Source organism: Spodoptera frugiperda, chromosome 28 (genome assembly GCF_023101765.2).
Source record: "Spodoptera frugiperda isolate SF20-4 chromosome 28, AGI-APGP_CSIRO_Sfru_2.0, whole genome shotgun sequence".
NCBI lineage: Eukaryota > Metazoa > Arthropoda > Insecta > Lepidoptera > Noctuidae > Spodoptera > Spodoptera frugiperda.
The window spans coordinates 3,044,033-3,188,211 of NC_064239.1; the positions used below are offsets into that span (position 1 = coordinate 3,044,033).

Here is a 144,179-nt window from a genome sequence, read left to right on the forward strand (position 1 = left end):
ATAAGTTATTAGTCAAATAGTAAAAACGTGCAAAAGGCTCAGAAGTCTGGTAAGAAATTTGTTTAGTTAGGAGTAAAGTATTTATTAGAAGATAAAATAATTTTTAGAATTGAATTTTTATTGTTTATTTTTGGATATTTCGATTATTGATAACCAACTATTTTCGTTGGTCTATAACTCTATTATCTCTATTTTTTAATCTATGCAACCATGCTGCCTGTCATTGTCAAACTGTCAACTTGGAGCTGTCAGTTTCGGGGAAATAAAGTCAGCGCTTCGCATTTCGTGTTACTGTTCTTTATCAATTTGTTTGAGTAATTGTTTACGTGACTGCAAAATATAACAGAGACACGCTTTAGGACAAAATCATAAGTAAATCAATAATTAAGAATATCATGTTGTGAGTATATCTTAGTGTTCGTTACAAATGAAAATGTCTAACTCACTTTCGAGTAATAAAAGTCACTCGAAAAAGGCGAATAGTAGCAGAGAACGTGATAGAAACAAATCGGTGGCATCAGAATCTGGGGGCTCCAGTCAGTGCGACACTCCTCCGCTCAACGAAAAGGTAAAACATTGGTGTTGTTGAGGTTATTACTATAATAACATGTAAGCTCTTTAATTGGCGCCTGTTTTGCGAGTTTTAACTCTATAGCACAAAGGCCTTGTTCTGCGCAGAGGTGTGTATGCCTGTGCGCATATTTGAGGTTTAAAAAAGGAATTTTCTAATTTTGAAATATATATCAAATATTTTTCACAAAATTAATATTATCTATATTATTTTTAGGATGGAAACACGTCACAAGGAAGGTTTGCGGGTATCAGCCCCGAGTCAGTTGTTTGTATGGCGGAGCAGGCTGGCCATGAAGTCAGTACTGAGGCCATCACCAACTTGGCTGAGGATGTTAGCTACAAACTCAGACAAACTATTAGTGTAAGGACCCAATTTTTAGTACTTATTAAACTACCTACTCATTTAGACTTTAAGTCATCATGTTATAATAGCTAGTAACTTCTCTAAAAAAGAAATAAAGAAAAGAGATGAATTCCAATTTCAACATTCCATACAATCTTAAAACCTTCAACTACTCACTTACACAACCCGGAGCTGCGGACTTACCAGGCTCCGGCTTTAAAAGCAATAATAGGAATAGGTGGTTTTTAGTCAGTAAATCTATTAGTTCAGTCAAACACTCCCTTTGCCTCTCCCAAGGCTGAAAAAGCAATTGGATGACTTTCCCTCTCTTAAAAATAAAATGCTACTCTCTTACAGCATATTTCTTTTTAGCAAAACATCTCCAACTGATTATTTAGACATTAATGTATTGCATAAACATGGGTACCAACTTTCATTAAAAGCAGTTCAGTAATTTCCATAAACAAGGACTTCTAAATACTAAAAAATGAATTTATTTGCAATTTTTGTGTGTTAGCAATGAAGTAATAAAATTGTACTGTTATAATAACAACAGAACTAAAGTAAAAATGTTAATTCTGCCAGTTTTATCTTTAAAAAGTTTCTGTTATAAAAATACACAAAAAGCCACTAAAATAAAATGATAATTTGAGCATATACATATAGTTTCAACATTTTAAATGAATCAAATACATATTAATTTTATTTTGCTTGTCATTCAAGAACTTTCCCTTAACCCATAACAATATGTAATCTCAGTTAATTAAATATAACATGTATCCTTTACTAGACATTTAATTTAATCGTCTCATACAATTCACCCATTATTAATTACAGGTCTTTCATTGTATGTTTTTCCAGTAAAAAAGTAGTTTTTTGTAAAATTATTATTAAACTTAATCAACCAATGTGGCAGTCTAGAAATATTCCCTAATAACTGCATTGCCTTCATTCCATGGTTACTAACTTACTACATAACAGCTAACTCATAACAAATTATTTTAATTTCTAGTCCTTAGCACTACAAAGTTCAATGATGAAGAAAACAACGGTGGACAGCTGGGATGCTAACACTGTGTTCATGTTGTCCGACACCAGCCCTGTAGTGGGCTCGTGCATCACTCAGTACGTACCTTTAGGCGAAGAGAAACTTTGCGTACCACTTGTAAGTATTTTTGTTTATTTTACACTTTATAAAACAACGTCACGCCTTTTACCCCCGAAAGGGTAGGCAGAGGTGCACATTACGGCATGTAATGCTGCTATACAATGTACATTCACTTTTCACCAATTGTGTTATAAGTCCCATATAATAGAGGGTGAGCCTATTGCCATATACTGGGCACAATTTCAGACTCTGTGTTACTACTGAGTACATTTTCGACCAATGATGCAGTTTACAGTTTATGTATAGACTATACATGTACATGGTGGACTTAATGCCAGACAGCTATCTGCCAGTCAACCGTAGTATTGTGCGCTATACTTGTACTTATTTATTTCCCATGATGTAATTTTAATATCAAAATGTATGTGTATGTATTGTGATTTATCTAATTATTGTATTAACTTTGTAATGGTAAAATTACAATAATTTTCTTTAATTTTTATCCATTATATCCTTAATATTACTTTCTTAAAAAATACATATCAACTAACTACAACAAAACTTTCTTTAAAATTCCAGGACACCTTATTAAATGTGACAGAGTTTGCGTTGACACCGCAGAGTTACGTATACAGTTCGGAAGCCACGGTGTCAGTGGAATGGATCACGGATGACAAGAGTCTCAATAACTCAAGTAATATCAGTGTTAGCCTGCAGAATTATTATACCAAAGTTGCTAGAGGTGTGTATCACTTTAAATTTATCAAATTATTACTTACTATGACTATTTCTTATAGGTATCTTTTTTACAATAGGTCAATCTACTCCTTTCTATGAACTTTTTGTTAGATTTTCAACTTTACTGTTTTGATATAAAGTCGGAAATCCAATGGATTTTAAGATGCATTGGTTCATTTAGTACATTCAATATGCCATGCTCTTATAGATTGTCTTATCACTTGTTGTAAAACTTTTCCATGATTGCTTTCCACTACATAACAATTAATTGAAACATCGCGCCTTTGAACACCCGATGGAGATTGGTCGACGTTTGCAATTTTACACACACACTTTTACCAGTAATGAGTAATGTGTCCCAAGTACAGTAAAGTGATCCGGAGCTGCGGACTACCTAGCGGGTTTACCGGGGCTCCGGCTCAGCAGGAGTAGGAACGGGGTGGTATTTAGTCAGTAAGAGTCTGACATTTCCTCTCGCCTCGCCCAAGGCGAGAGAAGTCATTGGATGATTACCCCCTCAAAAAAAAAAAGTACAGTAAAGTAGAGTAATGCGTTATTCGCATTACGCTAGTATTTTATAGTCAAGTAGCGAGTATTTAGTAGCTCTCTCTCGCTTCGATTTTGGGACAGAAGCGAGAAAGGGCTAATATGTACTTCGCTACTGGATTAAAATACTAGCGTAGTGTGAACAAGGCATAATAGAGAGTAGAATAAAGTAGAGTACAACCAATAGTTTTGCATGCCGAAAAGAGTTGGCGATGTTTGAGATTACATTATTTTTTATACTGTTACCTATAATTATGTACTATACTTCGTGCAAAGAGACGTTGTTATTCTTATTCTAATCACTACATAGTATAAAACAAAGTCGCTATTTTTGTCTGTTTGTTTGTATGCTTAAATCTTTAAAATTACGCAACGGATTTTGATGCGGTTTTTTGTAATAGGTAGAGTGATTCAAGAGGAAGGTTTATATGTATAATACAGGCATAATATATCACCAATGCACCCATGCGAAGCTGGGGCGGGTCGCTAGTAAATAATATTATACAAATTGTTTTAAAGTATCTCACTAACAACACATTTCATTACCTTTACAGCAATATTAAATCTCCGTAAGAAGCCTAAGGAATTAGCAGTGGAAGACCTAACAACGAATACTAGGATCGGTCCCATATTCCCAAACCTCTTCAACTTGGCCGTACTAGTACTGAATGATGACAATCTGAATGCACTTAACGTCCCGGCTAAGAAACCGCTACAGTCTAATGTATTGGACATGGTCGATGCGCTGTGTTCCAATCCTTGTAGTTTGGACACGAATATTCAGCAACAGGTGAGCTTTTTTCATAATAGAAAGAAAAAAACTATTTGCTATTGCAAATAAACTATTTGCACCGATTACAAAAATAATAAACATACATAATTGATAAAATAAAAATAAAAGTATTCACGGCGCAAAAAGGCCAGTACTCAGCTAAAATGCCGTGACCCGAGCGCGATAGCTCGAGCCGCGGCGCTGATTTTCAGTACTGGCCCGACGTTATAATATAAAATAAAATAAATAAATACTTCGACAAATAAATGTAATGACACTAGTATTTATAAATGTGAAAGCTTGTTTGTTTGAAATTGTTTGTTTGTACGTTTGTCTGTCAATCACGCTGAATATCAACTCAATTAGTCAGTCTAATATTATATTCGTTAGTAAATATTCAACAATTTGGTCAACAGACGTTAAGCTACACTAGCGCCTCTAGTGGCGCGAACCCTTATTAAATCGATTCAAAACAAATTGCTTGCAAAGACGCAAAAATGTGTTACTATTGTCGCTTTGAAAAAAATAATAATTATTATTAATTTTTAATATTATTTTTTTCGTGTATTGTTTCAGTTTCAACGGTTATTTCCAGTAATGGTATCAAATATATTAGGTAATGGTTCCTTAGCAGAGAAGATGGTCGCAATACTCACGAAAATCACAAGAACTTGGCCGTCGTTTATTACAATAGGTAAGATTTATGTTAACATTGATAAATGATATTTATTTTGCAAGTTGGTTATAAGATAACACTTTTACACATCAATCTTTGAAATAATTAGATGAGAGACAGTACCTTACCTCTAGGATTTTCTTCTGTGTCATGGGTGCGTTTATAAAGTTAAATATTACATCTAAAGTTAAAACAATAATTCGTGAATGACACAAAGAATAGCTGAAATACCTTAGGTGGATTAAATACTTGATTTTTTGTTTCTTTTGGCTATTAACTCCCAAGCATGGAGAAGTGGAGTGGCAAACTCCTTTCCTGTAGTAAAGGCTTATAGGCCTTTGGTGAGCTGAAACAATCCATTGCTGAACACTCACGGGCTATTGATAACCTGTGTACACTTTATTTCCAGGTAAAGGTATTCTATTCGACTACCTAGCACAGGGCACGAAGGAGCGCCTCACAGCACCGATGATAAAGTGCGTGATGGCGTTGGGCAGGCGAGCGCTCGTGGAGTGTCTGGCGGACCACCTCGACCATCTCGACGACTGCATACACGCGCCGCGCAGGAACCATCTACAGACGGACCTTAGGGAAACTATACTTGTGAGTCAACTTTATGTATTTTTATTTACTGAATATTTAATTTCAAATCACCAGACAGTTTTCGTGTGATTCTGCACGAATGGTCTGGTTTGATCGAGTGCTTGCGTTATGTCGAAATACGTAACCAAAGACCTAATTCCTCTGCCCACTTATAACCCCTCTGGTGTTGCGGGTATCGATTGACGGCGGCATGGTTTACCATTTGGCTATTCGTCGACTCGTTTGCCACTCTATTCCTAAAAAAAAACAACGGATTGCTAGAATTCTACGTTTAAATCTCTCTTTGTGTCTGCTCATAAAACTTTTCAGTAAAAAGTTAAGTAATAATAACGTTTGTGTTCGCAGGACGTATCAACGTGCCTACTCAGATCTGAACCCACCACCTATCTGGAAGACTACGTGACTACTGACTACACCCTGTATGAGATGCTGGGTGACTCGATATTACCAAGACGAATGATATTTCCTATCACAGGTATCACTTATTTCCATAGTTATTATTGTTTTTCTTGTTTGGGGTTTGATAGACACGTTTACAAGAAGCCCAATCCTTAGTCCTCGTCTCCTACCTTTCAGTTCCCCATTCCCGCAATCCCTCAATCCCGCAATCCCCCAATCTCCCAATCCCTTGGTCTCCCAATATTGCAATCCCTCAATTCACCAATCTCCCAGTACCCAAATCCCCCAATACTTCAATCCCTCAATCCCCTAAACCCCCAATCCGCCAATCCCCCGATCCCCTAATCCCCCAAGTCCCTAAGCCCCACTTCATATCCCCCATTCTCCTTTCCCTAATCATCAAATCTCCATTCCCAAAGGGCCAGTAGTGCACTCATGAATCTTCTGGTGTTGCGTATTTCCATGGATGATGGTGATTGAGGGATTGCGGGAGTGGTCCCACAATTCCTCAATCTCGCAATCCCTTTGTCTCCCAATATTGCAATCCCTCAATCCACCAAACCCCCAATCCCCAAATCCCCCAATACTTCAATCCCCCAATCCCCCAAGTCCCTAAGCCCCACTCCATATACATACATTTCCCTAATTCCCAATTCCCACTCTCAAAGGGCCAGTAGTGCACTCATAAATCTTCTGGTGTTGTGTTTGTCGATTGGCGTCGCTTTACATCTAATTAAACATTTTACACTACAACCCTTCATCCAAATTAAACCTTCTTTAACTTCACAGATAAAATCACAAACGAAGACACATCACAAGAGAAGCAATCAGACGAGGAGTTCACGTACACGCCGGTGCGGCCGGTGATGAAGCGACCCAAACTCCGGCTCATACCCACCCCGCACACACTCAGGAACGGAGTCCACAGAGAAAGTGTGTTCGAACCAACCAAGTTTAAAAGTGATAAGTGTATTAGAATCAAAATCAAAAACTGTCGGACACAAGTGCTCAGACCAAGAACTTCAGTGTCAATGTCAAACTATGTGTGTCCCCAGACAGGTGGCGTTGTAATCGCCAGCGGAGTCCTCAATAGGTTTAGGTATAAACTAAATAAGTCTAGTGATCCATTTCCAATATTTGGAGCAGTTGTGTTGTAAGCTTTACTTTATTTTAATGATTATACATAAATTATTACTTTTTGATTTTTGTCGTTTTATTTGGACATGTTTATCTAACGTCAAAACTAGTTAAATGGCGTGAAACAATCCTCTATCCCCTTTTTTTCGGCTCCGGAGCTGCGGACTACGTAGCGGGTTTACCGGGGCTCCGGCTCGAAAAACTGAAGTAGGAACGGGGAGGTTTTTAGTCAGTAATAGTGTGAAATTCCTCTTGCCTCCCCAAGGCGGGAGAAGTCATTGGATGATTTCCCCCTAATAAAAAAAAAATTTTCTTCGGTATTTCACTCTTGAAGGTCGGCAAAGCACTCCTAACTCTGGCTTTGCAGGTGTCCATGCCATACCATACAATGAAGTTGTTGCGACCACTCAATTCTAATTTTGTATCTACATTTCCCATTTTGCATTAACGAGTCATGTTGATGTCATTTCCTAAGTACCGCCAGATGTGAATGATGGATTGCTAAGTACTTCCTTAGAGTAATAAGAGAGTATTAATAAATATTCCTACATTAGATGATACTTAGGTACTTTGGAAATTTTGTGACACTCGATGTAATCCCAAATTATACTGTTCTGAGAGTCATGAATAAGGGTTGCAGATTTAGGTAGGTACAGTTGTGATCGTGGCCCATTAGTACATATAGGTGAGATAACTTTTTTATTATTCAAAACCAATATATTCCATCCTCACCTTATATCCTTACAAAATATTTTTGTGTGAATAGCTGTTTAGCTTTCATAATTTAGGGACTAGAATAGGGTTGATTACGAGTATGAACACTAAAAATCTAATTAGTCCGTCAGTTGGGTAATAAAAAATATCAGACACTTTTTTGTCATATAAGATAAAAATACTTATATAAAACGAATCAAAGTTAAGGAGTGGGAGTAAAAACGCCATTTCTACGTATAAAACTTACATAGAAGTGACGTCAAGCGATACTTCAAATCGAGGTATCTTCGAAAGTGTGAAAGATAAAATGTCTTTGTTTCTGTAACAAACTAAAAAAAAAGTGTCTAATGTTTTAAAATAATCTAAAAGACGGGTATTACATTGAAAATTAGTCATCTACCCTATTGATTATGGATGGAATATACCTACCAGTATGCAAATTCTATTATAACGAAGTCAATCTCCAATACAGGCAGCAGTCCCTGAAGACAAGATCGGATCATGCTGAAATAGTTCCTTCCTCGTCATTTGGCAGTGGGAGTACCTAGATAAAACAAGAAGAAAATATCAAATCACATATCATATATTATCTACCGTTTACCATACCACTTACTGGTAGTCACATTATTGAGTCGCATCTTCTCCTTGTCTGTTTTGATGGAAAATAAACCAAAGCTATCCTTCGCTTCGCATACAACATTTCAATTTATTAATTGAGAACTAAATTCGTTTTTAGGTCACCTGAATCGGCTGTCTAGTCCTTGACAGATCTCGAATCGGTCAGGAAGCTATTTTGAGGCTGCATGTGCAACAGACTCGATTCACATTAGGCCCATTGACTGAATAATCGTTTCAAATAAACATTAGAAAATTAAATACGTTTAGAAATGATTGCACGGTTAGCGCTGTGCCTGAGCGTGCGGCTCCTGTGTGGTTTGTTGCGGGTTGTATTCCCGCAGGTAACGACTATGTGTGATCCATAGAATGAGATAGTTTATGAGCAGTAAGCGTGCTAAATAAACTACACAAAAGATACTTAACATATCGCTTTTTATTTACAGGCCTATCTATTACATAGCCTACCTAGTACCTACCCGTCTACCATTCTACCTAGGCACCTACTTTTTATGTGAGAATGTACTTACCTACTTACGATTCTTTCATACGTCTACGAACGCACTAAAGGTAATTTTTAAAGTTGCATTCAGAAAATGACATAAAATTCGTCCTCAATCCTTTAAAAGCATTCTCGTAATATATTTTACGTCTCCAGTGTAACAGCGATCATACTTTTATTGCTGTTACTTTGTTTTATAGTTAGGTATCTACTTAGGTATTCTAAATCTATCTAAGGGTCCTTTGATATTTAAAACTAAAAACTTAGTTTATTAGTAGCATTATGCTATTAACTAGGTACTTAGGTGCATTATCTATTCTGGGTATTTTCAGCTATTGCCCTATTTCATAAGAACGGGCAGCAAGGTAAAGGTAAATTTCACCGGATGATCCTCGTTTTCATTAACTTGTAGGCGATCAAATAAATCCTAAGCCTAAAAAATGAGTCATGGCTGAAAAAAATATGCTAACTCTCAAGAAAAAAAAGGAAGAATATCTCAAATGGAAATGGCGCCCGTCGGCCTGTTCTTTTTTCAAACCTAAGTTCAAAACACTGCTGTTCTTTTTTATTTTTTATCTATATTCTATTGTCATGTAAATACTAATCGTAAAATATTCTGCTTGTGATCTTTGATGATGTAATTAAATCTGCAAATTGGCGCCGAAACCGCTTGGGTATTGGAGCTACGTTTGGCAGAAGACACAAAGCTATTCTGTTGCAATTGTTGCCCGCGACGGGTTTATATTTGATAGGTTTTCATTGTTGTCTTAGACAAAACTGATATGACTGTCTGCCTGCCTCGAAAACTTTATCTAGGTATGTATAATATTTTTTGTCTAGTCGTTCCGAATTTTTTTTTCACGCCCATCTTTCATCCTTTTCATTTCACACAAAAAATATAGGCTTATTTAACACCACAGTGTTTAATCCTTTGAATCTTTATTAGGTATTCAATAATATGTCAATTTAATATCTACTGTAATCAAGTACGTCCACGTATAGGAATACTTGCTTTGCTTGTTTTGATCGAGTCTCTGATTTTGGAATGGAAGCTTTATACTTTATAGGCTCGATCCTGAAGGCATCGTCTAAATACCTAGGCGGAGATTCATGAAAGGAATAAAGGCTGCAACAATGTTGGAAACGAAGAACAATATCAGTTGTATCTATTCCAATTTAGATAGTGTGCGTACGAGCCGTGGCCCGCGGGCGACTCGAGCGCGGATGTTTACAAGAGGCTGGCGTCGCGCGTCGTCGGCGGCGCCCGTCGTATTTCACCTGCGCGGCGACGGCGGGACGCGACGCGCCGCACATCACACCGACGCGTAACGCATCAATAATTTCACAAACCTTCAATGATTTTGGTAAGTTATGCGTACTGTTTTTGACTTATTTGAGAACTGAACTGTGTGATGGAATGACGGGGCGAATACGTGTGTTGAATTAGAGATTGATTAAAAAATTGGTTGATGTTATAAAAGTCAACGACAACGGATATTGAGTATTGACTTGTTTGCGCGTTGAGTGACGTGTTATATTTGCTACGTGATGATGACCGGGATTCGTTCGATAAAGATTGGCGTAAAAGTACCAAAGACGTCACTTGGTACTTTATTTGGTGAAGTTTTAATCAGCGGAAACTTTTTATGTTGGTGTTTATTTATCACCTGTACCTAACTGGCGCCTGGTATATAACGGTGCGGTGTACAAGCACGTAAAATTGTGGAAATCATTTAATACATTATGCATGAGTAAACTCGTACCTAATAAAATTGTAAGCATTGGCATAATGTCATATCTATTGCCGCAAGTACCTAGTTACCACTGTGAATGTATTGTACGTGACCGTAGGTCAGTTGATGCTGATGTGAGTAGGTACTGGTTAATTTTCTTTGTGAACTGGTCTCTGAACAAGCGATTTTGTTTCATCCTCATTTACCAAAGGTACCTTATCTTATACTCCCTTTATCATATTATTATTACTCCTTTCACAATAAACTCAATTTATGCTTTCTAGTTTTCAATTGCTATTAACAAAATCTGTTCTACTTTTACCTGTACTTGTTGTTGCTATTTCGTTGGATGGACGACATTTAACAGTTGAGTTCAACGTTTCCTATAGCAACACGTGTATCTCGTCTAATTTATCGTTTACTACTGTACTTTGCAATTTTGGAATCTGTGATGCATGTTAACTATCGATTAATGCAAACATGCGGTCGAGGCCTACTTAATTTCCATACACGTGCCGCAAAATTACAGCGATCGTCGGTATTTAGGGAAAATTGTAAGCACTAACTAGTTAATACGTATTTAATGGAAATACATTGCGGGAGGTAAGTCAATTGTTAGAGTAAGATAGATACGTACGCTAAGATTAAAAGAAATAATTATTCAAAAACTTTACTTGTTGTTGTTTACTTTTTCAGTCTTTGGTTAGAAAAAGGGTCAAAAATTTTAGTGTTTTTTTGTAAAGGGAGAAAATCGTTCAATGACTTCTCCTGCCGAGGCGAGAGCGAGTGTGAGACTCTTACTGACTAAAAATCACTCCGTTCCTATTTCTGCCCTTCAATCCGGAGCCTCGGTAAAACCCGCTAGGTAGTCCGCAGCTCCGGAATAATTTTAATGCTACGGTGTAAAGAGCGGCCGTTACTTTTGTTACTATGTCCGTACTTACCAAGTTTGGTGTCTATAAAATTTTTGGAACATTGCCTACGTTTGCTTGATGTAAGAAGAGGAATACTTTCATTTGCCCATTTAGTTCGGGGACTATAAAATATATTTTAAAAACCATTACGTCGAGTACCTAAGTGTTCGGGCATGAAAGTATCGGTGAGGTTACAACTTTATTTCTGAAGTGCAATCATAAACGTATAAATAAATCATGATCGACGCGTTTGTGGATGAGTACAAGGTAGACATTTCTTGTGTGGGTTAGTATATAGTAGTATATTGTGCATTTCTTTATTGTACTTAAAAGCAGTAAGTTTAAAATAAGTCCATGGACCCGATGGTACGCACGACTTAACATTGAAGATGACAGAATTCACACATAGACGATCGACAACGGATGTCGTCATAAATCCTACATCGCCCATAGAAGTTTACATATGAATAAACATGGATAGAAAAATCCAACGACCAACAGTTGGGCAGAAAGCTCGCCAGCCATGATCACCTCGCCTGTTCGGAGGATTCTCCTTTTCTTAGGGAACTTTACTCTCCGGTCCCTAAAAGATTATTCTCATACATAAGACTATTGGCAATTTAATATTATCAAGATTTACACGCATTTTAGCACTCCCATGTAATAATTAATATCAACACACAATCCAATTGCTCTGCCCACCCACATTAAACGTCACAATGATACAAATACATACATCAGACGAGTCTGACATAATGTGACATCACTGCATTATGTATGATGAGGTGACGAAAAGGTTTTTGTTTTTAAACCTTTTGTGGACCATCCGTGTTGATTATTGTGTAGTAGCGTCATGTGCAGCAGGTCAGCTTCGAATACTAGTGTAATTTTTATTTTACTGTTTAAAAACAAGTGCAACAGTTACGTTATTTATAGAGTAGACTAGCTTCTGCCAGCGGCATCGCCCGAGTTCCTCATCATCCAAGTCCGCACCTACCCTATCTGTAGGTATACCAAATTTCATCAAAATCCGCTCAGTACTGACTGACAAACATTCAAACAAACAAACTTTCACATTTAAAATTATGTAATAATATATTAGATAATTAAATCATGTTTTTAATATAGAAGTAGGTTCCAACAGACACCTTATAAGTTTCCTAAAAATAAAATGGATTTTTGTAACTTTCCGGTATTTCATTTGCCGTTTAATTTGAAATTAATCGTTCTCGATTAATAAGAAGAAAAATAAATAAAAGATAATTTATTGAAATAACAATGCACCAATAAAACAGAAGACTTTAGCAAACGAATGTCTAAACGTCATGTTTAAGGAAGGATTAAACTTTTAGGTACCTTTTGCCACTATTACATATTTTCCGAGAAAACTTCTTCACGAAAGCATTACAAGCCTAATTTACAGGCACTTTCATTAAAATGCAGGAAAACATGTTTTTCTACCGTTGTCCCTCCTTTTCCTAAAACTTCGTCATAAAATATTATTAAGATATCCTCGTTTGAATATAAGGCATCGTTTAGAATTTTCCTCGAGCTAAGAATTTTGCCAAATATTTTAGGGAAGAGTCAGAAATCAGAATACATGAATTTCTAATGTAATAAGATTTTGAGAGATAAAATTCGTCCTTTGGAAGATTTTACTATTTTCGGTATTAAAATTTAGGTAGGTAGTGTAGCTAACTAACTAGCAGTTTGGGGTAACATAAAGTAAGATCTACTTAATTTATTTTGGATATGTTACTATTAGAGTTGTGCATTTCACAACTTTAGTCTTTAGACCAGATATTTTCTTACATTGGTATCTACTAAAATGAAAAAAGTTATCAAAATCTTCAATAATACATTCTGCACCCATCTATTAAGCATTCGATTGTTTTAATATCTCCACTCATACAAGTGTCAATCTTCATTTATCTTCAGAGGTTGTTTATTCGTCTCCATGGCAACAAAAACGAAGATCTTTTTCCACAGAATGACTCAATGGTTTAATTAATTAGTACAATTGTTTTACTGAATGTGCAGTGTCACTGCAGTTTGATGGTAGTGGGTGTTGCTTTTTTGACACTGCCGGGCCGTCGACACGTCGACTCGTCGACAGTAACATATGACCTCATTGTTGCTATTTAGGCTTGTATTTGGGAGGCTGGAGTTCCCCGATTTATTATACACTTATGAAAATAGAAGTATGTCTGTCTACTTGTATAAGCAAATATTTTTGCTGCTTTAGTTGCGGTTTCATGTAGTAGAGGGCGGATTTGTAGCCTAATTAAAACCAAATGGGTAGTAGGAATACTTTTCAAACCCCAAAAGGCATCTGTGTACATATTAAAGGTTGATAAACATCAGTTTTTTAACAGTTTGTAGTTGAAAAATGATATTTATTTCCGAAAATAGGCTTTAAAATAGCACTTTTACTTGTGAAGTAGAGGCGGAACGGAACCCATTATCTTACAGTGAACACAATCGAGACACATTTCTGGAAGTTTCGAAAATTCATTACTTTATCCGATCAGGGTATTCAATCTAACTCAGCATTTGGACTTGCTTTTATTTATCTATCGTGAATAAATATACAAGTTTACATTAGGTTACGTACATACATATATTTCGTAGGTACTTTGCCAACTGTCTCATTTGGTTTGTCTAAATTTCAGCTGACGCAGCGTCGCCAAGTTAAGCAATTGGATTTACTAGAATCTAGAAGATTGGACATGTTACCTAGCCTGACGGTTCGCAATTGCATTTCATTTCAGACGCGAAATTTATTTATGTATTGTAGGAGTTTTAGTAAATTGTCTCGTCTGGTTAAATGGGAGACAGTTTGTGTAGTACGTATAGTGTTTATATTGGGTTTTCTTTTTATTAAGCTATTTAATCCGGTTTCTAGATTATTAAAAATGCTGGAGGATATCGTAATTTTTAGGATATTTAGATTAGACTGACCTTTAACATATTTTTTAACTGGTCTGGTGTCATGTGTATGTGAACTTGTATGTTTGTAAACGCACCCACGACACAGGCGAAAATCCTAGTGTGGGGCAACGTTTAAAAAAAAACTTACCTCACCTAACTTTAAATTGATAAAAATTGTCCTACACGGTATAATATAATTTGAACATTGCACAAAAGCTAACTCGCAATAAATTCCGACGTCAGTCTCGTGATCGACGGCTTCTCAATTCTTGAACAATCAAAAACAATTCAGGGTCACGATCTGCTATTATTTGTATTTTTCTTTCTATTTCCATTTCAGACGGATTTCGTAGAAGAATTCATATTAAAACGTATTTATTATTCTTTCCGTATCATAGTGATACGGTCTTGAGTGGCGGATAATACGTCTTTTATAAAGATTCAAAGCATTGGCGCTAAGATTGTAATGACAGCTTAATTTTTGAAACAGGTGAAATAATACGAGTCGGATGTCTTAATCCATTTCAAAGGTTATTTCGCGCATCCATCATTGTTTGTGTAAACAAAGATCTTATGAAGATTCCCGTCCCCGGCTTCGCCTGTTCGATTAAAGTAGTCTATACCTATTAGTCTCCAACTTCTTGAGTGTGAGAACGAGATGCAAAAATCATTCCATAAAAATGGTCTGTTGTGACGTGAAAGAAAGACAAACAAACATTATTTTCCATTATGACATTAGTTTAAGGATTCGGGAACTTTCCGACTACGTTTATTCTCTGCAAATTGAATTGTTGTTGGATAAAAATTCTTACTGCTCAATCAACTAGAATTTGTGACGATGGATAGGACATAAGTTCAACTTATGTAGAGGAACATAAGTTCCAATAAAGGACTGTTAGGGGCAGTTGAAGTTGTTCGCACAAAATGTGCCCTAAAAAGTTTTAAATATCATAATGTATAAATGTAGACAGTTAAACTGTTTACCCGCATAATATTGGCTGGTCGAGTGATGTATAAAGCATTATGTGTTTGTACCTATAGGGAGTTTATAGGTACTGAAATTTTCGCATCGGTTCGCATTGACGGCGTGCGTCATACCGCAAACGATTTAATACGGTTCTCTCAGACAGGCGCGGTAACGTGACGTTGTTATGCAGTATTACAACATTCAATGCAGTTTTGGTTCTTTTATTGCAGTTCTTTTTTTTAGTTAATACTTACCAACAGATGTTTTTAAAGATAATCGACGACTTGAAAATTCTCTGCTTAACCTCTCGTATTTATAAGACAACAACAGAAAACACATTGTGTCTCGCGTAGATCTGCGCTCCGGTATACGAAGGGTTAAACCATAGTTTGACCAAGGTTTGGTCAACTTAATTCGTGTTAAAGAATATGAAGACTTATTAAGATCAATATATGGCAAACAATTATTTGGCTCAGTTTATTAGTTTTAGTGTGAGAGTTACACACTCATCCGTCATTGAATATTTCACATGGGTGACATATTATTAGTACCTAGTATTGGTATGATTGTACTCAAGTAATTATCCGATACAAATTTTTTGCTGGTAATTTATTGGGTTCAATTTAAGGGCCCTGCCCTGTCTTAATTATCATGGCGCCATCACCATCTAAGGAATTGAGCTTGCGATTGCTTGATCACTTTAAAATAAGTATATCGAATAAATAGTATGTAGATGTTATTTAATTAATCGATTGTGAACGCCTTCATAAATTTATTTCATGAAATTCATAAAAAGAGATCGATAACTGGAGAAAACTGCAAACTGGATTAAGTATGGTATTGTCTACTTTTGCGTTGATAACAAGGAATAGTTCATTGAGGATAAACAGCATGATAAACTAAAGAATACCAAGAATATTAAGTGTATTTACCCATATCTAAACCTTTATTATGTCTAAGTTAACTGCTATTTGAATAAACAGAGCCATCTGTACACCATAGAAATAAAAAGTTCAGAAAATTAGATCCATTTCTGGATTATTTCTAAATTGACATGACATTGCTCTTTGAAGAAACAGATCCATTATACAAGACAAACCATCTTATTTATAGAAGTCCCATAGTCCAATAATTAAAAAACAACTAAGCTACCTTACGAAAAGGTAATTCTGTTTTGCTACATTTTTCTTTAAGGTGGCGCCAATGAAATTCCGAACATGAATTCTGTAGTAACTTAGAACCTTTTAAAGTCATACAATTACATTAAAACCATATTGAGTTTAATAAATGTAAAGACTGCAAGGTTGGTGTCTACTTGATAGCACCAGCATCTAAGTTTCTGAAGTTTTTGTTGCTATGATGTAATTGCCATAATCTCCATGTATTCTGTGAAATGGCTTTGCCCTAATTGCCGAAATCTTGATCCAAAATCTTTGGATTAAGATTGACTTTTGAAATTAGAAATATGAAATTTCTGTCAAAGAAGGATTGATCAACAATTTTAGATGGTATAAAGTGTCTATTATTATTGTTAAAAGGTACTTGCAAATCGAATCGTTTAAATGCTTTTCAACACAATCTTTACTTCCATAGATGTTGATGGCAATGTTAATTAACTGTTACACGAACATGAATCAAATATTATGGTCCTTTGGTCCTTTGTGGTTTAAACATGGTCTTTACAGTCGAGTCGCTAGGCGGTTGGAGATGATATTTTGCGGTCGGAGTAAAAATAGAGAAAGTATCGTGCGAACGTTCAACTCGACTTACTATTGATATAGAATCGAAGTGTTGATTGCTGATGTATACGTGAATGTATTCTTGCAGGTGAGAATGATGAATGACGTATACGATTTTGTTACTTCCTTTGACTAAAAAAACTACGTTGGAATGTATTTTTGACTTAACACACTACGTAGGGATGTATTTTCGGTGGAAGATATATGTGTATAGGTTTGTTGTTTTGAATATAATCTAGTATTGGTTGCGAAGGTTAGGTTAGTTGAATAGTCGTACTGATTGAGGGTTCTATTTTGCTTGATTGTCGAGTTTTAGAGAAAAGTTCAGAGTGATGAGAAATGTTATGCCTAGTTCCTATATTTGATTCGATCATACTAACATGCAGACGTGCAATAATTTACCGACTTCACATTGCTGTGACGAGGAAAAAATACCACACAGGCTACATTTGAGTCTATAGGTACTTCAAAATGTTGATATTAGTAGTCTTGTCAGCCGACAAATCATAATGTACACGACTTACTTAACTGACCAATATGGCTCTACCTGCCAAAAACGTAACAAGTAAAAAACTCGATCATGTACAAATATAAGTGAACAATCTGTAAGCTAATTATAATGCTGATAAGGCGTAGTAAAGGCGCCAACGCCGACGGAATTAATTCTACGCGTACTATTACATAATTTGGCGTTAGGCGCCGGCGCACGGGGACGGCGCCCGCGCAGACGGCGCCACGACACAGCGTCGGGTTGCCAGATATGCGGACTATTTATGATTTACTTTATCGCTATATCTCAGCCCGTAAACGTCTATGTGTGATCAGATGACTCTTTTATCTGTGAGAGCAAAACAAATTACTGCAGTGCGCTACGGTGATTACGTATGGACTCATTGATATGCATTTTGCAGGGTAACAGACTTAATAATTCGCCTTTGAGTAATTTAATCGTAATATTTTCAGATTTATGTGAAAGTTTTATCAACCTATACCCAGTCCGGATTTTTCTAAGTATATTTTAAGTCATTGTCAAAGACACTAGACTTTGATTCTATCATTTATTTCTTATCATCCTTTTGTAATGGTCCTTCTACAAAAATATTTACATTACAGTAACTGAAAGCTTTACCAATAGCGAAAAAAACATACGTAAACTTATAAAAAAGCTGGCAACCCAACAGATGGTAATAGGCGGTGAAATATCGTAGTTAGCGCGATAAACATTAGCTAACTACCATCAGACGCGGATCGCTCCGTACTTAGGCGTTAAAATAGATAAGTGATTGTTCAAACACTACACACGTAGTGTATGACAGATCAAACGTCTCGGAGCATTCAGCTGTGTTTTATGATAATTTGACAAATGCTTTTACACATATTTCGCCCTGATTTACTGGTTGATGATATTTGAGGGACAGGAGGATGTAGATAGTGTTTAAGTAGATGTATGTAGGTGTGTTCAAGTAGATCGTAGATGGGTGCTTTGATATGTGTGGAATGAGAAATGTGTTCGGAGAAGAACCTTTTAACTTATTTTGGTAACAATGTCTTTAGATTTAGATTGCAAGAGATCATTTTCTGCCGCATAAGATAGTTAAAGCAAATCGACTCCTTTTCGTCGTAACATCGACCGCGTTTGTCGCTAATGTGTGAATGATGTGATTTTTTATTATTGACATCTTTTGTGTCCACTGCATTGCCCACATAATCAAATCAAAAAAAAAAATGCCTGTCAGTCTCCAGTCGTGTCCAAAGGTCCTATTTTCAGACACTAAAGTCTATGTCTAAAGGTCCTATTTTCAGACACTAAAGTCTATGCCTAGTGATAGTGTTTTTGTTTGTACTTCACATCCAACATTTTAATATTAGTGTCAGGTTAACCAGATTACTCGCGAATAACTATGAGAAAAATCAAAATAAACTGAAGGTCAGTGACCTCAGAAGCGTAGAAGAAAGATCTAAAACAGTGATCTCACTATTAAAGGAATCATCATTAAATGATGAACACAATGATTCTAGATTTATAATCTAAGTGATCATGAATATGGATAATAAAACTCATCACTTTACTCATTGAATTGAATAGTGATGTTAACTATAAGGTTAATATTAGATATAATGACGAAATGATCCAATACTTGGTCCTTACCTACTGCAATTTTAATATAGATGTCTCATAAACGATCCTTAGTACGACTATTTTACGTTTAAAGTAATCAAAACATAAAGCAAACTCATACTAAGAATATCATGTGTGGGTGAACTGAGGGACCACACTGGGAATTCGCGAAATGAAAGTTCTAGGATTTAGTAGTAGACCTAAAACAATTGTAGAACGAATCTGGGAATTTGTAAACAAATATATTAAAAACTACGACCCATAAAGTGTGGTCCCTCAGTTCTCAAAGACGGTCAGTCAGATCTCGGAAAGTATCTTATAAAAGAAGGTTTTGTGAATACATACATTTAGTAAATAATTTGTAAAGATATCTATTAAATAACAGACCACAAAGCATTAAAGATAAAAAAAGTATAGCAACTGAACTGTGGTCCCTCAGTCCACATAACAAAGATAAATATTTTAGTGAATATTACTGAATAAAACCGTTATTATTTTACATAAAGTTTTAGTAAAAGTCTTAAAACATATTGTAAAAAGAAATGGATCTTAAATATCGAAGCATTTCGAAGATAGCGATGATTAAAAGTGGTCCCTCAATCCTCTCCTCCACTGACATATAGACACTGCTAGCTGCTAGACGAGAGGAATATCAGAAAGTCTAGTGTACTTAACTTTTAGTAATAGTTTTCTACTAAATAATAGGTATATAAAATTTTGTATTTCTTACCTCTAAGCTGAGAAAATATTAATTTTTTAATCCTATGAAAATAGGTAGACCAGTGTGACCACAAAATCAAACAAAGTGTAGACATACGCATAGGTATTTTAGAAGAGGCAATTACCATCGATGAAGGAAACAGGAACTGTACCACTTGTGATCACCAATTTAGTTACAATTACGAGCTTTCAAAAATAATTTCATTCGATTTCATTTTCATTCATTCGATTCGATTTTCATTCATTCATTCGATTCGAACGAACGAACGAACGAACCTACCGTACGTTCAGACTTGCAAAGCCTACGTTCAGACTCGCCAAGTTACGTTGACCGAATAATAGTACTGTCTACACTTTGTTTGATTTTGTGGTCACACTGGTCTACCTATTTTCATAGGATTAAAAAATTAATATTTTCTCAGCTTAGAGGTAAGAAACACAAAATTTTATATACCTATTATTTAGTAGAAAACTATTACTAAAAGTTAAGTACACTAGACTTTCTGATATTCCTCTCGTCTAGCAGCTAGCAGTGTCTATATGTCAGTGGAGGAGAGGATTGAGGGACCACTTTTAATCATCGCTATCTTCGAAATGCTTCGATATTTAAGATCCATTTCTTTTTACAATATGTTTTAAGACTTTTACTAAAACTTTATGTAAAATAATAACGGTTTTATTCAGTAATATTCACTAAAATATTTATCTTTGTTATGTGGACTGAGGGACCACAGTTCAGTTGCTATACTTTTTTTATCTTTAATGCTTTGTGGTCTGTTATTTAATAGATATCTTTACAAATTATTTACTAAATGTATGTATTCACAAAACCTTCTTTTATAAGATACTTTCCGAGATCTGACTGACCGTCTTTGAGAACTGAGGGACCACACTTTATGGGTCGTAGTTTTTAATATATTTGTTTACAAATTCCCAGATTCGTTCTACAATTGTTTTAGGTCTACTACTAAATCCTAGAACTTTCATTTCGCGAATTCCCAGTGTGGTCCCTCAGTTCACCCACACATAGAGTATCTACTGATCATACCTATGCAATATTTGTTAGTTTTAAACATAAAATACATATTATAAATACTTATGGCACAAAGAAACTTGTTAACATATTTACTTAAACATTTTCTAAATAAACCATATACCATCTCAACTAATATCCATTACATAACCCTAAACGTAAACGTAAACACGATGTAATTTACTTACAGACTTGCATTGTTTACTCGCATCCAACAATCTTTACTTATCTTTTAGCCAACTTCGCTTATCTATAGATGCGTGCTTACTGAAACTTTCACGTTCAGGATATGTATGGAGCTCGTCAAAAGAGTCGCTCTCCTCCACGGAGCGAACGCGTCCACCGTGCGGAACTTAGGACCAAATCTTTCGAAAAAGAGGTTTTATTTTGGTAAAGGGAAGATTATTTGGTAGTGAAAAATGTGTCGTGTTTATTGTGAGGAGTTTTAAAGGGATTTTAAGGTAAGGGATTTTGATTGATTGTATTTTTTTTTATAATTTTATGGTTGGGTATTAATTTTCTTTTGAAAATGATATCGGATCTGGAATGATTCCTAAAAATAGAGTAGGTAGTAGTTCAATTGTGAAGTGTGGGATTCAGTGCCTTCAAAATATTTGCAAAGATTGCAATGCAATATCTAAATATAAATGCTAAAGCTAAAGTAATAAAGTTCAAATCTAAACATTGACAATTATTTGAAGAGTCGTTACCTACTCAAAATATTGTTTAAGCTTTTGATTAGTACTTTTTTGATAGTCCATAAACGGTATCAGTAATATAGACGCAATAGTTATCATATTTAAGTTAATTTGGTATATCAATATTTTTTTGTCGTATCCTTGAATATCACCAGAAGGAAAACTAAATTACCTCATGACATTTACCAAGTCTTGATCTAACAAGCTTCTTTTTTTAATTAATTAGGTTGTTTTTTTTAATGTATAATTTTTTTAAGGATTATTGAATTGGTCAGTAACGCCCACCGCTACTGGATAAAAAATTCTTTAGTCTTTAACTTAAAAAAAAAAACTGCCATATCATGAATGAAATCTTTTTATTTATTCATACTTTATTGCACACATACATAAAAAATACACTGTAATAGTAATCTGAGTACAATGGGCAGTCTTATCGCACACGGCGATTTCTCGAAATTACCGATTTCTTACCAAGTTTTGATTGCTTTGCGTATATTCTATTTCTGTTTGAAATCTGTTCATAAATAAAAACAAATCAACAATAACTCTAAATTACTAACAAGTCTATTGCACATTAGCAAGGACATCACTAGGGCAGCCCTAATCTATCTGTCAAAATCATGGCCAGTATTATCAATAAAATTCTATTTTCAAATGAGCGCCGTCAATGAATTTGACACGTACTATTTACGAGGTATTTCCCGCCAACCGATAGGTAAATGGCTGCCATTTGCGAAATCTGTCAAATCAAACGATTCTGTATTCTGTATTGCACTTTTGCGTATGTAACCTTGGTTTAAATACATAAGGGATTTAATATATTATGTACTTAATGGATACAGAATTGAATTCGCGCTCGTTATTCTCTATAGAATAATGTATGCATAGGTACTTATCGACTTTAGGACGGGCAAATGTCTGCAATAAGGGATTGCCCGAAAACAGAATTTGTCTTTTGTTGTTTTACTTTAAAAAAAGAAACGAAAAGCGCCTTATTAAACTGTTATATATTTTAAATATAAACTATTGCAATAAATTAACATGTAAATAAAACAAAAGAAGATCATAAAATAGTTTCTACTCTTATAAGTGGCCAGCTTGCCATAGATAATATAAAATATGTAACATTTTCAAACGATGTGACTGACTCTGAAAATGCATTAGATTTTATTATTGCCAGACTGCTGAGATCTTTTGCCTTTTAATTAGGCACTGAATACACTATCTTGTGACAAAACTTTCGCTTTAAACGTAACTAGCTACAAGAAAGGTTTATTGACCCACTCGTTGAGAAGTATGTCAAAAACTTGGAAACAACACCAATCTTTATTGTGTTATGATTAATGTCTAGGATTGCGTACAGGAATTTGACGATCGTTCTATTTCTGCGAACTGTCTATAACGCACGTAGTTCACGGAACATGGACGGCGCCGGTCCAATCAACTTTCAACTATTATTGTCTCATTTCAATAAACATAATAATTAGTGGAACAAGTTATATCTTGCGTTCTAGTCGTAAAATCACGGTGCCGTACTAAACGATTTCGCCTTGATAATTACAACAAGCATGTTATTTATGTTTTCTTTATTGTTACTTCACATTTCTGTCAGTGTCTGCAAGCAGATGAACGCATTAAAATGGATTTTATGGATTGTTTTTGTAGATTAACAATGTTCGAACTATTCGTTACATCGGAATAATCATCGGTTGAAATAAGAGCTCATTTTTATTTAGCTTTTGCCAGCGGCTTCGCTCGCGTTTCCGTGGAATAAAAATCCTAACACCCAAGTCAGCTCATACCCTGTCTGTATACAAAATTTCATCGAAATCCGTCACGTTTTAGCGTGATTTGACGGACAAATAACCAAACAAACACACTTTCACATTATTTATAATATTAGTGGGAAGTGTAACACATCAACAGATCAATCTATTGATGGTGTATATGGGTATCTTCTATAATAAGAGTTTAATAATGTCATAATCTCCGTGCTTGACAGGTGAGTTGGAGATTTTTTCCCCCTGATCTCTAGAACTCAGTAAAAATCAGAAAAAAAATCAGAGGTTTATCAGAAAGCGCTGCTGTCAAATGTTCTGAATCAATATTTATTTTCTTACCTGCGTACTAAATTAACTTTACTGACTGTACATCATTTTTAATTTCAACGCCTACTATGTCAGTTGAAAAGTTAATCCACAATGAGTTGCGAAAAATGAATTCATACGTCCAATTTTTTTGATTTGTTAATCTTTTCAGCCTAATTGTCAGGTGCTTACTGCTTACGTAAATATCAATACGAGATATCGCCTACACTTCGCACGTCACATTTCAATCAGGGATTATACATATATTGAAGATACTTACAAACTTTGCGCCGACGGGTTCGCCTGCGTGAATTTTTGAGGAATTCTCTCAAATAGTTTCTGATCATATAAAACTAATCGAACGTGAAATAAAAAATAATTGTCAAACCGGTTTGGACTTAGTACTGTTAATCAATGCTAAAAACAAACAATCAAATCTTTCTTTTTTATAATATTACTAGAAATGAGATATACAGAGTGCATAGTGTAAGTGAAATTTTGAAGTAGATTTTAAAGCTTGTCGTTTTGCTATTACTCGTCATTTGATTGATTGTAGTTTGATCGACTGGAATATCTTGTAGTGCTAGGCAGACCCGACCTTGATATAGATTAACATCATGAATTTATTTAACAGCTTTATTATTTTGAAACGAATTTGAAAATTGTGACATATCAACCGCTTTTTTCCATAATCATTGTGGAATCATCCATACATGTAAGATTTTTTACAATAACACCAACATTACTGCGGCAAGATGAACTAAATGGTAATCCCAGTGAATCATATGAAGTAATATAATGAATGGGTACATAGCAGTTCTATTGAATTCTACATGTAAAAAGTGCTTCGACTTTAATTGTTATGTGATGTCATTGCTGTGGGAAGTTACTGCTTCAACCGATATAGCCATTGATCAAAGTTTAAAGCTTAATGTCTTTTGTTCCTAAAATTCTTGGAAAACATTAGTGTACTTTGTTCGAAAGGGTGTTTTTCCATCAGAGATTTGCTATGTAACTATGCTACGAAGATGCAATAGCTAAGCTGTGAAACTATGTGACTGTTTCAACTGATATTAAGGTATGTAGCTGTGCGAGTAAGTGTGCTATGAAGATGCGACGCCGTACAGTAGCGGTCCGATGAAGATGCGCAACTCGAGTATGCGATCCATCCATAGCACGCATCTTTCCATATCAAAAACATAGCTTAGCTGAGTCCCAATAATACCTATATTTGCCTATATTTGCTTTGACATTCAAAAGTGCCTTTCCGGGTCTATTTGAAATAAATAATTTTTGACTTTGACTTTGACCTAAGTACCAATGAATATAATTAGTGGAAGTCAAACGCATCCGCAGTAACGTAGCATAGCACATCTCTGGTGGAAATTCACCCTAAGCCAAATATGTACCTATAGCATTTAGTCGATACTCCAAAAAGGAAAGGTAGGTAGTTTCACATAAGCTTTGATATAATTTGTCGAATGTCATAAATGTTAAACTTAGACTGGCTAGCACTTACTAGTTTACTTAATTAATCTTCATTAGCCAAGCACTTTACACAGCCCGATAACGACACATTACATTATTATGTTACACTATATTCATTGTAGGTATTGTATTATTATTAATGCTTAATAAGCATGATAAACCTAAATTCATTCGTCCTTCTCATCAATGTGGGTGGCCTTTAAACAAAAGATCAAAATTAACTGATAATATTAAATAACTCCGTAGCCACTAACCTACTCATCGCGATTAGGTCGCTACCCTCATTTGCATATAAAGATGAACATGATATGCAATAATCAACCTAATTAGTATGAGATAAAGGTGTTAGGATTTTGATATTGATTGGTAAAGGTGACTTCATAGTTTTTGTAAGTTAGTGCTAAAGTAGTGTGTTCTGGTGTGAACCTTTAGTAGGGTTTCGTATGTGTGGGGTCCTTGTCGGCTCATATTTAAATAGACCCATACATACATAAGAATATGAACATTATTAGATAAAAGCCAAAAGTATCCTTTCTCTCCTTTAGGGTCCCACTTCCTTCTTTTCTTCTTAGGAATATAGACATTGGACATACACTGGGTTCCCAAAAGTTTTTGAAGCATTAGTGAAAAAACGCTGTTTTGGTTTTAACAAGTAAAATGGCGTAGTCTTCAGTTTAATTGAGTATATTGAAATATTTGACCAAACATACAAACTTTTGATACTTCCACTTTTCTATTTACTCCATTCGATAAACCTTTATGACATAATTTGGTCTAGATTAGATAGAAGATTGTTTTACTCTTTCTTTTGGTCAGACATTTTTTTTGTATTTGGCAATTTTTAATCGTGCTTATAGTTAACACAAACGTATTTATTGTTAAGAAAACTCTTGGAAAAAGCATGAAAATAACATTTAAACAAACATAAATACCAACTTAAATATAATATCATTAATATATCTATCTATGCTCTACGGGACCCAGTATTCGTAGCTCGATTCACAATGTACAGACTTTTTTTTTTCAAATGTAACTTATATTATGTGAGACGGCCATTAATTCTAAGTTGGATTCAAGCCAGTAGTGGGTTAGGTAATGGTCCGTACTCAATAATTAAGTTGCTATAAAATTAATTGTTTTTACTTAAACTCTGAACATTTTCAACGTAAATAACCCGGAAAATAGAGATAGAGTAAAATAACGATAGAGTGAAATAACGATAGATTAAAATCGTTTCCGTGAAAAATGTTTGTTTACAAACCGTTATTTTTGAAGATAGTTTTCCGTTTTCTTTGTACGTACGAGTATTACAGATTAAGTTTGTTGATTTAGTGCGATCTTTGATATTCAGACGTGATTACGTTTAACCCGTAGTATGGTGGAGTGCAGATCTGCGCCAGACACAATGTGTTTTCTGTTGTGTCTGGTATACTTGCAGACTAAAGATTAAGAGTATATATTTTTTTTTAAGTCCTCCTTTTTTAAGTTTGGGCGAGACAAGGAGTGTCAGACTCTTACTGACTAAAAACCACTCTGTTCCTACTCCTGCTTTTCGAGTCGGAACCCCGGTACCACGCTAGGTAGTCCGCAGCTCCGGACAAGATTAAACTAGCCCCTAGCTTTCAACAATTGTACTATATACCTAGACATTTATATGTTGTATATTATTATTATGTATGTATAATGTGACTAGGTAGTCACCACATTATTCCAAGTAACTGTATAGGTATACATAAGCAAATTGCGGAGCCATTTATAGATACTAGTGGTCGCCTAGTGGTCGAAATTCGACCATATACGATTTAATTTACAATACCACTTAACATACGTTCAAGGATAATTTTTATTTAAATCAAACTCAAACAAACTCTTTTATAAAACTCTTTTCATATGAGACGTGAGAATATCATCGAGAATATCATGTCTATCGATTTTGACGTTTTGTCAAATACGATCAGATACTATGCATGTGTGTGTAATGTTTTATTTATTGATTTAATGTACTTTATAAGCATTATTTTTGAAAAATATTAGCGTTCTGTACTTCTCCTACACATAAACTATAAGTGTACCAAATTTTATGCTCCTAAGTCCGCGCAACTTTCGTAAAAAGCGGTCCAAAGTTTTTGCATCACGTATTAATATATAGATTTTTTTAATTTACCTTTTTATTTGGTATCGATTAATAAATATGCTTGTCAATGTCGAATCCTATTGTCTGCTGTATTGAGGATAAAATACCAATAAATCATATTACGTCATGTTAAGGACAAAAATATTATCAAATAAAACAAGGAAACTGTAATCGCTGTGGGGAAATCGGTAAAGCAATAATATTATGTGTTTACATGTCTGTAAACCTATGTACAATCGATAAATTTGAATCGTGAGTTGTTTTGACGACAAATTGAAATTGTCAACATAAAATAAACAAAAATAAATAAGAGTTGGTAGTAATTATGAGTCCTCATCAACATATGCGTGTTTCACAGGACAGAGACTTTTTCAATACCACGCCGTAGAGCTCGATCTTCAGCCTTTCGTTTCAAACTACTGTACTGTCTTTTTTTATGGAATAAGCCGGTAAACGAGCAGACGGATCACCTGATGGTTAGCAATTGCCGTCGCCAATGGACACCCGAAACACCAGAGGCGTTACAGAGGCGTTGCTGGCCTTTTTAGGATTGAGATATTTAAGGGTTGTTGGGGAATCGGGGATTGGGAAGATTGGGAATGCGAATATCTACTTTGTGGATATCATACATCCACTTTGATGGAGGCCACCGTACACTACACTTGTCTATCTGGTACCTACTGGTACACGTGTACTGGAGTAAGGATTATATCGACAGATATGTATGTACTTCATAAGTATCTATAAGAAAATAAGCCTTAGGTGGATCATAATTTAAACTTATCGATAGTACATTGGTATACATATTACACATATACATATACAATTTCCATCAATCAATCAATCATTTCGACAGTTGCCATATAACGGATGACGCGGCAGTTAAATACGGAGTTATTTCCTCTGAATTAGCACGGAAAGGAAATAACACAGCATGACTGTGCTAACTGTTATACAGACGTGTAAGTGCCACGTGGATCGTGGTGTTATTGGCTACCGAATATTAGAGACTGTTTTTAAAATATACATACTTACCGCCAGCTAATTTGTGTAAAAGTCATATCTTTATTTGATTTGTCTGGACTTTAAAAGAGACTATGAACTCTGAATTTGTTTCGGCATTTCTTCTCAGAGTAGTCCGATAGGAAATGCCTCATCTAGTTATTTAAGAGATTGACGTGTAAAAGAGTTACATTGTAACCTATTTGCAAAATAAATATCATTTATCATAATAAAATCACATTCCTAAACTTTCTTCAAGTATCACTAATTATCTGTTGATGAAAACCGGTACGAAAATTTTTTCAGTAGTTTTTGAGTATGACGTAACAGAGTTTTTGTTTATAATAATATCAATATAAAAAAGATATTAATTGAAGACTGTTGAAAAATATAGAGTAACACATAACGTAACAGGTATTATTATTATATTATAAATATAATAAAAGACATTGATTTAAAAATGCTTCATTGCTGGATTAGTTTTATCTCAAGAATAATTCTCGGATAAAATATGAAAAGGATTCCGATTTTTAGTTATAGCACAATTTTTATTATTGCACCAGATGTATTGGATGATGTCAAATTCACCGCTTACTAAGTAATTAAGTTATTAATAATTTAATGTCAAGGATGAAACTAAATTACCATTGGGGAAAAGTCATGTTATCCTTAAGATTAAATTCGATATTTTATATAAGACTATGCTGACTTAAATGTCGCTGATAGTTAGTACCTATCTTATTAAGAACCGTGACCGAGCCATTCCATTTTACAATGAAGACAGATGAACTTATATTAAACTAGCTGTTGCCACGACTGAGTCCGCATAGAATAATAACTTCTGACAGATATTAGGATATTTTTTATTGTTTTCTAAAAAAATGTTTTCTAATGTACAAAAAAGCCTAAGTTACTCCTTAGTACATCAGCTAACTTCCAATAAAAGCTACGTCAAAATCGATCAAACTTTACTCTCTGTTCCCTAAACCACTCTTATGATCCATACTTATGAGTTCCATATAAAATAGCTTACTTAATAACATTTTATTTTTAAATACTCTAATAATAATAATGTAACTCGTTCAATGCAAATCAGGTGCTCAACAACTCAATTATCCGACCTTTCAAATATTTATTTCAAGTGGTGACGTCACTGATCTTAACCTTTTTCTACAAAGGAATTATTAATTAGCTATGTAGGTTTTATTAGTTAAGGTTTGAACTGCAACCATGGGTGACAGGGTGACGCCATCGACTAGAATACCTCTATAACCCACTGGCAATAACCATTGTTATCGATTTTATATTCTATGCGAATTTAATTTATTTGGGTAAACAAAAGTAAATCGGTCAGTATTTATAGTCGTCAATTTATGTCAAAAGTATACGGTACAAATAAAAAACAAAAGACATACTATAAAGGTATTGCGTTCTTTTTCTAAATTCAAAAGTTCTATGCTTACCGAACTTTTCAACATGCTGACTAAAGAGGACTAAAAAACAGAAAACAATTTCGTTTTAGCGACGTTTTAGACCAAAGCTGTAAGTCTAGACGGTAACAATGAGTGATTAAGTAATATATTACTTCTAAGATCTAAGATCTCTATAGATCTAGATCTAGCTTATTTTCTTAAGGGGTAAAATCATTTAACGAATCCTTCCACCTTAGCTGAGGCGAGAGGAAGTATCAAACTCCTTAGTGACTAAAAAACATCCCGTTCCTACTTCTGCTTCGAGCCAGAACCCCGGCAACCTGCTAAGTCTTTCGCGGCTTCGAAATATAGATCTACTTAACCGTTTCTTTTTTATAACTAGAATTAGTTTTAATTTAACAGAAGCACTAATCTAATTCGCTTAAAAAACGCGCACGCGTTGAAAGCTTGCGCGCTTTTTTTTACTGAACACGCAAAAAATGGCTTAACATAATTACACATTAACTAAAGAGATCACAAACTCATTAGTTAAAACACACGAATAAGTATAACGTCATCGACTGTTCAGTCGGTTTAATGATTGAAAGAGATAATTTTAACAAGAGGTTACGAATGTTCATTTTTGGATCAAGAAAAGTTAACTAATTAATAGATATTTAGGTTGGTTTTATTCTTCAATCTGCAGGCAATTTTAGGCACTATTTCGTAATGTCAATGGTATTAATCAAGTAGGTATGTTCTTATCTATTTATGACAGGACCCTAGTTAGAGAGAAAAACAAAGACTAGCCGTTGGTCTTCTTAATAGACTAGGATCTGAACCTTTATCATAATCATCAAATTCAAATTTAAATCAGCCGAGAGACGTGCACTGTTGAACAAAGGCCTTTAGTCATCTGAACCCCTCTTTTTATTGACGGAGGAAACCATCGAAAGGTACCTTTTGGAGAGAAAGAGTAGGGACTGTGGGGATTCACCTCACTAAAACCAATTGGTGGGCACCATCAGCAAGGGGACATCGAGTCCTCTAAATAGACCAGTGTCTAACCAAGTATTCCTCTGCTTACTTCTCTCGAAAAACCAGGTGTGATGTCGAGTTATACTTGTACACAAACGTATTATGTCATCGACGTACAAATAAATTATGATGTCACCCAACTTTTTATGGACACAATACTTTTTCTTATTACTTTTATACGCTTCATTATAAGTAGATCAGCTATCAGTTAAGTTGATCTAGTTTGGAATTGTTATATTTTTTTGTTACGGTGACGTTTGGACAGCACTTCATACTATACGTCCAGCTTAACAAGATCTCTTATTTTATTTATACCTTAGTTTATGAGAGGTCAAGTTATATTGGCCAGTGTTGGTGTATTTTGATCTGCTTAACAAAAAATAGTATGGTAACGAGAGTGAGGTGACGTAATGATGATCGCGAGACATCAAACGGAGCCGTGCGCCTGCGCGTGACATAATTATTATGTCTAATATAGTGTGCGTGTGTTTGTATGTATGTAATAGGCAGTGTTATGTATGTATGTAGTCATTAATTACATATCTCTATGCGATTATTGGTTTTACTCGATTCTATTAGGAGTTCCTATTGTATGTGACATCATTGTTCTAAATTAGTGTTTGATAAATTACTGTGATCATCATCATCAGCTGATTTAGGGTCATTCCTGGATAAATATGCTTTTTCGTCTTCTTCCTTTCCCTTAAAGGAGGTATAGGACATATCCTGGTTTCTGGTGATAAATGTATCCATCACACTGTCTCACATTTTACTTCTTGGTGAGGTGACTTACTTGACTTAAGGTCCTATGACTCTTAGTTGGGACAGAGGGCGTCCACAGAGGTTCTTCATCTTGATCGGTCCCGAGCTTCCCGCTTCACCTCGTTTTACGTCGCCAGGTTTGCTGAGGACGGTTACGCTTCCTTTTTACCGGGGGATTCCACTCTAAGGCTTGTTTAGGATTGTGGTCGAGGCTTCTTCAGAGAGTGGCCAATACATCGCCACTTGCAACGTTTGATTTGGCGGATATTCGATATGGTTTTCGAGAAGGAGTTAGACCTTTGAAAAACCACATTTCGTTATACCTAGTACCTCATATACATAAGTGTGCCATACATCCCATGCTCATATACATAAGCGACCTATCGAGCATATTGCCCTACATTCAATACATTAAATATATTTTATTTCACAGTAATATAACACAAAAACTGAAATACTTCTTCTTACTTTGCTAAACTAATTTGAATTTAAACTTATGACTCATAGAGAGGAAAATCCAAAAAAGTAACAATCTACTCAAAATAGAATTACTTTAATTGGTTCACTATTGAGTTCTTATTGTTTTATCTCTAGACAATTATAACGAATGTGGAGATGATCTAATTGGCTAGACTACACAGTAAATAACTATGGTATTTTCCAGCTTTATCGCTAAATACCTTTGGCTAATTGCTATAATATTTTATTGTGTTTTGCCGTCGCCTTCAGCTATCACGAATACTATAATGAGACTGCAAGTTGTATGTTTAATATAAAACGTGATGTTTACAAGTGTGACAAATTATTAATTTCAACATAATTATTTTAATAATGATTGTAATCTATTAACTACGTTTATTTATTATTTATTGGGTTTGCGTCAGTGGGCATTATCGATATTAGCACGGAGTTGGAAATTTACATGGGACTTGGGACTCATAACAATACTGAAGAAAAGTGGATGGTAAATTAAGATTATGCACTTCTGCTTATTTTTTGAGGATCAAAAGATGTGAAGTTATATCAAATAAGTAGCAGAAAAAGGGGTGATACATGTGCTTATGTCCTGGTCAAAACATTGTGTTTTCTTTTCAAATTCCTCTTTCAAAATCAATGTTCAAAAATTACTCTAAATCAAAACACTCCAAACGTCAAAACGTCTACAAATTCAAACTCTTAAACGTAATAAAAAAAAACAGTAAACTTAATACATTAAACTCAGTAAATGATTGTCAGTTAAGTTATATGCAAAATACTAGCGACAAGCCTCCACAGTTAACCACTCAACAATTTGTTGGTTAGAATTAACCAAATGCGGCCAGTTTTATTAGTCTACTAGTTAATGTTGCAAATTAATTCAAATTGGTTATTTATTTATATTTATGCTGAGATCCTAGTAGGTCGCGTCGTTTATTTGTCTTTGATAAGAAGTCTGGCTTTGAACTGTCAACAGTGGGTTCGTTTTCTTTGCTGTTTATTGATGTACTGTTGTGGTAGGAGTAGTGGTGTAGTGGGGAAATCATTCATCTTCATAGATAGGAATTAAATAATGAAGTGAAAAGTAATAAAACCAAGAAAGTCAGATCTAGTATAGAAGATTGATTAAAGAAGTAAAGAGTTTATTTTATCTAATAAAAAGAAACTGACTCAACTCTGTTTACATACAAATATTATCGTTGAAATGGGAGAAACTTACTCAGGAGACGTGATGTGATACTCGAAATATGATAAGATTAGTTAGAGAGACTGCACAGTATCGCTTCCTGACCTAACATCTCATGTGTGGAATAATGGGTCTTACCTATGTAGAATAGGCTTAGGAGATGTGCAGGGCATCGAAACATGATTAGATTCATCGGAGAGACTGGACAGTAGCGCCATTGGCTCCAGCAACTTGCTCTTCCATGCGAGGGAATAATATCAAACCCGCTTAACTATGTATGTAGAGAGGAAGCTCATAGTTCAACACAAAAACTGATGACGATATTTCGAAAACCTAGAAGTTTCTCCACCCTTCCCCTTAACTAATTCACTTCAATATTCATTTAATAATTCTATTAAATATGAATTAGTAAATGTGATGTATGCAAATGTACTAGTCTAGCAATAAATAATATCTAGGCAGGCGCAAAGCTAGGTAATTGCGTAAATTATGTGTCACCTGATGTTTCTATTTACTTGAGTTGTGGCGGTTCATGACTGTTGTGACAAATTGAACTTGTTACTGGTTTCCTGTGGATTTTTATTTATCTACTGCTTGATTTGATGGAGGCAATGAACGGAGTATGGTAGGTTCAAAGTTGTTGCATGCGGTTAATGATTTAACTGGTAAAAGATAATGTTAATGTTTGTATTGGATTAAATGTTTTAAATCTGGTGATTGTCTTAATAGCTAAGAGACTGGCGCAGCATGAGGATTGATTTTCAAAAAAAAAAAAATATAAGTACGTTTTTCTAATTACTTTATTTTTTTATTAGCGGCTTATACGGCAGAACCTTGCAAGTTTATTCTGTAGTGGTCTTTTGAGGAAAGAACCACAGCAGTTTGAGCGGACCTGTTCAGATGGCAGCACGCATGTGTCAGTTTACAATGAGCTCAGCTGACGGCTGTTGCTGAATGATCCGACGAACAATATCAACCAAAAGAACATTTGGGTAGGCCACACACTGTCAGAATATAATTAACTAAAAGTGAAATGACTAGGCAAACTCTCGCACGGTCCTCAAACTAACAATTTTAAAAATAATATGTGAAAACAAAAAAATATCGAATGATATTAATGTAATCATGTCAAATTGTATAAAAATGTAACTTGTGTTACAAACATGTCAACATGACCTGTGTGGATTAACTGGCGGCTCAACTCCCAAGCCTGTCTATCGTCGTGAAGTAGTCTTTAACGGGCTTTTATAACAACTTTACATACAGTTTTTCTTTAATAACATTTTTAAATTTATTCAGGCTCAAACTTTGAATATCGCTGGGAATTTTATTGTAAAAGCGTATGCATTGACATCTGAACGAACCACTTATTTTCTTAAGTCTAGTAGTGGGAACAATATATTTGTTTTTACTTCTAGTGTTTATATTATGTATATCACAATCTTTTTGAATAAATAAACTGGTAAAAGGTGTAGGTATGTTATGTTTATATTGAATTCAATGTTTATATTGGATAAAAGTTTATTGGAAAGTCGTAGTTTCGGAAGATAGGTAGATGCGGGGGGGGTAATAAAGTCTCTGGTACCATCACTCACACAATTAAATACAATGTAAGCGTTGATTCACGTTGGTTTTATGTAAGGCCGTGGTGTCATCGTCGATAGCACGGCCCATGCGTGCCGAAGCATCTGTCCTACACTTAAAATTGAATGAATGAATTAATATTCATGTCATAAAAATACATTGTTGACACAGAAGAATCCACCTTGCCTTAATTAATTTTTGCTCACTAATAAGTGTCATTTTACTAGCAACAACAGAGTGATGCCTCAATAACCGTGTCCAATTTCCATATCACCACAGTGACATCATTCATTGATCACCATGACTTATGGTGACTGACTCCTAATGATTAACTGGCGGTTCAAGTCAGCCAGTCATCGTCGTGAATAGATAACGGGCGCAGATAACAACTATGACATCATATTATTGTTATATCTCGCGATCTCTTTTCGATTGTGTAAAATTGTGAATTCATTAATGGGTGCGTACTATCACGTTCTAGTAGGTACATAAAATCACGCCTTTTCAAATACTGGAAAGATATTTTCGTCAGTTAAGTTATAAGGCACTTCAGTTATACTATACTAGTAAGTGTTCCTTGTAATAATAAGTGTGAGGTCTCGGATTAGATTTACGGATCGGGAGAAATGATTTTGGGTTCTTTCGGTTTCGGAAATTCTTAGTTAGTAATAGCCAAGATACGTTTAGCTTCCACCAATCATATTCATTGGTACACATAGCTTAGAACTGGTGCAAACGGACTCAGACTTCGCATACTCGAGCTGCGTATCTTCCTAGCACATCAACATTGCGTGTGGCACATCTTCGTAGCACGGAAAACTACATAGCTTAGTATATGACTAGGAAACTGTCACATAGTTTCAGACTTTAGCTATTACATCCTCGTAGCACATCTCTGGTGGAAATGCCCCTATCGTTGCTTTTACCTCAAATTCATAAAACCTGCAAGCAGTAGTAAAGAATTCCTCGACCAACGTTAGTACATATTCATTAATCATTCTTGTACAGTCTATGTAGTGTTAAGTAAATAACTAATTACTTGCTCAGACTAAAGTGGGTGTGTTAGTGCGTATCGTGGCGTGTATCTCCCGTACTAGAAACACATAAATCTGGCGTATTTATGTACGTCGCACTTCAATTAATAACGAATAAAATTAACCCGTTGTTTCACGGAGCTTGTAGTCTGTGTGAAGTTTTAGATATGGCATGCTTATGGTGGTGGTAGACTGTGTGTCTTTTTGTAGAAAAATGCCATTTTGATTCGGTTATTGGAACGGTTCCATTTACAGATTTTCATCAAAAAGGTACTAGAAGGTTTTATTTTTTTTAATTCTTAGTCTTATTGATTGTTCCCTGTATGGAGATTCAACAGTAGGTTTATTCTGGGTGTAACGGTAAAGAAGAGGTTACTTTTTGCATGTTGACTCGGTAAGTACCTATTTATACAGTTTGTCAACGGAACACTCCCGAAAAAACGCTACAAAATTTTTGTTTTCGTGTTTTTCATGCAACATCAGCCTTAGGCAATTGATTGCCACTAGGGACTATTACATAAAATAAACATTACCTAATATCCTTAATTATTTGAAAATAAAACTCGGTTTTTCCGTCACTTGTTTGCGGCGTTTGGGAGCGTTCCGTTTACACCCTGCATATTAACTGTAATTGATCTACACAATATGCTCCATTAATACTAACTTTAAAGCTAAGCTTGCCTAAGTCACGTCTATTACCTTCTAAAGCCCTTTGCGTCCACTACATTGGCGGCTATTAAAACAATTTACACTTCAGGTGCCTATTACGTGTCGCTCTGGTATTTATTAGGCTTGTGCTCTAGTCAGTGCTATCGTAATGTCTATTTTAACACCATTTATAGCCTTCTATCCTTAATGGGTTTGTCTCATTAAGTGTTTGCCTGGGAAAAAGGTTTTTTATGCATAAAGTTACTAAGAGAAATTTTGCAGTATTTTACCAGCCATAAAACTAATGACACTAAACATTTTGGGTGTTTCAAAATACAAATAAGTCTTTCTTAAGCTATTTATTTATACAAACACACCCAAACCCCCTTTGTCTCCCTTACACATTACATGCCCACCTACCGTTTTAGGAACACAGAACTCATGTAAATTACGAATAAACACTAAAATTATAGTATCGAGTCCTGTCTGTCTATTGTACGAAGTCATTCTCCCATAAACTACAGTGGCGCCATTGTGAGGTAAAGTTATAGTGATAATTTTGCATGTTAAGTTTGTTTTGGACTATAACAAGACTGCCCAGCTTCTAATACTTTAGGAACATGTTGTAGCACTCAAGAAATTGGGTCAAATGATCAATTATAAACGTTTAACGTCAAATTATTGAGATTTATTGGTTTGTTGACTTTCGTGTCGACGGTGAGACGGTGATTGTGTTTTGGTGGAAGTGGTCCGGTCAGTTTTGGCCAGTTGTGTAGTGTTAATTTTTTAAAGGTAGTTTATAGAATTGTGTTTTGGATTCAACTATTTAGCATTGGTTTGGCCAGGTGATTTTGAGACAATGTTATCGATATTTACTTAAATGAATGCTATTGGATATTGGTTTTAATTTCTATTAATTTAGGAATTTTAGTTTGAAATTAATTTCACCGTTTTGTAGGTGCAGGTATTATTTTGAATTCAATTCTCTCGATTACCTACACAGGTCCATTAGATTTAAAGGCTACTTGAGTCCAGCTAGCATTAAAGTCCATTAATTATGCGACCGACAAACTTGTCCCGATCAGTAATATTCAATAATGGTAAACATAAATCAATAATTAAGATATCTAACTAATTTCTTGAGTTATGATATCGTTGGTGTGCAAGATACTGTTTAAGTTATAGTACCATGGTATTCTTAGTAGATTATAATGTACTACCTTCGTTACGTATTAATAATGTATAATCAATATCTGTTACTTTATTATAATGTATTAGCTTCATTACGTACCAAATATGATGAATGGATTAATGTATTATTATAATTGTTAATTATGAAAATGTAATAATATTGTTGAATATATTAAAAGATCCTTTAAATGTACAACAAACAGACGGGCCTCTTGAGGAGAATGAAATGGGATCTCAAAGATATACGAAAAACTGCTGCAGTGGGTGAAAAGCTTTGCCTTTTTTGAGAGGGGGAAATCATCCTATGTCTTCTCCCGCCTTGGGTGAAGTAAAGGGGAGTCAGACTCTTACTGAATAAAACCAATCCGTTCTTTCTTCTGCACTTCGAGCTGGAGTCCCGGCTTTTTAGTCCTCCGGGGCTCCATATCGGTTCCACTGGGCTCCATCTGTTAGTTGTGTCTCCCTTCACTAACATGTTAGTATAACCTAACTGATTAATAATATCTATAGGAAATAAACGTAGGTAGTCCGTAGGTTTATAGGCATAAAATCAAAGCCAAATGAACAAAAAAGAAAAAAGTTAATTAACTTTTTACGCGGTGTTTTAAGCATTAAGGATTTTATGTCAATGTCGTAAAACTATTCAAATCGGATCGTTAAATACTTGACAATCATAAGTCACCGTTATGTGAACATGATTAGGTAATAAAAATCCGTTAAAATAATATATTTCGTCTGCGTTCTAGTCGCGCCCAATGCCAATAGTTTTTCCAACGTTGACTCATAACCGATAGAACCACATTCGATTATTTTTTGCGTTTCTCAAATTATTCCATCATAAAAACTACGACAAAAAAGTTAAAGTGCTCTCTTTTAGATTGTGTACACGTGTTAATTTAATATGCCGTCATTTATGGTGAAAAACAATATAATGATGTCACTACCAAAAATGGTCGAACGTCGTCGCCAGAGATTGTAAAAGATTGGATAAGAATCACGCTTTATTAACACTGTGTCAATATTATTTAGTTTTAAGTTTCTTATCTCGTATATTTTCCTGTCCGTTTTCAATTTTGAGATATCAACATTCAGTAATGTAGGTGTAGTTGTGGGTTCGATTCCAGCGGAGGTAGTAGGCGGATTTGTAACAGCACGGTTGATGTGTAGTGGGTTGATAATTTTAATTTATCGTGTATACATCGTGTTAACAGAATACGTATATCTAAGTTATGTGAGGGCGTTGTTTTGGCACGCAGCTGCACTTTTTACGTAACAAATCTTATTTTACGTCTGAGGGTTGGTATTATTGCTGCAATTCGATCAATCCGTGATTTATAAAGGACATTTGCAGTAAACGTGCAACTGTTGCCAACTTGTGCGCAATTATGTCGACGATTTCTGTGAAATTGAATGTGATCGTGTTTTGTCTCTTAATTTAATTTACATACTTAGATGGTTTTATTTGCTTTACCATTTTTACGCTCATGATCATCTAACTGCTTAATGATACGTGTATATGACGTATTTTAAGTTAACATACATACGTAAGAGAAAGATTCAATATTTGTTTAAAACATTTAACATTCGCTTACGTGAAGATGGATATAAATAAGACAGTAGTTTTAAAGGAAAACTCGACTGCCTCGTTGGTCGAGTGATCGCAAGTGTGACTGTCGGGTCTGTCGGTCGGGCAAAGTATTACTGGGATTTTTTCGTAAATTTCTCAGTAGTAGCGCGGAGTCTGGAATTGTGTCCAGTATATGGCAATAGGCTCACCCCTTATTACATAGAACTTATGGTGAAAAGTGGGTGTACATTGTATAGCGGCATTACGTGTCGTAATGAGCACCTCTGCCTACCCCTTCAGGGATAAAAGGCGTGACGTTGCGTTTAACGGAAAATTTGTACACATATATCTTGTTTCATAGAAAATTTCATAACCTAGGGCAATGGGAAATTTGCTGAACTACCGTGACTTGACAATTATAACAATTATGTTGGCTTAGTCATATGTGATGTGATGTGTGCTACCGCTGTGATCTTCCGACATAAATTTTCCGAGAAATTAAAACTCTACGTTTGTACACGTACGTCATAAAACTGTTTTGGAATACGTGTGATATATTTAGCCATTAAAATTTTTGTTCAGTAACTGGTTATCAGATTGTTTAAAAACACATTTTTTGAAACCATTCTTTGTTTTGACCATTTTTAAATTTTAATATGCTTTCAACATTTTGAAGATTTTTATTTAAGACTTTGATTTGATTGGATTAACTTATCTTTTAATAAAAATGTTACATTTAATAACCATAGAGAAACTAAGAAAAACTTGGGAAAATTCAAATCAATTATTTGGTATGTTATCGGCTTACTCACGTAACTGTTTGACGAGGAACTCGACTAGTTTCTAGCCATGCTAGAGGCTCTTATTCATGGGCAGCATTCCGCTACACCCGATGGGGTAGTCACCGTCGCCAAATCAGTCGAGTTCCTCGACAAACAGTTACGTGAGTAAGCCGATAACATAATAATTAATTTAGTATGTCTCACTAAAGTTACAATAAAATTATAATTCAAATCCATTCTCAAACAATCTAAGACTGTTATGTACAAAAAAACGTAGTATAAATAACACAAGCATGTTACGTCAAAATAATATATAACATAATTTGTCTTGAAAGGTGTGTGTTAATCTTATAGCCTGTAAACTTATGCGAATGTCAAGATACGTATCACGCGTTTTCGTACTTAAAAAAGTATATACTTGTACTGTAAGTATAAAAAATATAGTATTACAGTGTCATTTACTTTTTATTCAAGTGTACCAAATGTAATGTATTTTTTAGGTAATGTTTATTGAGATGGAAAAATAATCTTATCACTTCTCCTGCCTTGGGTGAGGCAAAAGAGAGTATTAGACTCGTACTGACTAAAAACCGCCCCGTTTCTACTATTGCTCTTCGAACCGGAGCCCTGGCAACACGACAGGACTTTCACGGCTGCGGTAAATGTTAATGTTACTATTATTTTACTAGAGTGTACATATACATGTATGTATTTAGGCAGATTTCTGTAACCTGCTACAGTATTGCTATGCACAAGTTCATTACTGCATTAATAAAAGCCACTATAATAAAAGATAAAAAATGTGCACTGCGTCATCACCGCATAGTCTGTACCAGAAAAGAAAATCGGAAACGTCCAATAACTCTATGTATAATTAAAAACTAAGCCACCAAAAAGGGTGACAAACAAATACCTCTCATAAAAAGACAACATAAAATATTTCTTTCAATAATATTGCTAGAGGACAACTCCCAAAGTTGTCACACAACTAGTGCGCTCTAAGCCTGACCACCGAGATCGCGACTCACGCGCACCTTATCTTGTATCAAATACTAATTATTATTATTTACTGCTCCCCGTTAACTGTAGTGTTAGGATAAACTAGTTTTTATTTAAGGCCAAGTGTGTTTTACAAATTATTTGAAAAGAAATCTGTGTTGTGATATTTCACACCATGTATGGGGCCATCCATTAATTACGTTACACCTTAAGCGGGGTGACGGAGTGTGACCTTATTTGACAAGGGGGCTTGAGGGTCTTAAATTTCGTGACGTCATATTTCAATTATTATAATCTAACTGTTAAAACACGAACTTGGAACTAAAATCTAAAAACTCAAAAAAATCTAGATGTAAAATTATAAAATGTGACGTCACACTAGGGAGGGGGAGGTCTCACAAATGTGACTAATTGTGACGAGGACGGGGGAGGGGGTCAAAAAGCATGAAATTTGTGTGACGTAATTTATGGATTTATTCAGAAAATATGAAATTGGAGAGGAGAGGTGAGGAGATTTATTTAATGTTTTTTACGTGACACTTTGAAATAATGACATCGTGCTGTTATTACATACTTAGGTATACATCAATTTAACACTTTGGTGAATATTTTGCATATGTATTGTGCTATGTTATTATGACGTAATTTCATTATTTGGAAATAAATCGCTAAATACAATTGTGTGGGAACTAATGCACAATGGTACACTCATATATTTACATAACCGAGAGTTTTTATGTTCGATATAAGGCTCATGCATATTGTAAGTTTACAATATTTATTTGGTTATTGGAATTATTTTTCCCTTTTCTTTAAGGGGGAAAAATCATCCAATGACTTCTCTAGCCTTGTCAGTCTCTTACTGACTAAAAACAACCCCGTTCCTACTCCTGCTTTTCGAGGCAGATCCCAGGTAAACTCGCTAGGTAGTCCGCAGCTTCGTGAAGCTTTCTTATCTTCTAAAAATATCGACCAATTTAATTATATCGTTGTCTCTTCCTTGTTTTGATTTGTACCTTATTCAATATACGCCTAATTTCAGAGAGGTCAAGATACACTGGTTTAGTTGCATTAAATAGGTACACACAAGTAATAACAAACACAACCAGTAAAAATATTGGACAAATTGCCACCATTTATAATTTCCTCAAGGTGCCTTTACTATCCAAATAAAACAATCAAGTATTAGTTATTGCTACATCAAACATCACATCAAGCTCACCTAAACTGTCAATTTTTTTATCAGATTTTCAACTTTATACTTCTGAAATAAAGACGTAAATGCATTGCAGGATTTTGGAGATTTGGAGTATTTTCACGTGCTTATGAAATTCGGTATTTGAGTAATAGGTGTCCTCGCCTTAACAAGGACGATATTATGGGATATGACTTCATTGCACAAAAACTTTACTAGCCACAAACGTGCCGAACCGTTCAACAATCCAGCTTGACTGACAGATATGTCGCAATCGATTTATTTGATCCGATTGAATAATCGACTAATCATACTAATTATACCTTTGTTGAACCGAGTCGCGGTAGGTATCGAGTTTTAAGGGATTGTCTTGTTGAGAGTACATTGATACCTATGATTTTATGTTTTGTTAATAAGTGTCTTTAGATGAATCAGACATAATTATGTAATTTATTGTAAAGAACTTCTTTGTAGCTTTTTTAATGCCTTGTTTTGGGTGTGTTTACAAACATTCAATTTCACAGCACGGCAGCCAGTTGCCCAGCCATCGCGATAACCTTGCAGTCTTTTCTTTTTTTCTTTGTCGGACTTCCCAAAGTTAGTATGAGAAAGATTCCTATCACAGGAATATACTTACTTAAAAAATAAAAACATTGACTTCTATAGTTATTTTATTAAGTATGTGCTGTTTGTCCTGCAAAATGCAAATCTTTAATATAGAAATTATATAAGTAATTTTTATTTTGCAAATAATGCAAGTTAAGATGACTTCGTAATAACAATTTATTGTTCAATACTAAGCAGATTTCAAAGTCAATACTCATATAGGTAATTGAATTTTCCTGCAACCAATAATTTGCAATTAATAGGCAATAAAAACCTAATAACATTACATCAATTAGACTTGTTAATGGAACAAATAAATACATAGGCACCTACTAACTTACATACGTGTGACTTGTCGAACAAGTTTACATTAAATCAAAGGCGGCGTATTAATTTTGTATAATGTATAAGTATAATTTATACAATTATAAAGTTTTATTTCTAACTTATAATTTATAAATAGTGTATGAAGTTCATGGAACTACTTTCAATTGAATGTAGGTTCCTACTCGCATATAATTGATGGAATTATTATTTGTAATGACTTAGTGAGGGGATTTCCTGCATGGAATTTGTTTCAAGTACAAAGTGCAATGATATCAGTCATTATGTCAGCAATATTGTTGTTTTAATGGTCGTGTAGTGACGGCAGCGGAGAAATAAAAGACTACACATTTGATTGAGACTGAGTAACAACGCTCTCTGGTTAAACAGAACCTTATTGTTATTCAAACCTTCTAATCAAGTGTCAAGATTATTTGAAAAAGGAATTTAGGCATTTTATAATTAACACTACACAAGTAAGTAAGTAATAAGTAGGTAAGTATTTTTGTGGTAATAATAATAATTCTATTTGAGGTTAATTGTAGTGTGTAACTTAGGTATTATAAATAATGTATTGTAAAATAAATATGACAAGGGCTGGGACCAAGTGTCCGTAGAGAACTATAAATAGAATTAAATAAAAACTTTGACGTTTTATCCCGATATTCTCTAAGAGATAGATCCTACTTAAATATTACCTTTTGAATATCGGCTGCGAAGCCGCATACACAGGGGAAAGATCAGACGTGAACTAAAAACTTCCTTGCCCTCACACACCTGAGTTTACAAATCTTGGTCATACTTTATCTATTGTTTGTTATGAGTGCGTTTAGAAATACAAATACACATGCGAAACAGTAGCAATAAGTAAACACATATTGATGATTCAAGTCTGATAATAGTATCCATATCTGATAATTCAAATTCACTGCACATTTATATAAATCTGGTAGTTCAAGGCCATTATCAAATGCCAAAACTGGTGAATCAGTCTGGTCTTAATATCTTTATGACCAAATAGATTTTACTCGCGATTTCCGTCGATTATTTACTATTTTAGAGTGGTGTGAGGTAACTTATAAATCTTGATGATTCAATGGGAATGTGAATTATTTTGACCGACAGTTCCTGACATTAAACTGATAAACAAAAGTGTGAGAGAGCTTTGTTTGGGCACGACCGGAGTGATACCACGACCTCACAGAAAACTGACGTGAAACAACGCTTGCGTTGTGTGAGTAGTGTGAATGAGGTTACCGGATTTAGTTACCGGACGGCCCAATCCCCGATACCCCAACGTCCCTTAAATTCCTAGCCCCTCAAAGGCCGGCAACACACTTGTAACGCCTACTTTTCACCAATTAGTTCTAAGACGACTTTAAAATCATTTTTCAATAAAGGAAGTAGGAACTATGTTTTACAATTTAATAAAGATATAAGTACAACAAATGTAAGCGTTTCTCGCTAACAGGGTGTATGGGGGAACAGATTAGTGGCATAAATCGCATTGGCTGTCTGATAACAGTGGCACTCCTGCCAAATTTCATTGCGCGCATTATGACGCGCGTCTGAGGTCTGTGTCCATTGTCCAATACGTCACGGTTAAAAAAACATATACAACAAGAGTTCCCTCTAATACTTTATATGTTGAGTATGTCAATAATGCATTATTTTCATCTACAATCTAAAACCTACAGATGATACCAGACACATCTCCTAACTTTCAGCTACTGTTGAGCGTAGAAACTAATCCGATATGATTATCAAGTTTACCTTAACCACTATAGGCAAAAAAAATTATAAGTAGGTACTAAGACGAAATTCAACTCAGTATCAAGGAGCTGCGGACTACCTAGCGGGTTTACTGGGGCTTCGGATCAAAGAGCAATAGTAGGAACGGGGTTCTTTTTAGTCAGAAACGTTTCGCTCAAGGCTGGAGAAGTCATTGATTGATTATCCCCCTTTTAAAAAAAAGTATCATTCGATCCATTAGGTCACGCCTATATTTTTTCTTTTCAACACAAATTCAAAATAGTGCATCTACATTCTACGATTCTACATAAGACATTCTAATTCGCAATCTCAAGTGCAATGGACGCGGTATATTTCACTACACCGACATCCGATGGATGGATGAGTCACTGTGTTTATTTGGTTATCAGACATCGTTTTAGTGCGATCTCCAATGGTCAGATGGATAGTAAATTGTTCGGCCGATCGTCCGCGGCTTGGATGTTGGAACAGAATGTACGCGCTATGCGTTGCGGATTTTGTTTGAGCGCAGTTATAGGTTGCATTGTTTGGGGTTATTTCTAGAATGTGTGGTTCCTTGTATACCTAGTTTGTAGTATTTTGTGTATACTATCTAATGGGCTATTTTACGGTTTTGTTATTATCAACTTAATCTTGTTATAGTAGAGTAGGAAATTCATTGAAGATGTTACAGAATGTTTGACAAAGTTGTAAGTTAACTAAAAACCACGATTAAGAATAGCTCTACTAGTTTCGAGTTACAAAGGGTCTCTTCATCAAGAGCAGCGTGCGCAGACGCCTAGTATGTCTCACGATAAGCATTATAAAAAAATACTAAATTATTTTATCAGACGAAATTTGTCTCTGGTTGAAGTGAGAGTTGATGAGAGTGATATTAAATGGAGTACCTTTGTCTATATTTTAATGATATGTTGATACGCCATTTATGCATACACTTGTAGATCAGTCTCGCCACCTCATTAATAAAACTAAACAGTTAATTTATTGCAAATAAACAATTCCATCTTCATAGCAAAACAGACATGTGTCAGGTGTTTGCATTGTTATGTCAATTCATATGTAAATAGTGTAATAATAATAATTACATAAATAAATGATTATTTAAAGAAAACGCAATATTATAAGGTTGTTATTAGTTTTTACCACTAGCTTAACTTGTGTTACTGTTTCAAAAAGAAATCTTTCTGTCATTCCATACTACGATCTATCTCTGACCCAATTTTCATCCAGAACCGTCCAGCCGTTCTAGCGTAATGGACTGACAAACATCCACACATTCTCACAAATGTTTACTTTTATAACACCAAGATTAAGGATGTCCACCACCTCAGTTCCATGCGGAAACATTCCTTAGCATACCATGCATGCGAAACAAAATGTAACAGCTCTATTATTTGTTATGCTAAAACGTGAGCTGGCGCATTAAATGTCATGATATAATGACACTATGTCGAGTTAACGCACGACTGAACAGTACAAATTACAGGTGCAATTTAACTGAGAATTGTTTATAATGAATTAATGTGTATGGGGCGACGGCAGGTGCTAATTATGCAGATATTACGACGCCCGTGTAAATAGTAGTGTCGCATCTCGCATAAGCTTTGAGATCATGGCGTGGCGCTTCGCTAAGAATAGCCTCTACACATACTTAGGTCTATATTGTTTGTAAACTAGTAAATGTTTGTATGGTAGTAAAATACGTCTCGGTTTACAAAGATTGGATCACAATTTTGTATTAGTTGGGTAAAGTTAGTTTTGTATAAAGATCGCATTATATCTGTTTAGAATTTAAGCCTACATGTACTTCTTTTATTTTAAAATAAAGACGGTTAGGTACGGAATATACGAAAATCACAAAAAATATAGTGGTCGCGACTGCCGAGCAAATATTACTGGTCTTTTTTCAAAATTTCAAAGAATTGTGCCCAGTTTATAGCAAAATGCTCACCCCCTGTTACATGGGACTTATAACACAAATAGTGAAAAGCGGGTATTCATTGTAAAGAGGCATTACGTGCCGTAATGTGCCTGCCCTTGCCCTTCTGGGACAAAGATGTGACGTTACTTACTCCATAAAAATATCCAAAACTTAATTTAATACCTACTCATCATCATTCTAGTATAAGAAATACACAGACCTACTCAACAGTTAGGTATTCAGTGCGCCATTTAATACAATTCCCAGCAACTCTCACCCGTTCAACCGGAGACGAATTACATTTGATAAAATAACTTAGAACTTTGTCATAGCTTTTGTTACGTCATAACATATATTTTAATAAAACCGGCATTTTGTTATATGACACCGGCCATTTGTATGACAACATAATAGTGGTTTAAAACATTAAATAACGTGTTTATGACTAACACAACTTGCGAACAACAGAATAACTTGCACACACTCAAACTTCAGTAACGTAATTTGTTGTAATTTTAATTATAACTTTCGTGAGACATACTAAATTAATTATTATATCATTGGTTTACTCACGTAAGTAGCTGTTTGATGAACGAGTGTAGTTGTGTGACAATCGCCGCGTCGTATATCGCGGAATACTGCTCATGAATATGAGCTTCTAACATGGCTTGAAACTAGTCGAGTTCTTAGTTAAACAGTTACTTTTTTGTTTTTATTTTAGTAAATGGAAGTCAATTATCATAAAAAGGTATCTTCAAAAACTGCCTTACTTCCAAAAGCGTTGGAGACGCTTTTACATTATACCTATTTCTCACTGGATGATTTTCTCCCCTCAAAAAAACCTCATATTTTTGGTGTTCATGAATTACCTTTGATTGTTCAATGATAGAATCAGAGGTGATTCAGACCCACGAAAAATATCTTAAAAATAAATCAATAATTACTAAGTAGTGTTTAGTGTTGTTTGAGGCTATGGAAGTTATACACATTATATACTTTATTTCGTCTTCAAGTTTATAATAAATCATTCGAGTTAACCACAAAGTTGGTGTGAAATTCCCGCCATTTTAACTGTAATAACTTAAATGGGCTGCCATTTAATTAATTGACACTAACGCACGAAATGAATCCAGAAATAGTTGTGTCATGCTTTTATTTATGGGTATTTAATTTAGTGTTTATTACGTATGTCGTTTGATCATTATTAATAGGTATGCATAATTAATAACGTGACACATATTTTATAGGTCGAAAGGGTAAGTTGTGATATTATATGTATATATTTAAAGTTTTTTATTTAATATATCTCTAATTACTTATACATAATATATATTTATTAGTACTTATATTAGTCCATGCTATTATTTAGGTACAATACGTAGCAGTGGGCATATAATGTATGACTAAAGTTTCAGACTCAGTGCTGCGTCATGAGAATTTAAAAATTATTATTTTTTATTTTTGTAAATTAACATACGTTACTACATAATCAAAACAATATGTATAACGTATTATGTAATATAATGAACTTAAAACTAAAGAAAAATAATTTAAATAAAAATTATCTCTCTTTAGGCGTCGAAGTACTCGGGATACACTGGGGAACGTTCCCAGAAGACTGGTCTGAAATTAAAAAGGATCTATTCTTCTTTTACACAAAATGTGTTGTTATCTTCCCTTCACAAACCACAAAATTAGATAATGATACGATTATCTGTTGGTTTACTTTAAATAAATAAGAAAATTATGGAAATATCCTTTAAATGTTTTTCTAGGGTTTTTTTCATTCATTATGGTGTGTGTAGTGAGTAGTGAGGTTAAAGTAAGATAAATTGGGTTTTTCGATTAGAAAATTCTTAGTAAACTATTAATGTGCCTATTGTATTGTATATTTGTATGTAGATATTAGTCACAAAAGGTAAGTATACACGTATGCCTACTATTAGTCATTGGCCCTAATATTTGATAACTAAAGAGTTTTTCTACGAATTACGCTATTCCTAGTGAGGTGTGAAGTTCACATAAGATTTTTGTAAGATAGAGTTGTTCTTATTTCTGGTCTAATTTTAATGTGACAGAGATAGTAAAATTTTCAAGATGGTATTAGCTTTGCTAGATTCCTGTTTAATCGAAATATCTGGGTTGGTTACTCTCTAAATGCTGAAATATATTTCGTAGATCAGTTCGATAGAAAAGGTTACTTGTATACAAAAAACTATACAAAGTAAAAAAAGTGAATTCCGTCTTCAATTTTCTTTACCGTCTTCTTTAATTTTTTCAGTCACGTAATATCCCTTAAACCTCTTAAAGTCTGAAAACAACTATGCTGTAAACAGCATCAAACTCGGTTCCGCTTTTATCCGCTAAATAATTGCGCGCATACATACAGACATTCCTTCTTTATTTTTTGGAATTGTTAAAAAGCCAAACTTATATAAAATAAAGCAGTAGACATTTTTTCGAGTCTGTCTATCTTTTTATACTTTCCCATTTAAATAAAAATTCCTTTTAAAGACATTCCTAATTGACTCGCAGACAATGCTTCATAATTGAAGTTTCATTTCATACAAAAGTTTCGTGGAATTCGTCATTTGGATGATATGTATGTATGTGCCTAAGTTTGTATGTCTGTGTGTATGTCAGTTAGAGCTCATTAGCTATCACATTCATCATTTCAGACCCACTTCAATAATATCACTTTGATTATTCGCTGTGGCATTTCCGAAGTATTCAGTTTCGCATAAAAATATATTTGTGTTTCGTAAAGGTTTGTTCATGATGCGTGTTTTTTTGTATGAATTTTTTTTTATAGATTCTTTCTGGTATTTTAAAGCATGGTTGGGTTTATGCTAAAGAAAATATATTACAATGAATTCGATGCTTATGTTAAGGATTAGCCACAGAAAGCTTTACGAAGAGACGAGTGGATCGAAGGTAGGGCTTTGTCCTGCAATGGGCCAGGAATAAAAAAACAAACACAACATGTCTCTGAATATTTAAAACTGACTGCACACATGGCTATCTGCCGCCAGATGTTATTTACGGAGCAATGTTGATTAAATTATTTTCGCAGTTATGTTTGTCGGCCACCAAAATTACCGACCACCAAAATGGTTTTACTGCACAACTTCTTATATCTATTATTTCTATTTTTCTGCAAGTGTACATATAAAAAACACATTTAAAAATACAAGGAAGAAAAGTAGGTAAAGTATGACAAATGAATTTATGATTTATATTCTGTCATGCAGGATTTACCTTGTCTCATGTATTGTGCGTCAATATATTGGTAAATACATATGTTAGTCATTTACGAATTATATGCGGTTTTGTTTACAAGGTTTTTCTAAAAATATTACCGGTATTTTCGATTCATTATGAGGTAATAATAAATAGTTGTATTTACCTATATAAATTGGTGTAGTAAGGTTATGAGGCATTATGCAGTCCTCCCTGTTATGTTTGAGCCCCGTGTACCATTCATTGCATGCATTGATTCTCCAGTATTATCCAAAAAAAACTTTCTATAGGTACCAATTACATTAACATTCTTAAAAAAAATGTTGGCAACAAAAATAAAATGAGACATGGAGTAGAGTCGGGATATTAGGATACATGATAAATTATTTAGAATAATTTTCAATTATTAATTTAAACTAACTAAAATAATTTCAAATGACGCCAATAGTAATTAATTTAGAACAAACACATCACATCTATTTTAAATCCTGCCTCGTCAATCAAATCGTAATTTTTCCTTAAACATAATAATATCGAATACATCAATGACTTAATTGCTGGGGAATGACATATAACAATAATCAATAACGGGTGACGTGCTAGGCCTATGTTCGGTATTACTGATCTAAGCTGTTGCGTCAATCCTAATCGAGAGACCTGGTGGTCTACCATAGTCGTCACGTAACTGTCAAACAGGACGTTGCTGGTTATCGGGGGATTTTAAGACTAAAAATATACTGTATGATAAATAATATATGTGTTTTGTGTGAAATTTCGTGGGATGGATCACGTAGTCAAATTTGATTATTATTCATTTGTATAACAAATCAACACGTTTATTGTCACGTGATTGCAATTTCATTGACATTTTTATTTCACATAAATTATAACTAAACTATAAAAATATAATTACGCTGTGCACTGGGTAATGCAATTGCAGCATCAACGAAGTAATGGTTCAAATCTGACGTAAAATAAGCCGAGCGTATCATCGGTCAAATTGGCTGAGTGTGAACGGTCAAGTGTTTTTCCATACTTTTTCTGTTCTGACGATACGCGATAGATAATACGCGACGCATGTCGCAGATATGAATCGAGCATATAACTCCTTGCAATCATAATTTACACTTAAAAAAAATGGCTGCAGTGTACACGATAATTTAATTAATTCGTACATTTAACTTTGTACGGTCAAAGTGATCATGTACGTTGGTCATAATATCTACTATATTATGTGTACAACCAACTATTTACCTTAGACAGTATATAAATTTTATTTATATAAACAGGAAAACATTGTTATTATTACAATTGCATATATTTTCTTTCCTGTGTCATTCCCGAAGTGTGTTATTATGTAATAATGCTTATCATATTTACTTATTTACAACGTGTGACAGACATTATGCCGTCATATTAACAGGATGATATTTTTGTATATAAGCGTAATGTCCATTAGGTTTAATCATTGGGATTTTCAATCATGGAATATTGTTTTGATGTATATATGTAGTTATATGTTGTATCTCGTATGGTAATAGGATTGTCCCATGTTATTATAACTATGTATAATCTTCCTCCTTTTTACTAACCTATTAATGGTCAAAAAATAAAAAAGTGTTTGTGTTTATTTATTTATACTATAGAATACAACGTTTCTACCGTAAATTATTAGGTGTTCCCAAATTGGCGTGAGCCTATTGCCATATACTGGGCACAACCACTGTACACCGTGCTACTACTGAGAAATTTTTGAAAAACCGAAAAATGTCGCACTTGCGACCACTCGACCAATGAGGCAGTGATTTTTTCAAGCAATAGATGCGTCTACTGCAAACATTCACCATTACGTACCATTAGACTTTTAAGAAGATAATTTCTAAGTATGGTAAACAAGAATCAATATTTTTATTACACGAAACCATAATAATAGGATGGTTACAACCGATAATGATTTTATTTTTCCTCGTCTTAATGAGTTTACAAGAAGGAAGCTGTGATAGGCTATAAAGTAATTCAAAGGTCGTAATACTAAGTGCTGTGATGCTATTATTAAAGTGGAAGCTCCTCAAGAACCTGTTTGCTCGAGTACCTTCCAACATGCGCGGGATGTGAAGCCGTTCAATAGTCTAATGTTACTTTCTATCTCTTCAAAATAAGCAAAAACCTTTGAGAGACCGTGTTCTTAGTCTTTTAGTGTTCGCAAACATGGATCAAATCATATCAAATTCAGTTCAGTTTGGTTTTGGTTAAATTCAAATCAATAGGGTAGATGACATTTTTTTATTATTTTAATGTCCGTCTTGTAGATTATTTTAAAATATTAGACACGTATTTTTTATTTATTTACGGAAGCAAATACTTTCGAAGATAATATGTCGATTTGAAACATCGCGTGACGTCACTTCTAGGTACATTTTATGCGAAGAAATGACGTATTTACTCGCACTCTTAAACTTTGATTTGTTTTATCTGAGTATTGCTATATTATATTTTAAAATAAAAAAATACGTGAATAATATTTTTATTACCTAACTGATGGACTTTTTATTTTTATACCCTGTCATCATCCTTATTACATGAAGTTTATCATAAAATATATTAATCTCTCAGCTATACTTATCTATAGAAGTGACGTTTGATTCCGCACATTTCATTCAATTCACAACTTTTGATTTGTACGACTTCGTTGTATACGAATGTTATATACGTACCTACATCTTGATGTGAAACAGAGTCGTTTCCATAGTTAGTCCCCACCTATTTTTAGGTTAGGTTTAGTACTAATTGCTACGTTCACATGTACCTAAAAATAAACGTTGTTTATGTTATACATAATATACCAGTACCTAGATATCGCTTTTATTGTCTAGATGACGACCAGTCTAGACTCTCGACTGCGTGTACCCGTATCAAATTTCCCAGGAAACATACGTGTGAATAATCGCCTTTATAGATTCTTTAATACAGCGTTACTTAGCATTGGTAATTTGCATCCATACATACATAACTGATTCTTGATAGAATAAAAATCTTTTGAACAAAATTGTATGTAAAATATGACGTTCGCTTTTGCCCTACTTACTCAGTCGTGGGATTTAGGATCGTATGTTTAGCATTCAAATCGTTCGATGAGGATTAATAATATTTATTTATTGTAGGTACGTACACATGCAGGTAACATAACTTTCAATTAATTATAATAATGAAATCGATTCACCTTAATCTGTACAAAACGAAGAAGAGGAACGTTTTCGCGCATCACCTAATCCAATTTCCCAGAATCATATTTTAGGCAGGCCACGGCAGGCATATAAAGCTGATCCCTTGGGGAGCAAAAAGTTTAAGACATTTTTTGTCACACCTATGACGTCCGTCTCTAATTGTTCCATTCAAAAAAGAAACTAAAAGTGTTCTTAATCCTATAATGTTATTCGATGCGTGGCGCGTCGGCCGGCGCTGCGCCCGCGCTCGGCTATTCACCGTCGATGCTTTTTTATTCGAATCCGTGTGAATAATAAAGGATTTTATGTCATAAGTTGTTAGAGCCCTCGGTTTGATTTATACGTCTGCTCGCATTAAACGCCTGTACCTGGCGTTTGAGGAACTTTACCTTTTTCTGTTCCCGTTTTTTGTGTGCGCGCGGCATAATGCGGGCGGTGCGCCGGCGCCGCGATACAAGCGCTGATCAAAGCGATTGGAGACGATTAAACTTAGTTGATATATAGATGGTCAACAATACACAGCGGCGCCTCCCAGTCGCGGTACACATTTCAAATGACGAATAATGCTCCTACGTTGATTAAATTGGTTTTCTTGTAATGCATTCTTGTTGTGCATCCAACCAAATGCAACAATGATGGTATTATTTGTGTGTGACGGGAAGTTGATGTTTTTTTGCCGAAATGTTAGCTGAACTACAAGAGATGATGTAACCGATGTCTGAATGAAATTAATTAATGAGTGCAGTTAACAACTCCAGACAATTACACTTCAATTTAACTTGTAATTTGTCTGTGACAAAGAGTGCCGAATTTTTTGTTATTATGTACAGGTTGTTCAATGTTTTGTGTAGTCTTTATTAGGTACCATAAAATAATAAACGTTTGGTGCCATGTTTAATGTTGGACGCATAGCGTTGTTAAACTTTCACAAAACAGGAATTATAGGCTAACAAGCTGTGTACAATCCAATGAGTAATTGTGAAAATATGACCCCGTAGGTACCTATTACATATGATCATAGTTATTAATAAAATAATTAACTAATACAATTTACCTTACAATAACATCCGGGACGTATAAAATGTTACGATTGAACAATATTGATCAATGACATCATTTGGAACACTAAAAGCTTATAATTCCAGAGATTCTTCTTAGAAATCGGTCACACAAACACCTTAAAGGTGCGTTCATAGATCACAGGACCCGATATATACAGGCTGTTCTATAATCGACACTAAAATGTTTACCAATCAATCGATTTATTTTATTAAAAACACTTAAGAGGATTTTACTGTGTTCCATTTATCGATTCATAATATAGCGTTCACGATTCGTTAATCGATGTTTCGATGGAAGTAACACATTTGTTTCGCGTCCCACTATACAAGTTTATGGCTAGACAAATAATTGTTATGAATACTCAATCAGTTGCGAATCGTAATTGTGTTTATCATTTGTCAATAATAGTGTAGACATTATTTATTACTATAGTTATTTATTATAATAGTGTTCATCTGCATAACAGCCAGTAATCATCCGTCGTAAAACTACGCATTGATGAATAATAAAAATATTTACAACATGTCATAGGTATTCGTATTATGAATTATAAGTTAGGTTAATTTATATTTCTGTACTTAACTGCACTTGCAGAAATGTGGTGTGACGTCTATCGATGCAAGCTAGAAAAAACAAAACACAATATATAAACAACACAAAATAAAAAAAAAAATCACTAGATTAAAAAGATTAGCTACAGTTTTATGCCCCAATTAAAATAAACCCGCTGTATAAGCGTGGGCGTGTAGACGGCATGTCGCTAAGGGTCGTCTAAACGCCTATTATGAACTCATTTTTTTTTGAGAGCCCTGCGAACAAAACGTTCAGGGAATGAATGAAATTCCTTCCCCGAGGTATGCTAAGCGCCCCTGTAGTAACAGAAAAAATAAACGAATGATTTAAAAAGGACTTCCTTTTGTCGTAAAATTTTTCTTTTGCGTCCAAGAATGTGAGATTCTTTGGTATTAATAGCTCTACTGTTATTTTTTAATAAAATGTGTTATTATTGTGTTTGTGTTTGGCCCAGTAGCCGCCTGTTTGGCTGCGGTGCTCGGTGTCCGACCTTCAATTAAGTTTTAAAACAAGAAATTATTTTGCAACTTTTTATTAGTTTATCACCCAATGGTTTGATTGGTAGAGACCTAGTAATGCAACATTTTTGTGCATGAACAGGAGTGAATAAACTACTCGTCCTATTTGTATGTACAAACTTAGTCAGTGGTATTATTCTCGATAATCGAAATACTCGTCGTCTATTTTTAGGTCCATCTATACTAGACTACTTGTGCTCTAGTACAAGCATCTAGATGTAGGTATAAATAACATCATACTAATGAAAAAAATCGAAATTCAGTATCACAAAACGATAACAATTAACTGATTACCGCTTTAAAAAAACGTAACTTTATATACATTTTCCACTATGACAATGTAAAAACATTCCTAATGCATGTCTAACATATATGCCAACATCTTGCATGTATATTCATGTTAAAATAGCGTACAATTTGCACAAGTTATATGTTAATATAATGGATTGATTGCCTTGATTATAAATCAAACCTCTAATTAAGCCTTCACAGAAACCAATAAAGTGTAGGAAGCTTATATTTAGCTATATTTTCTTTCAATTAACACACTGAACCTGCACGAATAATCAAATTTTTTGTTTTTATTTAAAATATGCATTTTACTTGTAATACATGTTGTAAAGTCTCTTTAGTTTACAACCTACGACAAACTTTAAAATGAAATAAAAAAAATAAAAGCATCCGCAAATATCCATTACAAATTTCGAATTCAACGGACTTCCTGTCCATTTTTAAATAGAGAATGGTGTCGGTATAGCAAAGAGGTTTTTCAAAAATAGGTACATTTATTGTTAAAAATAGTAATTGAACATTGGCACCCACACGTAGCGCCTACGTTTCGCAGAAGGTTGTGGATGGTATACGTTCAAGTTTGTATGGGCATTGTGGGCCGCACAAATGGGCGGAAGCGCGTTGATTCGAGATGGGCACCATGTGCGCCGGCGCCTCGAACACAACCTGGCGCCGCGTACACCGCGATACGTGAGGAAATCTCTCCGATCGTACCTGGCTGGTTTATGCGCTGACAAGTATTCTGCCTAATTTTCGTTTGCCGCACAGAGGCTTTTTGGTTTAACTTTCTTTTGTCTTTACTGTTACATTCAAATTAGACAGCAACAGTATTTGTTATAAAGTATAAGTGTTGTTTTCTAGATAAAAACTTATAATATAACATTACCTATTTTAAAATTACAAAGTGACAAAAACTTCTTTGACCTTTTTTTTATTGTCACATAAATATACAAAAACAAGTTTATCTCTAATTTCATTATCTAGGAACCGAGAAGGCAGGTTTTACAATTGTTTGCAAACAGATGGCCGTGAGACGCCGCCATTAAGAAAGCGCATTGTAAAAAGGATTATAAAGATTTGTATTGCGACCGTAGTAATCCGAAACACATGTGGTGCGAGGTGTCGCGTCTGTGAGCGGTGGCTGGTAGTAACGGTTCTGTGGTGGAGGCGCGGTGCGTGACTCATCTCTCGTTCATTGAGCGGTGGTCCATTGAGCCGCGCTTGCGCTCATTACCGCTCCGCCGGCCGGCCCTGCGCACACGCAAACAGCGCGCCGCTCGCGGACCGACTACACCGACGCACTGCCTACGACATGTTGGCTCCCATCTCTAGATACGACGTGAGTTTAGCCTACGACATCCGCTCCGGCGAAGCCTACGGACTAAAATTAACGCGACGCCTTATTTGAACGACAGCAATTTAATTGCTGCGAATTTAATATATTTTATTAATAACCAAATTTATTGTTGCAGATGGAGAACTTATCGAAATCGCATATCTGGCTCGCGGCCGCAGCCATCCTGGCGACGTGCGGGGTGTGCGCCGGCGCTGGCGTCGGCAACAGGAAGCCGTTCACGCCGACCGACTCGATCCTGGACATCATTGATACTGAACAAGTGCAGAGGTTCCTCGCGGAGAGACAGCGAGCGGAGCAGGCCACTGCATCCTCTTCTACGTCTTTTGTGCAAAGAAACGAACTCGGAGATGGCAGTTCTGAGACGGGTATGGTGGTATCCTTGCCTGAGCAAGAAGATACTACGGAATTGCCCCCGGGAGTCGAATTCAGGAAAATATTGAAATCATCAAAGAACGCTTTGGTCGTTACTAAGAAAGATTATCTCAAGGAAGATTGGTGTAAAACCGAGCCTTTGGTTCAGAAAATCCGAGAACCGGGTTGTCTGCCCACAACAGTGATAAACAAATTCTGCTACGGACAGTGCAACTCGTTTTACATACCGAAGGGCCCGCGGCGACGCGACAACAACGCTGACCGGCCGCAGCCAGCCTTCAAATCTTGTTCGTTTTGTAGGCCTAAGAAGTTTACTTGGGTGACAGTGACTCTGCGTTGTCCCGGTCAGAACCCGCCATTTAGACGCAAGCGGTTACAGAAGGTCAAACAGTGCAAGTGTTTACCTGTCGGAGTGAATTGACGTTAGTAGTGAGACGGACCCTGCAGTAACAGAGGCGGTTCGACCGCCAGCTTGCGACGCACTAGTGCGCACGGGACGCCTGGCTGTCCAGGGTGACGGCGGACGGAGCACCGGCAGGCTCGGATGCTCCACATCGTACATCGTTACCGTTGATTGTTTCGATCACGTTCCAGTGTATAGACTGTGTATGAACTGGTCAAATAAATTGAGATGCCGTGCTCTCATACGTCAATGCGGATGACGTAATGTGATGCATAGATTAGATGCCTATTTAGAGTTACATTGTAATAGAGCGGCTTCGACTGCAAGTCGTCGAGCAAAAGCTTTAATTGTTCGTAGCGAAACTAATTAGCTAGTGTGTTAGAATAGCGGTGGCCTTCCAATCGATTAAGGATTTGTTTTGGTACAAACTTGTGAATTATTTCCGTTTATTGAAAAGTGATTATTCTGTGTCTAAGTTGTGTTATTTATGTCGGCAGAATAATGTGTGATACTAGTTTATAGTTTGACAGTTAATTGTGTTTCTTTGCGCGTTTCGGTGAGTCACGGAATTGTAACGAGATTTAGGAGTAGCGACTTAATCCGCGTTACATTGACGTGTGTTATTTATTTATTGTGTAACGTTATAAGTAATGTATTGTAGCTAAAACAGAATACGCTTATAAGTTGATAATTTACTGTTAATCGTAGTTTCATCTTGTTATCTCGCAATAAATATGAGTAGGTAGTGGTATACGATATGTATTTAAATATATTTCAATGCAGTATGAAGTAACGTTAGGTTTTATGATAATTCGAAACAAAATTATGATCTCTGTTTGCTCTCAAGAAGTTATGCATTTGTTTCTATGTATATCTGTTAACATAATATATACATTTACATGATCTGGGACTATGTATTCGTGTACCCACGTAATGCAGGATATTATCATTATGTACTTACTATCTTAGATGTTGTAATATTACGTAGAGGTTAATAAGCCGAGTATTTATAACTAAACATGTCACGTACTATAGTTATCTAGTATTGTTGAAGTTGCAGAAATAAACTTTAATGTTGCGAGCAGTATTCTGGTAAATATTTTGATATTTAGTAACGTGTTTGTATTTGTTAGCGCTATTGTATTTTTTTAACAAAAATATTCCTTTAGTGATGTTGTATACAATTTACTTATACATTTATTATACGAAAGCCGTCAATATATACAAATTTAGTTACAAATACGTTACTAAACATTAAAATATTTGTCCTAAATTAGTTTTTCAGTAACAATTTGTATACATAAATTCAAGTAGAATTTTAGAAGTTGGTTGTAGAAAATCTTGCCATTACATTTCATTGTTCTACACGTTTTATTAAAAAGAAAACGTATTTGAGCATTTATTTAATACCTAAGTGAATCTTGTGACGAATTGATTATGTCTAATTGGCTGTATATTCTATAAATAATAAGCAACAGAATGTTTTAATTGGTATTTTATAAAAATTGTGACACTACGGTACACCAATTAGTCACAATGCCGTGTAATTATAAAACTATAATCTCTATGAAAAATATCTTCTATCTTTAACACTTTATAATAGAAGTAACTTCCTTACTATCGATACATTGCATACTCGTGCTGCGCATCTTCCTCGCATAGCTACATAGCTTAGTATCAGTGGAAACGGTCACGTTATTTCGTAGCTTAGCTATTACATTTTCCTAACATAGCTATATAGCACATTTCTGGTAAAAAAGCACTCTTAATCACCATGGCGGCAAAAGTGACCGGCGCTAGAGTAGGATTTGCTTTCAACATAATTTTTTTTTTTGGTAGTCAAAGTCTTAATTTATTTTTTTGACGATAAACTACATTGAAAACGAAATGACAATAATTTTCTTCATATTGTGAACACGTCATTTAATTTTGAAACTGTTGCGAGTATGTTAAATTAAATTATTACAATAAAGTCGCATAATACCTATGTAAAATTGAATATAATGGATTGTAAAATCATTTGACTGTTCAATATATATGTAATTATTTATTTCTGTATATAATTTTGATTTATATTCTCTCATTTAATTATCCTGTCTCTATAATATATGTACTTAGTTACCTCCATCTTTGTTTAATAAATAAACAAAATCATTAATCTTGTTTAAAGAAAAAAATATATCTTGCTAAATACATAACAATTCTGTTTATTTCTTAATAATAGTTCAAGCAATTGTCGACCATATTTCATAATGTTTAGAGATTATAATTGCAGATTATTTAGTTGTCATCTGATTGCATTACACGGCTGTAGATTCATTATTATTTGCTAACAAAACGATGTTGACTTATTTTTATTATTTAGAACATAATATAAAGGTTTAGTCGACGTTATCTACATATTGTCAAATAATTCCTTTTTACAGAAATAAACAATAGTACGTTTGAAATTTTGTTTTTATTTCCCTTCAATTATGTATATAAAACTACGAAATACATGCAGCTTTACCTACGTTTCCCGGTGTAAAAAGTAGCCTATGTATAATAAGTGTGGGAGAATCATGCTTCGGCACGAATGGGCCGGCTCGACCGGAGTGATACCACGACCTCACAGAAAACCGACGTTAAACAAGCCTTGTTGTGTTTCGTTGTATGAGTGAGGTTACCGGAGACTTCTTGCCGCTCTTCCCAATCTTCCCAATCCCCGATTCCCCAACAACCCTTAAATTTCTAGCCCCCAAAACGCCAGCAACGCACTTGTAACGTCTCTAGTGTTTCGAGTGTCCATGGGCGGCGGCGATTGCTTACCATCAGGTGATCCGTTTGCTTGTTTACCGGCTTATACCATAAAAAATCCAGGCTATACCTAATCTATATTTGTGCCTTGTTCAGATTCATTTATTAGTTTTTGCGTGAAAGAGTATTTAACATAAATACAGTTTGACAAATAGCTAAGACCATAATCTAAACTAATGATAAAACTGAAGAGTTTGTTTCTTTAAACGGGCCAACGGAACTACTGGTCCAAGTGAAAAAAGTTTTGTGTTTGATATTCCATTTATTAAGGAAGGTTACAGCTATAAAACATCGCGTTACGATCAATAGACGTCGAGTAGAGCGAGTGAATCCACGCCAGTATTGCTAGTCTATCTATACATATAATAAAATCGTAGAAAAGTGCTGTCTGTACATTGAAAATAAAAATAAAAAAAATAGCAGGGGTTATTGTTATGTCGATGTCGAACCCAAAAATGTAATTAACTTTTTTTTGTCTGTTTGTCTGTTTGTCTGTTTGTCTGTTTGTCTGTTTGTCTGTTTGTCTGTTTGTCTGTTCGTCTGTGCGCGCTAATCTCAGAAACGGCTGATCCGAGTTGGATGCGGTTTTCACGAATATATTGTGGGATGCTTAAATTTACATTTAGTGTTTGTTTCATGTCAATCGGTTCATAAATAAAAAAGTTATGTCAAATTAAAGAATCACGTCGAACATTCTATGCTTATACCATTAATCTCCGCAACTATTTGACGGATTTGGTTGAAATTTGGTACAGATATAGTTTAGAACCTTAGAAAGGACATAGATATATTTTTATTTCAAAAATCAAAAAATAAAAATAAGAAATTAATTATCTATCTACGATCAATAGAAGCCGAGTAGAGCGAGTGAATCCACGCCAGAATTGCTAGTTACAAATATAATCAATTAATTTAATACGGTACTGTAGTTTTTCTATTTTAATATTATTTTATAGAATAAATTACAGTTTTTTTATGTTTTTCCTTTAAGGAAACTGTGTACAAGGTTTGTGTCTGGGAAATATTAATTAATAGTTTTGCCCGCGACTGTTCCCACGTTGAAACTAGTGTAAATTGGACATGAGATTGATCAATAGAAGATAGCACATATTGTGATACATTGAAATAGTTTCCTTAACCCATTCTATTGTGCCAATTTGGGAACACTTGATAATTAATGGATAGCAGCGCTGCATTCTATAGTATAAAATAAAAAATAAACACATTTAAAGCACGGTTGGCGCGGTGGCTGGGCAACTGGCTGCCGATGCCGTGCAATGTGTAGCGGGTTCGATTCCCGCACGGAGCAACCCTTTGTGTGATCCACAAATTGTTGTTTCGGGTCTGGGTGTCATGTGCATGTGAAATTGTATGTTTGTAAACGCACCCACGACACAGGAGAAAATCCTAATGTGGGGCAACGTTTTTTTAAAGATAATTAATTAATTAAAGACAAATTATTTTTTTCTTTTTCACCATTAATGGGTTACGAGTATTGTGTGTACCTATATAATTTCTCAAGACAAACATTACGTAGGTTTGCTAATCTAGATAAAATCTGTCTCTGAGATTAATAATTAATACATTTTATATGATTTAGATTCCCATGTTGACTAATATATGAAAAACGTTCATACATTTTTGATCGTTTCGAACAATTATTACCCGACTATAGGAAGATTTTTGTCATTGTAAGCTACAACAATTTATGGATCACACAATGGGTTGCTCTGTGCGGGGATCGAACCCGCTGCACGATGTGGTGCAGTCTGTCGCCCAGCCACCGCGCAAAACCATGCAGACTGCAGTGTCGTCATCTTCATCATGATCAGCCTGTTGTCGTCCACTGCTGGACATAGGCTAGCTGGAGGGCGTCCCACACTACGCTTACCTAGATGCGGTCTCCACTCTAGAACATGTTTACCCCAACGGTCATCGCTTCTTCGACAATTGTGACCGGCCCACTGCTACTTCGGCTTGCTAATCCTTTGAGCTACGTCGGTAACTTTAGTTCTATGTCGGATCATCGGAGTTTAATGTGTAATTAATTCATAATTTTTCGAAATTCTCAATATATATAGGAAAGTCAAGGATAGATAATAATGGTACATTTTTAAATAAAACCACATAATACACAGATAATATTGTTTATTAAACAGAAGCTTACATTACTTCAGCGATGCACGATTACCAATGACAACCCTTCTCACTTGGATGGAATGCTTACCAAATACTTCTCTTCTCCAAAGTATGGGTTATAAATAGTTTTTAAACATTATTCTCTTATATTTTTTGAGTAATTCTCGGAAGTGATCATCTTTTTCTCATATTTTTTGAGTAATTCTGGGTGGTAATCATTATTTCCTTATATTTTTGACAAAAACCAAGTTCGTATATTGATACTTCTTTTACCATGATACACAAAATTTTGTTCAGGTTATGAGTAATTTATATTTGAGTCATTTAATGAATGGATATTTTCTCAAAATCTACTTATTAGTTGTTGTTATTCATACATATTTTATGTGAGTTACGTAATTTACGTTTCTTTCTTTTATTTAATAAATATTTTGTCTTATCCGTTCGCACTTTAAAAATTATTAGTGACGCAATAGTTGTTTGGTTGTGTTTTGTTTATCCCAATGCTTTAACTTCAATTGTTTTTTTTTTCAATCCAATATTATGTATCGTAGAGGAAAAACTAACCTGATATATGCTATTGATCAGTACCAGTAGTAAAATAAAAATTGAGCCTGCTTTAAACTGTATCCGAAATGGTAAGGACATAACTTCTAATGTCGTAGGTGCATAAAATCCAAACGTCTGTTCCCAAATGTATAAAAACCTTCAATTTCCATTTTTGCCTCACTGCACTAGATGGTATAGTTTCTATTGCATCACTAATATGTTACCTGCCGCACTCAGAGACATTTATTTGATTACTTAAAATATTCCTTAGTATCGATTTTGTATCGTTCCTATTAAATGACTCTGAGTACGGTGGTAAGTCTTCAAATATAAATATACTTTTAACCTGATTTTTCTTCAATATAGTTTGATTCACATCAATTACAAGTTGTTAATACGATACATCATACATATTTTTATATTTTTAAGGCCGAATCAATGGATTTTCATTGGTAATTTAATTTTTAGATTTGCAATATCTGTGTTTCCAAAGTTACTGACTGGATATGGGAGGTTTCTTGGCTTCAAAAAGTCCTAGCGAACGGGCCGAAAACCGCTAGGAATTAAATTTATATGACCTATTTTGCTTTGGTTGGGAATTCCTTAAATAGTTTTTATTGCTTTTTAGTCTTGACCGAGATTTTTGGTATATTACCATGGTGTTTTGACAAGCTATTATTTAACTTGCAATGTATATGTGTGAACTGGAATCTTGCAATTGAATTGGAGCAGATATCTTCAACAGTTTGAGTTATTATTTGGATGTACGTTTAGTTAACTTGACCATAATATATAGCTGTTCAATTCAATCGATGTAAAAGCTTGTTTTGTATAACGAAGTATTTCATATTAATTTGATCCTCAATTCAACTGATATAATTGGTTTACGTGACACAGGTGATGTCTTAACTATGCAAATTTGCACTGCGTATGAGTCTATGACGTGGGGTGTTAGCGTCAGAGCAATACGGATCTAGTATATCAGAGGTTAATTAATATTACGCGCTTGTTTTGGTAGTAGGTAATCATTTTTGGGACATGACGTTTAACAATATTTTGTTTTGTTATGGTGTCAAGTTATTTTGTTGTAATGATCGTCAGCTTTGTTGATCTTGGATGTTTGTCCGTCAATCACACTGAAACTATTGGACGGATTTTAATGATATTTGGTATACAGACAGAATATGAGCTGACTTGGATGATAGGATTTTTTATCTCATAGGAACGCGGGCCGAAGCCGCTAGCAGAAGCTAGTTGATAATATTTTTAAGTTTTGTCTCGGTTTATTTTTGGTAAGGTGGTAAAGTATTTCCTCAGGATTTTGGTTTGTTTATCGACAAGAAGATTCTCAGTTGTGTTGGTTAAATAGTATTTTGTCAGGATTACGGTTGTTTATTGGCCAAACGATTCGCAGTTGTGTTGTTTAAAGACTGAATTTAGTTGTAGCTAATGTTGGTAGACTACACATTTGATATCATGTTGCTTATTTTTGATTTTGTTTCACGAACTTTTGCTTGATTGTTTTCTAAGTTCTGTCAAACTTATGTGGAGGTGGTAAAGTCATTGTTTTGTTAGATTTGAATTATTTGTTTATTTAATCGGCAGTGGTTATTAAAGATAGATTTTTGTAGTTACTATTAGTAGTGTTGATTAACATTTTTCCCAATACTGCCTATTATTTTTATTTGTTTTAGTTCTATTTATAATTCTAGTATAGCCAGTTGTTCTTTATAGGTTGTAGAGTCATTATTGAAGACGGTTTAAATTTGATTTCGTCTATTATTTGGTTGATTTCTTTTAATTCTTAACTCTTCTTTTGTGGAGCTTGTCAATAGAATTGTCATTGTTTGTTGTTCTTTTTTGTTGTATTATAATTATTATCGATGGTTTGATTGCCATTTTTGTCAATATTGTTCTTTCTATACCTATTAGTCTTTGGTGTATTCATCTGTCTTAGTCATCTTTTGCCTTAGAAATCACTACCTGTAGCTTTTCTTTCGTTTTGAAGTTTTTTTTTCGATTCATTGTAAATGTTTTTTGTGACTTTATTTACTTTCAGATGGTATTTCCTTGCGTTATGTATTTTTTGTTGGTTCGCTTTTTTAAGTATGTTGTTGTTCTTAATAATTTCTCGCATCTATTTTTTCATTTAGTTTCTTGTATTGCGATTTGCCCCGTGTTTTAAATACTGGCTGGCGTTGTTGATAATTTTAATAGTTTTTCATATTTCAATTCCATCTATACCAGAATTTTACTCGATTTTTTTTATTTAATTTGGTTAGTATACACACAGAATATATTTTTTGTGCAACCAAAAATTTGTTGTTCTTGGCCTAGTGCGTGTGGTGTATGTTTAAAATGTATGTTTGTAAAGACCCCCTACACACGCACGTATCGATTTATGTATTTCAAAAACAAAGCTCCGTCTTTTCCACGCTTTTCTTTTCTTTCCAATTCAAAGCAATAGGCAAACTTAAGAGCAAGCCAGCCTTTTGCAAATTAATATCTAAGACTAAGAATCATGACGGATAATGAATTTCTCCAAATGATTTAAATGGGAGTAAAAGACCGATTTCAATGATTTTTATCCCCGATATAAATATGTAAAAGCCTGAGTGTATTGGTAAGATGATATCCTATCACTTTGAATGTCCTTTCTTTATATAACCCGCGTCGTATAGCGTGTACAATTATTTTTATTTTGATCCAAAAGATTTTGTTAATGACGAGTTTAGATTTTCCTTTTTATTCCTTTCTTGTTTTTCATTTAAATTAAAACCCGCAGTGATTGTTGTTGTTGAACAAACCAGTCACACAACATTATGATGTTGACTGATTCTGTCTATCAATAGTATTGCAGATGGAATGCATAAAATATATGCACTTAAGTCAATTTATAAATATTCCCAATGGTTTCTGTTAGTCAATTAGGTGTGGTAGCAGTTCTATTCGATCCAAATCTTTTCCAAATATTACTAAGAATAGTTGTTAGAATTCTGACTAAACCTCCTGAACAGTAGAAATCTGCAAGCGCTTTATGTATCACCACACATCCAGAAGTACGTTATGAAACGGTAGGAATGTCTTAATGAGTGATGGAAAATAACCTTAGTCTATAAGACCTTAAGGTTTAATTATGAACGCGTCTACATAACGTATTAGTCAATGTGCAAGCCAGCTCTTGATGGTTTTGCAGACATTTTTACTGTTCATTTCTTTAGTTCTTCTTCTTTTTAATACTTCGTCTACCATATGAAAAATGTTGCAGGAAACTTTCTCGCTATCGCTTTTTGAACAGATGGTGAATTGCGTCCATTGGTGGATTTGTTTGAACAGAAACCATGGAATTATTGAGACATAGCTGTTCAGTCTCCTGTGCTAGTCAATGAAACGGCACCCACTCCCTTCAAACCGAAGCGCATCGAAGATGCTGGACGGGAGAATTAGGAGTGGTGGTAGTACTTCCCCGGACGAACTCGGGCACAACGAGTTCTACTACTACTTGTAACCAGGTCTTTATGTCTTTACCAAGACTGTGACTATTAGTTTATTTAGTTCTAAGTGGAAAATGTTGGCTAAATGAGAATCAATCGACACCATATTGTATGACTGAGGTTTATTATGATAGTTTGTTCTTTTAGCAAAAGTTTGAAATCATATTTTTTATCTTTGTCCCATGAAAGGTTAGAAATAATCATTTTTCCTTCTGTCCCGTGGGGTATAGAAACTAGTTATATTTGATTGTGCGTTTAACCCTATCCATCCTTTGACCTCATCCTAGAAAGTTGTTGCAGATAATAAGTTAATATTATCATCTGATACATCTTCCTTCCTTTCCATAATTATCTTATCATCATTCCATGCCGCTTGTATCATGTTCATCAATTTTGTTTCCACTTTTAGGTATTCTCTCATTGTTCCTGGTAATTTTTTTATAGTATTTATTATTCAAGATCTCTCCTTGTTTGCTGTCGTCTTGTCCGATTTTCTTTCGTTCTTTCTCTTCCTATCAAATGAACTGTGATCACCATCTAAAATATTTTATAAATTATTTAACTCGTGACAATGTTTGTTAGTTGTTTTGTCATTATTTTCTTCCCAAACTTTTCTTTTCATTGATGGTCAGTTTTGTGTTTGAATGGTTGATTTTCTTTAATTTTAAATTGATGTTCTTTTTTTTCATCAAAACTACAATCAAGTCTTCAAATGAACAAGTCAAACTTACACAAACAACTGTCTGGGTTTATCAATCAAATTGTCTGCCACGAAAATGCTCTTTAAGGTCTAAATGAGAGCTAAAATCCAATAAAATTATTAATAGCCCAGACAATGCAAATGTAAGTCTGAGTATGAAAGATGTAATCCTACAGCTATGAGTATCATCCAATAGTTGATTGTCATCTTTACTCTTATATGTTTTCTTTCTTATGATTTTTACATTCAAATTAAAGATGGTGACCACAGTACAGCCTTTCTTTATTCCATCCAAGATGTTATTTCTCTTTCTCTGTTTCTTTAGTCCCTTAGTCGCCTTTTACGACACCCTCGGGATGAAATGGGGTGGTCTATTCTATGCCGGATACCACACGGCCTTTTTGAATAAACCGATTTTGATTTTAGAATACGTTTGTTAGTTTTAAATTAAACTTTTTTTTTGTTAGAATTAGAATGCTGTTAATTATTATATTAGTACCTTTTCACCAGCCAGTTAAGACAAGGGCTAAATAAGCCGTTCATTCCCAAGACCAGTTATTGTTAGCACTTAAAATCGACAATCAAAGATGTTAATAAGATTCTTAAACACATCAGAAACTTCCATAGATCAGGCCTTACAAGTAGAAGATGTTACAATTCAGTATATAAGTACAATATATTACAATACACTCATAAATTAGCCATCAGATGGTTTAACACATACTAATAAATATGCAATTTTTCAAATACAATATAGCGCAAACATGTATGGATATTATACAAATCGAGACTGGCACAGATGTAATTTTTGTTGCAGCCAATAGTGATAATGATACAGGTGGAGTTATCATAACTACATTTGCTGTTGTTACTAAAGCTATTAATGTTAGAACTTGACAACATTTAGGACACAAAACAGACACAGGCTTAGCTCAAAGAGGCGACACTTGATTACACACAGCAAGATGTTAACGGTTACAAGCATTATGCCTCTATTTCTTACCAGATTTTGGGGTTGTCGATGCATGTTTAATTTGTGATATGGCCAAATTGATTCTACTATCGTCCAAACCATTTTTGTAGAAAGGTCTTTGACACTTTCATATTGTGTTTCCAACATCGTTTTCAATTCTTAATTTGTATAATAATCTAATATCATTAATTTCCGTACATCGCTTGTTCAAATGACACCAATAAAATGTTCTGTTACAACTTCATTTATACCGATTTCTTTTACTTTTCCTCTTTCCTAATCATTCTCGTGTTTCCCATCTTGTTAGTTAATTAGGTTTAAAAAGATTGCAAGCCAAGAGATAGAGTTACCTTCAAATGTAATTACTAACTAATATTCTATTAAACGTCGCAATTATACTATTATTATTAACACACGTTACGCTTTTGCAATTGGGTCTTCTTATAAGATAAAACTTACTTCTGAGATCACATTTTATGCTTCTCCCTTTTACGAGGTCGTGACTAGATCCTTATCATCGTCCGAAATTGATCTGCATTTTCGCGACTTTACTTAGTTATCCTATTTTACAATTAAATATTTACATCTACTTTCTTTTCTGTGAGATCTTCGCGTCATTGAATACCGAAATTTACATGTTTTCATAATTTTAAATAGTTCATATACATACTAATATTAATTACACTTCTATAGCCATAAATGCATTCCGGTTAAACGGGGGACTTTTTAAGTCATTGTTTTGACGGGTATATTATACAAGTAAGGTTTTCTGACAAACTCCCAAAATAATGTACAGCTTATTATATACTAAGTACTATAAAACATATCATATTTAACTTTATCTACCAAGATTAGTTTCACAAACAGATTTGAATGAAGACAACCACATTGCCAATAATTTGAATTGTGTTTAAAATTTTATGTTGCCTCGTTTATGGACTCACGCCTATTAGAATGTAATGTTTGCCAACGTTTTATTCATTTCCAGATCTTGGCAAGCAATATTTTTTTCAGTTCGTAGATTTTTTCTTCTATCTTAGTTGGTTTCACTTCCTTCTCTTATATCTTCTTTCTTTTAGCATACTTGTAATACTTTCTTTCCTTCTCATGCCCCGCGTCGTAAATCGTCAGTTTCATTGTTATGACTCAAATGATCTTCGTAAATTACACTTCTATCAAGTTCAATATTTATTCTAATGTTGTTAGTTATTTTTTCCCTTTCTGCTGTTATATCTTTTCCATTATCTTCTTCTACTTCCATTCCACTCTCATTCCCATTCCTTTTTTTTTCTGCCTTCTCTCTTTCCTTATCGCCGATAGTGATGAGGCGTGGCCAATAATGTTTTTTATTATTTTTATATTGTTAATAAATTGTTTTTTTTGATCTGTAGTTAGTAATTATAATTCTTTTTTTCGTATTAGTTGTTTTTATTTTGAATAATTTTGGGTTAGTTTGTTCGAAATTGTTTAGATTTGAAATTTCATATTTTTAATGTAGTTAAGACACACTTATACTGTAGAAATTCCAGTTTCTCGTTTGACTTTGGTTTAACTTACATGTTTATTGCTTTGCACTTGTAGCTTTTGATTTTGTGTGGTTTGTGCTTGTTTATGTGCTTGTAGAGTAGTCTTAATTTTAGATTTTTACTGATTGTAGGAAGGGTATTGTTTTTATATTGTTATCCTTTTTGACTGATCTTGATTATTGACAGTTGTTGATGTTTTCTAGTGATTAATTTGGTAAATTCAATATTTTTTCCATTGGATATTTTTTGCCACTGTACTAGATTGAATAATCTTACTTATTGGGTGTTATGTGTCTGTAACAAGTATTTTTGGTATTAAAATAGCGTGTATGGTATACTTTTTATGGATTTAGTTTCTAGATTTTGGGTTTTTTGGTCGGTATTATATTGTCTTAATATCTTTCACAATTTTGTTAATTTTCTGATTGAATTGTTCTGTTTTGTGTTCTGTTTGTTATTTAATTTTTATGTGTGATATTGTACATTCAAAATATTTCTCTTTATTGCTTCAATGATTAATTTTTGATATGAAGACATAATGACATTGGAGGTTAGTTTTTAGTTATTTTAATTGCGATGGTCATTTTACTTTGAATTGCTGAACAAGTTTAAATATAGTCTTGCTGTTATTAGTGTCGCATTGAGCGATTTGAAATTGTTGTTTAAAGTTGGTGGATAGTTAAATATGATACGTTTTGAGCTTATAAACTACATTATAATTACACTACATTATAATTACACAACTACATTATAATAAGTTTATTCCACCAACATTGATTTTCAGAGTACAAACGATTTTCCATTGTGACTCCCACGCTATATATTACAAGTTGCTTAACTCTTAACCAAAATTTATAGCTAAGTAACTAATAACAAACACTTGCTCTAGTACTGTTAATTTGATGTCTAAATTAAATAATAATATGTATTTATTACACTGTATTTACAGAATAGTGGTTTGTGGCTAGTAATGTCGAATGTTTGTATACTGATTGATTTTTACAAAAAATTGCTCACAGCTGTTGCTTATTGTTTTTAAACCTAAACACTGATAGCGTAGATACAGTACTAAGCCTAAATAATACACACCTATTTCTTCCCTCTCTACACACGACACAAAATCAAACATTTAACAACGAGGGATGAAAGATATCCGTTACAAAAAGTACAGCCCTTATTTAAATTTTTAATACAAATTATTAATTAAAAAACTCACGACGGACACACGATAAACACTGTTTTAAAACACATATATAAAGAACACAAGGAACGAATAACATAATTACTTATGCCTTTGGCACTCTTTCATAACACCGTTCGTTTTTGCGAAACCTCTAAAATTATGATTAGGGATTATTAAATAGGTACATAACGAATTAGGTTACACAAATAAAATAATTACAGGACGTAATTATAAAGCGTAAAAGCCCTTTTTTATAACTACAAATGTAACAAGTTTCAGCTACGCATTTTCTTTTAAATGTATACACAAACGCCAAACACCTTCGAAGTAGTCGTTTATGATTTTTGACGAAAATTAGAAGAATTTTAGTGAAAATTTTTGTATAGAGTCATAGTAAACTGACTATTGCACAATTTAATTTATATATAGTATATATTTTTGGGTATATATTTGTTTTAAGTTAAGAAAACTCGAAATAGTTATTAAAATGGGAGATCCAAAACTTATCTATCACACATGTCCATTTCAAATAAATGTATCAAAGTAAATATGATTGGTACTGAGATTTTGGGTGGAAATAGTCAATTGTAGTTCTAATGTAGACTTTATAAAGAGGATGTTTATAATTTTATTTTCCGCAATTACGGTTTTTTGTGACTGTGTTTTAATTGGTTATTGTATGAGACGTCTAGTTGAACAGTAAAGATGGTATTATTATTGTTTTTTGATGTTGATGTAACATTTAAAAATCTAAGTCAATAATCCCAGTACCAGAAATTAAAAATAGTTCCATCTTCAAGCGTCATTCCAAAATAAGAAGACACAAAGAAAATTAAACAAATTCAAATAACATTTAGGAAAGAAATCAAGGCGAGCTAGGATCCCTCGTTTTTAGGGAGTGCCCTGTATAGAAAGAAGATGAATAAAATTTTACTTTTGAAGTTACTTAGAAAGAATCAGGGCTACACACTCCCAGTTTTATCTGAGAATGCTTGCACCTGATTAGAAGATAGAATTAAAAGAAAAATAGATGAAGAGTATAAGATTCTCAGGTTTATTCTTAAAGAAGAAGGTGAAATAATAATATTAATTCTCTCTTAATCCTCAACTTACACACACCATTAACTAATGTTATTGCAACATTTGTGTCCCACGATCCTCAAAATTATATACACCCTAAATACTACCGAACTATAATTAAGTGGATATCGACCAAGTGTTTGTAATCAATTAACTGATGGGCCATTGTGGTATGTCCAGTAATTTTGCAATCAACTGTAAAACAAGTGTGGAGGAAAAATCTTGGCAATTAACGCCAACACAACTGGCCGTCTAGATGACAAATCAAATCTTACTTTTTTGTATTTTTTGTGTTCTATGGAGGTCTTTATATTTTATAGTGTCCTTTTCGAAAAACATCCCGCCTTTATTCTATTTTTAAATATAATTTAAATAAAGTGGCTTGTTTGGTAAAACAACGGTTACGTTTGAATTTATATTCGGATTATATTATAAGAGACATACTTTCGTTCGTTCAACCCTCGCAAATAATAATGTATCTTTGGCTGTCGGCTATTTCTCCCATTTAGGTTTTTAGTTTACAATCTTACTTAAAACTAGTCTTTAAGACTTTAATTATAAACTACATATTTAGAAGCATTTATTTTCATTCTACTGTTTATGGCGGAGCGTTAGCCAAACCTTCTTATTGCATTAATTTAACCTAGTTCTTAAACTAAATGTAAAACGTGTCTGTTTCAAATTGAGAGAACATTTGTATCAAGATAGCATTTGTTTTAATTCAATTTCATTGCTGTATTCCATTCTGATAAGTATGTATTCAAAACTATTTATTATTTTGTAAGATTTTGGTGGTTCGTCCCCAATAGTGGTGGTTGTCTGAATCTTTAAATATTTCACAGTTTTTTTCTAGTGTCTTTTCTGGTTGGAATTAAATGGTATTTAGTTATTATTTTTGACCATTATTTGTCCCATTAGTTGTTCTTTCTATTAAATGTATTTAGCACAACGTAAGTAAAAGTAAACGTTCGCCCTTGTGATCCAAGTTCTGCCTATCTCTGCAATAAATAATTACTCGAAATAATTACAAGAGTGACACTGAAATAAAATAATAATTATATTAAACTATTGTGCTAATTGATTTTTTGGACATATTGATGTTTCGTCTGTTGTTGTTATGTTTTAGGATTTTGTGATATTATTTTGAGTTAAACTTTTGTTGCTTGTTCTACTGATCTTGTTTTTGTCAATGTTGTGATTCAGGCTTCGTATTGCACTTCCACTGGATTTAAATGTTGTTATAAGGGACAGATTTGGTAGTCTTTTTTATGCCTAATATTTTAATATGCAATATTACGTGTTAGTAACTTTTATTTAGATGTTTTCAAATAGAATTTCATTCTCAGCTATTTCATGGATGTCACATGCAGACACGTCTTACAAAGACCAGCTAATAGCTACACGCCTATAGTTGGAAGGTGGGTACCGTAGCTATACTTGCGAAGCCAGCCTTTTGAGACAAGATGTTATATCTCTAGTGCCAGTAACTTCACCCGGTATCCAAACCCTTCAAACCGGTGATAATTTGCTCTTAGACGTTTGAAAAAGGTCTGGTGGTAGTTCTTCCCCGGACGAGCTGTTCACAAAGAGCTCTACTACCTGTTATAACTATATTTCTTAAGTATGAGAGGTTATAAACGACTAGATAATATACAATACATTTCTTCGGGCGATATATTTACATTTTACTTATTCGCCTCAGGTTCCTTATCTAATATAGGATTTGGGTTTGAATTTTTGTAGATTTATTCCCTTACATGTGTTACATTGATACAAAACTCCAATTGTTTCGATATTAAGTAGTGTTTCCGTAATTGTTTCAAAGTGTTAATGGATGAGTAAATTACATGTCATCTGAACATCTTGATTTGTCTTTTATATTGTTTAATTTCTTGGCTAATGGTCAGCAATTGTTACTGTCCTTCATTTAATGATTATTGGTAACAGATGTTTATTTGTTGTCAATGTTTATTTCCTATTCTTTGAGTACTGCAGGTCTATTATCAAGGTATGTTAATTTTGCACCCTTAGAATGAAAATCGAATCCAAAAACTGCAAGTTGTGGGAAATGTCCCAGAAAGTCTTAAAAAAAATTATAGTATTGAATACCTATACATAATATTCTCTCTTCCGTATTCCATGACATACATGATTTTTACTAGATTTATGGATTAGTTCTTTAGTTGTAGAGTACATTTTATAACGCCAGTTTATGATAAAATTGAATGTTACAGAAATATTGAGTTAAGTCACTTTCATTCTAAGGGTGCGTATGTCAATCTCCTATTCCTAGTCTATTTATTTGAAACTTTGATGGTTCTGTCCTAATTGTTATTTCCTTCACAGTAAGTTTAAGTATCTTCGTGTATCTTTTCTATTGTAATAAGTAATTTTGTTTTGTTCACACAGATGCATTTTACATTTCCTTTTCTCCATAGTTTCTGTATTTAAGCAATCGGGGTGGTATTCCATTCTTAATAAGTATAATGACATTTTTAATATCGGTGGTAATACTTTACTCTAGTTCCATTACTTTTTTTTAAGTGACGAAGGTTAGGTGTTCTTGTTACATTAGCGTATTCAATGACTATTTTACACCGTTCACCCCTTCCAGATATTGTCTTTATACAATATTTAACATATTGCTTTATACAATATCTTTCGGGGTGTGATGGTGGTGGTGGGGTAGAATTTGGATATCCTTGTGAGTACCAGTCAGTAATTTTGTATTTCAAAATGTGTTCTCAAAGGGGGATGTTTAAGACTTTTGCTATTTTCCCTATATATGATCTTTATGTTTTATAATATATACCAATTCTTATAGTTGTTAATACTCGGCCAATCGTAGTAGTGTATTGATTGGAGTTGGTAGTATTCAAGCCTGATTTGACTGTTACATTCGATTTTGAAAAGCATTCAAAATGAAGTACTATCTATAGGCTGTTGTTTCTTTGACAGATATATACCCGTATTTATTTAATGTATTTGAGTATATGTTTTAATCATGATATTGGGCAGTTAGTCTTTCAACTTATTAAACGCCATGAGGGTCACTAAAGCGCGATGTTAGCGGAGGATTTGCCTTTAAGTTTTTTATTGGTAGGCTTTTCAATTAGTTCATTTGATGGAAGCATTAATGCTCCTTATATTATTGATAATATATTGTGTATGTATATTTGTCTTACTTTATCTCGCGATTTGCTGAACCGATTTTAATACGGTTTGTTGTTTGTGGTTGTTATTTTATGTTCTGATATTGTTTGTTAGGTCTACATCTTAATATAAGTAAGTGTTGCACAACGTAAGATGTTCGCTCTAGGTATCCAAGGGCCTTCTTATCTCTGCTACACAAATTATAACTTGGATGTATTTTGTACGTAACGTATGCACATTTGTGATATTAAGATGTTTATTTGTTGTAGATTGTTGTGGATGTTTTGTGATCGAGAAGTTTATCATTATTATTGCATTACTTTGTTGTTAAAATTGTGACTAAATTCAAACTAGTCTTTGATTTTTACTATAGATTGTTCTTAAAGTTGCTATTTAGAGTGCATATTAATATTTGAATTCGTTATTGGAGTATTTTGCTCGTTGTTATGCCTAGGAATCTAGAATTGTATTTTGATGTTTCAATTGTCTGTTTATGGATTAATTGAAATAACTGCTTTGACTTTGAATTTGTCGGTGACTTTGACTTAGACAGGATTTTGACTTTGAATTTTTCTTTGAAGGAATAGAATAATAAACTGATGGAGATGTTTTCTCTATTGTATTTTCTTTCAAAGCATTGTTGTCAGAGAGTTTGATTAGTATTGTCATTTGATCTTTTGAAGACCGGTGCGCCCGCGCATCGTCGTTACACCTTTTCCATCTTCTCCATAAACCCACCAATAAGAGCGATTTCCCAGATTTTTACACTCAACCACTGCGCCCGCACATATTCCATTTTTATTTGATGTTACCGTTCTAGCGTTATTTACTTTTATGTGGTTTGTTCCAGTTAACAGTTAATGAGATTTTCAAATAAGATGTAATATTTTCATAACGCGGTCAAGGTTCGATTAAAATTGTTCATTTATTTGAGTAGTATGTCTGGGTATTAGATTTAACCTCTTTTTGATTGACTTTTCTTGATGTTAAAACAATATATTTTATAGAGACACTAGTTAATCCATTTTAATACTCAAACAGGTGGTCTAATTGCTAAATAGATGCAATCCCTATATATATAATCGTAATATAATAGTCTATACTATACCTATATAATATATTATTATTATACTGTATAATATATAACATTATATAATATTTACGTTTGAGACTTAGATGTTATATTATATAGTAATATATTTTTAGATATATTATACATACATAGCATAGCATCTCATGGAATTGGTATAGATATTCAATTTATATAAAATATATATACCAAAAAGACCGAAAACCGGCTTTTTTACATTTGATGGGTCGACGTTTGGCCGCTATCTCGCCTGATGGTAAGTGATGATGCTTTTGCAAATGTCTCAGTAATAGTATGGTTTTTCGCATTGTATAGCATTATGCTCAGCTCCTATTATATGGGATTTATAATCGGTGATAAAGGAGTTACATTGTTTATTTATTAGTGTCAAGGATATTTTTATAATCTAAATAGCAAAAGTCTTAATGTCGGTCTATTGTACGTTTATGGTGTTGAGTGGCATATAAGTAGACAGTACACTTTATGGTAAGCGATACTGTCTGACTTTATCAGCATCTGTCATGCCAAAGGTATGACAGATGCGAGCCACTTTGTGAGACAAGGATGGAATGTCTCAGGGGCCTGTAAGGGCACCGGCACCCATACCCTTCAAACCGAAACACAGTGAAAGAAACTGTTTGGCGGTTGAAATAGGTATGGAGGTAGTACTTCCCCGGGCGAGTTCTTCCCCATGAACTCTACTACTACTTTCGATTCATAATAGAATAGCTATATTTATGTGGAGCCACGAAAGCATCTGTTTTTATGGAATAGGCGGTAATTGAGCAGTCTGATCACCTGATAGTAAGTGATCAGCAATGCCCATGGATACCTGCAGCACTCGATAAGTGATAAGTGTGTTGCAGGCTGTTAAATTTGAATTAAAAAATAATGTTAGTTTTGTTGCTAGGATTTTCTCTTGCCAATATACAATGATATTCACTCAAAGGAGTTGTTCTATATGGGGATCAAAACCGCGACACGTTGCACAGCAGCCAATTGCCCAGTCACTGCGCTAACTGTGCCAAAATTTTAATGTATGTTTCTGTAGTTATAATGCCTTCAGTGTCACTATATTAACGTAACTCCAATACTCTAGCTGAGCCATCCAAGTCCTGCCTATCGCTGCTATATATTTGTAGACTCGGAAGCATGAAGTTTTTAACGTAAGACACGAGTGAAACTGATGACATTAATAGTAAGTGATGTTCTTGATCACATTAATGTCAGACTTCGGGGCAACTACCGTATATGCTTGTTTTACAGTATATTAAAGTCTTTACTCGCTGGTGTTAAATGCATACTATGCTCGACAATATCTTTCATTACGATGTTATGTGTTGGTCTGAACGTGATCATTTCAAAAGGATTCATTAGAGTTAAGATCTGACTTGACTTTGACTTTGACTTCGACTTTCACTTTGACTTTGTCTTCAACTTTGACTTCGACTTTAACTTTGACTTTAACTCGAATCGAAATCGAATCAATGATAGTAATTTTGAAAATAGTACCTTGTCATAATAAGATGAACGGTAATAGCCATGAAGTCTGATCATTGTTGTCTGTTTGTCTATCCAAAACTTTTATATACTGCTACTGCAAGTAACTCCACATTAAATATAGACATTCAATTTACTTTTGTAATTTGCGATACTCTTGTTTTTATACGTAGAATTTTTGCCAATATGGAGTTTATAACAATGTAACACATTGAATATCATCTTAAAATACTATATGTACTATTAATAAGAACTTATAATAAATTAATCTTACTTATAAGATAGCATATAACCGCATTTTATGTATGAGTACATTTCAATATATATATTTACAGTAAAATTATTATATTAAGTATTATTGAATATTAGATCTGCGTCCAGCATGTCTTAAATTACTTATACTTTCTATTGAAGATCGAATTATCCACGTTTCGGTTTTATTCATATTTACACATATTTTTTCTTATATATACTTAAATCTAATATTTATATACTACGTTATATTTGGTATGGGCTCGTTTAAGATTAATCAGAGGTATATTAGGGAACATTTTTATACATTTACACGTTTGCTTAAAATTATATTAAATATGCCTATTTTTATACACGTCTTATTGGTTGACATAAAAAAATCAAATGAAATTTTTCATTTAAAATGAAATAATAATAGTAAAAATCATAGGAAATTAATGCATGAACTAATGTAAAGTAAGTTTATATTTAATAAAATAAAATGTACTTTAAGAGATCTATTTGTACTGATGTTCAATATTTTTATAACTTAGAAATCAGTAAAATAAATAAATTGCATGTAAATTACTTTTAAACTTAGAGAAATGAATAAAGTTAAAATGTTTTAAATTATAATTTATAAGTCATTATTATTAAATAGTACACAGAATAAACAGGTTTCGAGGTACCGTGGTTCTATTATGTATTATTTATCAAATATGTAGACCCCGTAATTTATTTATATTACTATAGTATTACACCCGTGTTTGGCTACTATTGTCTTATTTTTTAACTTACATGACATCTTGTTTGAATATTCGGTATCGTTAAATTAAAAAAGACCTTATCATTTGATAGCCTTAATTATTTTATGTAGTAAAAGTTTCCATTTTTGAGGTAGTATTTATGTAAAACAATAATTATTAAAAAAACCACGACATAGTATGCAAATGCGCATCGCGACATCTGTCTATAAATTAAGTATTATTTGTAATTTAACAATTGAATTGAAAATTGTAATGTTGTGTGTTAAAAAAAATATTTAAATTTTACATTGTAATGTCATTTTGGAATTCGTTTTGGAAGTTATTAAATCAGTATCTTTCGGAATTTCTTGAACAGTTTTTTATAGTTGGTAGTTACTGGTTCTAATTTGTTCATTTTTGTGATCCATGAGAGTCTTTTTACAAAGTTCAACTGAGAATCTGACTGTTTTTGACATGTGACAAGAGCACGATGCGCAAACATAAACCTAATATTTAAATTTAACATTAATTAAATATAAATTATTGCGGGCACGATAAAAATCAAACTTATAACAATTTCTTAACAACACCAGAAAACACGGAACCTTATTATTTTAAATTATTGCCAATATTTATGTTTAATAAATTTGAAATTACTAAAATTTATGAAAAAACTTAATTGTACTATACATATTATTTTGAAAATTATTACTTGTGAAAATACGTATTGTTTATAATTAACTTATCCTATTTATCTAAATCTTATTAGGTACTTATTAAACCACTTTTATACCGGTAACATCGGGTTTCTTTGACCCTAGGAGGTAGTTTTGACCCAAATTCTACAACCAATAGGAATCCAGAACAAAGTGTATATTAGTTTTTCATTGGTCTAAAGTTTTGGGTCAAAGTTACCCTCTAGGGTCAAAGAAACCCGATGTTACGGTACGTAGTTATGCTGTTTTTCATTATTTCTAGGAACTAGGTGACTCTGAGAAGTGCGTTACGGGTTGTTGTATGTTTTCTATATGTACAAAGCTTATATGTTATACAAGATCCCAATCGCTAGGGTACGTCCGCGTCTGATGTTAAAGACGGGACTTATGGAAAAATATATTGTCTATCCATAAAAAAATATAGTATTTCTTGTGTTTATTGTATTTTTCCGGTACTTTTTTTTATAAAAATATATTTTTTTCTTAAATTTTTTAAACGTCAATGAGAATAACATACTAAGTATTGAAAGGTTTTATTTTATTTTCTTTTTAGTATGTTAAGATAGCCAGTATAGTGTTTTGTGTAGATAGTAGAAGATTAGGAAGTCAAAAATAATACAATTATTTCTTATTGTCAATCAAGATTCCATTGCTGGTTTACTTGAGAAAGTTATTCATGTTCACTCATTATTAAGATGTAGGTACGCAATGGATAACGCCGAATTGTCAAAACGAAAATATTAAGTGTTTGAAAAAGAGGTTGAATTACTTCTCATTATTATTCTCATTGGTATGCTTATTATCTATTTTATATTTTAAACCTTAATTATTTAAGCTATATTTCTCGTATTTATTTATATGTACATTATATTAAACTTAATTTATATGTTACAAACTACTGTCATGACTAGAGATTACTCGACGACCCATTTCAAATGTACACGATTATTAAATCGGTATATAATATATACAACTATTGTTAATATAGTATAGTGTGCGTCGAATGAGGAGTGACGTTTGTATAAACGCCTTATATTAATTTATTTCCTCCAGATTATGACGTCAGAAGTTTTGGTATTATAAGTCACTGTTTCTTACTAATATTATAAATGCGAAAGTTTGTGTTTAAGTGTATGTTTGTTACTCAATCACGTCAAAACAGCTAAAGTGGTTGGTATTAAATTTTGAACAGGGATAGATTATGATCTGAAATAACATATAGGATACTTTTTATTCAGAAACGGGGGCGAAGTCGCTGGTAGATGCTAGTACATAATATAATTATGTTTTTACATAGTTTATTTTAGAACTTGTTAGTGAATTTTTATTTTCGATATTTGTGACAAAGAGAGTTCTTCATTTCCAATAATAAAATATAATTATATATTGATGTTAAACCTTTTATATGTGTACAATGTACATATTACTAAATCAAACAACATGTTCGTCACATTGTGGTTATTTGTTATTTAACCATGTTATGTATGCACTGTTTTTTTTAATGATGCTGACTCAAATTTCTGTGGCAATGAAATAATATAAGGCGTTTATTAATAAGTTATTACTTAGTTCTAATTAAAATATTATTATATACATACTATTCGATTTTACAGGCGATTTCATACTTGGAGAGTTAGCACTCTTATTTACATGTCTGTATACATATACAGGTATTAAAATAAATATAACTAATTATATTTTCATTAGCCACTATTGATGGAGTCCAAACGATGGGAAAAATCTCGCCAAGCCCAGAAGGTGTTGGCGAGATGAACTCTGAAAAGTATTGGCTGCAGAAAAATCTACAAAGTGAGAGGAGTAGCGACCGAGTGCCGAGGCATTTGCCCAGCAGTGGATTATGCCTAATATAAACAGATTTATTATTTAGTGAAGACTCGACTATGCCTAGATGTAGTATGCCTATTTTGAGTTTTATTCGATGGTATATTTCAGAGGTTTTATATTAAAATATTGGCGAATTTGTTAATGTTTGTATAATAGGTATTGCTTATAGCAGATCATTATATACGTACTTCATATAATAATTATGTAATTAATGTTCTTTTTTATGAATGCCAAGTCAGTAAGTATAAATTCAGGTTACGGTCAATTGTATTGTACTTTTTTCCTTTGGTTATTTAGTTTGGTATGTATATAATTTTCAGTGTAAGATCAAATACTTATGAGGTCTTAATATTTTCCACAAAATGCTATCTGTCACTAAATAATAAATCTTAGTTTTAATATTAAATATATAACTAAATCTAGTTATTTCACTGGGAAATTATTACTTTAACTATACAAGTATAATTTGGGGTTAATAAATTATTATGTATAAATCAATTTCTTTACAATGTATAAATACTAAGGAAGACATTTATTTGGAATCGTACCTACAGTTATTTTTTATTTATATTTTTTAACCTATTATTTATTAATGACTATTTTAATATGGATTGCAATAAATATACCAGTAGTACCGAAACACGGATAAAAACTTATTTTCAAATGAGAAAATAAAATACAGGATTTATTCAAGATTTTTGGTTTTCATAGCTGTCGAAAATTGAAATTCCGAACGGTTTGCTTTGAAACTCAAAAGACCGAACTCAATTTTGATTATAAAATGTAGAAAACAAAGATGATTACTTTTAATCTGAATCTTTTTTATTAGTGTTATCAAAAAGAATATTAACATTATATGTTATAACTTCGAGAAGAAATTATTTGCATGAAAGGATCTGCCGGATAACTTCATCGCTAGATTTAAAGAGAATTTAGTACTTAATAAATATTAAAGGAATCATCGTAATCTACTTTAATTTTATTCTATTTTAATAATTTTACCCCGTATTTTGATTAGTCTCACAGAAAGAAAAGAATCGTGTTAATCTATTGTGACATGTTGTTCATGGAAGAAAGAAAAAAAAAATATATAAAAAAATCACACGACAGCTTAATCAGAGACATAATAATAATTAAACTGTAAATAGATTTAAAATAACAGATCCACAAGAATAATTTAAAAAAAGAATAAATTTTGAATTTCGAAAATTAACAGACCCAAATGAATTAAGAAAAAGAATAAATTTTGAATTTAGACTATGTATATTTTTTTTTGGATTTTTGTATTTTTTTATTTTAAACTAATACTTATCACAGCTAGCAATATACTTTATGACATTATTTGAATACTAACTAGTAATTCTTAATGTAGATTTTCATTTAGCGGCAATAATATGGTACAAGATACTTAATTGCGCATTCCCTTAACTATGTCTGGTGATTTTTATGAAATCCATGTCCAAAGTTTTTTTTAATGTATATTGCAATTAAATTGCCGTACGTACTACAGTTGTATGTAATGCAAACCTATTTTACCTAATTATATTTATAGTCTATTTCAATAATAAGAGTCGTCCACGTATGATCATTTAAATATTTTATGTACATACTTATAATCTACAATTATAATTTAATGCCCATACCTATAGGTTGGATTACTTATTACTACTTATTTTTTTAATTCCTCATTTAAACCTTACTTAGTTTATGAAGACTATTTCAAAAAAAATAATAAAACGTATTATAATACTTAAAACTAATTCTGTTTTTTTGGGGGATTTTAAATTTTATCTATCGAATGTACTTTATATGTGTATGTAAAACTTATTGATATAATTAAATAAAACGTAAAATATATATCACATTTATAACAGCTTAGTAAAAGAGCGTTTATTTACAACTAACGAAATTCACAGCTTTTTTCATTTTTTTCACCATTTTTCTTTATTATTATGACGCTTCTCATCAATTATTACAAATATTTGAAATTAATAAATAATTTCTTTAATGAAGTTTCTAGGTATTGTTGTACCGTTTTACTTTTTAAAAATAATGTTTTACAAGAGAAATTTCGAAATATTATGTGACAGTGTTTTAAATTGGGATTACAAAAATATATTTTACTTCCTTCTACCTATAATGTTTCCTCAACCGTATCGTTTTAACATTCCCTACCCAGCTTTGCAAGTCACAATCTTCCCAAGTATGTATTTTGTGCTGTTTGGTTAAATAGATCGTCGCCAACACTTGTGACCCACAATTCACCATAAACGAAGTTGTAACAGAACATTTATACAAAGATAATAACGCCAAAAAGAGTAGGCTAGAAGATGACTATGCCTCACGTTTAAGATAGACACTAACTAATATAGTATACATCTATTTAAGACTAGGCTTAGTACACATTAACATCGAAACCTTTTTTAGCTGCGATCGGTAAGCGTTCGCCCGTCAAATAAGGATTTTCTACCTGGAAACGGAAATTTTGTGTTTTAGTATCAATATAATAAGACAAGGGTTTTTATTCCTTGCTCAAAGCTCAAAAATTTGTAAAGAACTAGAACAAGTTCTTGGTATAATCGCTTCCAAAGGATAGAAGATAGTGAAAAGATCTTCTAAATTACCATAAAAATTCTAAAAATATTTTGTGTACGCTACGAAGAGTAGAGTTAAGGTTCTCTTCGAGATATAAGTTACAGAATTAAACCATGCATACTAACTGCAGGTTTATACTTCTTGGCGACGAGATTCTTGTGGTGCTCCGGGAAGCGAAGGTCGAGGTCGGAGGAGGAGTCGGGAGGGCAGCTGAACATGTGTTCTCCATCACACATGCAGCGCTGCGCGAGCTGGTACTCCCGACTGAAGGCTGCCGTGTTCTCGAACTCACTGATGCAGCCTTGATCCTCTGGTGAACGTTTCAAATTGAAGGCCCAAAAGATTTTTTAAGGTATGATAATGAATTATATATAGAGTGTGATAGGAATGATGAAAAAACAAAAAGTTGAGAAAAATTTTGAAACATAAACTCCAACGCATTGGACAAAATATAATATACCCACCAGTATTAATAATCTTATTTTTGTTTCCAATCGGTTTAGAAAAGACAGCAACAATAGATAATGGTAAAAAAATCTACCAAAACATCAAAACAAAACACGAAATCTTGAAAGATGACTTGGATGTAGACTCTACAAGCTGTAAATAGTACCTGTGTATCCAACGGGGCAAGGGTTAGGCGGGTTGCAGTAGGCCGGCAGCACAGCGTCTGTCTTCACCATCTGTCGGTTGGGCACCACTCCGGACGGCTGGAGACGCTGTTCACCCTCGCCAGCACCGCCGGTTACGTACTGATGCCCCCACAATGAGCTACCGATTGTAAGAAGACCATAAGAAATTCAGTGGTTGGTAGCAAAAGGTGTTCTACAGAAAATTCTTGAATCGAAAAACTAAATTCTCATTGAGGTACCAAATTGTAAGAAGACCATAAGAAATTTAGTGGTTAGGTAGCAAAAGTTGTTCATGGAAAATTATGGAATCGAAAAACTAAATACTTAATGAGGTACCGAATTGTAAGAAGACCATAAGAAATTCATTGGTTGGTAGCAAAAGGTGTTCTACAGAAAATCCTGGAATCGAAAGACGAAATTCTCAATAAGGTAGCGAATTGTAAAAAGACCATAAAGAAATGCAGTGGTTGGTAGAAAATTTTTTCCATAGAAAATTCTGGAATCGTAAGAAAATTCTGGTCGTGGAATTTTATTTCAATTAATTGCTTTTAAAGACAAATTATGGAGGTAGCAATGAACTTTTAAACTGATTTTGAAATATTAACTGATCGGTCTGGATTGATTCTTATAAATGGTTTAATTTAGTAGGGTCGTGACACGATTAGCGTAATCGTAGCGAAGACCTTAGGTCAGAAGTCCAGTAACGATGAAGATATTGTGGCATATAAAGAGAGTTACTTTTAACAGGCTGATTTAATAGTCGAAATAGGTTAGTTCCTGACGAGAAACTAAGATTATATTTTTGAAGAGTGCTCTTTCTAAGCCCTAGAGCCGCTTTAGTCCCGTCGTAGAATATTAAGCGTACTATTAGTTCAGTCCACAGAACTGACTTCTTTCAGCTGTATCTCTCTTTGCTTTAAAAGCGATAAAGTCTAATGTGTGTGATGAATCCGCGGCCAAAGGAGACTATGCAAGTGTTCAATGGAGGCCTATAGCTATAAATATCTTAGCTTGTGGCAGAGCCACACCTCAAGCGTATTGTCTAATCGTGTTATCCGTCAATCTTAATGCTGTTAATTTGTTCTAATTCCTCGTCTAGACTTGATTTGTCTTTTTAAATTAGGACAACTGTACACAATGGAGTTCTTCTATTGTTATTGAGTGTTTGCACATTAATTGTTTGTTAGTTTACAATTGTTCTCAGGCGGAGTTAATAGGGGACCGGAAAAGATTAATGTGATCGTGAATTGTCACATTGAACTCGAATGTTGTAGCTTATTTAAAAAATAATAAGATTTTTTTTATGTCCTGCAAAATTTAACCACTTTGGATCACTGAACTTGTCATTCATCCAAATTGGCTATACAGATTATGATTATATTATCAATCCAAATATTTGAATCCACACATGATGTTCCTGTGAAATCTGAGATGAGACAACAGAACAGAAAGATGACCTTGACAAAACACAAACAAACCTGTGCTGCAGATATTCCTGGTCACGAAGGCTGGGGTTAGGGTTGCCGTCAATCAGAGAATCGTAGTCCAACTGCTCGTTCTCCAGCTCCTTGTTAGCCCTGGCCATGAGCGCGAGGTGGCGCTCGCTGGCAGGGTACTCCAGGTAGCTGGAGGCCGCGTCGTTGAACTCCTTGCCCATACGCTCCACCACTTCACGTAGCAAAGCCTCCGTCAGCATATGGTCCTGTGGAGAGGAGCCTGTGTTTGAATCTCGGTTGGAGACGCTAATTGGGGGCTCCTATTCTGCATGTGTTTAAAAAGAATTTTCTGATAATAATAAAATTTATTAAAAGTATTTGATTAAGTTCTTCTGTATGTGCAGCCAAGTCTTGAGTAAAGAAAAAAACTGTATAATATGTTTAAGTAGTTTAGAAGTTATTGGATATCTCATTTCAAACTAATATTATAAATGTAAAAGTTTGTTTGTTTCGATGTTATCCGTCAATAATCTCGAAACTACTGAACGGATTTTGATGCAATTTGGTATATAGACTGGATATGAGCAGACTTGGGTGATGGATTGTTTTTATCTCACGGAAATGCAGGCAAAGCTGCTGGTAGAATCTAGTAAATAATAATTGTAAAACAAACCTTTTCCCCAATAGACCCATGGGGGATAAAGCCCATGGCCCCGACGATGCTTATCGCCATAATTAAGACTTCTTGTTGGCCCATTGCGAATCTGTGGACAAAGTTATCATCAAAATGGGTACCGTATGTGATAGAAATTGGGAGTATTTTTGTAAGAATTTGGAAACTCTCTAGATGCATAGTGATTGGTTAGGTTATACGATCTTCCAGATTAGTTTTTGAGTAAAGAAGTTGCGTAATGTTACCTATGTATTTCGGTAAATTTCCGTGACCTACAACTCCTAAACTCAGAACACTCTTTATCAAACAGCGACAGACCTCAAAACGGATCGCACAAAAACATTCATAAATCCATCAATGTTAGCAATTAGTCATCAGCATCAAGAAAAATGCAAATCAAGAGAGTTTTTATCAATCCACGTATTCTGTGAAGTACAATTCCTATCAATCAAATGTTACATGACATAACATCATTGTCCGATGATTTTGTTCGTAAAAAATGAGCTTGGTCCATTGTGTGTGACGGTGTAGGCGGGAAGATTAAGATAGTATCAAAATGTTTGTACCGGCGTCCTTTGATCCGCTTAACGTCAAGTAGGTACATAATTGATTTAATTATGTTTAAATTAATTTTTGTACCTACCTGTTTGCTAGAATTTTAAATATGAGAAGGGATTGTGTTTATGATGGCTAATTGTAAAGATTAAAAAATAATGTAATTTACTAAATTAATAAGAAAAAAACAATGTTTTTGTAGTAACTATCGTGAGAAATACTAAATTAAACAAAAAATCACGGTTTACTCATGTAAATTATCCTACTCTGAGTAGGCTGCGCGACGTCGCCGTGTCTGCGCACGCTCCTCACGATTAAGAGTCCTTCTATGACTCGAAATTAGTAGAGATTTTCTCCATAAATTTACGTGAGTTAACCCTGACTTTTAGTTAATTTAAGATTAATGTTCTCAGGATAACAATTAATTATTGACTATTCCGAGTTTTCTTCTAAACACCACCTAACTTTTAACCGCAATGACCTGTCTCGCTCGCTTCCTTGCTTACACGCACATAGTAAAGACCTGCTGACTCGATTCCAATTCAGGTTTCTGTCTTCCGACCAATCCGTCCAATTACCTTAATGAAATCAATTTACTATTGCTAATAATTATTTATGTCTTGTATTAAGATGTCCTAGGAAGTAGTAATTCTATTTTAATTATGTTTAATCAAAAGTTATGAAAGACATCCGTGTGAACGATTCGATCTCATGTTCAGATTAATGGCTGTTGCAAGAATCTTTTATGTGTCGGAAAGGAGATAAAAGTCATAGGTCGTGCGGCAGGTACATAATAATTATGGGTGTGTAATGTTGCCATCGATGTGGATAGTCGAGAATTGCTTGGCAAATGGTCTAATAAAATATTCTTTTCAAAAAAACGAATGGTAGTTGATCCGTGCAAAATCTGCCAAAATTTCTAACCCTATCAAATAAAAAAGTTATTAAATGCAAAAAAAACTGGATTATTAAATGCGGAAAGATACAATACTGAACTACTATTTTGAAAGAATGATAAGTAAAACAATTAAATGACGTCTCCTGGCCTGTAAAACGCTCCATGGAATTGAATAAAACTCTGGTGTCCTTTGGGAGAACAAATTATTATATTATATATTATACGATGTTATATCATAGTACAAAGTAAACCCAGCAACAAAAAACACAAACCATAGAAAACGTAAACAGTACGAGTACGAATAAAACTAGAAACATACAAAATAGTTTATGTGATTGAATCAATACGTATGCAAGAAAGCCTGGTAATATAATTTCAATGCATATGGCTAAGTGTTGATAAAGTACCGGTCTGCAGAGCCGGCTGAACATGGTCCAGACATGGCCTAAGTTCGAATCAGAGCTGTACACGATGTCCATTCACTAGTGTTCATTCAAGCTTTCTACTGCCAAAGAGTAGGTGGGAGGAGGCGCGGAGATGCGACACTGGTAAATTTTACAGAAAAAATGTGTTTATAAATATAGTGTATCGGTAGGTTGGTATATTAGTGCCTTGAACTTGGTTTATCTTTATAAGAACCATAATATTTTATGAGAATAGCAAAAAAATATAGCTAATATTGCTTTTAAAATCACACAAACATTAAAAATGAGTTTCGTCATCCTTTTTGTTTTAAAATAAACATATCTGGTTTTATATGTACAGAAGATGTTAAAAAAATATTCACCTAATAAAAAAGTCAATAATGCTTCTATGTTTAATCTATGTACAGTGCGGGTGTAGGGGGGCGGGGCGCACCTGCGCGGGCGCCGCTCGTGGGCGGACGATCTGTCGGCGCGTCCACGCGTCCCCCGCTTGCGAACCACAGTGCAAGTAAATAAAATTTATGCAAAAGTAAAGCTAATTTATGTCAAAATTTCTATAATTTGTTAAAAACAAAAACTTGTTTCTTTTTAATCAGTACCTATATTAATTTTATTTGTTAATTTGATTTATTTGCTAATGTCTCAAGTTCAGGTCCCGATATGGGAATGAGAAATAAGTGTTTATTGATTTTTAATATCATTACATCAGAAAAAGCCTGCATTTATTAAACAATCTCATTATTGACAAAGATGTATGGTATGCCGTAATAAACATAGAAAAATACCCTTCTTCCAGTCGGGTAGAAATAGGGTGAAAACCTGAAGCCCCTTCCTCGGCAGTAGCAGTAACGGCCACTCTCCATAACTAAATACATAGTGTGAAATAAAAAGCTCTAATATAACAACAAGTTTGTACCAAATTGTGGGTTGTTTTAAGCAGACCTTCTGAATTTACTTACAATGATAAAGGTACTACACCTTTATCATTGTCAAAGTATACTTGCATTTTGTTTTACATGGACCAACACGGCCCGACGATTGCGTCCATCTAACGTAATTTGTGGTCAATAGAAGTAAAATTATTCTTCCAGGTTTAAACGTATGCAGATCAACTGATAGACTACTAGCTTTTATGCTGTCTAATTACTTATGTTAAGTAGTTCGGCTTTTAGCGGCTAAATAAACTGTTGTGGGTTCTATTTGGTTTATTATTTGTGTTATCCATTCACAATCACAGCTTATTAATGGCCACTGCTGACCAAAGTCTCAGATGGAGAAGGTTTGATAATTAATCACCACGCTTGCTCAATGCGGGTTGGCGATTTCAAACTTAGAAATTATAAGTCCAGGTTTCTTCACGATGTTTTCCTTTACCGTTTGTTAGGTTGGTGGGTTTTGAACTCGCACCCCTATGTATGAGAAGTGGGCGTCTTAAACCTCTGGGCCTCTGTTGTTTTTTTTTTTTTTTTTTTTTTTTTTTTTTTTTTTTTTATATATTATATAAATTAATCTCCACGGACTCGAGTCCGTGCCCTTGTTATACAAATATACAATTAGTTATAATTTACAAAAACTAGAACTTATTACGAAAAGGATTACATGCTACTACAACCACAAATATTACAATACAACTATTCTTATATAATACATAGGATCCTATTACATAACTTGCATTACACTGGACCTGCAGGACCAACCCACCAGCACGGTGAGTGAGCCGACCTGCTCCAGCAGAAGGCACCCGTTCACGAGCATGACTTGTGGGCCAGCAATCGGTCCGATCGACCATTATGTAGGGAACGGAGCGACCCAGCCCACAGCGCCACCGACTGTAGAGCATTTAGGAATGCATGACGTCTCCGCTCACGCGGCAGTGAGTCGATTCCAGCAGTGCCAGCGCAATTTGTCATCAATCTTATAAATACATTTACATCTACAATAATTATTATTACGGATTTTACTTATACATACATTTGCAACAAACACACACAAAGTAGTTATGTTAATGTAATCGTTTTTACCCTAATTTTATGTTATTACACTCATAGTGAGTGCAATAACACGACATTAATACAGTTTTTAATAAAAAAGGCAACGTCATCGTCCCAGCAACAGAACTCAAGCCCTAAACGAGCCCTCCCCGCCCAAAAGAGCGCCGATAACCGTCGCGTCCCTATTCCTGATGGCCATTTTCAGATTGTAGTCCCGAATCCCCTGCTCACTCTCACCCACCGCTCGTCTGATGATTTTGCTGATCGCGTCGTCACTGACATCCGTGTAGTAAACACAGCTGTCAGTGTGACGAGATATAGCTACGACGGCATGCGGTACGCTGTCGTGTATCCGCTGTCTCCTCTGCGCTGTGTTCACAACTACCACTGCCGCGAACGATAGCCCCTGGGCCTCGTGCACCGTGAGTACGCGTGATCCCGCACCTGAACCGTATCCCTGGTTTTTTAGGGACTCTTTTTCTGCCTGGGTATGTACTAGGTATAACGTGTTCGGTGAAGTTTTTGGGATCTGCGCTCCCGAGAAGCTTTTTAACTCAAGGGATCTCACATTCGACCTTGCCGAGTAAATACCTCGGTACACGGCACCAAGAGCATATGCTACGTCCATTGGGTTTCTGTGAGTGCAGAGAAGTTCTTGGCTTATAGCCACGATGTGCGTAGGGCGGGTGTAAATAAGGGGGAAGAGGTTGTCGCGGTCAATGAAGGGAAGTTGATTCACGTCACCAATCAGCAGGACTTCTTTAGCCTGAGTTATTCTAGCTGCCATCACAATGGCCCCAAAGTGATTCATGAGAGCCTCATCTACCATCATTCGATGGCAGCTCTCTTGCCCTTTGAATCCATTCACCAAAATGGACGCCATTGTTCGGACCTTTGATTTGACCATCCCCCCGATTCGGCAGGATAGTTTGTCTCTCAGGTCATTTGCCGCTTCAGTTGTTGTGGTGACGATTAAATCTCTTTCCGCTTCGAATTGGTCAATTATCCAGGTAGTTTTGCCGCATCCTGGTACGCCGTTTGTCCAGTGAAACGTCGGGGTGTCCCAACTCCCAAAGAGAACGCCGTCTGGCCCAGACTCAGAAATGGATTTTGCCATTTCCAAAATCCCACCGTCCAGCATAATCCTGGTGCACCTGGCAACCACCACTAAGGAGTCTTCGGGAGGAGTTCTAAATTTCACAACTCCGCGTTGATCCGACTCCTTCTCGTCCAGAGACACAAATCCTGCGGTAGCGTTGTAAGCTGCCATACTACGACTTATCGAAGCTCCTCTCAATACTTTCGACGTACTGTTGTCGTATATGACTGCTTCCGCTGCCTCGAGTCTATCATTCAGTATGAGCTCGTTACCCTGCAGGTAAGCCTGCAGGATCGTTTTGCAAGTTCGTTGATTGACTTGCTTTGTTGCTTCTATTACTGCGACAAACTCGAGGAAAGCGTTTATGATATGGTCCCTAGGTGTGGTGGCATGGCGAAGCTTCGGCGGACGGACATGACCCATTGCAGCTCTTGTTGGTGGTGACCTGGATTGAGCAGGATGTGCTTGAGCGACGCTACTTCCCCGCGAGCGGATCCGGACGCTCCCCTTTTGAAGGGTGATGAAATAATACCCGCAGCCGTGCAAATGGCTGATGTTATTGCCCACAGGTTACTTCGCGAGGTTCGTTCCTTGTGTTGCCCTTCAGCGTTTCGTTGCTGTTGTTGCAGAGCGCTCTGTTCCAAATACTTTTGCTGCAAACGCTCCGAACCACTTAAGGAATCAACGCTTGGCGGATCCTGGACCGTTTTTCTGAGGAAGCTAAGGTCTTCACCCCTGTCCTCATAAACGATGACCTCATGATGTTCGGAAGCCTGAACACAGCCCATGAGATCCGCTATCTTTCCCTTCTCGGAAGCCACCACTGCAGCATCCACGCTGATAACCCTTGACTGTACGCCCTCTACTTGACCCCACTTGCCTATACCGGACAACACCTTACATGCCTGTTCGAAGCAGGTCATCGCGTCAACGCCGGAAAACATTGCGATTGTTTTGTTGCGCGTTCGCAACAGTCGACAGCTTTGACCCACCAGTTTTATTTCTGGCAGTGCTTCGAAGACTCTGCGCCTCATGCTTGTTTTAAAAGTGCTGCCATTCAGAAGGGAGGCAAGGCCTGGCGAGATTGTTAGCCATTTCTGATGTGCGGTATTGCAGAAGGCGATCCCCAGTCTTTCGCTGCCGGTACTCATAAACAAGGCAACTCCCCGAATCCGTATACCCTTGGCACCGTGTTCCCCATGAAGGAGAATTTGCCGTTCACCAATTGTAGGTAGATTGGTTATCATTGCACGGGAAATCTCGGATACTGCCGTAGTCGAACTTGTTTGACTGTCCTCTGTTGTTTGGCATTTGAGAGTATTGTTTATGTAAAAGTAATGTTTGTACGATACAGGAAAACTACTCTAAGTGAAAGGCGAAGTTTTAATATCAATATAAAGTTAGAAATTGATGTGTGTTTTACAGTGTGTGTAGGTGTTACATAAGGATCTGGTTTGTGTATTTTGAGTTTGTATATGCACCTACAAATGACATGGTAGTAGTCCTAGTATGAAGATACTATTAGTTAAAAGAAAGTTTAAAGATAGAGGTAGATTAAAATTAAGTTTTTGTTTTGATAATATAATAGTATATTGGAGAATGTTGTAGCATTATAAATGTTATAACTTTTAATGACTTCCATATACGTGACTAACGCTTATACAACATATGAATGAAACATTTTTTAAGAAATTTCTCACACAATTCTATTTGTCCCGGAATTAAATACCATTAAGGTAATTAAAAGATCCTTTCATGTTATAATACACCAAACCAAAATCCCTGTACTGACTGTACGTTTACAATCAACTCAAAAACTACTAAACTATTTTTTATGAGATTTTCGCTATTGTGGAAGTTCCAAGTCTAAGTATTGGTGATGGTCCCATACAGTATCATCATCTGAGGACAAAGCTAGAAGCGGAGAGTTAGTTGGTAATAAAACTAATAAAATCATATAAAATTGTTTGTTCATCCCATTATTGTCTAATTTTAATTACTTAAGACTAATTTTATGTATTACCTAACATGGTATCTTGTGGTGTTTTTACAACTAAGTTTTACGACTTATTTTGATTGTAAGTATATAATATGTAAATGTGAAAACTGTAAAAGTGTTTATATTTTATGTTAAACATGCTTCTTCTGTTTTGCATGTTTTTTTTTAATTATATTAACTAAAATAAGACTGAAACGTAATATTCGTGTCGACATCCTTAAGTTAAGAAAAACATACAAAATGCCTTTTAAAAATGTCTGCACGGTTAGCGCGCTGACTGGGTGACCAGCTGCCGCGCAACGTATAGTGGGTTCGATTCCCGCAAGGAACAACTCTTTGTGTGATTACAAATTGTTGTTTCGGGTCTGGGCGTGATGTGCATGTGAATTTGTATATTTGTAAACGCACCCATGACACAGGAGAAAATATTAATATGGGGGGCAACGTTTAAAAAAATATCACCTATCTTACTAAAATCTTGCTGATGACTGTCACTTTATAAATAATGACTGTAACTTGCTCTATGTTATTGACTTTCATAAGCTCAGTTTGCCTAAAATGTCACTATTGACGTAAACAGTGGTAAAAACCATGTCAACAAACTCGACAATGATGTCAAATCGATTTATCGATTGGAGCTCACATTTCGCGATCGATTCAGAGATAAGTCACTATACGGTTGTATCTACGTATAGAGAATATATTTGCTTAGTGTGTATGTTTGCATATGTAATGCTACTTTGTGGAAAGTACTGAGTTATGACGTAACGTGTAGGTAAACCTGAAAATCATTGAATGCGATATGATAAAGTTATTGCTAACAATTATATTTTTATTTATTTAAAGGTCCTTCGTTAGGGTGTCCCAAAAAATAAAAGTCGGTATTTTTGAACGCATACCCTCTAATTATTTTCGAATAGTGTCAACATACACGTAAATAAAGTTTCATTTACCTAGAAGCACAGCAACCCGTGCCGACTTGCCTTGATACATGTCAGTACTTGCAAATTTTGACGCGTCGGAGTTATCGTATCGCAGTGCTAGTTATTACTTGTTTGATTTATTTGTGAACATATTGTTTTCGTTTAGTCAAGATGTCAGGGGTATTACGCAGTTCTAAAAAGTGCATATTCTTCATAGGTGATGTATAACATCAAATTAGCGGTTCGAAATTGCCCTCCAATTGCCAAGTATTGGCAGTTTTGATTTACAACATTCGCAAAGACAATATAATCAATGAAAGTGCAAACCTAACTATTCCTGAGTGCATTATTTATTGGGAAAAAGCCCGTATATCAACTAAAGCATTACCCAACTATGTTAAGAAGCTAGTAACCTTATACCAAGTTTGGAGAGATCTACAAAAAAAAATGCGAACAAAACCCAAGACTTATTTAAACGGCCTCCTCAAGTTTATTTCTAATTTGGACAATTTATTCGACAATGCATATCAGATTCGGCGCTCAATAAAGATAGATGAAGATAGGATCTTCTTGTAGCGACAGAAAGAGGCTGGCAGGCCTGGTCACTTAGCTGGAGTGGACAAAAACCGGAGCCTTGGTAAACTCGCTAGGTAAGTCGTAGCTACGGATCAGGTATCAGCCCTACTGGGCCCATCTATGTTGGTCTGATGGCTCTTTGTACCGCACGGGTCTGGTTCTAATCGGGCGACGAGCAACCTTTTGCTCGCCGTCCGCAGACCCGCACTTATGGTGGCCAGATATCGTTGCCTGACGCCCGGAGTGCCTCTCGTGACGGTTAGATCTTGAGAAGGTTCGTTTCCTTACGCGTCCCGCTTCTTCCTTAGCTAGCATGACTGCTTCGCAGAAAGAGGAGATCGCATCCCAGTCTCCCTCGCTCCGCACCATGGATTGAACCAATGTCGGACGCGAGAGGTCGCCGTCGCTGAGCACATCCCTGAGGACACGGCGGTGCTCAGCCCATACAGGGCATACCGCCACCTATACACCAATATGTTCCAACGTGTCCTTCAGGCGGTCACTATTGAGGCACTTGGACTCAACATTGATGATTATTCCATATGTAACTCCTCCCAAAGTAAGGCCTTGTTCGATCGTTTTAACATTGATGACAGTTTCCTACACTAGGTCCTATTCATGGTCAAAGAATGCTATTTTTCTACAAGTAAAGGCACAAATGTTAATACTGAAGCCGTAAATGATACAGCCAATGAGGGAGCAGTGAAATTAATGCAAGATTTCCACGAAAAAAATCACACTTGAAGAGGAACAAAAACAGTTATTACTACATTGCGCACAGGAACACAGACTGAAATATCCTGACTGTAGAAGAATGCCATTACAGAGGAAATTTTATATATAATATTATTTTAATAATAAATAAATATTTACAATAATAAAAAATATTAATTTATAACATTAAAGCTAACTTAAAGTGATTTTCCTTATAATCTCCATACAACATTTTTCTTGAAACTTTGACATCAAGTCGGCACGGGTTCCCGTTATCCGATACCAATGATATTTTTTATTTTAGTTATTATGGTCAAATAAAAAAAATATAGAGGGTATGCGTACTTAAAATCGAAAATTTTTTTTTCGCCCTACTTGGCTGGGACACCCTATCCTTCGTGTTGTAATTATTACATATGGTGTTAAAAATGACAACTTTGCATATTTAATAATTATCTCATTAATTGTTAGTAGTGTGACTCCCGATTACTTCGTCTCGGGTTATTTGATAGTAGATTGTGTAAGTTATACAGATATGTAGATAGAATTGTGTTAGCCAATTACAACTTTTCTGCCTATCCTACTGGGCGTACTTTATATCACACTAATATTATAAATGTGAAAGTTTGTGTTTGTTTGCATGTTTGTCCGTCAATCACGCTGTAACTACTCAACGAATTTTGATGAAATGGTAGTGTACAGACAAGTTACGACCTAACTTGAGTTGTTGGTAATTTTTATCTCACAGGAACACGAGCGAAGCCGCTGGCAGAAGCTAGTAATACTATAAAACACCGACTGTAAAATATTTCTAGATCTCAAACATAGCGTTTAATTGGGAGCACTAAATACCTAAATACCATTGGTCTGATTCAATAAACTTGTATAGAGTTTACTGATTTGAAGTTTCATATTTCCCTTACATTGTTTAGTCTAGCCGTTCATTTATCTAATCACTAGGTCGAATCATTATGACTGAATATACTAGATAGATTCAAGTGCTTCTCGTGTTTCTAACTGGAGTATTAGGTATGGTATGAAGTGAGGTATTATCTTTCTGGATAGATCTTTCTTGTTATAGAGTAGAAAATATTAACTTTTGCCAGTTTTGATAGGTAATACTCTTAATAGGGAGTTATTATATCCCTATACGGGCACAGTTCCAGACTCTGTGTAATTACTGAACATTTTTGAAAGAAGAAAATCTGCTTGCTTTTTGAAAAATTTAAAATCTTTTGTCCATCAGTACCGTCAGTATGAGTTTGCTTTCCTTTTAAAGGAATCAAAACGAGAGTACGTTCGGTACTCTTATTAGTTGGTTTATTCGAGCCGGCAAATCAGAGCGCCGAACGCACTCTCGTTTTGTTAAACCAAACGTAAAGCAAACTCATACTAAGGCTACAAATCGCCAAAGATATTGAAGAATAATTATTGATTCCTCATTGAGAATACTTAGATTACTTCGCTCAACTTGAATATCGATTCAATGTCAAAGCTTTAAACTAAGCGCCAACTTAGCCGTTCACTTGTCACTTCTTCGTATTACAAGTAAAAATAGAAATGACAAGTTAAATTAAACAATCGATTTGATCCCGGATCCCGGAGCTAAACAGTCTACACTCGGACTACGGGACCGGAATAATGATGAGTCGTGCATGTTGATAGTAATCGATTGTAAACAAAGAATAAAACGTTATCTTAATAAGAATTTATGAATAAAACCTACTTGAGATGAATTACTAATTTTAAATCTTTGTGGGTCTAGTGGCTCAAAAGTTTGGTTGTTTTGCTGTTCCAATGGCGATATTTTTACACGTCTGCATTTGCGTTAAACTGTATGGTAATGGTAGAGTAGAATACATATGGGTAAATATACCACCACAGCTACTCTTTCCTCAGGAATCATAAGATCCGATTACACATTAAATAGAGAACTTCTTTTTTGAGGGGAAAAAATCATCCAATTGCTTCTCCCGCCTTGGATGAGGCGGGAGGGAGTGCCAGACTCTTTCTGACTAAAAACTACCCTGTTTATTCTCCTGCTTTGAGTCTTGAGCCGGAGCCGCGGATTAAACAGAGACTTAGGGCAGGAACACTCTCTAAAAAACTAGAATCTTTTATACAGTAATCCCCGAACCGCCAAACGGGGGGATAACGTTCTACGTAATTATAGGAATCTCCCCGTTGATGGCAGCTATAATACTCTTTTGGAAAAAGAGATGAATCTACCCCGTCGTTTTATTATTACTTAACCCAATCCTTAGCATTTGTTAACAAAACAAAATAGTTGCCAAGGAATAGTTTAAGAAATCTTTAAATGAATGAGTGCGGAAGTTAACGTGTATTGTACAAAAAATCTTTCCCGAATAAAACTACAATGTAATTGCAAATAGTGACAAAGACCGTTACATTCTACAAATACAAATAACATGACACAAATGTTTGTAACGGCTATGAAAATTGAGGGGAGGGACGATCGTGTCGGTTCATTAAGATTTATCAACACTTCGCAGTCCGCGCGTAGTTAGTACGCGCCATTAATTCATGTCATCTAAGTCACAGATTGTAGTCAACAATGCGAACTAGAAATAGTTTTGATTGATGTTTATTTATAGCTGTTGTAATAAAGATAAGAGATAAAAATGTAACGGCTAACATCTTAAATAGCTGAAAGATTGAGGTGCTCCGCAAATTATTATTATATTGTGTGATGTCACCAAAAAGTTTTCATGTAAAATGTTGCCAAGAGGTACACCAACTTTTTTGTTTTTTTGACAAATTATATTTGTTAGTCAAAATTGTGTGTTCTACCATTGTCCGAAAGTAGTAATATGATTTGTACGCAATAAATGTAACTAAAGCTTATTGCTGTAAATTAATTTGCTGCTTTGTGTAATAAGTGGATTTTTAAAACTTTTTAAGACTAATTGCAATGCCTACCTTATCAAAAAACGTTATTATTCAAGAAGAATGTAAGTTTTGTTTCCACTCGTTCGTTGTAAGTTACTTGTGAACTTACGTCATATCTATCTGTGATAATGATAATTTTGTTAAGTTCACTTTGACGTCATTACGTTTTATCAAAGCTATTACAAATGCAAATAAGTTTCATCGAAGAAAAATACGAAGATCTCAGATATCAGTATTATAATTCAACACAAGTTACTTTTAATATCAAAAATTCATACAATGCTCGTTGTTATGAGGCCATAAAATTATATCACCTTTTAATCTTAATTAAAGGAAAATCTTAGACTGATGTTTCCTTAACACATTGAACGCCGTGGTGGTCACCGGTGACCGACGTTAGCGGAGGATTTGCCTTCAACAGTTTTCTATTGGCAGTCACAGACTTAAACAAAAACGTGTAAGAACAAAAGCAAATAATGTTTGAATCAACAACTTCATATGTTGAAAACCATCTTATATTCCATAAACGAAACGATAAGTATTTCTAAAAAAATATTCACTTCAACAAAATATTATAAAAAAAACTTATCATAAATTGCAAGTTACATAACAGTTGAACATTATTTCCAACAAAGATGGCTGCCAGCTACCGAGGGGTGAGACGCGGGGTGAAGGGGCTGCGAGAGGGGAGGGGGTACAGACATGTCCTAGGAACTATGTAAGCTCTATTTTCATCTGCGCAGAACACAACCAAAACCCAAACTGCGCAGGTCTAGACCGAATCGATAAAATCTAGGCACCGTACCTGTAGCTAGAATAAGTCTATCTATGTTATACATATAATTGTATATTATACCTTCGTAATTGGCACTTAAATGTAGACTATATCTTTATTATCTCTCCAACGATTAAGTTATTAAATTCCAAGATACTTTGTACAAATTACGAAATTGCTGTTATTAAAATCCTGTTTGAATAAGTCCTGATAAAAAGCACTTTATAAACATTGTTAAGTGTGCGTGGCATTATTTATTATTCAATAATAGAAGTTATTTCATATAATTTGACGTGGTGGTCATATAAATCAAATGTTGAATTGATAATGGATCAATTAGGTGAATATGGAATTGGAAGGATTTGCATAGCTTGTGTTGTGGACTGAATTGTTTGTTGTAAGTTTTGTTTTAATATACCGTAGCGTTGTGTAGGACAGAGTGAGGCTACCGGAGGCCCAATTACCTCTTCTTCCCAATCTTCCCTTAAATTCCCAACTCCCAAAAAGTCGGCAACGTACTTGTAACGTTTCTGGCGCCGATTGCTTACCGCGATTGCTTATTAGGTGATCCGGCTGCTCGTTTACCGGCTTATACCATAAAAAAGTAATTTGCTTACTATTTGCTCGGATGTAATTAGGGAACTGTTGTAGATTTTGTTTGTAATAAACTTGAACCACTAGGCGAAAAACATTATGGAAAAAATTATGTAGCGGAGGCTCAGATCTAGATAAGTTACCTTGTAAAAAAATCTACATTAAAACATACGTACTCGTCACTTAACATGTCTATCATTACCGCAAGAGTTTATTTTCACTAAATCCACATTTCACCAAACAAGGATGAATGGGCGATCCCATTATACAAGAGGGCAAGTCTATTATCATAATAAACCGTCGCCTCAACTTGTTGCGCTCAAGACGAACATTTCAGCATCTTTCATCACTTCAGAGCTTTCCCAACTATCGATCGAGCTATTTTGAGCGCTATTACCCGGTGATAGAGTGGAAAATCGGTTGCGTGGTTGTTAGAGGCCAATGGGTATCGCGCAGGCGCGAAGATTTTCTAGATGATTCTCTATGTAAAGGTTTATTAAGAGGCTATTACGTTTTATTGTTTATGGACATGATTTTATGGAGTTTTCCGTTGTTTTCGAGAAGGAAGTGGCTATAGAGATAGGCTTAGAGTGATGATAGACACATATGTATGTGGGCACGTATATATAAGTAAGTTTAAGGCTTTGTCTCCTGGGGAAAGACATCACAAAGAGAGGCCACGTGTTATAGTACTTTTTTTAAAATATGTAATTGATTATCTCGTTAAGACGTTTAATATTAAAAAAAAAAACAGTTACTTAAGAAAGAAAAATATAACTTACAGGCCTTCGACGCACTTTGACTAAACTTGCCACTATTATAATTATAGCCACTGCAAGGTACATTATCACTATTTAACACAAATTATAAAACATTATTATAAAACTCACTTGTAGTATAAACATTTTATCAAAATTAATAATTAACGAATTTAATATAATAAAGTTATAGTCCGATAAAACATGATTAAATAAGCCACAATTATTACTAAAAGCACTAATATACTCTTCCACATCCGTGTGAACTGTTAGGAAGCGCGATACAACTGTATGCAACCCCTTGCATCCCTTTTTCAGGACCGAAACGTCCTTTCCGTAAACGTCCGTTCGATTTTCAGCCTTATAACCGTTATCATACATCTTGATTTACTGTGCCGTCTCGTTAGAGGCTTGTGAGTAACGCGCAGGCGCGGGAAGCTGCATTCGATTCGGTTATTTATAGCTACGTAGAAAATCAAAGGTGAAAAGACTACCCCTTCCTATGTTTTACGTCGTGCGTATGGAAAATTCTGGAATCATAGGTCAATTTTGTAGGTATTTTTGGCATGGTATTGATGAATAAGGTGTAAAATGTTAGGTGGAAAAGTTAGAGGAATCTTGCTGCTGCGCAATGTGTTAAGGGTTCCGTACGGAATTCCGTGTGGAACATTTATTTGTGTGGTCAATAAATTGGTGCACGGATCTTAGTTTTGGTGGGTGTGATTATATGTGCGTCTGAGAGTATAGAAAAATAAAACGTACAGGGCAGGGTTTGGCTTAAATAAAAAAAGCTTAGTTAAACTTTACAATCAAAATTAAATTAACATATTAATCACAAAGGAAAATCTGATAATAAGATAAATTATAGTATGGAAATTGTTAAAAAAGTGTAATTAATGAATGCGTCACTTACGTGGATCCGTAGTAAACTCGCTATAATCACGATCAAGCAGAGTGCAAAATACATGAAAACGTTTTTGAGAAAATTTTCCCGAAACGAACGCGAGTTTAGGACAAGATGGCGGATCTACGATTCACTTGAAATTCCGGAAAAAACCGAGTACCCGATATTGCAACGCGAATAACTCACGAACCGGCTACAGCCAGCTAATCAAAGACTTAAATCAATCTCTATCACTTTAAAGATAAAGTCCTTTATGCAACGACGTTATCAAGCGGAGGCTGAAGCGGAACTGTTGCATAGAATGACGTCGCGTCCATTGCACAGCCTTCTTTCAGGAACCGGGAATCGCAGCTCGTTCGCAGGGCAGTTTGAGCTTTATAGTCTAGGTCATAAAGGTTGATGTTGTGTGGTAGTTTGTTAGAGGCCAGTGTGCATCGCGCAGGCGCTAGTAGCTGCATTGGTACCTACATTTCAGCTTTGGCTGGGTCTAGTGTCCCTGACAGAATATTGATTTATAGTTTCAATTTATAGCACGCAATATGATGGCGATGGAGCTTTCTGGACATTTTTACATATATACATACATAGACTATATTGATAGTTTAAAAAAACATTTTCAAATGCACTTTTTTTAGGCTCTGTAGACTTGTAATTTTTGGCAGCAATAATAACAAGAGGCTTTTTTGAGGGGGGAAAATTTTCAGGGGGAAACATAGTCTAATGTCTTCTCCCGCCTTGGGCGCGGTGAGAGGGAGTGTCAGACTCTGTAGGACCGTTCCTACTCCTGCTTTGAGTTGGAGCCCCGGGAGCCAACGACAAGAATTTTAAGGTGCTAAGGATCTAAGTAAATGGGGTTAAGGAGATGTTACGCCATTTGATATCAATATTGGTCGAGGTCATCATAACATATTAGAAGCTCAAGTCGTCACCAAGATTGGTGCAATTTGGGACTAATGCTTTTTTAAGTAATAATTTCCTTTCTGTGTATCATAAGTTACGGGCAATTAAAAATGAACTATTCTAAAGCATAAACGTAAACTTCGATGAAATAGGTATAAACATTTTTAATAATATGAAACTTCCAATTTTTACAATTGAAAAGTCATAATTTTGGAGGTTGAAATAAAATATTAAAATTATAAAAAAATATTAATTTAAAAATCCGAAAGCCTAAAATAATTTCTAATTAAGATTAACCTACTACTCTCAATAAATTTTGGTGGTGGTTGGAATTTACAAATATGAAAATCTATTACTAAAAAATATTAATTACTAACCGAAACTTTTTTAAATAATTATGTTTAGGAATTTAATTTGTATGTAATACTCAAATACAAGATTTAATACCGAAACTTGAAAATTTTAATAGTGGTGTAAAGAAAATAGTAGCAAGGTCAAAGAGGATTGCACAACGTTAAGCTCTAAGAAGACTTGAGACGTCAAAACTGAAATAAAGCACCCTGTACATACGACTTATAACTAAATACTCACAATCTTTTTGATGAGAGAGCTCACGGGAGACGCACTATCAAAATGATCTCTTATTTTTGTTTGTTTATAAAAAATACTAAACAAAATATTATTAATTTTGAATATTTTTTTCCATATTATCACTTCAATATTACTAGAAATTAAAAAAAAGAAAAGAAAAAATAAACAAATTTAAAATTCAAATTCCGAATTTGCGACTTCCTAAGTGGAGAGTGACCGTGAAACTAGGGGTGCAATCTCATCGGACGCGATGTTCTAGAGCAAATGTCCGCGATATTGCTTCTCCATCGCGAATGTAACTTTAATGCGATTGAATAGGGTTGAGTTTTGTATGCAGTCGTGTTAGAAGCCTATGTGCACCGCGCAGGCGTGCGATGCAATTGATTGATGCTTTTAATAGATAGCTTTGGCCGGACTTTTGAGACCTAAATGATATATGAAATGGTTTTCTTTCTTTGTTCTGTATTTCGTTTGTTTATGTGACTCTATAATATATAAAATATCATAGCTTTTATAGTCACTGATTGCTTTGGTGATAGTTTAAATATAATTATGAGAAGAAAGAAATAGAATATGGGATTATCAAAAACAAATGATCAGCAGTCGCATTTGCGAACACTCGACCAACGAGGAGGTTAAAATCAATTTATTTATTTATTTTACACTTTATGTACATTATACAAAAGTGGACTTCCTGACGGCGGTTTTCCTGATAAAAACAGATTTCTAAAATAACTTCTAATTACGTCTCTGCCAATCCAATTAAAAGAGTCTTAACGAGCACTCCTAAAAATAAAAAAATCCTACAGCACAGAGATCAAAGGGGGACGCAATTATGAACATGTACAAATTACACCCTTTGTCTCGATGAGGGGATCTTCCCCTCGGTATCCATTTTGTCAAGGTCAGACAAGGGGATGCAAGGGGCTGTTTGTTTGGGAAAGGGTGAGCTCAAGGTCAAAGAGATTTTCTGTTGCAAATGCTATCCGTGTGTTGAGGGGTGAATTGATTTTTGGTGGTTATTAAGTATCATTTGTATTGTTGTTTCATGTTTTTCATAGATTTTTTCAAATTTTCAGATGTTACAAGGTTTGGACACTAGGAGGCTTGCACATTCGTGTGAAAGTATTAGGTATAATATGTAGGTCATCGAAATCAGCTACGTCTTAAAAATGGATATAAAAGAAAATGAGTAAAATAACAACTATGTACGGTATCTATTACGTAGGTTAAGTCACTTTATTTTTGTTTACAAATTCATAGAAAATAATCTACGATAGAAAAAGTAATCAATGATTGTATCTAGCTTTCTATTTCAATAACCAATTTATTTCATAAAAAGACTTTTGTTCAAATCAAGAAGAAAATCCTACATTTTCTTTTCGCTTCAATAACTGTTGAATGTCATTCTGAAGGTCACAACGCCGGCCCGCTCCAAAGCTTCAACCGGGAAACGCATTCAACACATTTGTGACACACTAAACTTTAAAGCAACTACATAGGGTTGAGATTCCTATGCTACAATGTTAGAAGCCTTTATGCACAGCGCAGGCGTGCAGTTCATGTAATAAATAAATAAATAGAGCTACGACTGGGGACTTAAATAGAGTCGAGGGAATTATTGATTTCTTGTGTACCTGGCGAAGCTTCGATGAAATCGTAATAATTGATGAATAATGGTAAAAGTACAGGTATACTATCAATAATCTATAATTAATTGAAACAATGTGACAATGCACTTTATTGTTTAACTTTTTAAGCCCAAAATCGATAGGAGACATTTTTCACAACTTTTATTTTCCCTGTGGATGTCATAAGAGCCTAAGGAATTTCATATTTGACAGAGTTCGGGGCAGTGGTGTTTGATAAACCGAATTTTTTAGGCTACGAACTCCTACCATTTAGTATGTAGAAGAGAATCATAGTCCAGCAATGGACTTCCACTTTGTAATAAAGTGTAATTTGACTTCTTAGGTATAATAAGTCGTATCCGGAGCTGCGGACTACCTAGCGGGTTTACCGGTGCTCCGGCTCAAAAAGCAGGAGTAGGAACGGGGTGGTTTTTAGTCAGTAAGAGTCTGACATTCCCTCCCGCCTCGCCCAAGGCGAAAGAAGCCATTGGATAATTTTCTCCCCTTTAAAAAGGTATAATAAGTCGTGGTGGGTTTAAGACGCCCGCTTCACATCTCAAGACGCAACAGGCGTCTTCTCTAGCGTGCAAAGTAATTAATTCAAGCATTGGTGCTATTTTAGACTTTATTACCTTAAGTTAAGGCTTTATGTTTGTTGTTTCTTGTTTTATGATTAGGGCCTTATTTTATCTTTGTTTGAAAACATTTGCTATTTTACTATTGGCGGATTAAGTAAGCTTATTTATTTATTTACATTTCTGGTATCAAAACCAGGTAATTTGAAAAACATGAAAAAACAAGCAAAAGCAAACCTTAACACTAACAAAATAAGTATGACTTACATGAATCCTGAGCAAACTCGCAATGATAATGATGAGACAAAGCGCCAAATACATGGAAACGTTCTAGAAATTACTAATGAAGAAATGGAAACTTTAAAGGATTAAACAAAAATGAATTTTAATTACTGATTGTTAGAGTTAATATCAGTTTGCAGCCTATGCAAGTCGAACGCCGTCGCGCAACTATTGTGCACCTGAAGTAGCGTCCTGTGTTCAGACTTCCTTTAAAGACCTACCATCTGATAACCGATTGTTCGATATTTAACTTTAAATGGTATTGCATTGAGTTGAATCTTGTATGCACGTGTGTTAGATGCCTATGGCTAGGGCGCAGGCGCGAGTTTGTGAGTGATTGGTACTTAGTAATTATTTATTTTATAGGTTTGTTGAAAGGTTTACGATGAAAATAGTATATGTTTTGTGAGGGTCGATAGCAGATTTCTATGGAAAATCGTGGATCCATATATTATGGAATGCAAATAACAGTTTGAGGTTGAGTTTAATATGTTTTTCCCGCTCATTTACGAAGTTATGTAGTTCTTTAGGAAAACAAAGAGAAAATTTGTGTAAGTGTCTATGAATATTGTGTTCTATTAAGTAGTCCTCGAAGGGCTGGATCATGGGTGTACATAATACCGTATGTACAAATTTCATTGAGGTATTTCTGAAAGTTTTCAAAAAAATTACCAATATTTGTCCGACGCGGGAATCAAATCCTAGACCCACGCCTCGGCAGTTACTGCCTCTCAACCAACAAGGCAGCTAAGTATATATTATGTGGTCGGGAAGTTTGGTGGGTGTTATTTATGTATGTAATGTACTAGTGTTATGTATCAAGTACTTACTTTTCAGCAAAAATCTTGTAATTTTTCTCAGAAGATTTGCTTTTAAGGTAATGTATGCACATGGTGACCGAAAATAAGATTTGTAATATTATTACTCTCACTTCTTATTCTTCCTCAGTCCAGTTATAAATGAACATAAAAAAATGTTTAATCGTCACTATGATGCCTTTAATTAATTTAAAAAAGAAGTAACTTCCAAAAGCGAATATAAAACAACAAATGAAAAAGAACCGTTTTTCCAAAACAAGACAGAAATTATAGTCTATTGGCACTATACCATTCATTTACACAGATTTTCCAGACCGAGTTACAACATATACCAATTTGAACTTTAAATTCTATAGAAATAAGGTTCTCAATCAATTAAAAGCGCCGCAGTCTATGCTGACGCAAGGGACGCACGGAACTGTTGCGCGATGACGCTCGCTCTATGCAAGGGATGAAAAATGAGGATGCATTTGACCTAGTTTCTCAATATTGGACTTTATGCTCTCAGTCATAAAGTTCAAATTTGTATGAAATGATGTTAGAGGCCCGTGAAAAGAGCGCATGCGTGCGTTTGGTCTAGGTCAGATAGAATTCTAAGGAAATCTGGAATGGGGAAATTAAAGGTGAAAGCAAGGGCAAATTAGTGTTATATTGTTAAGAGTGGGTATTTTTTAAACAAAACCTCGCGAGCGTCATTTAAAAAAATAAACAAACAAACATATTAACTTCTGTTATGAGTCTTTAAGCCAAAGGACCACCGACGTTAGACCACCACAGATGGGACCCAGTAGGGCTGATGCCGACCCAGAGCTGCGGACTGCCTAGGGGATTACCGAGGCTCCGGCTCGAAAATCAGGAGTAGCAACGGGGTGGTTTTAGTCAGTAAGAATCTGACACTCCCTCTCGCCTCGTCTAAGGCAGGAGAAGGCAAAAAATTGTTGCCGTGTGGTGAAGGCAAGAGTCACACTAAATTAACTAAAAATAACGCTGCTCATGAGGAAGAGTCCGTCTGTGACTCGAAAGTAGTAGAGCTTTTCTCAGTATATTTACGTGAGTAAACCGTTATTTTGAGGTAATTATTTTATATTTAGTCATTAAACATGCACGAGTTTTTAATATTTCGCATTTGCATTCATTCACATTATAAGTATATACTAGTTTTCTATGCGTTGCTTTCCCTGTATAAAAGGATGTTTTTCTAAGGTAGGTTTCCTGTAAGAATATTGGGATAAAAATGTTCTACGTTTTCCCTAGGTAGTGAGGTGTTCAATGACGAAAGAATATTTTAATAAATAAGTAGTTTGGAAGCCTATTCAATGGATTCAAACAATCAACAATCAAATCTTCTCTTTATGGTTACGTATTAATACAGAACCGACCTTTCCTATTTAGATTAGATTGAGGAAGGTTCCGAAGTTATCAACATGGATTTTCCACGCACAGTACCCTTAGTACGAGCTCTCTCGGCTCTCTGATTGGCAGGCTTAAATGAAATCAACCAATCAGGGCACCATCGCGTCCTGGTTTCGATCTCGTTAACCGTAAAACAAACTCCTCGCTTAGATACTTTTGAAAGCTTAGAATGGAATTAAAAAATGAAAATACGGTAGCCGGTTGCCCAGCAACTGCACCAACCATCATTCGATTTATGAATTATTTCGTAAATAACACCTTGTCTGAGTTATATTTTTAATACCTTAGTTAAACACAAAGAAAGAAAGAACAAATGTGGTAGAACATTTTCTAAGAAAGCAATCTTATAAATTTCGTAGCACTGACATTTCGTAGCGCTACGACGCCTACGCACATCCTCCAATGACTTTGAGCATTACTGAAGAATATTAAAAAAATATGTTTTCCTTTGTCCTCCTTAATAAAGAGAGGGTCTGTACGTCAAAGAAAAATGAGGCCTTTTATATAATAGCTAATATATTTGTTCTTTGTATGAGAATAAAAAGAAATTGAGTATTCTGCTTTATTTTGTGATTACAGCTCATATTAAGAAACTGCTTTTATTTTTAATTTTTGCCTGAATAGTAATTACAACTTTTTCAGTCCTTTGTAAGATACTTTATAACTGACTTGAAAAAAGGAGGTCCTCAGTTTTACCTGTATGTATGCGCGTATTATGTTTGTGCGCGATTGTCCTGCGTTTGGCTAAAGCGATTTTATTTTTCAGACTCAGAAAAAAGTTATAGGGACGTAAGAAAAATGTAAACAATAATAACTTAATAAAAAAATAATTATTGTTAATTTTAAGATCTTGTATGTAACGACTTAGATCTGATGTTTCTCATCTATTGGTTGTTGTACATGATATGTATATTGGTACGTAATATATTGGTATGTATGGTTGAGTTGTCGCAACTGTGACTACTGAATAAGAAAGGTTTTGATTGAAGTCAAAAAAAAGTCTTTCAAAATCTGGAGGGCTGTTTCTATTTAGTCATCATAAATTAAGTAATAAATAGTAATAAATTTACTACTTTTGAAAATTAAAGACATAATATAATATAATCGTTGAACGAGAGAAGAAAAAAAATCATCTCATAGTGCCAGCTGTTAGATAAGCAGGTCTGTAAATACGCGACCTTTCTTAAAATGACCTTTCGGCCTTCTGGAAATAAGATCTAAGATCGTGAAGTAATTGCTGAAGATTTCTTTATAAGCGTGGGCTTTCTAGTTTATCTAACTGAAAGTTTTGGGAGTTACGAGCGTTTTGTTAAAACAATAAGGTTCATTTTTGCTTAAAACATTGAGTACGTAAATTTAGATATTTTCGGTTAGCAAATGTTTGTCTTTAGTTAATTCATAACGTACAATAAGTAATACACTTTGTCTTAGCTGTTTTATAGTCAACATCAATAGCCCATAATGATAGTTCCTATCTGCCAATGGCCTCATAGGCAAATCCTCGAGCAACACCTGAGTAGGCTAACGTTAGACGGTTGGATCAAGAGCCTGATGCAGAAGGTAGTACTTCTGGACACGGCGCGTATTGTCAGGAAATTCCTCTCTCTTGAGCCCTGACCGCCGGTAGCTTGGATTTATCCCGTTACTGGTGGGCTACTGCTTTTTATACTTTTTAATGTTTTTTCTTCTAATTAAATATTTAAAAATGTAATCAACAAGTATGGCAAATAAATAAATGGAAATTCCTATGCTAAACTACATAATCTTGTTCGAGTCTGTTCTCGACATAAGAGAAATTCCACTAATCCTCTCATACAGTATTTTCACTATCAGCAAAAAGGACAGATAAGAAAAGAAATAATTAGTTCTGAACAAATACAGTCAGTGACAAACAGAACTTGCATTGTTGTTGCTGCGTTCTGCGCATGACACCTGGCAACGTGGCACTAAGTACTGTGCAACATGTGGTTGGTACACTACCTGTGTCAATGCAGCCAATAAAGTCATATTTCATAAAGGTTTCAAACACAACGTTATTACTTTCATGAAGTTAAATAATGTTACGTTATTCATAGTGTATAAAAAGTAGAGAGGCCTATAAATTATTTCTTTGTTCGCAAGTGAATTGAAGTGAAAAGCGAAAGAGTATACGATGAACAAAACACGTTTGAAAGGAATAAAGCATATTATTGAAATACACAAAATAAGCTCAAAAATTATTATCGATCCCCTAAAAATCGTGAGTGACTTCATCGATTACTTATCAAATAGTATCAATGACACATTTAATTCTATTTGCATTTTGATAACGAAGTGATACATGTAACAGTCACGTGGATGCATAACACATAGGAAAATCAATAACATCAACCTTTACACACATATACATGCCTTGAACTTGAGTGCCACCAGTCAGGAAGAAAAGCAGTGCTTTACGGTTAAATAAAAAAAACGACTTACATGAATTCTGACCAAACTTGCTATAATAATTATTAGCGCCACTGCAAGATACATGCACTCCTTTTAAAACGGTCTCTTTAATGCAATTTGATCACATAGTCCGTACACGGGTAAATTGCTTTCGTACTCACCGATTTGGTAGAACCGGCCGAATGAGTCGGAGTTGACACGCTGCCGGGTCGATGGGCCCGCGCAAGCGCCCTGCAGACAACTACGCAGGTGATTTTCGACGTGACTGTACTTTGTATGGCGAAGTGGAAATTTTCTCGCCAGTTTTCTCCTGAAATGAGATCTTTTACTTTTTTTGTTATAGGAAAATGAACCTTATTTTTATTAAGTTTAGGTAATATAATGTTTTAAGGCCTAAGTGTAAGGTTCTTTTCAGTATTATACTGTAGACTATAAAACCGGGTTTTGTTACCCAATTTGTGTATGTTTGAACACGTGTTCTTAGGAAAATTTTGAAGGTCAATCAAATGCCTTACTTGATGGTAATGAGGGATAAATAATGCGTGTCGACTCGAATTAAGCTCTGCAGACGTAATTTGAATTTTGTAGGCGGATGATAAGATAACAATGCTTCTGAGTCGTGTTCATATTGTAAGTATTGAATAGTTTTTAATACTTCTTACGTACCTAACATAATGATGACATAATATTAAACAAATTATTCTCTAAAAGGGTAGTAGTAGGGTAGGCCAGAGAGGCGCATACATTTTTAAAAACTGATAAGCTGAACAAAAATTTGAGTGTCTAAAATCTATACGGCTAGACACTTAAGGAATGCGTAGAGTTGTAGCTTCGTTGTGTATCTTTTACCATTTATACCAAGGTGACTGCTCTGAAGAATTTTTTGGTCTGATACCTGCCGCGTCTTATTGCCTTCGATCTACACTACAGCACTTCCATCCCCATCATCACATCTGTAGGCTTCTCACGAGACTTTCTGCCTCGCACAGCAATACTGTGGAATGATCTGTCATCGGCGGTATTTCAGAACCGATATAAATTACGACCTTCAAACTTCAACAAAAGAACGTACTCCATTTTAAAAGGCCAGCAATGCACCTGCTCCTTTGGTCTTGCCAGGAGACCCGTCTGCTCGTATGCCTCGTATTTCATACCGACCGCCTATCATAAAAAAAAACTCGCTAGTTACGTCCACGGTTTTCACGCCTACAAACTTGGCTCCACACTAGATCTGATTACTTTTTGACAGTGCGAGCTATATGGTCTCGTCTTGGCAACATTTAACATGAAATGTTTTTGTGGGATAACATAGTTTAGAACGGGTTCTACATTAGTATAAGTTTTACCTAACAAAGAAGACGGCTATCAGACGAATCACGTTGGACGCTGGGAGATACACGTGATGAAGCCTGGATTGTAGCCGCTCACATTACGAAATCAATTTCTGGATAAAAACGTGACCTGAAGAAAAAGCTTCATATATTTATGTAACGTTATATAAGTGTAATGTCGTGGTGGCCCGGATGTTTAAGACTCTCGTTTCTCATGTATGAGGGTGCGGGTTCTAAACTTACCAACGGCAAGTACCAATATGACTTTTTCCGTGTGATATGTACTTTCTAAGATTATTTAGACACCACTGATATAGGTACAGTGAAAGAAAGAAAATTGTGAGGAAACCTGGGTTTGTTGAAGTTTGAAATCGCCAACCCGCAATGAGCAAGCGTGGTGATTAATGCTCAAACCTTCTCCGTGTGAGAAGAGCCTTTTAGTCAGCACTTATAGCCTGCTGTAGTGTAATATAACATCAATCCTTTTATTTAGGTAGGTATATTACGCCCACGCATGAGGGCGCGGGTTTTAAACTTACCAACGGCAAGTACCAATATGAGATTTTCTGAGTTTTTATGTACTTTCTAAGATTATTTAGACATTACTTACAAACGGTGAAAGAAAACATCGTGAGGAAAGCTGAGCTTATAATTTCTAATTATAAGTCTGAAATCACCAACCCGCATTTATCAAGCGTGGTGTTTAATGCTCATTAACGTTCTCCGTGGGAGAAGAGATAGGCCTTTGGTCAGCACTGGCCACTTCTACATATAACATCACTCTTTTCTATATGAAGATACACTTTGGAACGAGCACCTAGCTTCACTGACAGACAGAATGCCTAATTTAGGATTAATTGAAATAAATGCTTTGATTTTGAAACCTGTCATCATTATACCTGATACCCTTTACTTAGCGATCACATTCACGACCACTATATCAATGAGGAAGTTTCATACTTCGGTGCTTTGTTGTTTTCCTCTATGTCACTAGTATGGGAAAATATATTTATTGTGGTAAATTCTGATATCGTATTTCGGAACACATTAGGCGTGATGCGTGAATATTATGTTACATACTGAAATTGTCTGTATAGGGAGATAGGGGCTTGTGTCACGGGTTGGTTTGTATTGGTAGCTGTAGTTTTCGTAATGCCGGCAATTCTTCATCTTCTGCTTGATTTCTTCAGATTTTTTCTTCTTATGTTCTTAAAAATTCCACAAAAAATTATATAAATTAGTTGTCATTACAGAGCCAAACACATTAATACATTTTATTCATTCATCAACTAAATAAAACCTACGAATTACAAAAAATACTATCAGTATTTTGTTATTAGCGACATCTATGTAACGATTCCGGAACTAAATTTAGAATACAGCGTGTTCTATATACGTAGTTCAAATTAGAGCGAGTAGATGGCGTTACTAGCGACTCAGTGCTAGCTTTCTGAACTTTTCAGCCTGTATTGTAGAGTAAATTAGGGCTTCAATTAGTACTAAGGTATAGCGCATAGATGTCGTTTTAGTCTAGCATAGAATAAAAAAGTTTTTAAGTAAGTTCAAGAGGCTAATAAAGTTTATAATTAAGACATCAGGTATCTAATGGATTTTTTATGTAAATTGTTGAAGTCATGAAATATTTCTTCTGTAATAAAAATATTGATCTTGTTTCTTTATATAGCATGTTTTATAAAACTTTATAAAGTTTGTAATAAGTAATTAATTATGAAACCACTAAAAGCAAACTTGGTTAAAGTGCTTATTTTTCACAGCACTGTCGACTGTCAATATGTGCAATGTAACTGATTTCCACACATCAATTAATATAAAGGAAAAAGTAAAATTAAAAACATAATAATTAAACATATTAACGGATACGTGCCGTGCCGGGATGCCTCGCTAGTCTTACTATATGTATAAAATGCACCAGTACCTACCTACGTAATAAAGTTATTACAGCGGCGCTGTGTCTCGGGTTCAGTATTGAACATAAATTACGTCATACAGCTGCATATTACTATACATTACACTACTCTGATAATAAATTATTTTGTATGCAAAACGTTGGACATGTATAACTTTAAAGCTATTATTCTCTAAGAAGGTTAGATGAGTTTTTCTTACAGGAGACAAACTAAAATATCAGTTCAAGGCGGATAGTCATTTGGCGTGACAAATTAGAGGGGCTTTTTTAGGGGGTAAATCTTCCAATAACTTCTCTGACCTTGGGCGAGGTTAGAGGGAGTGTCAGACTCTTACTGACTAAAAACCATCCCGTTCCTACTCTTGCTTTTCGAGACGGAGCCCCGGTAACCCGCTAGGCAGTCCGCAGCTCCGCTAATTCTAGGTTGAAAGGATTTATTTAGCAGTGGACATCTTTCTTTGATTTTTGAACGGCTTTCAAGATTGTTCTGTGTTTTTTTTTTAATTAGGCACATAATATTCATTAGTCATCTATAAATCATTTTGCTCTAATTCATGTTAAGAATTAAAACATATTTTCTTATTTTTGAAAGCACTATTCATAAATAATTTCTCTTTCATAATTACTACTCTAATAATTTTCTACGAACATTTTCCAGCTACAACATTTACACAGGCATTGTCTAAACCACCGCTAACCTTCAAAACAGCAATCAGCAGTCTTCAATAACCAAGAATGATGTAACAGAATCTATTCAACAGAAATCTACACTTCACCGTTCAATTTAACATGGAATTCAATACACTAGCTAATTCATGCTTACCTGCCTACCGTGGTATAGACGTCGGCTATCAATATAGATGATAAATAGCGATACGGACAGACAGGACTATTGTCCGCGTGTCGGTTGCCTATATTGTGATGCTCAACTGGTAAATAATTACTTTATTGTGCGTGGACACTGGAGGCGAGGGTATTCGTCCAAGTGGTGATAGCTATTCAATAAAATTGTTTGGTGTAGAATATTGTTATGTGGTGTTGTAAATGGTAAAGGATTGGTTCTAAATATGCGTACAGCTATCATAAGATGGACAGTGGATTCCTCCGAAATTTTAATTGACCTAACTGCGATCTTCAAGTTGTCGCCCGGGATTATAGCGAAGTCTGTATTGAGGACGTATCCCGACTGATGACGATGATGTTAATGGTCAAGTCTAGGATTAGGTTCATCGTTTAGTTTATATTTTGTAGTATTATAGTTTGTCTCATCGGTTTAGGCAATTGGGAATTAATAGGCATGCTTGGCAATGTTAGAGTGTAAGCTCATAGAAAACTAGCCAATGTATTTTGTAATTTTGTACACCCGCTCTGTTGCATTCTGCTCCGCTCTTTTTGATCATGGTGTGATGTTTAATAACCTTCTTCGATAAATTAATTTTATAAAAAAATAATAATGTCAAATCGGACTTGTAGTTCTAGAGATTAGCGCGTTCAAATAAACATTTTGTAGTTCATAAGTTATTTATTTACTCTCCTGAAAATATATACAAATTCGAGCAAATAAGTAGTAGAAAAAAATACAAAATAACAATATTAGTTCTAATCAAAATACACACGGCAGAATAATTCCACTGCTCACATAATTTCTAATTTCCTAAAGCTAACGATACGATTATAATGATGTGTTCATATGCTTCAATGAATGAACGAATGAATGAATGAGTGAATGGTGAATGAAAGTGGGTGCTACTTAATAGCGGCCCATATCGGTGTGTTTCCAGCAGTCGGTCTTTTATTTTCTATTATGAACGAACACTGATGTGATGTGTAATGAGCGATCTTCCTAATTAATAGCTATTTAGGTACAAGGTGTTAATTAAGTAATTGTAGGGAAAATAACATATAAATTAATGATAATGGCTCTTTAATTTTAATACTTTAGTCTCGTGAAAGTTGAAAAACATAAAGCCAGTAAATATCATGATTTAGCTCATGGGATTGTCGACATGTGGGACGTAGATTCAGCAATCATTGTGCTGTTAGTCGTATCTGCCAATGATCTCGACCAACACCTGAGTAGGCTAACTTTAGACAGTTGGGTCAATGGGCTGATGCAGAAAACAGTGCTTCTGGACATGGTGTGTATTGTCCCGTAATTCTTCTCTTCCTCTTGAGCCCTGACTGTCGGTAGCTTGGATTTCTCCCGTTACCAGTGGGTTACAGTCTTTTATACCTATTTCTATTTTTTTAATAATTAAATATTTAGATATGGTGATATTGTCAAGTATGGTAAATAATATAAATACCTTTCTCCCCCGCCCTTCCCTTTTTTCACCCATCACATCTTGATTCACGTTATTGTTCTAGGTTTCTGTAAAAATCCCAAAGATTGTTTCTCATACTTATTGTATAAAATTCTACTAATGATATGGTGCACAAATGGAAAGTGTATTTACAAAAATGTTTTTGAAGAAGAGTTTTGTGAAGAGTTTCAATATATTTTAGACTAGCTTTTGCCCGCGACTTCGTTCGCGTGGAATAGTGACTTCCGGCAAATTTTTGGTTTTAACCACATAGTTCCCGATCTCGCGGGATCTCTTCAAAAATGAGATGTGGAAGATATTCCAGGGAACTCTTCAAAAATCAACATAATGAGCTCTGCGTTTGAATTTAATAGATGTATACTCACTTAGGGCATTGAAAAAATAGTTTAAAAACGGACTTTAACTAACTTAAAACTAAAGAAAGCTACGAATTACGAATTTATAACAATTAAAAAAGAAACTATATTACAACCTATCCTCTATGCTATAATAACCAAGCTTAAACTAAATAATTTAAAAGAAACGACTTAAATCTAATCTAATTAATTTATAAATTAGACTTACAATTTTATTAAAAAAACTAACTACAGTAACTACTAATAATCGATATCAAACTAAACCTACGTTAAATAGTTTAACCAAAAAACCAGGAAACCCCAACAAATAAACTTATTAATTGACAAATACAACGAAACCAATTTAGAATATACGAAACAGCAGGACCACTACAGACAAATAATCATACGACTGATAATACACTTTTTCTACGATAGTACCGAAGCGCTCGGCCGATACCCAACCAAATGAATGTAACGAAACCATAGCGCGATCTATTTCGATCCCAACGCTATCTATCGAGGATAAAGACAACTTGGATTATTTATTTATACTCCGTTCGGGCATTTTCTTTGTACTAAAAGTTTAATTATATTGATATTATTTTTTTCATACCTTTTTACTATTTATTTACTTTTTTTCGATGAATTAAAACAATAACATGAACCGAAGTCGTGTAACGATCGACATAGAATTATCTATACTCCGTTAGAGCATTTTCTTTGTACTAAATGTTTTATTATATTGATATCGAGGGGTAACGGGCTATTTGGTTTAAGCGATATTTTTGCAACTTTACAGGAGAGCCTTTTAAAGTTTGAAATTTCGAAATAAAATTCATAACAAAAAAACTTCTGCAGTTATTTAAACGGGGTAAACTGCATTGAAATTTAATTAAAAATATCTAGTTGTTGATGCTAATACCAAATAAAGCGGACCTTTATTTACAAAGATAAATGTCGCTTAATACAACGTGCCCTTTTTTAGAGACAGGAAAAACGATTTAAGTGACTTCATAACTACAACTGGCTACAGGGGAAAAAGTTAAGCGACAACGCATTCTATTTACGGAGTAAGCCAAAAGGTATGAAGTAACGAAACCCAAAATTAGTAGAAGCAAGCTATTTATCTTAACTACCAATTTAGATTCAAATGACTGTCAGGCTAAATTACTTATGTGACATATAACATTGAAATTGTAACGTTTAATGTTTATGGTTTATACATCTAAGACTATCAATGGCTGATAAAACAACCAGGATATTTTGCAATCACCGAAAATTTCAGGTGCTTACATTGAATAAATCTATACATATAATAAAATCGTAGAAAAGTGCTGTCTGTACATTGAAAATAAAAATAAAAAAAATAGCAGGGGTTATTGTTATGTCGATGTCGAACCCAAAAATGTAATTAACTTTTTTTTTGTCTGTTTGTCTGTTTGTCTGTTTGTCTGTTTGTCTGTTTGTCTGTTTGTCTGTTTGTCTGTTTGTCTGTTCGTCTGTGCGCGCTAATCTCAGAAACGGCTGATCCGAGTTGGATGCGGTTTTCACGAATATATTGTGGGATGCTTAAATTTACATTTAGTGTTTGTTTCATGTCAATCGGTTCATAAATAAAAAAGTTATGTCAAATTAAAGAATCACGTCGAACATTCTATGCTTATACCATTAATCTCCGCAACTATTTGACGGATTTGGTTGAAATTTGGTACAGATATAGTTTAGAACCTTAGAAAGGACATAGATATATATTTTATTTCAAAAATCAAAAAATAAAAATAAGAAATAAATTATTTATAAATAATTCTATGTCGATCGTTACACGACTTCGGTTCATATTATTGTTTTAATTCATCGAAAAAAAAAAAATAGTAAAAAGGTATGAAAAAAATAATATCAATATAATAAAACATTTAGTACAAAGAAAATGCTCTAACGGAGTATAGATAATTCTATGTCGATCGTTACACGACTTCGGTTCATGTTATTGTTTTAATTCATCGAAAAAAGTAAATAAATAGTAAAAAGGTATGAAAAAAATAATATCAATATAATTAAACTTTTAGTACAAAGAAAATGCCCGAACGGAGTATAAACAAATAATCCAAGTTGTCTTTACCCTCGATAGATGGCGTTGGGATCGAAATAGATCGCGCTATGGTTTCGTTACATTCATTTGGTTGGGTATCGGCCGAGCGCTTCGGTACTATCGTAGAAAATGTGTATTATCAGTCGTATGATTATTTGTCTGTAGTGGTCCTGCTGTTTCGTATATTCTAAATTGGTTTCGTTGTATTTGTCAATTAATAAGTTTATTTGTTGGGTTTTCCTGGTTTTTTGGTTAAACTATTTAACGTAGGTTTAGTTTGATATCGATTATTAGTAGTTACTGTAGTTAGTTTTTTTAATAAAATTGTAAGTCTAATTTATAAATTAATTAGATTAGATTTAAGTCGTTTCTTTTAAATTATTTAGTTTAAGCTTGGTTATTATAGCATAGAGATAGGTTGTAATATAGTTTCTTTTTTAATTGTTATAAATTCGTAATTCGTAGCTTTCTTTAGTTTTAAACTATTTTTTCAATGCCCTAAGTGAGTATACATCTATTAAATTCAAACGCAGAGCTCATTATGTTGATTTTTGAAGAGTTCCCTGGAATATCTTCCACATCTCATTTTTTAAGAGATCCCGCGAGATCGGGAACTATGTGGTTAAAACCAAAAATTTGCCGGAAGTCACTATTCCACGCGAACGAAGTCGCGGGCAATTAATAAATAAAGACACAACATAAATAATCAATCAAAGTATTTATTTAGAGTAATGCGGCGGATGTGGCGGTACAAGTCAGCAGATTGGGATGGGATGCGATCTTTCTTTGCATCCTATCCTTGGCGGCCTGTTTGCTTCTCATCCAGTGATCCGTCAGCTTGTGCGGATGCCGTAGCCGGGGTGCTGCGTCAGGGCATGGAATACTACATCCCATTCTCGGACGCAGCATCTATCGGTGGCACTCGTCCATGGTTTGATGCCGACTGCGGACGTGCTAAGGCGCGAAAGCATGCGGCATACTTGGCATGGGCGGATGCCAGGCGCCGTAAGGCTGGCGACACTCCTCAGAAGAAGAGAGCCTTCAACCGGGCTGCCAAGTCATGCAAAAAGGCATTGCGGATGGCTCGGTTCAACCACATTGGCTGAATAGGGAACAAACTGGCTTCCTACCCAGCGGGCAGTAAAGCGTTCTGGTCCCTGGCCAAGGCGGTTGAATCGAACTTCTGCCGCCCCTCACTACCGCCTCTCCTGGGGTCTGACGGGACGCTGGCTCACACCGCAGTAGAGAAAGCGAACTTGTTTGCTTCTCTATTTGCGGAGTCTTCACGTCTTGATACTGGTGGCGCTATACCTCCTTCTCTACATAACGTATGCGAGACGAAAATGTCCAAAATTCGCATCCGACAGAAGGAGGTATAGGTGTATAAGACGTTGCGTAATCTCGACGTGAACAAGGCCAGTGGACCCGACGGAATCCCAGCCGTAGTTTTAAAAACCTGTGCGCCTGAGTTGTCTCCAATCCTGACACGTCTGTTTCGCCTTTCCTTGGAGACGGGTCAAGTGCCGGTTGCATGGAAGCTGGCCAACGTGCAGCCTGTGCCCAAAAAGGGTAGTCGTCCCGACCCTAATAATTACCGACCTATCTCGGTCACGTCCATACTCTGCAAGAGTATGGAACGTGTGCTTAACAACAGGCTCCTGGCATACCTTGAAGGTAACGACCTCCTCAGCGATCGGCAGTATGGGTTTCGCCGCAACCGATGTACTGGGGACCTTCTTGCGTATGCCACTCACATTTGGAGCGAGGCCATCGAGAAGCACGGGGAGGCATTAGCGGTCTCGCTCGATATATCAAAGGCCTTTGATAGGGTGTGGCACGACAGCCTTATCGGCAAGCTTCCTGCATATGGACTTCCCGCTGATCTGTGCAAATGGATTGCAGACTTTTTTTTTTATGGGGCTTGCCGGTAATCGAGCAGACGTATTACCTGATGGTAAGCAATCGCCGCCGCCCATGGACACTTGAAACACCAGAGGCTTTACAAGTGCGTTACCGGCTTTTTGGGAGTTAGGAATTTAAGGGTTGTTGTTCGGGAATGGGGATGGGGAAGATTGGGAAGAGGGGAATTGGGCCTCCGGTAACCTCACTCACACAACGAAACACAACGCAAGCGTTGTTTCACGTCGGTTTTCTGTGAGGCCTTCCTTGACTTCCTGAGGGATCGGTCAATTCGAGTAGTCATCGATGGCTGCTCGTCTGACCAATTTGGCATCAACGCCGGAGTTCCTCAGGGGTCAGTACTTTCAGCAACGCTCTTTTTGCTGCACATCAACGACCTGCTTAAGCCCGGTATCTTTGGGTATGCAGATGACAGCACAGTTGTTGAAAGGTATGTGTCCGATGCGCGGACTAGCGGAACACTGATCCAGTCTCTAAGAGAATCCATGGTCGAACGGTTGAACTCGTCCTTGAAGGCGGTCTCCGATTGGGGAGACGCCAACTTGGTCAAGTTCAACGCTACCAAAACCCAGGCGTGTCTATTCTCTGCTAAACGGAGTCAATTTCCGCTGGCTCCTACTTTCCGAAATGTATCTGTTCCAGTATCGGATCATCTAGAGCTTCTTGGCGTAACTCTATCGCCAACGCTAAACTTCGGCTCTTATATAGAGTCAAAGGCGCATCTGGCTGGTAGGAAGTTGGGTATCCTCTCGAAGGTGAGACGGTACTTCACACCGAAACAACTGCTGAGCCTGTACCAAGCGCAGGTTCGGTCATGTATGGAGTACTGTTCTCACCTTTGGGACGGCTCGGCTAAATACCAGCTGGATGCGCTCGAACACATTGAAAGGCGTGCCAAGAAGCTCATCAATGATGATACGCTTGTGGAGGCCCGGCTTCAAAGTCTTGAACACAGGCGCAAGGTCGCAAGCCTTTCCGTTTTTTACCGGATACATTTCGGAGAGTGTGCGGGGGAATTGCATTTGCACAACTTGATTCCTCCTAGTCCTTTCCGTCATCGAACCACAAGACAATCGGCGAGGCGCCACCGCTTCATGGTGGATATCCCACCCACACGCACGAAGCGCTTCGCTTCAAGCTTCCTTGTGCGAACTGCTAGGGAGTGGAACTCCTTACCGGAGTCTGTGTTTCCTGATGGGTATAACCTGGGTGTCTTCAAAGCCCGAGTGAATAGGTTGCTTATGGGCAGACGTGCTCCATCGTAGGCCACATCATCACTTACCATCAGGTGAGATAGCGGCCAAACGTCGTCCCATTTAACAATAAAAAATAAAAAAATATTATTACAACAGTCTCACTAGGAACATCAATTATACTAATTTACTTTTCAGTCTTAATCAGCAAAATTAGGTACATTAGTATTTTGTATGATAATTAAGTAAAATCAGCCTCAATGTAGGAACATCAACTATAATTATTTATTAGCTATTCATTCAGTAGGTACTTGAGATCAGTTTTCATAAAACTTTCTAAAATTATAAAACACAGCTGATGCCGATAATAGTCATAAGTAATTAAAAGTAACGTAGGTATTTATCATTTTCTTCGACTATGTCCTCTATATCAGTATCTAGTAAAACTTCTTTGGTATTACTTTGTTGGAGATTTAAATATTCTTTATGAAATATCTTGGGTATAACCCCAGTGTCGCACAATTTCTTTAAGTCCATGTATTTGGCTTTGGTTATCGGTAAACTTGAAATATATCTACGATTGATTTTGGTGTGCGCGCGTCACATCTGTCTTCGGCACACTCTGGACTGTGACTGAGGCGCCCGCGCACGATAGTTCAGTTGAATGATTACGACTTTTAACACCCGGGCGAGGAAATAAACATGGTATCATATGACATGATTGAAATGTACCATATTAAAATTTTGTTATTGAAATACCGACTTGTATTTTTATGAATACAGGCAAAATGTTTCAATATACATCATTAATTTTATAGTCTGTATTAAATGACATGCATTGAAAAAAAGTAGGACTAAAATGGTTTAACGACTAAACAAAATATCTGAACAAAAACGAGTATTTGATTCAAGTAGCACCCGGCGTGGAAAATAGATGCAGCTAAAAGAGTTTAAGCGACGACCCGTATCGTATTTAGGTGACGGACAAATGATTTAAGCGACATCACACCGTGTGATTAGGGAAGACAAAATGATTCAAGTTACTTCTTAATAAAATTTAGTAACAGGAAAAACGCTTTAACTCTTATTCACTTATTTATGAGAGATAGGGTGACTGGTTTATGTCACAGTTATTTATATGATGGTATAGTTCAAGTACATGGTTTAATAAAAATGCAAAATCCACGTCGTTTAATACACTGCCACTTTGGAAACGACACGAAAATAGTATTGTTTGAAACGCCAAAAAAGTGCTCCGATTTTAATGAAACCGGCATCATTCGACGGAGAAAAATTCGCTGATTCCAAATATGTATATAACTCAATATCACCCAAAATGTCGCTTAAACCAAATAGCCCGTTACCCCTCGATATTATTTTTTTCATACCTTTTTACTATTTATTTACTTTTTTTACTTTTTACTATTTATTTAAAACAATAACATGAACCGAAGTCGTGTAACGATCGACATAGGATTATTTATAAATAATTTATTTCTTATTTTTTGATTTTTGAAATAAAAATATATCTATGTCCTTTCTAAGGTTCTAAACTATATCTGTACCAAATTTCAACCAAATCCGTCAAATAGTTGCGGAGATTAATGGTATAAGCATAGAATATTAGACGTGGTTCTTTAATTTGACATAACTTTTTTATTTATGAACCGATTGACATGAAACAAACACTAAATGTAAATTTAAGCATCCCACAATATATTCGTGAAAACCGCATCCAACTCGGATCAGCCGTTTCTGAGATTAGCGCGCACAGACGAACAGACAAACAGACAAACAGACAAACAGACAAACAGACAAACAGACAAACAGACAAACAGACAAACAGACAAACAGACAAAAAAAAAGTTAATTACATTTTTGGGTTCGACATCGACATAACAATAACCCCTGCTATTTTTTTTATTTTTATTTTCAATGTACAGACAGCACTTTTCTACGATTTTATTATATGTATAGATGTGCTATCATTAAATCGAGTTGTCAAAAGTCATGAAGTACCATTTCAGTTGAGACAAAGGTCCCAATAAATTGTCTATCTCTCTCATTTGAAAATCTCTTGAAACCTCTTGAATTATGTTATTGTCATCTTCATCCCAACTCGAGTGTTGTCTAAAGTTCGTGTTCAGTTCGTCATTTTATCTCGTACAAAGTCGAGGGTCAAAGCTGTCGTTGGTCGAGTGGACGCTAGAGTGTAAAGCCAAAACAGCTTGGCTTTTGAGCTGATTCTTATTGGTCTTGCTGGTTAAGATTATAAATTTTGTGAGACATACTAAATTAACAAAAAATCCACGGTTTACTCACGTATATTAATGGAGAAAAGCCCTACAAAAACGTGATTAAGCCGTGATTTTTATTTGGTGTTCATTTTGCTTAATTATTGCACATGTCTCATTGTCGATTGAATATAAAGCTTACGAGTGGGGGGTTAGGTTTAATTCTCAAGTCTCTTTTGTTTTCGAATTATCGTAGATATGCTTCATCGTAGCCTGCATCATCGCTTACCACGAGGCGAAATTGTGTATATAAATAAATTGCTGAACCGATTTTCTTAATTTAAGATGGGTTTATTGTTAGAAGAAGGTTTATATTTAAGGAAAAATTAACCAATTTGCATTTCACACAGAAAACAATCCAAAGCGAAACAATGGCCGGGGTCCGAGTGTTACCAATAAAAAAATCTTAATAACAACATTAACATTTAAATTAAAATTCGAGAATACGCTCACTTATTTATAAAGGCAATTCAATAGGTACTTACTGATAAGATAGCAAGCAATATCTTAAAGCTAATTCGCTTTGCCCAGCCTATCTGTCAAGAAAAGTCATGATCTATATACCTTCAATAACGAGTTATTTGCTCTACTAATAAATCTTGTGTTAGCCGTACTGAATCAGAAATGTTAATATTATTAGTTAAGTCTTACTTCACGAACAATCTGAGCCAGCTTCCTATTGTGTAAGTTTATACAACTTGTATTAGATCCGTGAATGATTGGGGTTGCTGTAGACTGAAGTAATCAGTGTTGGTAATGTGAAAGTGCTTTGTTGCTGTAGTAATTCCTTTTGGAGGAGTAATTTGGTTTTGGTCAAGGAATGGTGTGTTCTACTGAGGGTTATCATGTCACATAATAGCGAAGGGACGTTATCACTGGCGTAACTATACTGTTCGAGGCTTATGGCTAATTCATCTGACGATTTTTTTTTGGGCACGGAAAATCATCCAATGACTTCTCCCGCCTTGGGCAAAGCGAGAGGGAGTGTCAGACTCTTACTGACTAAAAATCACCCCGTTCCTACTCCTGCTTTTCGAGCCGGAGCCCCGGTAAAAGGTAGTCCGCAGCTCCGGAATTCATCTGATGATGGGCCCCTCTTTGCCTATTAAAGCAGATAAGTTCAGGTAAGAACCTCTCGACGGGGTCCCGTGACGTTTTGCAGACTTGCCACCCTGTACTTACTAGTTTGTACATAATATCTACAACCTCTTCTACATAATAGAGATTTTGCCATAATCTCCACACTTGGTAGATAGGTTGGAGATCGCTAATTAGGTAATTGAGAAAACTCTTGCTTGTGAGTTGCAGTGGCGATCATTCCATTAACCAGAGAGAGAGAGAGAGAGAGAGAGAGAGAGACAGACAGAGAGAGAGAAATTACCTCTCAAACAATGAGATATTTCAAAATTCATTTAAATTACTTCCATACTTAAATTCTATTTTTTAATTTCATCCCGTATTTTATAACCTAAGTACCTAAGACCTTAGGACAAAAGTCTTAAGGTTAATTTTATATCTTCATCTGGATTTAGTCATTACGCAGCTTTCCAAGTAATGAGGATATTCTTCAGCCGGCCAGGAATATAGATAATTGGTAATTAATGAAATGGCCCAGCCGGCCCACCATTACAATAATTTTCGAGATAACGACACAAATTAGCTTTGGTCCTAATGTATCTATATTAGGCGCTGCTCTTTTATATTGATTTCGGAGTGTTATGTCTTTGTTTATTAGGTTGTTGGCCATTTCCGCGTCTTTGAATTGGTTAAGTTTAGGAATGAAGTCATAAAAGTGTGATAGCATAGAACAGTGTAAGAGCTGAATTAATATAACACCTATGTATGTAATTTTAAGAGCGATTTTGACCACGTCGGTTTATAAATCTTCTTTTCGTCTTTTTGTATTCGTTTTATTTGTATAATTTGTCAATTAAGGTTTATTATTTTTTCTACTTTTTCTTTTTCTTTACCTATAGTTGTGAAATGTATCACGCTTTAGTAGATATGTATAACGACTGTAATAATGGTAAACTTTATATAAATATTAATAACTTTAAATAAATAAACTACAATAGGAAAATAAAACATAATTTATAAGAAAACCTTAGTTAATAACGAATTGTAGATTATATAGATTTATTTATCTCCACACACTCTATAACAAGACAGATATCTCCAAAGTAAACAATAGAAATCTTTAACTAAACACTAAATTAATTTAGTCATAATAAACCAGAGGCACGATCTGAAGCCATGAATATCAGGCTGGAGTCTATCTGAATTATTACAGTGAATGTTAATTTAATGTATTCACAACAATCCTGGGGCGTGGAGTAATTAATAGATTTAGATCGGCCGTATCTTAGAGCCTGGATCTCGGTAAAAGCTTTGAATTACCAACTTTAAGAGTTTAGAGGTCGGTTTGTAGGTGTAAGGTTATGAAAAAAAATATATAATTTTGTTTTAGTTAGTACGTGTATCAGATTATTAACATGTTAACGCCACGTCTGTCACTAGTGTCCGATGTTTAGCGGAGGTTTTGCCTTCAACAGTTTAATTTGGTAGTTCATGCTTTAGGATGTGAAAAAATACGTCAACTTACGCCTGTTTCCCATGGGAGTAGGCAGAGACAATGGAATGCATACATACCTCTTTCCCTTCATCAACAGTCATCAGTCTTTTCATGCATGCTTTTCGGTTAAAGGTACATTCAATTTGGCCCTTCTTTAATAATTGTTTAATTATTTACTTTTGCTCAGATTTATGCTAATTACAGGACTTCAATGTTAGGTGATGTTAATGACATATACATCCATCACCGAATATGATGTTCAGCAGATTAGGTTTCAATTTTTGGAGTAACTTTTCAATTCTGAAACATTCAATAACACCACCTTTCAACAAAATAACTCTCGCGGTACATAGCTTCAATTCAATAAACTCCCTTTTAAAACAGCGATGTAGATAGACAGACAGACCATCTTGATTACCACAAAGTTCACGAATGTAACTCGCTCACGGGTCCGCTGACTTGAATGTGAAATGAGATCGTAAAGTCCCCGGACCGACGCGGGCGACGGGCGTCGGATTCAAAATAAATAAAATGCTAATCCGTTCCTTGTTTTACTGTCGAACTTCCACCAATAATGCTGATCTCAACCACGAGGTACCCTTAAGAGGTACTGGATACTGTCTAAGTTTGCCCAAACCATCCCTTCCATCCATTGTTTACTTTCAATGGCACTTTTGTTCTAAATACCATTGTTTTTATGGTGATCGCCCTGCTTGACCCGGCCACGAACCTCTGTTTAGCATAAAATTAAGATAATGTGGGGATCATTAAATGAGGACAATTTTGGTGCTTTTTCGATATAGCTGTTTTAATGCGCTGTTGTTTTGCATAATCGGTTATTAATGTGAGGTTTTTTAATTGGGTACATTCCCATGTTTCTATTGTCTAACTCTTAACTCGCATTGGAGTTTCGATTTCTATCTTGCTGATGCTCATTGTGTGAGTAAAAAAATTGATTCTTTCTCTGACCGATGAGCTTTACTGACTGGAGTGACTGAAACAGAATTAGGTATGAGTCAAACACCATTAACTTTATTTCGCAATATATGGCAATAAGCTCACCCCCTATTACAATGGATGTATAACACAAATGGTGAAAAGTGGGTTTACATTGCATAGCGGCGTTACTTGCCGTAATCTTTGCCGCGGCACCTCTGCCTTCCCCTTTCTGAATAAAAAGGCGTGACGTGGAGTGTGTGTAATTCTATACTAGCCACAACTGCTACAGTATATACGAGTAGCTAAGTTAATAGCCCACTACAAAAGTCAAATAAAGACCATAGAAGCTTCTTCCTCACCATTATACTCTGAAGTCTAGCACATACATGGTACAAACATGTTCTTAGCACTACTTAGTAGAAAATGTTGAATACATAATTTCCGCAAAACGCGTGCACAAACGCAGTGCGTAGTTATTGTAAGTGCTCGTATTGTCATTCGGTACAAAGCTCGAGGAGTTATCTATGTGCTGGCGCGTCGACCACGGTCTGTCTGCGAGCGGGTAACTGTAGGATTAAGTTCATAATGTTTTACGATGTACTCACTACTTTAATTATTATGTTATCGGTTTACTCACGGAACTGTTTGATGAGGAACTTGACTATTTGCAGCGATAATGTGATAATTAATTTAGTATGTCTCACGAAAGTTATTATAAAAAGTAAGGTACAACTATTGTTTGACGATTTAACTCAAAAATAGTCAAGCTTAGACTAGACAAGCTACGTCAGGGGCATGACCCCCTGATGCCTATTAATGCATAAGCACTCACAATAAGCAGGAAGATTACCTGATAATTTTATAATTGTACAGTGATGCCCGTGAACGAATATTCAGCTACACCAGAAAATTTACCATTCATTGCCCCGTAAGATTCTAATTGCATTTTACTGTTATTCTGTGATACTTATATATTATAGTACGTCCCAAAATATCGAAAAATAACTTTAATAACATTTTGTCCGTCTCCGCCGATGAAACTTGAAGCTTGGTTGTTGAAATTATTACCACCAAGCCTCTAAAACCGTTAATAACTGAATAAAAGAAATCCGCTCTCTATAGGACTTAGGCCATACATACAAAGAGTGCCTTTCACTTTGCAAGCGTGTTTTTCATTTGCGAGAGAAGCGCTCTATTGTCGCCACGTTACTATTCAGTTACGAATACTTACCCTTACTTATGTGAAGCTGTGTCTGATCAACTGTCTGTTGCATATGAAAATGTTTATAAAAAAATATTCTTTGGGTGTAGGAATTACATCGTCGTCAGCACATGGGAGCTGCTAGGCTATTAGCTAGGCTTCCTATAATTTTATTATAACTTTCGTGAGACATACTAAATTAATTATAATGCTATAGGCTTCGCGGGGAGCCAGTGGATGCAGGTGGCGGCTTGCCGTTCTACGTGGAGTAGTAAGGGGAGGCCTTCGTTCAATAGTGGACGTCTTCCAATTGATGATGATGATAATGAGGTTGCCTCTGAATCAGAAGGTATACCATAACCTCCACGCTTGGTAGATGGGTTAGAGATTGTAGTTAACACGTTCAGGTTTATCAGATAACACTACTGCCCTGTCCCCGTCAAGGATACGAGTAGAAATGATGACAAAGTATTCCAACCTGTCATTAAAACACGGTATAAAGAAAGATGGGGAATGGTACCGTGCGCAGGTAATTACTTTGATCTTCTATTTAAAATGCAAAAATGAACCTAATGAAGTCCAATTAGAAGTCTTTGAACGTCAAAAAAAGTGTTGTAGATATTCAAACTGGTAACCCTTCATTAAATTCTGGCCTGTCTGTCTGTTAACACTGTGAAAAATTTTGTTTATCTTTTTTTAAAAGACACTATTTAATTTTAATACATTACTATGTAATACGGCCCGGCAATCTACCTACCGCCTTATATTGTAAACCTTCCCTGGGCTAACACAAAAATTTTTTAAGCCAAAATTTGTAAAATTGGTCGAGCTGTTCTCGAGTTTTAGCGAGACTAACGAACAGCGATAGATTTTTATACATGTATATAGAGAGAGATAATATTATACATTAAAGCTATTAAAAGTGTTTGCGTAAGCTTTTGTAACAGTCTTTATTTTGTATAAATGATCTTTTTTGTTGTTCTATGTCTATGTGTGTTGTGTATAGTTGATTACTTTTGTTATAGGTACATATTTTATTGTGATGTAATATATTTTGTATCTTTGATTATAAATATTATGTCTATTTGTGCTTTTCTTCTTCTTCCAGTTTTATAAATGGAACAGATAAGGAAATTAAGTGACAGTACAAAAATTACTTACAGGTATGATGTAGTATAATATCCGATTTAACCTACAACTAGAACAGGAAGACAAGGTATATTAACTTTGGGTAAAAACAAATATAAAATTCATGGTAAAATACAAAATGAGTTTTCTTTGTCATTAACAATTGCCGTGGGCTATCTAAAGGGACCAAGACTGAACCCAGTTCCGCCGACATTTCTTTAATCGTAATAAACAATTTTCAACGAGAATTTCATCCTTTTATGTTCCATAATTTCTTGATTTCTCGCTCCAGTGTTGTCGTAATAAAATGTAAAAATGCGATTAATAAATATGCCGTCTCGTATTCGCTGTCTTCATTCGATTCCAACGTTTTTTGCCGCGCGATTGTCATTTTTTTATTTCTATTCCAAATTCAAATTGAGTTTGGAACTTCGTTTGGAGAATTTTGTGAGGCGACTGCTGACATCATTCACGGTTCCTTTATGACGTCACAGCTGATGAAACTTGTTTTTTTTTCTTTTCCTATTTATATTTGCGGCCAGTGGATAAGGGGTGCGGAATTATTTATACAGTTTTTTCTCCTCCCCGCTTTGATGTGACTGGGATAGGTTTGGTTAGTAAAATAATACATTTAATAGTTTTTCAGGGAACTGTGCGTATTACGTGATGAAAATTTAGGTTTTCGTTTGTTGTTAGCTAAATAATTATTCAAGGTTTTTTGTTACGACAAAAAGCAAAAAGCTTACTAGATTTCGGTAAAATAATATTTAAATAATACTAGTTAATTGTTAACTGGAATTATACTCAGTGTTTTGCAAAACTCGCTATAACATAGCTATCGAAATATTTCCTTTGCCTTGTCCATAGACGCATAGACAAGCAGACCTCTTATACGACGAAAAAAAAATACAAAGCAAATTATTGGAAGTCCAAACTAAACCTAATGCGAAAGTATCCCTTTGTATCGACATCGTGGAAGGACCGTTCCCACTCACACTCGCACGAGTCACACTCGACTGGCTCTCGGCCTATTCTGACTAGCACGGATCACTGGCTCCCCGACTACCTATCAAAAGTTATCTCGCCCACACACCGAAACTCCCCTTCCTTATGTTAATGACGATATTTTAACCCTTCCTACGCCGTGTAATGTGTATGGTACTAGCTACTGTCCGCTGTTTTGCTCTAATTTTCGTTTAAATACCAATTACAATTATGGGTGGTTTTAGTGTTGTGTGGAGTTTTAAAACTTTTTGTCGTGATTGACTAAGAAGACAGATTATCCTAGGTGTCCTTAATGTGACCATATCATGCTATAATCTACAAAATAACACTTTTTTTTGAGGGGGGAAATTCATCCATTGACTTCTCTTGTCTTAGGCGAGGGCAGAAGGAGTCAGACTCTTACTGACTAAGAACCAACCCGTTCCTACTCCTGCTCTTCGAGCCGGAGCCGGCTCGCTAAGCAGTCCGCAGCTCCGAGTCGACAAAATAACACTTACAATTTTCTCCCTTCTAATTTCATTGGTTAAAAACTGTACTGATATTCGTTTAGTCATTGTTGAGTTTAACAAAGCCAGACAGACCCACATACTGCGAACGATGTTTTATTTTTGTTACCCTAATAATTATATTTCGACGAATAAGGATGTAATGTGTACCTATATTTCCCTTGCAAATTAATTACGAAAGTTCAGTTATATTATTCTATTCCAACAGTTGATTTTAATTGTAAACTTCGTGTTTATAAAGGAAATAATAATATTTAACCGTAGTTATCTATCAGTGGCGTAGCGTGCCTTGCCGGGGCCCCGTATAAAAATATTTGGGGGCCCATTTTCTTTGGGGGGGGGGAGGGAATAATCGAATCAGCGAATCCATGTTTGGAGGTCCTTATTATTTTATAGGGGTTATAAAGTTGCTGCCAACTTTTGAACGCATGATTTACTTGGACTTTTGTGATATGAAATAAAAAATTGGGAAGGTTTTATTTTTTGCTCACGTACTTTGGGGGCCCCGTATAATTGATACGGCAGATACGGCACTAGCTACGCCCCTGCTATCTATTTTAAGAGCTCCCGTTCATATTGACGTCAATTTTACCGACGTCATAACAAAACTTTTCGGGTTTTAAAATAAGAAAAAGAAAAATAAGTAAATTCATGGTTTCCGTGTTCCTTTTGCTTTTGGGTTGATGAGGTAATCAGTCAGCTAGAATATTTTTCTACTCTTTTATGCCGAATTTCCGTCTTTCGACACGGAAGGCCATGGCGAAAGTTAAATGAAGTTATTTTGTTCAGTCCGTGGATTTTGTTAAGGGTTAGGTACATATATAAAGTTTTAGGGACATCTCCACAGGGCTTATATGTCACGTTGTATCATCATTTTATCTTATATGTGTATTTAGTAGTTTACTGTTTCTATTTTCTATTACAATTATAGTTTTAGAAAATATTACAACAGCGTTATTGTTCTGCTTTGTGCGTTAGACGTAATGACGTCTAGATAATAACGAAAGGATCTTTAGAACCTATAATTGAAGATCTAAGCTTCGTAAACGCTTAGATGTTCAATTACGCTCTAGGTAAAATTATGTCTTTATTTTAAACAGTATTTAGATGAAAGGTTCTAAGGCCTAAAGACCTTTCCAGAAATACAACAATCGGATCTTGCTCCTACGACATAAAAAAGGTTTCATCCACACCAATGAAACTTGTCTCCTGTCTATCCGTTTCCTATACAAATCTAAAACCTAAATTCCTAATCCCCAAAAGGCCGGTAACACTATCCTAACTCTTCTGGTGTTGTGGGTGTCCATGGGCGACGCCGATTACTTACCAGGTGATCCATCTTCTCATTAGTTGCCTTATAACATAGGAACAAAGACATTTTTTACCTGTTACCAGTGTAAAGTTAGACCAGTTAGTCAGTATTTGAACTTTATTCCACAAAAAAAGAAATTACTTTTAAAATTATATGGGTACAAGTTACTTAAATTAAAAGTTTCCAAAACTAAAAGACATTGATTTCACGGAAACGCATTAACACGTAGCTAGTAGTTTTACCACGACCAAGAATTAACGACACACCATTTACAAAAGTTATTGCAACTAACTTTGCACTTTCCTCCATCCAGAAACGTTAATTGAAACCGAAAATATTTTCCGCAAATTAGACCTTATTACAATAGATTTTAGGTCGATGTCGATGACCGTTGATTAAAACATGGTTCGGTTTAGATGTTTCCTTCTCTTAACTTTCTCCTGCCCTTTTCAGAACTTAGTTAGTTTGCAAAGTTTTAATCAGATTCAAATGAAAGTCAATGTTTTATATGGACCGAATATCATCTCTATATATTTCTTCCGTAGTTTTAGATGAGGCTTACAAAAAATATGCATTTCTTTTTTTTCGGGGCCTCTGAATTTTTTTGTTGGTTATTGGAAATACTGGCACATAAATAAAACATTATTTTTGAGTTACATAATATTTATTCAATTTAACACAAAAAGATGAGTGTGAGAGGAAACTCATAAACCACAAATATTAGTTTCAGTTACCAATAAAAGATGTCGTTATTCTCAACTTTTAAAAATCAGAAAAAACAAAAACTATCTACAAACAGAACACCGTCTCAGTAAAATAAGAAGAGAACTTTACATTGAGTGTATCTACAAAAGGGAAGTTAAATAACTGGATTACAAAGCTTACTTGAATACGGCACGAAGTAAAAAGTGGGACATTTTGTCCAAGTAATTTACCGTAGGGACTAACGACTGTAGATTCAATGGTTTGGTTGGATACCTAATCGCCTTAATTGTACAACTCTAGTTAAGTATTTGAACTTTGTTCTACAAAGGGATCATTGACATGAACCGTTCCTACAGTAGGTACATAGTTTGGCTAAATTAACTGAGGAAAGGGAAGGTTTTTTACATTTTCAGGGAACAGATGGATGGTGGGATTTACTTTCAACCTTTTGTTGATAAAACTCTAAAATAAGAGTATCTAGACTTTATGAAATGATGATTATTAAAATTACCCTATAGTATGATACATTGAATGCACAGTTGGTGCGGTGGCTGGGCAACTGGCTGCCGCGCAACGTGTAGCGGGTTCGATTCCCGCATGGAGCAACTATTTGTGTGATCCACAAATTAATTATTGTTTCGAGTCTGGGTGTCATGTATATGTGAACTTGTATGTTTGTATACACATCCACGAAACAGGAGAAAATTCTGGTGTGGGGCAATGTTTAACAAAATATGTTAATAGAGTGCTCATCTGAATAGTCAAATCTTAGATTCCCGTTTAAAAGTCGCATTTTTTATAATTCGTCTAAAGCTACATATTAATTAGGTACGTCCCGTATTCTTTTACATAATTTTACGTAAGATACCATAATGGCGCGCTGATCGAACGCCGACACAGCAATAAGTCTTGGATATCGAGACATAATTTCCCCCTCAGTCGTGATCAATTATTAAATCGTCCACAAAACGGCCAGGACCATTCATCGTGAGGAGGACTGTCTTGACACCTGGCCCAAGGTACGTCTTCCTAACCTCATTAAGAGGCCTTCACCCAATTTCAGAGTTCCCCTCATAATTTCATTACGCACGTAATCAAATTCTGTTAGTTGGATTATATTTCTATCGCTTTATCAAACCAGCTGGCTTTGTTAGGGAATTATTATTTTATATTGCTACCCGAGTCTTTGTTGTGAAGCTACAGGTCAAATTTGATTTACGGTGTTAATGATTTTTGTGAAGATTCTCTTGGTTTATTAGTTGTCTATTTAAAGTATTGAGCTCATGGTTTGACTCTAATTCTTCGGTAGGGTGGAATAATTCAATAAGATAATAATTTAATAAGTCTGTTTCATTGAGCATGGTCAATGTGTGATTTTTTTGAATACAAAAAATAATCTAAACTCTTCGGTTTATTTTACAGTTTCTAGAAAATGAAACAGTCTAATAAACACTATAGATAATTTGAAACTAATCAGACGGTAAGTGGGTGTTGTAATTTGTCTAGGGTATCTAATGGAAACTACCAGATTGTGCCAGACATCAATATTGGATGTTAATAATTATAATATCCAATATCTGGAAAGTTTTCAGATACGAGTAACTACAGATATGGTTCGTTAGTTAGGTAAGAAATTACTTAAATCGCAATGAGAGAAAATGTTAGTGATAAAATTATTTAATATAATATAACGTACGATATTATGTAGGTGTGTGTAGTAATTTCTAGGGGGGGGGATGCTTCGGCACGCATTGGCCGGCTCGACCGGAGCGTTACCACGGCATCTCTGAAAACCGACGTGAAACAACGCTTGAGTTGTGTTTCGTTGTATGAGTGAGGTTACCAGAGGCCCAATTAACCCCCTTCCCTGTCTTCCCAATCCCCGATTCCCCAACAACTCCTAAAAAACCGGCAATGCACTTGTAACGCCTCTAGTGTTTCGGGTGTCCATGGGTGGCGACGATTGCTTACCATCAAGTGATCCGTCTGCTCGTTTACTGGCTAATACCATAAAAAAGAAAAAAGTGAGTTAGAGCTAATTAGAATAATCCTAATTGATTCGTAGATAATACAAAAAATCTAAATAAAAGTTGCGGTTTCTTCATTCACGAAGTGATTTCTTATTTAAATGAATAGCTGCAACAGACGTGACTGAAACACGTTTCTAATTAATAGCTAGAAATAACATAACGCAATTCATGTTTATTATAAGCGTTGCCAGTAAGTTTATGGTTTAATCTCCAAGATAAGCAGATTAAATCTAGAGATATTTTAACGTGCTTTTATGCACTAATTACTGTAGTGGGTATTTTCTTTTTTAAGCTACGTGATATTTTTATGAGGTATACGAGCAGATGAATCACCTGATGGTAAGTAATCGGCGTCGCCTGTAGATGCCCGAAACACTAAAAATGTTATAAGTGCGTTGTCGACCTTCTAGGCGTTAGGAAATGAGGATTTGGGGATTAAGAAGATTGAGAAAGGGGGTAAATGGGCCTCGGTAATTTTAAAAAGGAATGTTATAATTTTTATCCAAAAGAGTAATAAAAAAAAACTTCTATCCCCAGAAAGTTTGCGTTAGATTTTTATAACAAAATATTTGGTGATATTGTAGGAGAAATAGATATATTTTAAATGTGCTTATGGATTTTCTTATAACATGATGTTGAAATTATACATGTTATTATGTAATGTATACCCATTTGCTAATAGAAAGCGAGGCTCATCCTTTCAAAGCGGCTTGTGAAGTGCATCCGATCGAGTTAATTCTTACGCCGCAGCTGCATTTTTCAAGCCAGCTGGCTTACAAAGAAAAAAGATGGGAATCTAGATAAAAGAAAACTAATAAAACACGTTTATTACTAAAGGCTTATACAGAAATACGGGTAGTTATAGCAGATTAACTACAAGCTTTTTAATGACAATAGTTAAACAATGTAATAGCCATAACTGTATTATTTCTAGACAATATTTTAAGAAAGATATAACATAAGAATGATGATTATTTTAGTGATGGCAGATATAAGTTTATAGTTAGTAAGTTAACAATTAGTAGGTACCTATAATATGTAATACCTAAACTAGATTATTATTTACTTACCAAATAGATAAATTTATGCGCATCATGTCATATATATACTGTACATGTACTGTGTACCTTAGTTTGCTTTACGTTTAAAGTAATCGAAACGAGAGCGCATTTGGCGCTATGATTGGCCGGCTCGAATAAACCAACCAATCAAAGCGTTGAACGCGCTCGTGTTTCGATTACTTTACTTGTACTAAGGGTATTGTACTAGTAGTAAATAATGCCTCTATGTATGTACATTGTGCAATAAATAAATTAACAAAATAATTCAAAGTTCTAAATCTAAAGTGGTAATCAACAGCAAAAGGCCATGAAGTGTGATAAGGTTAAAGGAAAGAATAAGATATATACAAAGATATCAAAGAAGGGACGATAAGAAAAATGCCTTTTCCCAGATTTCATAAACTCATTGAAGGGTGTCGAGAGCTACTTAATGATAAAAAGGGACAACAGTTTGAGACCGATTTAGATAGCTTATCAACGTAACTTTAGCAAAAGCTGCATTTATGTCCAAATTAATTAAATCGACTGCATGGTTGGTAACTAGCTGCCGCGCAAGGAGTTGCAGGTTCGATTTCCGCACAAAGCAACTATTTGTGTGATCCATTTGGAACTTTTTGTGGGATCCAAACGCATTTTATTTGTAAACAAAGGCTCCTCCTTAGTCCTCCACGCTGAACAACAACCCGCCACCTGTCATCCACTGGCTCCCCGCAACTCTGACGTGGGAGGCCTGCCAACGTTTCATTTAAAATAATAATAATTAAGAAAATACCAAAACTGATTGATTTACCATCAGAAACCCACTTTTACTTCCCCAAAAAGATGAGTGAGTGAGACAGTAACACAGTTTTCCAGGATTGATATTTTATTCACCACCAGGATCCCGGCGCTGACGTTAGCAAGGTCGATTCGTCTCCCAACCCGTTATCACAATACACACAAAATTGTGTCGTCCCACTTCAAGTGCTGTTCGTGGATGTCATAAAAGTCCTCTGAAGTATGTTTAACGAGGTCTACTTGGGACCATCGCTGTTGTCTACTTGTGACGCGTTTAGTTAAGTTCATCTTTGTAGATTTACTAGTAAAAATGTGTAGTGTATTTGCTTTTGGTCTTTTAGGTTATTGTTGGACGGTTAATTTAGTATTCTTTTATAGGAAAAGGTTATGTGAAAATATACACTATCCTTATGGTGTGCTTCTGTCGATAAACATACTTTATTCGTTCTTTTCTAAACTGAAAAATACTAGGTAATATATATTTTTTTAATATTTATGCGAATACATTCTGAGTGCCATGTGCATGTGAAATTGTGTGTTTATAAATGCAACCGAACGATACAGGAGAAGAGGCCGTTTTTCTTTTTTCTTTGCAGTAGCACACATAGTCCAGCTGTTCTAACCGTAGTTTCTATAAAATACTAGGGAACCCGGCGAACTCCGTTTCACCACCAATACTCGAGCTGTTCTAACCGTAGTTTCTATAAAATATATATTTTGACTGAAACTTGTAGGTAGATATCAAATCAATATACACATCCTTGGACTTTTATAAGTATTCATATTTTAAGTGGATATAGAGGTTTATTTAATTTCACTCAAAAGGATAAACAATAGAACCATTATTTTATTAATAAGTAAGGAGGTCCTGTATTGATTTTTCTACTCCATTAAAGTAATTGCAGTGTTCCCTAGTTATGTATTATGTAATTACAGATATAAATTAATGCCGAAATTATATGGATTTGAATTGAAGCCATTGTGACCCTGTTTACAACCACCTTTTTCTTTATAAAAATGTGTATAGATTGATATTTTAAATTACAAGGCTTTTTATTTTTTTTTTTGTTACGGTCGATTCAATGTCTTTACTTTAATTCTGCCGCAGTTTGTTTTGTTATAGCTCATTAGCTGATGAGTTTAATCGAAAATGAGCTTTAGAATAAAGGTGCTACATTCAAATCAGTAATTAATTTATACATTTAAGCTATTACAAGTGTCGGGGAGCCATTCTTAGGCACAAATGGGCCGGCTCTACCGGAATGATACCACGACCTCACAGAAAACCAACGTGAAACAACGCTTGCGTTGTGTGACGGTTTTCGAAGGCCCAATTACTCGGTCGAATTCCGAAAACCATGGTTTTCTGTGAGGCCGTGGTATTCCCCAGTCGAACCCTTAAATTTCTAGCCCCGAAAAAGCTCGACAACGACACTTGTAATAGCTTAAATGTATAATTTAAGATGGTGGGAGAGCCATGCTTCGGCACTAATGGGCCGGCTTCGTCGTTTTTTCTGTTAATAATTATCTGATTGCAAAGCCGACAACTGTCAACTAATACTACAATTTATTTTCTTTTTGGTAAAACAGTCGTAACAAAGACTTAAAATCTTACTAAAACTACGTCACTCATCAAACTACCACTTAGTCTACCTCTAAAAAGCGAAATCTATTAAGTTATTTTACTAAGTCATCGTGTATATTAACAAAAATACCTTTGCGACTACGTTTAAACAAACGGGCCCTTAGGACGGGCGGTTTGTAGCGACATGTAACATGTAATGTTCGTAATTTCCTACACTCTTAGCGACGTGCTATTTGGATAAGGACTCCTATGAATGACACGATTTTTGGTGCGACTAGAAAAATGTGGTTGTGCTTAAGGTAATAAATTGATGAACACAGAAAATTATCGCGAACTATAACAACATGATCGATTTGAGTATTAGAAAAAAAAAGGTTTTGATAATATGATTTTAAGTGTTATTTAAAACGACATATTTTCGTTTTTATGGCTCGCCACAGTTTGTTTAGTTTTATTTACGTACACTTTCCTGCGTAGATGTTGACTTCAAATTTAGTTTTTTGAAGTATTATGTTTTTTTATTTAATTCACTAGAACGGTACAAACCAATTACGCTACTCAATACTTTATAAAAATTAAAATAGAAAAAATTAAAATATACAAAATTTTGACAATTAATATTAAATATTCATTCATCCATCTCTTTCGCAAAATTATTCCTTCGTAAAAGTCTAAATTTAGAAACTATTTACCATGTTACATGAAAGTAACTCTTTATACAATTTCTCAGAAGCGACATTTCCTAAAATTTCTTTGCTGTGGTCGCACAGTGTGTAGGGCTCTTTACTACGCCCACCAATTACGTGTAAGCAGTCTCATGGGCAACCAGCCTAATTGTAAATTATGGTCCAGTTTTTGTTACTGCTGGGACGTTTTTCAAACAACGTTTAGGATTTTAGGATCCTTGTACGATGTCAAGATTTTCCTTTGTAGTCACAATGTTATTGTTTTTGATTTGTTTTGTAGCTGTTTTAGTGGTTAATTGTGAAAGGATTTTAAATGGTTTAAGTAAGAGTTAGGAGATGCGTCGGAAATTAAAATTTTATCTTATACTATGTGTACCTAACCCACAAGCAATTTTTTAACGAACCAACTTGAAGATAATTAATACTTAAATGCCCATTATTTGCTACTTTTATCTAAACTTATCTAAACTTGCTACTTTTGACGATGTGTCATTAGACGAACGCATGTGTTCGTCGAATGACTCAAACAACAAACAATAGGTAGCCTACAGATGACAAAATGGTCGAACCCTGATTAAAAATAACGAAAAGTGTCCACGAAACGGCAATGTAAAATTCACCGCTGAAGACAGTAGGCCTTACATACATATAATCTATGTAAAACAGCAACACAAGCAACATATCCCACATACTCGTACGAATAAACAACTATATTATCATCTAAATGACTCACTACATCGTGGAGTCCCCAAAATCCTTTCTTTTGTTGAATAATATTCATATAAACTTACAATACTTTGGTGTATTCAACGCTGTAAATTCAATTTATTTTTTACTTGCTTATTTTGTCCCACGAAACCACTTGTCAACCGAGATGATACTCCATTTATTATTTTATCCGTGTCACTGGAATGTCAAAATCTGATTTACTATTCTGGTAGCGTTTAGAGAATTTTATCTTTTTTTTTAGTTTGAGTTTTAAAGTAATTTGCGTTCCAGTGGCGACTTTGTTTAACCAGGGTTACATTGTTTGTCAAATAGGGATGATGCACTGAATGGAAAATTGAATTCGATGTTGAAAATGTTTTTTCGATTTTTGAGGTTGGAATAGTCAGTGGGGAGGAGTAATTGGTATTTTCTTTATGGTTATAAGCCACACTTTTGCACACACGTCTGCTAAAAGATATTTTGCTTAATAGGTAGATTGCGCATATATTATGTCGTCGACGCCAAAATTCGATGATATTAATTAGATACTCGTGTGTTACTAGTCTAAGAAATCACATAGTCTTAAAGCCCACACTAATTTACTAAGTAAAAACCCAATTTTCAACAAATACAGCACTAAGTTATATTAAAAAAAAAATACCAAAAGAAACTTGGTACTGACTTAAAAATAATCTGTGACCCGAGTTGATTTACGAGAAAAGTTTTTTCAAACGGATTTATTAAAGCAGGGTGTGGGGAAAGTTCGGTAGCCATTTTAATAATGTTCAAATAACAGTAATCCGTCCAATTAAGATGTCCAAGGCTTTGACGGGTTCCCAGTAACTTTTGTATTAAATACGAAGCGACAGAAGCCTTTTATTTAGCTTTAATTTCAGGGTTTCGAATAACTTGTCACGACACTTGTTTTTGTTGTAGGGCTCTGTGGCTCCTTTTATGATTTCAAATATTATTTTAATATAATTTATTTTTTTATTGTATTTGTTCAGTTGATTTTAATTTGACTTTTATCGTAGTCTGGCTAGTTGGCTGAGGTCATTGTACTTACAGCTAAGTTTAAAGTTTTGATCTTTTCTTTTGATAATGGTGTCAGACACAGTTGATTGATTGATTGAAAACTCCTTTATTGTACACCATATAAAAACACAAAGGACGGTACAATGGGCGGTCTTATCACCAAAAAGCGATCTCTTACAGACAACCTTATCTTACACAGTTGTGATTTAGGAAATATATTACTTATCAGTTTTGGAAAAACGATTGTATTTGCATGGCAGTAAGGTTCGTAATCGTTATCGGTCTGACGTCATTACGTTAAACATAGTGCCTCGTTAGGCACTTGACTGCTGACGTCACAAGGGTTGTGGTAGCTTGGTAAAGTGGAACAGTGTCTACATCAGCCTACACCTTGTGATATAAATAAGCGCAATGTTACGTTAGAACAAATTATAAAGCCACATCAAACAGCCAAAAATGAAAACATTCTGTCAAGACAAACTTTTTATAATTCTCAATTTGTTTTCTTTTTCTTTAATTTTAAAACTCAATTTTGAACTTTTATCGAGTTTTCGTATGTATATATGTAGATATGTATAATAGATAAGTTGAAAATTTAATTTAAATACTAAAGTGTAGACATTAGAAGTTATTTTCGAATAATCTAACATTAGTTTTAAGTCGAAAGTTGAATATGTACTGAATTATTTAGTACTATAGAAAGTAAAAGTTAGATATAATAGCTTAATGTTTTTTTAGTAGTAATAAGTGTTTCTTAAAAGTTGTTACAGTTGTATATAAATTTTAAGTGAATTTTATATGACACTTTGTAGAAATTAGATTTTGAATAAATTGTTCAAGTGAGTGAATAACTAGAAATTGAATAAAGTAGTTGATGTGTTGAACTTATTTGAACTATTCAAACTTGCTAGTAGATTAAGACAGAGACATGATTTTTAATAGACACTGAAATATAAGTTTTTGTGACAATTTAACATTTTCAAAATATTTTAACAACTTTAATAAATCTTGTGAATTTAATCCGCAACTATAACATTTTAATTTACTACATAAAATAGCTGTTAAGCAAACATAAACTAAGACTTTACGAAACGCCAAGATGGAGTGCTCTCAAGAAATTCATACACAGAGTATAAAAGCCCGCGCTTTTCTCACTTCATTTTTTTTTCTAAAAATAGCACGCACGTTGACTGACGTTCTGCCACTCTCGTCGATAGCACCTACCTTTAATAGCTGAATGATGAGGGCGCCACTCAAATCCAGTTTATATAACGAAATGTAAATTTTATTCTATTAAATCGGTCCCAGAGGCGCTGTTTACAATACAATTTACACGTAATTTATTGGAGTCTACGCGGGTGTGTAATGTGGGCTCCGTCAATTTCGCTGAATTACCACTTTCCTTACAAAATGTATGGGTGTCACGCGCCTTGCTTTACTTTCCTACACTCTAGAGTAAATTTTAATGAAGTGCTTCTAACATTCAATTACTTGGCCACAATGAGAGGTGTTTATAAGGGTGTTCATTACTTTTGAGTATCGTTTACTTACTGATTAGTAAATATGTAATTTTCAAGTAGCTAATAATAATTATATTTTCGACTTTGTGCTCACCAGTTGGTGTTAGTGAGACGTAAGATTATCTAAGCCCGATCAGCTTAGGTACCATAAACTAACATAACAGACTGCACGGGTAGGGGGATAGCTGCGCAGCTGGCTACCGCGTAGCATGTATCGGGTTCGATTCCCGCACAGAGCAAATTTTTGCGTGATCCAGATATTCTTGTTTAGGGTCTAGGTGTCATGTGTATGTGAACTTGTATGTTTGTAAATGCACCCATGACACAGGAGGAAATCCTACAGTATGGCAAGGGTGAAAATAAATCATAAGACCTTCATGGCACCTACTGGTGCTGTGAAGGTCTGAAACGTTCTAATGAACGTTTTACCATGAAGTAAAATTCTACGTAATCACTTTAAAACTGTTATTAATCTTAATACTCTTGTCGCTTTCGTACCTAATATTCAAAATCAAACAGAGCCTTACAATAATCTTTTCATACTTCTTCAGATTCTACGCATTAACCTATTTCTACGAAAAGAAAAACTAGAAAAGTAAAAACTAAAAGTATAACATAGTGAAACAAACCCAACATCAATTACTTTATTGCGTCCGTAAGTATGTAGGAAGTAGGAAAGAAGCAATGTAGGAGTACGTATATCTAGTTGAATTAATGGAACTCTCTTCTTAATGAGATAACTTCGTTTCACATCTTGTTCAAGTGGTCAATAACAATGTTTAGCCCTAGAACATTCATGTGATAGTTACAACTTTTTCCTTCTGATATTTATTAGTGATGTTAGGCCCCAGTAATGGTCTTCGGCTACTAATTCGAAGGTACTTCGTTCTTGTGTCCTATATAAATGTTTGTTAGTTCTTTATTTTTGTTCGAGATTTAGGACGAAGTTTGTTGTTGAATTAATGTATATGTGATAAACGTGTGTGTTTGTTTTTCTGTTCGTAGTGAAAGGTTTTCATGTGTGGAAAGTTTTGTAGTATTTTGGCGATAGAACTATTTCATATATAGGGTGACTGGTATTTAAACACATGGTATCATGATACAACCAACTTTCGCAAAGAAACTTTATTTGTATAGATACTCTAGTCATCCTATATATCTAAAAACTGAATAGGAATTGCTCGCATAATTATTAAATAAGTGGTTCTCGGTCACTCGCTGTATTGCGGCGGTTGTCGTACGTGTTGTTCATGATTATGGCTCCTGGTCTGACTTGAAACTAGTCGAGTAATCTCATCAAACAGTTACAGGTAAAAACCAAGTTACTTAACAAATTTCTATTTTC

The 144,179-nt window shown here is 34.9% G+C and overlaps 3 protein-coding genes across 8 annotated transcripts; 2 read left to right on the forward strand and 1 right to left on the reverse strand.

The window, feature by feature from the left end:
- Positions 1-234: 234 nt before the first annotated feature.
- Positions 235-6,960, forward strand: LOC118265128 (uncharacterized). Its single transcript, XM_035577845.2, has 9 exons — positions 235-568; positions 788-934; positions 1,929-2,081; positions 2,604-2,766; positions 3,863-4,098; positions 4,657-4,774; positions 5,166-5,359; positions 5,705-5,834; positions 6,548-6,960. Exons 1-9 carry the CDS (start codon positions 428-430, stop codon positions 6,913-6,915), a joined length of 1,650 nt encoding a protein of 549 aa, XP_035433738.1. The 5' UTR covers positions 235-427; the 3' UTR covers positions 6,916-6,960.
- Positions 6,961-9,949: 2,989 nt separating this feature from the next.
- Positions 9,950-60,280, forward strand: LOC118265482 (gremlin-2). 3 transcript variants are annotated; one of them, XM_050705996.1, is made up of 2 exons: positions 9,950-10,090; positions 57,171-58,961. In XM_050705996.1, the coding sequence occupies exons 1-2, from the start codon at positions 10,082-10,084 to the stop codon at positions 57,846-57,848; spliced, it is 687 nt and encodes a 228-aa protein (XP_050561953.1). In that variant the 5' UTR covers positions 9,950-10,081; the 3' UTR covers positions 57,849-58,961. The 3 variants fall into 3 exon arrangements, with proteins under 3 accessions (XP_050561953.1, XP_035434270.1, XP_035434269.1); XM_035578377.2 differs by lacking the exon at positions 9,950-10,090 and adding an exon at positions 21,174-21,343 and having other exon boundaries at positions 57,171-60,280; XM_035578376.2 differs by lacking the exon at positions 9,950-10,090 and adding an exon at positions 56,806-57,037 and having other exon boundaries at positions 57,171-60,280.
- Positions 60,281-82,817: 22,537 nt separating this feature from the next.
- Positions 82,818-110,823, reverse strand: LOC118264900 (neuroendocrine protein 7B2). 4 transcript variants are annotated; one of them, XM_035577544.2, is made up of 6 exons: positions 110,679-110,823; positions 86,888-86,978; positions 86,257-86,480; positions 84,760-84,917; positions 84,272-84,456; positions 82,818-84,021 (listed from the first exon to the last, which is right to left on the reverse strand). In XM_035577544.2, exons 2-6 carry the CDS (start codon positions 86,969-86,971, stop codon positions 83,947-83,949), a joined length of 726 nt encoding a protein of 241 aa, XP_035433437.1. In that variant the 5' UTR covers positions 86,972-86,978; positions 110,679-110,823; the 3' UTR covers positions 82,818-83,946. The 4 variants fall into 4 exon arrangements, with proteins under 4 accessions (XP_035433437.1, XP_035433433.1, XP_035433438.1 ...); XM_035577540.2 differs by lacking the exon at positions 110,679-110,823 and adding an exon at positions 106,818-106,900; XM_035577545.2 differs by lacking the exon at positions 110,679-110,823 and adding an exon at positions 103,500-103,615.
- Positions 110,824-144,179: the final 33,356 nt, after the last annotated feature.

Excerpts from the sequence above, each read along its gene's own strand:
- LOC118265128 (XM_035577845.2), top strand. The coding sequence starts at position 428 with ATGAAAATGTCTAACTCACTTTCGAGTAATAAAAGTCACTCGAAAAAG. Across the intron at positions 569-787 it reads CTCCTCCGCTCAACGAAAAG|GATGGAAACACGTCACAAGG; the intron begins GTAAAACATTGG and ends TATTATTTTTAG. Across the intron at positions 4,099-4,656 it reads ACACGAATATTCAGCAACAG|TTTCAACGGTTATTTCCAGT; the intron begins GTGAGCTTTTTT and ends GTATTGTTTCAG.
- LOC118265482 (XM_035578376.2), top strand. The coding sequence starts at position 57,011 with ATGTTGGCTCCCATCTCTAGATACGAC. Across the intron at positions 57,038-57,170 it reads CTCCCATCTCTAGATACGAC|ATGGAGAACTTATCGAAATC; the intron begins GTGAGTTTAGCC and ends TTATTGTTGCAG.
- LOC118264900 (XM_035577540.2), bottom strand. The coding sequence starts at position 106,879 with ATGTGCATACATTACCTTAAAAGCAAATCTTCTGAGAAAAATTACAAG. Across the intron at positions 86,979-106,817 it reads TACAAGATTTTTGCTGAAAA|ATTCGCAATGGGCCAACAAG; the intron begins GTAAGTACTTGA and ends CTTTGTCCACAG. Across the intron at positions 86,481-86,887 it reads ATGGGTCTATTGGGGAAAAG|GACCATATGCTGACGGAGGC; the intron begins GTTTGTTTTACA and ends TCCTCTCCACAG.